The sequence below is a fragment of the Cinclus cinclus genome, chromosome 1, assembly GCF_963662255.1.
Source record: "Cinclus cinclus chromosome 1, bCinCin1.1, whole genome shotgun sequence".
NCBI classification, from domain to species: Eukaryota; Metazoa; Chordata; class Aves; order Passeriformes; family Cinclidae; genus Cinclus; species Cinclus cinclus.
In genome coordinates this window covers 40,428,631-40,567,097 of record NC_085046.1, presented here as the reverse complement: position 1 = coordinate 40,567,097, position 138,467 = coordinate 40,428,631, and the positions used below count along the sequence as shown (strand labels likewise).

The 138,467-nt window shown below is 41.0% G+C and overlaps 1 protein-coding gene across 1 annotated transcript; it reads right to left on the bottom strand.

Moving 5' to 3' along the window:
- Nucleotides 1–16,851: 16,851 nt before the first annotated feature.
- TGFBR2 (transforming growth factor beta receptor 2) lies at nt 16,852–74,941 on the bottom strand. Its single transcript, XM_062496514.1, has 7 exons — nt 74,714–74,941; nt 47,464–47,635; nt 45,630–45,820; nt 32,292–33,091; nt 27,978–28,119; nt 20,539–20,666; nt 16,852–17,031 (listed from the first exon to the last, which is right to left on the bottom strand). The coding sequence occupies exons 1-7, from the start codon at nt 74,805–74,807 to the stop codon at nt 16,852–16,854; spliced, it is 1,707 nt and encodes a 568-aa protein (XP_062352498.1). The 5' UTR covers nt 74,808–74,941.
- Nucleotides 74,942–138,467: the final 63,526 nt, after the last annotated feature.

The following is a 138,467-nucleotide window of genomic DNA, read 5'->3' as shown; positions in this document are numbered from 1 at the left end:
CTGGTGATTTTAATAAAAAGTGAAGTAAATGATACCCTTATAAATACAGACTTTGTTTGTAATTTGTCAGTCTAAAACTGCATATACAAATATAGAAGGTACCACTAAGCACTCCAGATAAATAGTACTTCAGCTTTAAAATGTGCAGCACAGTTTAACCCTGCTTCAGGATATTGTTTTGTCTGTGTGCTGTGTCCACATCATCTTTAATAAACATTTTAGGTGAAAACATGTCATGATTTATCTTACTCCTGCTTTCGAATGCAGAAGCTTAATTGTGCAGAAAGACATTTAATTTTTATTACATTTTGCTATTCTAACTAGTTGGGATTGGACCATGAACTCCCTCTCCTAGTTACTGATCAGCTCCATCTCTCAGGATGCTAAACAAAGTTCTGGAAGTAGTGAGGTACATGCCTAAATCAGTGTGGAAGTGGATCCATTTCTTACCTGTAATTTCTCGTGTCTACCTCTAATTATTTTTTCAATAGAAAAAGAAAGAAATATTCAGACAGAAGGGATACAGAGGCAGATTTTGCTCTTGTGGCTGCCTCTTGTGAGAGATTTGGGCATTTTGTGATGGGTCCATGTGCAAAATCACCCACATAAATCATTGTGCCTAGAGCCAGCAGTCCCTGTCTCAGGACTTCCATTATGATTTTCTGTGATAAATGGACACTAATTATCAGAGTCTGGTTACATATGCTTTTTGTGCTTCTCAGTCCCACTGATTTAACTGGAAATCCTGGATTGGAACCTGAGTCTCATCACTGGGACCTCTCATTTCAACACCAGTTGGTACCTTGAACATCTCAGTTTACCTGCCCGAGGTTCATGCGTAGAGATTCAGATTTATCTTATTTTTGTGAGACTGAATTGAAATGTATTTTCATTTCTATCCTTCAATGATACATTAAGATGCTTTTCAAACACCATTTGACCTGTCCTTAAAGGACAAGCAATGTCTTTTAAGAAAAGCCTAGTAGAACTGGTAGAGTTGCATTCCCAGAAAGCCAAGTAAGAGCCTGTTATGTGCCTGAGGCTTCCTCATACACACAGCCCACACCACTGATTTAAACTCAAATAATTCTTATTTTTAAATCTCCAGGTATCGTGACAGGGCTTACAAAACTGATATGAAATGTTGAGTTTGCTCTCTTCTGTTAGGTCTGACATCAGCTCTGTGACAAACCAAAAATGAGCTAAAAATGACATTTGAGTCACATATTTTCAACAGTTACAAATCTGCCCAGCCTGTCTTCTCCTTTGGCTGCTTCCATGGTTTTTCAGTGGCTGAGTGACCTGTGGAAAATCAGTTGCTGGAAATCAGATGTTGCAGGTACGGCCCACTCATTCCTGTCCTCCTTTCTGTGATATAACTGGTAAATGCTGGTAATTATTTGAGCTTATGAGCACTGTATCTAGTGCAGTAACTTCTAAATATTGCTACTGTTAAATCCTGAAATAATGCATTTGCATACATTAATTTGGTCTTAATTGCTCACGCTAATTGCAGGTTAGATGCAATCAAAGCTGCACTGCCTGGCAAATGCACTATGTACACCACAAGAAACCCTGGTGGAGGGGTTTTCTTTCTTAAAATTGGATCTAGTCTCCCACAATTACATGCTTTTTCTTCAGATGTACAATTAGATGTTATTACGCTAATTTTGTAACTGCACAATTATCAACCAAAATATTACTTTGAGAAATAAAACAAAACAAAACAAGGAAATTTGCTTTGCAAGAGGAACAAAAAAAGAGAATGCCAAAGGTTTCAAGGCAAGCTCGCAGAAGGAAAAAATGGCTGTGTGAATGATTAACCTCTGCTAAGTGAATTGCTCTGAGCCTGTGCTGCAGGAATGGAGCAGGAAAGCCATTCCAGTCATGGAGTCATCAAAGAACTTGTACGTACCCTGGCACTGCAGCAATCTGCCCCAGCATGCCATGGTCCATCCACTACCCTAGAGAAGCCCTTCCACAAGTCTGGACACTTTGTAGTACATTGATGACTTTTGTATATATCAAGGTAAAGTTTGTTTTCACGAGGTCTTAGTAAGAAAAGTGACACTGAGGGGGTAATCTTTAAAAAGTCCAAGAAAGAGGACCACTTTCAGCCTTGGTAGCTCATGTACAACTAAAGAACAATAGATCACATTTCTAAAATTCATTAAAGAAAACTTGTGAAATCTTTATTTTATCACGGATGAAAGCAAATAACAGAAAGATAGGGACTCTTAATCTGTCAAACACAGATGTTTTGTTTTGATGAAGTAATTTCTTTCTTGTAACTTTTACAAAGCTATTTAAAAATGGAAAGTGATGAAAAAACTTGCCATGAAATAGCACAGACCCATGGAAAGTAACATTTTTCTTTAGGACTGTGCACAACACCATTCTTCCAAGAAACTCCCTCCCAACTTGTCATTCTGGGAAGTGACTCCTTAAATCTGTCAGGCACTGACACTGGCAGATTTATCCAGCCTTTCTTTTCATGCCAGTTGATATGGACTTTTATTCTTTCTCTGTTTCTGTGCCTTCTCTCATGCCTGGAAATTTTTTTTCAGAGGGATATTTTCTGTATTTGGAGCTATAAGGAAAAATGCCAGAGTAGCATAAGGGCTAAGATTGAAAGTTGAAGCAAACATAGTGCTCAGGTTATCTTGATGGGATGCTTTGCCTTCCTTTTTCTGGTCGGAAAAAGCATCTGGTCCAGATGCTCAGATGTTGAGCAGTCACTGCTTCTGCCAGAACTATGGTAACACCAAAATCAAGACTTTGCATGGGAGACCAGTTTGGCCTTGAGAAACTGAGTAACACAAAGAGTGGCAGAGAGTGTCCTCTTTTACAGATGAATGATACATAAGGAACTTGAAACTTCTATTTTTGTGAAAACTTGTACCATAGCTTTAGAAAAAAATGTGGAAGGAGGCACTAAGAGCAGACAGAAGTGAGTGAAGAATGGGACACACTCTGATACTGGCTTAGTAGAGGGAGATTCTGCTAGACTAGCCAGAGAACTTTATGGGAATAAAAACCTGATATTCTTGACTGGATTCTTCAAGTATTTGCTGTTTTATCATTTGGGACAATCTAAATAAGATGGGAAGTAGGACTGAAAATGTAAAGTGAATAGGACTACTAGTGAAAGATGAGTAATGGGGACAGGATGATACTTTGGTATTGATTCTGAGCTACTCTAACTTCATACTGTCATCACTAACCTTTCCAGAAAGATCAGACATATGTTCATGAAATTTGCTAATGAAGTTTCCTTGGAAACTTTAGAGATTGATGTGCATGGAGAACTAGATGATTTCTAAGTATGTGTGACAGAGGAGACAGTAAAAAAAGTGCAAAATCTTTGCGGACTTGCAAAAAGCAGGAAGAATTTTTTTGTTTAAGGTAGGAAAAATTTAACACTTGCAAAACAGAAAATTGTGATGAGAAATATAATGATGGCATAAAAAGCAGTGTATGAGTTAAGCCTAAATGTCATGTAAATAAAGCCACCCAGCCAAGAAATTCAAAGTGGTCATCAAAGCAGACCTAGCTTCTCATCTGGAGCACAGAAGCAAGGAAACTCTAGCTGGGCAGCAGGCTCAGTGGCTGGTCCAGCTCTTTTGTACTTTAGGCTGTGAGCTGTGAGCAGTGAAAATATTAATTGGTGCTACAGAGCCAAAGCATAGCACTGCAGAGTCGTGTGCTCCATCTACTGGCGTATCCTCTAGTAACCCATTTGTACCACACTCAGGAAGTCTGTTCCAAAGAGCACTCCTGGACCTCTCACATGTGGCAGAGGAGGGAACTGGAAGTGAAAGATCTTGGGACTTTTTTGGCAAAAATTATTTGTCAGAAAATTTTGCTTTTGGCAGTCTCCTTTGAAAACATTGGATTTAGATGGACTTCAGGGAAAAATAAGTGGACCTGTGATTAGTTGTTTTAAGCCTGCCTAAACAGTGACCAGAATGTGTTTCCATGCTGTGTGACCCATTATGACACTGGTTTATTTGAGGCATCCAAGATGAGCAATGGAGCACTCATGGCAACATGAAAAATACACTTCCCTGATTCTGAACCACTCAGCCAAGCAGTAGTTCCTTACCCTTTCTTTTTTTACCAAGGTAAAAAATGGAATTTAGGAGTGTACAAACCTTTTTCAAGTTGTATGGCTTCAGTATGCTCTGTTTCCAGGCTTGATTTTATCATAGAATCATAGAATAAGCTGAGTTGGAACTGACCCGTCAGGATTATCAAGCCCAGCTGCTGGACCTTCACAGGACACCCCAAGAGTCACATCATGTGCCTGAGAGCACTGTCCAAACACTTCTTGAACTCTATCAGGTTTGTGCTGTGATCACTTCCCTGGGGATCCTGAACCAGTGCCCAAACACCCTGTAGGTGAAGAACCTTTTCTTGATATGTGGCCTAAACCTCTCCTGACACAGCTTCATGGTGTTTCCCCGAGTTCCATCACTGGTCATGAAAGTGAAGAGATCTGCAGCTGCCCCCCTCCCCCCAACCCCTTTTCTCCTGAGGATGCTGAAGACCACAATGAGTTCTCTGCTCAGCCTCCTCTTCTCCAGACTGAACACACAAAGTGACCTCAGCCACTCCTCACCAGGCTTCTGCTCCAGACCCTTCACTGTCCTTGTGGCCCTCCTTTGGACACCCTCTAAAAGCTTAATGTCTTCTTTATATTGTGGTGCCCATTCCAGATGAGTCTGCACCAGTGTAGGGTAGAGCACAACATTTATTCTGAAGCAATACAGATGTCAGGGGGTTTTTTGTGTGTTTTGTTTTGTTTTTGTTTTTTTTTTAATATTTTCCTTTGTCTGAGAAATATCAATGTTCTATAGAGAGATGCAAAAGAGGATTTCCTGCCCCCAAACTCCAGCACATTTTGCAATTTCCCACAGAACAAAATTTCCAGCTTCTTGGCCACTCTGAACTCAGACATTTGGAGGAATTGATTGAACTTCCCTGCAATTTCAGTGGCAGGAAAAGATCTCAAGATCTTGTTGAGAAAGAATGACCTCCATCCTGAAACAGGACCACTTATATCAGAGAACTAGTGTCCAACCTTTTCCTAGTCCATAATTCATGACCAAAAATTCAGGAAAATCTGCAGTCTTCTCATGAGTTTTTTGTAATGGATGTTTCAGATTTTCTCTTACATCCTTGATCACCACCATGATTAGGCCCAACAAGTATTTTCCCCCTTTGTATTTTCTACATTTTTAAATATTATAATGTTATTCCCCCTTAATTTTCTTCTTGTCTACTCCTGCACTGCAGTCATTCCTCAGAGGCTATGTTATAAAATCTTCTGATTATTCTGTCCAAAATAAGACAGAACCTTACCAGGTTCTAAAAGAGTGGCAGGACCACTCTGTACATCTCTCAGCTACCACTGCTGATTATCCATCACAGTGTGATATTCACCTTCTTTTGTAACAGCAAGACACGATTGATTCTTGCCAGGTTTGTGATCTCCCCTAGGCATTAGAGCTTCTTTGGCCAGCTGCTCTAAGTGACTTTTCCCTATTAGATATCTGTACATTTAATTAGTCCTTAGTAAGTGTTTCCACTAAAGAGAATCATGTTTTTTTTTTTTTAAATATTTATTTAATCTGCCAAGAACAATTTGAATTGTCAGTCTGTCTGTCCTGCAGCACACTTGCAGCCTCTCAGATGCAGTTTGCAGACTTAATAAGCAGATATTTTTGTCCACCACCTAGGTTATTACTTAAAACACTGGGTAGGAACTAGAGTCACTGTGGAATGCAGTCTAAATCCATGTTGGCTCCTATTATTCTCTCATCGATTGTCTTCAAATAGTTTGATTCTTCCCACCTCTTGTAATTATCTGAGATACAAGGGACTGAATGGGTTCCTCAGCTCCTCTGGCACCCTTTCAAATGACAAGTGCCAGCTCTGCCCCTGGGTCAACATGGGAGCAAGATGAGAAGCTGCAGAAGTCCTCTCGGGGGCGTGTTGAAGCTTGGAGAATTTGGTCTTGAAGTGATTGAATCTCAGCTTGGATGTGGATGGAGCTGAGGCTGGCAGGTGCAGGAAGCCTATTGAGGCTATGTACCTGGCTGTTGACTTCATGGGAAAGCAAGCACGTGGGAAGGGGAAGATGAGGGAGCATGCCAGTCTTGCCTGGGGACAGAGCCACGATGTGACTGGGATGTGCATCTGGATTTGGAGCCAGACATGTACTTGCATTTTATGCAACGAAGTCAGAGTAGCCAAAGGCAAGCATGGCTAGATATGAGATTGTGAGGATGAATTTCACCCAGATCAGTCAGGCTAAAACAATACAATACACTAAGCATTCTTCATCCTCTTGTTATCCTGTGCTATTTCAAAAATTAATCTATTATTGTCTGATTGTAGCTAAAGAGAAGACTAATATAACCAAACAAGTACAAAATAGTTTGATCTTTTCAGATATTTTCCCTTTTTTTCAATTCTTCCTGGTGGATTTGATTTTCTGTGTGTTGTTTGATTTTTTTTTTATGTTTTCCTCCATAAAGTATACCTTCAGCATTTAATTTGCTAGGTTTCTTTAGAAATGGGGGACAAAGATGTTTCTCTGGACCCAGAGTGTTGAACCTTATGAGACAACCATGTAGGAGATATGGCATTCAAAAAAAGCTACTTCTCCTTCCCAGTTAACTTCCCCCATAATTACTGTCTTAATGAAAGCACAACATGCAGTTCACAATACCTATTATTTCATTTTAATTACTACTGGAAGACAATTAAAACAGTCATTTAAAAATGCAACTCTGCACACTATGGATGGGACCCCTGCTGGAGCAGTTTGTGAAGAACTGCAGCCCTTGGGAAGGACTCAGGCTGGAGAAGTTCATGCTGGAGCAGGGGAAGGATTCCTCTTCCTGAGCAGAGGCAGGAACAACCTGTGGTGACCTGACTGTAGCCCCCACTCCTGTCTCCCCGTGCCACTGCAGGGGAGGAGGTAAAGCCTGTGAAGGAGGGAGGAATAGGCAGAAGGTTTGGTTTACTTCTCATTAGGCTGCTCTAATTCTTATTAGTAATAAATTCAGTTAATTTCCCCAATCAAGTCTCTTTTGCCTGTGATGATAATTGATGAATGGTCTCTTCTGGTCCTTATCTCAACTCATGAATCTTTCACTGTACTTTCTCTCCCCTGTCTAGCTGACAAAGGGAGTGATAGAGCAGCTCTGGTGGGTGCCTGGCATTCAGCCAGCATCAACCCACCACAGGACAGTTTAACAGGGAAAGCAAAAGCCACACACACAGACAAAGCAAAACAAGGGATTAATTCACTGCTTCCCATGGGCAGGCAGCAGTTCAGCCATCCCCAGGAGAGCAGAGCCCCATCACATCTAATAGTGACTTAAAAAGGACAAACACCATCACTTCAAATGTCCTCCCCCTTCCTCCTTCCTCCCCCACTTTATAAACTGAGCACGATGCCATAAAGCCTGGAATATGCCTTAGGTCAGTTTGGGTCACCTGTCCCAGCTGTGTCTACTCCCAGCCTCCCATGCACAGCCTCCCATGCACTCCCAAATTCCTTGCCAGTCCAGCAGTGTGGAAAGCAGAAAAGGCCTTGGCTGTGTGCAAGTCCTGCTTAGCAATAACGAGCACATCTCCACACTATCAACCCTGTGTTCAGCACAAATCCAAAACACAGCCCCACACGAGCCACTGGGAAGAAAATTACTTCAGCCAAACCCAGCACATATCCTCAAGTTAATAATTTTATGATTGACAAGATATGTGGCTCAAGCAAGAAATGTGTTGCTACGATGGTAAAGAGAAGGCATTCACTCCATAGCATTCATACATTCCTATGGCTAATGTATTGGCTGTGCATATAGAAAAGGAGATGAAAAAGATGAATATCAGCATTTGACCTTTCTGACCCTGTATCCAAAGCTTATTTCATGCATTTATCCATTAAAAAAAATTCCATCTCTTCTAGAAGCTAATATGCTTGATTTTGCACATCAGAACAGGTAGTGCAAAAATAGGGAGCTCCAGCCTAGCCATCCCACATGGCAATCAGGCCTCAGTAAGCATTGTCAAAATGCACATTGGAAACTGAAAGGCAAAATTTTTTTTTGTAAAAATCCATTGTATCTTGTTTGTTTTTTTGAACTAAATACTTCGTATAATTAGCACTAATGTGAAAGCCCCTAAAGCATATAACAACTAGTCTTTAAGCTATTTTGTGAGCACTCTCCATGTGTTGGTGGGCAAAGCAAGCGGGTGCTGAAAACCTTCCTGCAATCTGTAGATATGAGAAGTCAAATTGGTGAAATCTAATCCATTGACCTGAGCAATGCAGGTGAAGCAAAGGGATGGTCCCAAAGCGAGCCCATGAAAGCACATGGAGCAAGCTTCTCCTCTCCAGGCTACAGCTGTGGCACCATTTGCTGCACATGCTCAGGCTGCCTCTGGCTCCTTGGACAGCCCTGCTCCAACCTGGCCACAAGGAGCCACATTTGTGCCAAGCTGTCGATGTGGTGAGGGTGCTGAGACTGCTGCATCGCCTGCTTGCTTTTGGGATGTTTTGAGACTGTTTCACACTGAAAAGCAAATCCTATTCTGCCAAAATGTTTTCATCTAGACCTAATAAAAGCGAATTAGACTCTTGCCCCGATCAGGAATTAATTTTGTCTGGTTGTGTGTCATGGCTAGAGTAAACAGTTTATACTTGGGCAAAGGCTGTGTTTAAGTATGGCTGGATCCTGTTTGGTTTATTGTGATTAACCTAAACAATTGAGAAATGTTGAAACAAGTTCATTTAAATTCTTTCTTCCAGTTCCTACAGCTTTCCTAAGGTTAGGTTCTTAAAGGAACTATTCCAAAAATTATTTCAAGGCAAGAAAATTAATGTTAATATTCTTACATTAAAATGAAATTATGGAGTTCCCCTCCCCCTTATTTAATGAGGCTTACATGTCCTTTCCAGATGTACACAAGCTAAAAAACCTGCTGCTTCATGGGAGATGTCCTTATGCACAAAACACAGGAGCATTCCACTATGGCATTCTAAGCATTACAAGAAATATTTCAAATCATAAACCACAGAATATGCTGAGTTGGAAGGGACCCATCAGGATCATCAAGTCCAACTCTTGGCCCTGCACAGAACAGCCCCAAGAGTCACACCATGTGCCTGAGAGCATTGTCCAAACACTTCTTAAACTCTGTCAGGCTTGGTGCTGTGACCACTTCTGCAGGGAGCCTGTTCCAGTGCCCAACCACCCTCTGGTGTTTTTCCTGATATCCAATCCCCTGCAAGTTGCTACTGCAGACTCAGGTTCCTCAGTGTTGAGGCTGAAGTGTCAGTGATGTCATGTCACAGAAGCATTGCTCCTGCTGGTCACATGGGGATTAGAGGAGCAAAAGGGGTGGTAGCCAAAGTACATGAGTGAGTCTGCGTAGAATTGTACAGGACTTACCAACTGGAAAATTAAAAGTCTTGGTATGAGATTTATGTCCTGTCTAAACTTTTTAGCTAATTAAAGGTATGGTCTATTTTCTTCTGCCTCCAGAAGCACCAGATGGCTTATGGAAAGCAAGTAGTTTTGTTTAAGAGGATCAGTAGCTTGACTTTAATTTGATGAAAGGAGGAAACCTCATCTTTCCAGAAATGTCTGGATTCAAGTATCAGCAGTTATTATTTTTAACTTGCTCAGTGCCTGTCTTATTGATGGGCTGCTCCTGAATATGCTGTCTGCTAAACCAAGTTCTGCAAATTGTAATTCTCCTTGGTGGCAGCATCACATAGCTGTTTTGAGCAGATGGCCTTTGTGTTTTCTTTCGCTGGATCCTTTCCCTGACAGCCTTTATTTCAGTTTTGCTGGATCAAAGATGAAACACTCTTTTTGTCATTCTAGGCATATAAAAAGCTTTTCTCTTTCAAAAATAGTACTTTAACTGATTCTCAAAAAGTCACTGTGAGAATGCACTGAAAGACCCCAGAGTAGGCCTTGTATTTCTGTGTCAATCTCTGAAGCAGCTATCCTCGGCACTTCTGGGTCTAGGGAAGCATTTCTTATATGTTGCTGAACAATGTATGCCCGATTTTATAAGGATATCTTTAAAATCCTTTTTTACTGAGTAGTCATAGCATAGACAGCCTTGATCAGTGAGTGCAAAGATCCTCTCAGCACTCACATACATGTATAAGGAAGTTATATAAAGCCCAGCCTTAAGAGCTGAACATTTGCAGCCACAGACAGACAGATGTTTATCTGAGAAGTTTATACTGGCTTCTGTTTCAGAACTAGAGAGACAGTTTTCACCTTCAAGCAAAATCAGGAATTAGATGCAATCAATAGGTTCTGCAAAAATTTCAAACCTTAAATGGTTTCCTGAAAGGTTGAATCATGAAGACCCTGGCATATTTTTAACAAAGGGAATCTATTTCTGGAGCTCTTTGTGCAACACAGACTTTATCGAGGTGGGGGCAGGAAGGAGGGAAGCTCCAATTCTGTAGCTCAGCATACAGCTCTGATAACAGGTCCTGCATCTCAAGCTGGTTTAGTTCATCCAAAATAAAGCACTTGCCTATGCCCCACACACCAGCAGCTGGTGGCTGAAGCACTCTGTAAAAACTGGGACATTTCAGAGAGCCTTATGTTACACTGGCAGGCGGCTGAGCTGTACAATACAGAAACCCCTGCTCCAGCAGCGCTGGAAATGCTGTTTTCATTCCTGGCTTAGCACCTGGAATTCATGGAGAGGGGGAGTGAGAGCCGAGGGTTACGCTGGGGAGCTTAATGCAAGTTGCTCATGTGTATTTCAAAGTGATGGAAGCTTCATCCCAGGGGTACCAGGAACAGATTATATGGTTGTCCTCTCCTTCAGAAAGAGAAGAAAACAACCGTGGTCCAGGGAGCCTCATGCAAATCAGTCATGGGAGCAGAAAGACAGCAAACCTGGCTAGAAACCTGATCACCATGTCTATGCAAGCCCTTTAGAAACACATCTGATGTGCTGCTCTCTTAAGCTTTGCTTCCTCTGCATCACTTCTGCCCTAAATGAGCCAAGGGGCAGTGTGTTAAGCAGGTGTGTGCAATGGGTTTGCTTGCTCAGGTGCTGTTTCTGGAGGACAGGCCCCGGTGGTCAGGGCAGTCCCTGTTGGGGTAAAGATGAGGCTGGGGGTAGAGTGGTGCAGGAGGAAGGGCACAGCTCCAGACTGATCAGAAACAACGCTGAACTGCTCTTTGGGAAGTCGTGCAAGTCTTGTGCAAGTCTTGCTCTGAGAGACGAACACAGAGGGGAGTTTTCATGAGAGAAAGACCAGCAGCCCGTTCAAACCCCGGAGGCAGAGGGAGGTCACCGTGCAGCCCCTGTTGGGCATCTGAAGTGCCGGGGAGGAGGAATGGTTGGGAGGGGCTGCCGGCAGCCTGGGCTTAAAGCCATGGATGAGGGAACAAAAGAACAAGGTGAATTGCTTTTTGTTTCTTCTTCCACAGAAAATCCTTGCTGCAGCAGAGGAGAAAGAGAAGTGTTTTCAGCTCCCTCCTGGGACACAGTAGAGGGTCAGCCTGGGAAGAAATGCCAGGGATCTTTGCTCTCCCTGGTTTCACATGTCTCTTTATGAGAGAGACATTTCAGCAATGAGGGTTTAATCATGCCAAACTTGATCAGGTGACTGTCTAATCTTTTTAACAGTTTAGGTACCTAAATGAAACTGTCTGAAGAGATTGTTTTATCACCATTATAGCTGAGCAAATAATTCACAACAGATAATTTATGAGCTCACTTTTGCCTTTGCTTCTTCATGAAGTGATTAGATGGTGCTCAAAGCATTTATTAGTCAAGAATTTTAAATCTATTTCCTGAGCTTTTTCCTCTCAGGAGCCTCATAATTTGGCTGTATTTCAACAAAACACTGACCATCTCCAGATTTCTGCCCATGAGCCATTCTGCATCCAGAGGTCAAAAATAGGTGAGAGTGACCAGTAGGTCAAGGCATGGAGAAGAAATGGGGTCCAGACAACCAGGCTGGTGCACCGTGGATTCAGACCAACTGAGTCTTGTGGGTTGTGCTGGGAAATGCAACCCAGTAGGACACAGGTGCCTGAAAGAAAAAAAAAAAAAAACAAGCACCAAAATCCTTCAATGAGATGCATCACTTATATTGATCCAGGCTGGGACTCAAATTTTTGCCATCCCCCCCCAGCAAGAGCCTTCTCAACATGCACATGGTGTGCACTGACTTGCAGGACTGTTTGCCAAGTAATAAGCAGCATGAAGGCAGCCAAACTGCATTCAGGAACAGGCAGGCAGACAGTCTGGAACAGAATTCACTCCATCTTCTTTGTGGCCAGAGGGGAAAATTGCCACAGGCAGCATTTTATTAAAAACATAATGCCAAAAAAAAAAAAAGAAAAAAAAAAGAAAGAAAAACCAAACAAACAACCAAGCAGGAGAGAGAAAAAAAGAATTAAGGATTGAGAAAGAAATTAATCAATGTTCCTTTGGAAGCAAAGGAAGCCCTTGGGCCCCAGTACTGCTGGCTTGTCAAGAGGACAATATTGCAGGTGCTCTACATTTGGCCCCGTTTTTTACAGGTGCATTAGGAGTAATGATGTCTTAAGTGATTTTCCATTTCTTTTTTTTTTTTTCTCAGGAGCTGGGTCATAATTTTTCCTTCTTTTATCATTCATGTCTATTCCAGTAGCAATTTGGAATACCCTAGAAGGGGGTGGAATCTCCACTGTGCTGGAAATTATGTGAACTGGTGGTGACACAGAGGCAGGCTGCACTGGGAAACTTCCTTATCCAGTACAGACCTCTGCAAGGTTCAGCAGTAAACCCAAGGACTGCTTTCTGCACTGCACAGCTGGAGCCTCCTTGCTGTGCACCCTGGTGATAAAGTGCTGACCGACACACTAATTAAGAGCTGCTCACAGTAGGATGTAGAATACAATATTTAGGATAAAGAAGGTGGGCAAATGCCTTAACTGAAAAAAATATTTTAAGTGTATAGGGTACTTTATTTCAAGGATATCAGGTACTTCAAGACTAAAAGATCTGTGGAATTTGCCTGCTACATCTTTAAAAGGCACTTGCAACACTTGCTGTGTTATGCCAAAAGGACTCCGACTTTGAGCCAGCATAAACAGGATGTCCAGGCCTGAAGATCTTTGCCAATATGTGGCCAGTGGTGGGGAGTGCTGAGGGATGGCCACTGCCACCAGTGCACTGGCACACGCTAGGGCCAGCCACAGGGATGCCTGGCTTGCCAAGGCACAGCAGGGCACTGCTGGAAACCACAGAGATGTGGGCAGTGAGCCTTTGTGTGCCTGTCGGGAAGCTGAGAGCTTTTCCTGTACTTGGCAGAGGGGAGGTGGCTTGAAGAGTTGCTCACCTGTGGCCATCTGCTTGAGGGGCACCTTGGCAAGGCTTCCTTCACAAAACCCTCATTTTGCCAGTTTTAGACAAGATATGGCCGCTGTCCTTCTCACACCTGACACTGCCTCTGTGTGTTGCTCTGTTCAGAGCAGTGGGTGCCAAGAAAGATTGTGGAATCATTGACATGCTGCGAAATCACTGATATTCTATGAAATCACTGACATTCTCAAAATTCCACACAAAACATCCCATGCTCAAAAGGCCTTGAGCAACCTGATTCAAGGTGCCTGTTTTGAACGCGATCCTAGACCACAGGACAAACAAGCCTCAGTTACTCTGTGATTTTGTCTGACTCACGAAGGAAGACATGTGGGTGCCTCTTTGAAGGTTCACTGAAGATATTCAGTGCAGCCAAGTATGAGGGCCAGTGGAGGTTTTGGCATGAAAATACAATCCATGAAAAAATGTGGTGATGTCTGGAGCACCTCAGATGCCAGTATCAAACACTGTTGGATGGCCCCCTGTGCAAAGGCTTAGATTCCACCCAAGTAACATTCAAGGCAATTTATAGAGGGCAGAGGGAGGCATCTTGCTCTTTGGTTATGTGGTGCCCGTGTTCCACATATCTTCCATGGGAGGGAAGCTTAAAAAGGTGAAAGTTCTTTGTGGAGATGAGTAGCTGTAAGGCATAAGCACATTCATCATGCACTTCTCAGTGACTCAGATTTAGTGGGCTGTCTTCTGGCTCACTTAAATATCAGCACCAAAATTACTGAGGTCTAACTATGGCCTTATCATGGAACCATAGAATCCATTAGGTTGGAAAGATTTTTAAGATCACGGAGTTTAACTGCTAACCCAAAACTGCCAAGTCCATGGCTAAACTATGTCTGTAAGACTCAAACCCAAGCTGAGACCTGAGCAATCCAGAAGTAGGAAAGCATCAGCTGTAAGGCCTTTCTCCCTCTCTTTCTTTGAGACTACTGAAGGTATAACAGGGCAGGGGCTAAGGGGCCAGCAAGTTTGGCCATCTGCTAGTGCTGTTCTGCTGAAAGGCAGGGTGGAGACTGAGGGAAGGAGTCATTAGCAGAGCTGGACACATGCACACTGGGCACACTGAGAGTGACATTCAGGCCCCTGGTGGGAAGGAATGGACTTGAATAATTTTAGGATAGGGTTCATTTTAGGGAGAGCCCTCTCCCTATCCTGGATGCTCCAGAGACAAACTTGAGTTGGTGTTATTTTATTTGCTCCAATAAACATTTGATTTACACAAAACAAGACGAAACCCCCTCAAAACAGTTTACAAAGCAAGGTAAGTGTTTGAAACTTTTGATATACAAGAGTATATATTGCTCACATTCCTATTTCATACATGATGTACAGCTGAAATATTCCTTAAAAGAATAAAAATTTTCCTTTACATGTAGTGTTAAAAAACCCCATAAAAACGTCAGTACTGTAAGTAACTACTGGTGGCCATTGCTTGACCTTCTGTGTGGATGGATGAAGAGAAATGGGCCGAGACCTTCTACCTGCCTCATGCACTCCCCACCCACATCTCCCACCTCTGTCTATGGCCCTGTGAATTTACAACATTCTATCCCTACAAAAATGCCATAGTAACCTCTAAGTTCCACTGCAGGCATGGAGGTTTTGCCCAGTTTTGCCCCTGTTGCTCTGTTTTAACATTTCTGAGCAGTTTGGTTAAAATAGAAACAAACAAACCAACAAACCACAACAACAAAAAAACAGTTACAAAACTCTTTTTTGAGAGAAATATGGATGTTTATCTGTCAAAGGTGTTTAATAAATTGCACCAGATACATCTGTCCAGGATTGGTTTGTGCTGTTGAATTCCTAACTTGCAAGGCCTGATGACATGCCATGTGGAAGAGAAAAGTGGATAAATCACTCTAAAACACCTAAAGACAACATTTTTAGCACTTCTTAAACACACATTGCTGTCATTTATATAGGCCCAATGTGATGTCAACTGTCTCAAGCATTTTGGGGAACTGAAAGAATGCAAGCAAAGTCTGAAGGATCCTGTTGAAAAAATGTATTTTTCTTCTTTTTTTGTTTGTTTTGTGGGGTTTTTTTGTTTGTTTGTTTTGTATTTTTTTTTTTAATTCTGTGAATTGCTGACTTGCTGAGGCAGCCCTAAATGCAAGCAATGCTGAGGGCTGGATATGTCATTAACCTATTGCTATGGAGGTTCCCTCACCTCCAAGGTCTTTTTGCAAAAGTAAAGGCACCAGTTGTTGCTTCTTCTTTAGAAAGCATGGAACAGTCAGGTTGTGGTTTGTCTAATTAGACACATTGTAGAGAGAAAAAAAAAGTCTGTTTTTACAGCAACAAAATCAAGGTAAAAGACAGGGGGAAAAAATAGGACTGCTCACACTCAGAATGCACAGCAAATATAAAACATCTGCTTGGATTGATGCTGGCCCTGTTCTGTTCTGTATAGTTTGGGGGTGGAGATAACTTATCCTTATGTGGGGATAACTTATAACTTTTGGGAGGAGGAGAAAACTTATCCTGCTGATATTTTGCAACCTGTTTGCAAGCAGCATAAGTTCAAAGCAATAAACAGACAACATTAATGAATTCAACAACAAAACACACATGTGGGAAGGACAAACCTCCTCACATGCCTGTTCCGGAACACTTTGAGAACTCTGGGGTTAAGATGAGAGGGAAAAGGCATTCCTGAATCTTCCACAATGTGCTGCAGACAGGACCATGCAAGTACAACTGCAAAGTCAACTTGGCCTGCCTGCTGTGAGACTGCTCTGGCAACTGTAAACAGCAGGACCACAGCCAGGTGGTCACAGCACATCCTTTGAAAGTCATCTTCTTATTGCATATTATTCCTATTTTTTGGCAGAACGCTTAGTGCACAATTGCTGGTGTGGTGCTACACCAGTCTCCCCAGGCTCCTTCCCTAAAGGGTGGGATTTCTAATGCACTGGTAATCTCCCAAAAGCACTTTCTTTTAATAACTTTTCTGTTCCCAGGACCTGGTTGTTTATAGATATATATATATATACACAAACACACCATACACACACATTTTATATATATATATATATATATATATATATATGTATATGTGTGTGTGTATATATATACACATATATATATATATATATAGCAATTTAATAGTTATATACAGGCATTAATAAAGTGCATAATGTTATTGGCTATTTTCAAATCCTTTTCCTGAGGAAGTGCTACCATATACAGCTCCTCCTACGACATGATGCTGGCCGCCAGTGCTAGGGCATGACTGCTACTTCCCCAGCTTTTAATTCCCAGAGTACATCTCCCTGTCCAGAGCTGGAGCCTAAAGGGAGTAGTGACAGCCTCAGTGCTCCAGGAAGCAAGTCAAGGCACAGATCAAGACTTCTTCCTTTGCCAAGGTGAACACGTCTAGGAGCGACTTCCCTCCGTTCTGGAGCCCTCAGGCACGCGCTACTTGGCTGTGGTCACGGAGCCGTCTTCGGGAATCTTCTCCTCCGAGCAGCTCCTTCCCGAGAGCCTGTCGTGGTGCTTGAGCTCGCTGAAGCGCTCAGCCACGCACTGCGCCGTCAGCCGGGCCTCGGGGTCGTGGTCCCAGCACTCGATCAGGGTTTCACACACCATCTGGATACCCTGCAGGGAGCACAGAGAGAGCAGCCGTGAGGGGGCCAGCCACCAACAAAGCCTCTCTCGGAGAGCTGCTTCATGGGCACTCCGAAGTTTAGGGGTTATTTCTGGGGGTTCTTTATGGGATCTGCTGCCTCTGTCATGAGGGCAGTGTTTTCCTTCTTTTAAAGAAACCCTACTGCAATATTTTCAGCACTGTCATTTCTGGGCATGTGGTCTGACTTGTTCTAACAAGAACAACGATGCTTCAGACAAGTGCTACAGAATCAAACAGGGTGTGGGTTTTTTTTAATAAATATGACCAAAATTCTTGGATAACATGACCTCCTGCCTAACTCATGCCTTTGCATGCCTGAATTCTGCTTGGGTTTTTCAAACAAAATTCTGATTGCCAGCAATATTGGGCTGTACATCAGCTCTTTATGAATTCCTTGTAGACTACATAAATCTATGTGCAAATATGGGCCACAGTCCCACAAACATTTAAACACATCACTCACAGTTGTAACTATTTAACCTTCATTTCAATTCTGATGCAAATGTTTACAGGAGCAAAAACCCAGTTGTATCTCCATAATGAATTTTATAAACATGAGGTATTTGCCAGGAAACCGTGTTTTGCTTTATGACACTAAAAGCCCATTAAGTAGGATTTATCTTAAACTTATTTTAAAAAATAACATTTCACAACACTGCATTAATTGTATAATTTACCTAATTGGTGATGTTGACTGATGTCAATGCTAATAGCACAATGTTACTGTCTGTATACAAATAACATTAGTTTTCTGCTGGCATTGAAATTACAAGCAGTAAATTAAATTAAATATTAAACATTAACTTGAAATCAATAGTGCAACAAATCTCATTAAGGGGGGTGTAGGGCTAATTTTAATATGTAAATCCATTCCAGAATTTTATCATGATGAATAATGAGTTCATTACAAAAACAAGACTGCAGAGGAAGGAAATGAATATGGAAGAGCCATTTCAGTAAGAACAACTTCTACGGAGCTCAGAGCAGATCCTCAGCTGCTGCAAACTCTCACAGCCCTGCAGAAACTGATACATCCCTGCATCTTAGGTAGCATTATGTGAAACATTGAAGGGACTCAGGCAAAGGGAATTAAATACATCTTCATTAAATGTCCTCTGAGCGTGTTATCAGGCATCCATTTCCTTCCCTAGACTCTTAGCTGAACCCTGTTGGAGCCAGCTGTACCCATTCTGGTGACACACAAGCACAAGTGCATTGCCCTCCCAGTTGGTGGGGTGCTCAGTGCTGGGGGCAGATTGAGGTGTGGGTTTTATACAGGGAAAAAAATCTCTGAAGTCAAATGTAGGATGCCTAGGTCTAAATCCATGATCTTTTTACTTGCTTTGTAAACCCAGAGGTGATGAAATCCGCAGTGTATCCTACAGTTCAACCCCAGTACCTCCAGCTGCAACTCTCCACACACTCAGCCTTGCAGTCAAGGGCTTTTAGCACTGCTAGTATCAGAAATCCAGGTGTTCCTCAAAATTCAATTTTCTTCCCTTGTTAAAAGCCCCTCCTCAATAACCCTACTCTTCACAGCTGAGTACATAAGGAGCAAGTTCCAGCAGTCCAGGAAGGGGCTGCACTCTTCCATAGTCATCAGGTGGCAGATGTTCTTGGTTGAGAAGATGATTGATTTTAGCCACTCACTTTGTCTTTTTTAAGTAGCTGTCAGACTGATTTTAACTTCCCAGATGGAATTAAAGGGAGTGTTACATTGCTCCTGATGGAAATAGTAGATTATATTCTTGGTTGCCTGGGCTTTTATAAACGTTTGTGATACTCTCCTTTTGTTGCTAAAGCCCACTCAGCAGATTTCATTGAGAAGTGGCATGACCAAGCCTCACTTCTCTGATATGATTCACATTTTATCTCTACTGATAAAACTACTGAGAGCAAAGGTGAAGAAATGCATGTGTTTGGCTTGTTTCCATTCAGTTTCATCTACTGAAAAATCTACTATTGCCTAGGAAGTGCAACCGTGGTGTTCGTGAATGGCAGATGCTGACAAAGTGCTTTGTGATATTAAAAGGAAAGGGACTGCTAATGTACAGCCTGAATAAAGCCAGACTGGCTTGTTGAACACTAATTTAATATTTTCTTAAACCTGTCAACAGCTGGGATACAACTATGACTGGCTTACATGGCAAAGTAATGAAATTTGCTTTCTCTGCTGAAGATCCTTTGTAGTAGGATGGTCTCCCTGGAAATGGGGTAAAACAAATTGAACAGCGCCCTGTTTGCAAAGCTACCAGTGGTGAATGGAGAAGGGGGTCATGCTGCTTTTGGCGTTGAATAATGCTGAAACCAGCCTGACTCAAAGTTAAACATCTTGAAAGTGAGGTGAAGATGTGGTAGACCTGGTAAACTGCCCAACAAAGGAACAAACAAGTCATACTATTAACTTATCTAAAGCTGCCGAGTTGAGCTGGCCTGGAGACATCTGACTGACAGTCAATCACTTTATACTGTGAAATCCCACTTTTGAAGTGGAAGTTCCACTTTTTAACAACAGCATCTTCTAACATAACCCTTATTGGAGCGAGTGTAGAGATTTCTCCCACTGAGGAGTCCAATGCCTCAAGGTTACTCCCATGCCCTCAAGGTTACTCCTCGAGGCTGAGTGGAAAAGGTTTGTCTATGGTTGTTGGCATGGGTGGCTGACATCAATCTTTAGTTAATAATTGGTTTTGCTACCTTTAGTACAGTTGCTTTAATATGATTGCTTCAATATTGCTTCACAGTGCACAGTATAAGAGTAGTTATAGCTCCTATACAGTGTAGTACTTAACTCTGATTAAGATATTTTTGTCTAGTCATTATCATAATAAATAATTTATATTTTTTTATCTGGTTTGCCATCTTGACTCGTGTGGGATTTATCCCTGAATTTGTATACTGGTTCAATTGCACCTATATAATCCTTAGAATGTAAACTGTTGACAAAATCTGGGGCTAAGACTGGATCCAGCCACACCTAGACACCTCTCTGACAAGGAGTTTAGAAAGCAAGGGGATCCTTTTTGTACCTCATGTGTCAACAGGAGGGCTTCTCTAATAAATTTTGTATGAAGCGCCCAACCTACGTGCAACAGAGGCCCATGTGTGAAGTTGTTTTCTTTGCCCTTTCAGAGCCTACACACAAGTGTGCTTTAAGGGCCTATATATTCTGTGTCTCTCCAGATAATTGTTGGATCTCAGGCTTCCAATGTTTCTGTTTTGATTGCTTTTAGATTACTGGTGTGCAGCAGGAATACCAGGGAATTGGGGCAGGCACGGGACAGAGAACTGTGGTGTCTGAACCATGTCAGCACCAGTGCCGCTCTGTGATAAGAGTTTCTCCATGTGTGACAGACCACTCCATGCAAAGAGAGGACAACCCAGCCTTTTGGGCAGGACACTGAGGCAAGGTTAAAGCTTCAGGCAGCAGCCAAATGTACAGTGCAGCTCCCACCACTCACCTGTGGTGCTCTTACCTGATGGTTAAGCCAGGAGCTGGGGATCTCGGGTCGCCCTCTGTCTCTCAGGACATTGTCCTTCATGCTTTCCACACAAGGATGTTCTCGCACTTTGGAGCCAAATGGGGGCTCGTACTCTTTCACCTCTGACAAGAGACGAAGCACACACAGGGTATTTAGCTGGGCTGTGCTGCTGCCGAGAGTGAAGGGAGCTGGCTGTCCTTGAGGAGTAGGAGCTACTGATTAGCTGCTCACTGCCACTGCTCTGCTTGACCAACTCCAAACAAAGCAAAGCCGGTTGGCATTTTCAAAAATGTTTCAACTGTGTTTGTCCCACTCACTCCGTCCCTCCCTCCCCTTTTGTTTCCTAGCCAACAAAACAATTCTCATTTAAACCCTTTAGTACATAATAATATTAGCAACAGTTCAAAAAGCAAAGTAATCTATAAAGGTTTGTGAACCTTTCAATCTCTGATGAGGTCAAATGCACAGGACCTTTAAGGTGAGTTTTGCATGAACCAAGCCTTTGAAGAGTTAGCTCTCCTGGAGTCCACACACACTTACCAGGTGAAATATAAACTGAAATCTAGATGTGAATGTGCAGATTGCTAGGATGAAACAGTTGCTTGGAAAGGACAAAGACACAATTAAGGAGCAATGTTGGAAGCTGTCATACTAGCCTTGTTTACTCCTAAGCTGCATTCTTTTGTAGAAAGTAGTAGTCTGCTCTTATTTTAGATTTCCTTCCCAAAATGGATCAGTTTTGGCGTGTGATACAGGGGCACAGTTTTCTGAAGGGGATGCTGCCACTCTAGCTTTTGTTTGCATGTTTCATATTTTCTCTGCTTTTCTTTGGAGAGAGAAAGAAAGAGGCAGACATATGGGACCTTTGGAGAAAACTCAAGAAATCTTTGAGAGCGGAAATATTATAGTAAATGCTGACACAGTGTAGAAAATGCTGTGGTTTCTTTGGGAACAGATGGAGACTTTACTCACAGGTCTAATGACTTGCTGCTATCAGATAAAGATTTATGAAGTTGGCCTGTTCTGCTGCCTCATACTTCTTTCTAGGAATTAATTGAGGGCAAGAAAAACTGAAGTGTAATCTACAAAGCAGTCTGGAGAATGCATGTCTATGCCCAGATGATGTGTGAATAGAGACGAATGAGTGGAGAGACAAACTACTGTTGCATGATGTTACAACCAAGTTCAACTGCAGTGCCCAGTGTTGCTCACTCCTCTAAAGGGGTAAAAAAGTGCCAAGAAATGTGAGTAAGGATTAAAGGCCCAGAAGAAATGGGAAGAACCTTTAATACTTGGGTTTGTTTACTTTGGGAGAGAAAGGTAAGGATGGGGTCATATGATACGCTACTGAAAATAACTAATGATCAAGGTAACACAGGTCAGATCCTTCTGTCACGTATCATGATAAAAATGAGGTAGTATTGAAGAGAACTAACTTTGGACTTTTCTCCAGAGCCTTGAAGTTAGTCTGTAGAGCTCGCTTGTATGTGATGGTCATGAGACGAAAACTTTATCAGGCTAATGCATGAAAATAATAGCCAAGTTACAATAACAGACATTTTGGAAGGGATATTAAACCTTGTGCTTCAAATGCTCAGCATTTAGAGATTAAGCTGCAAACAACTGTGCACAGTGCAGCAGATCACCCCATAGATGCCTCCTTCAGAGCTCTCCTTCCTTCTCCCTAGCCATCTGCTGCTGGCCACTTTCCACAAACTGCTCTGGAGAACAGCTATAGTCCAGAAACAAAACTCCCATCTTCTAAGACCCAAGTGCTAAAGTCTGCTTCGACTTCTCTCCTGTACAAGAGGGCAAACCAGTTTCACCCATGTTAATCTGAGTCTGAGGTTACTCAGCCAAAGTAAATTTACAAGACTCTAGCCCTAGAAGTGAATTGGGAAGTTTCCATCTTGCTAGTCAGACCTGGGTTAGCATGCAGCGGGTGCACAATTATACTGTACACACCTCTACGTTCAAAACTAACAAAAATATTAAAGCTCACCAGGAGAATTTAAATTGCATGACCTAGATGGCCATTTCCTGCACCATCTCCATCAGTCATAGTTCAGTTGTGGTAGTGGTCATGGACACCAGCCAAGGTTCTGAGATTTTTCAGTATGAAGAGTCAGAGGACTCTCAATGTCCAACAGAGGGAAGCTGGTGCTGTGGTGCTGATTTGTTGTTCCCTCCCACTGATTTAATCTCAAGGTTGCTCAAGGTTAATGAGATGTTTCAAGCAGAAGAAGGGAAACCCTTTGCTGGGAATTAATAGGTTCATAATACATTTTTTTCTGTTTGAGAAATTGTAAGTTATGAGCATTCTTCTTCCAAATCTAAAGACTGAATAGGCTTTTCAGGTTTGGATTTTTTGTTGTTGCTTAGTTTTTATTTATGCTAAAGAAAGGGAAATTGAGGTCAGATGCTAGCTCATTGCAAAGACTTTCTACCAATATATAGTCATGCCTTCCCTCAGTTTGAAAACCATGTGCCATCTTCCAGCTATTTACTATCATGCTTCTCTTTTCCTTGGAAAGTAAAGAAAAGCCAATTAAATCCTTATGCAGTAAGTCATCCTATTGCTGTGGAACCCCAAGTGTCAGATACATTCTGCAGTAATAGCTGGTGTTATTCATGAATCATGTTTACATGCAACAGTAGATGTAACAGATATCAATTTGAGGCAGGTTAAGATGTTTCTGCCTAGATGCCTGTGTGTGGCTGTATACAGATGCTGACTCTATTTCTCATGCCTTCAATGTTTCTTTTCATTGGTCTTAGACCTGTTGGGCATTAAAAAAGACAGCTGGATGAAATACCATAAACATGTCAAGAAACATGAACTACAGAACCTTTAGCATTCAAAAATGGCAGACTGCCTTCAGCTTTAACCTCCAGCATTTAATCTTTATGGTTGAGACCTGACTTGCACTACTTACTGCTATACCTCTAGCTTCTTTTGACATTGGCCTAGCTGCAATTTTCAGACAGGCTGGGATTGGATTTTTATCCCCAAACAGAGGGATTACTGAAAATCTATTTGCTGCGTGTGATGAAAGCTAGAAAATTTGGCTCACCTGTAGTCTTTTTCTACCATAAGTTTTGTGCACTGAACATTTCTTTGGGTCAGAAAAGCCCATCTACAAACCCTGTTGATACTCCGTTATGTGATCTGTCTTACTGATTTCTGTGGGACAACTTCTCATGCTGGATGATGATGTTTTATTTGCAGAATCAAAGCAGGAGTGAGGTGAAAGGCCAGCAGAAGTCAACTGTGAGGCACAGTCCACAAAAGTGATCTTGTGTTTGGGAACTTCTAGGTCCCTTTGAAACGCCCCTTTATTTAGAGCTTATGAGGGTGAAAAAGGGATAAATCAGTTGATGGTGGAGCTACTGTGACAGCTCATGCAAACACAGGTAGAGCCCTTCAGATAGTGTCTTTGTGCTAGAGGAATTTGGATAGTGAATCTGCTAACTTGCACTAGTTGCACAAAAGGAAAATAATGCCCTAAGCAGAGGCCCAAAAGCTGTTTCATGGCCAAGTTTAAGATGCTGTCAAATGCTTATGTAATAAATTTCCCCAGGTTTCCCTGCTGGGAAAGGGGGAAGGATGCATTGGGATGGGTGAACTCATTGCACACACGTATCTCTTAAATGACTTCACATCTGATGATCAAAGCCATGGCCACCTCAGAGCCCACTGCACAAGCACAGCCCTGCTGTACAGGCCATCTAATTGCTCCCTGCTGCCAGAAACGTCACTGCACCACGTCAGTGTGACGAAAGCTGAGCATTTCATGAGGTACAGGATGCACAAATGTTTAGTTGCCAAACTGTGGCTCTTGGCTGACTCTTTCCAAGTAAGCATAAGATTGATCCTGATTTTATTCACATGAAACACAGCTCCAGTAAAGCAAGGCTGCCATTTTAAACAAAGCCCTGATACTACACTGAAGTCAGCCACCACTCCAAGCAGTGCAATACGGGTCGACCAATATCGCCATTTTCTGAGGGGTTTCTCTTCTCCCTCTTCCCCAAACCTGTGTATCCAGAAGTTTCCTTTCCTCTCCTTCTCCCCTGCCACCCCCAATAGTCCCTCATCCATAGCAGTTGCGATTCAAACCAGATTTCTAGGAGGCTGTCAGAGAAATTACACTTGTCTCAGTCACCAAAGCTGTGTCACTCTGAAAGCAAGTGGTTGAGATGAAAATTATATTTCTTGCAATGTGAAGCATCTGGTGCACAGCTGTTGTGCTGAATGAAATACCAAGTTAACAGCAGCGTGGAACAGTTGAAGTTCTCCCCAAAGTAGTATTGCTGAGTTTCTAAATATGCCTCTTAAATTATACTCTGTTGAAAAATCAGTCAACCTCGATCTTTGCCTCTGTCTCCCTTTCCCCTGTGCCCCATTTCTGCTTCTCCATATTTAGCACAACAAAGTAACAATGAACAGCATGGCCTTTCTCAAAAGCCGATCCCCACCTGCTTATTTACTATAGCAGCTTCACAGTGTGGGTTGTGCTGCTGGGTATTTTCGTTTAAATGTCTGCTGAGGCCTGAAGAGGCCTGGCATAGTGTGCAGGCTGTGTTTGACAAAGCGTCTGTAGTGAAAGGATCTGCCTGCATCACCTCCCACACTCAACCCAACACCTGCACGCTGACAAATGAATCCCGAGAGCTCCCTTTGAAAAAGAGCTGAGTCCCTGTACCTCTACACTGCTGAATGGCAATTAGCCCCCCTTCCTTGCATGCTTCCCTCCCTAATAATGTTGTTAATGCTGTTGCCTCTGCTAAGACTCCCACTCTTGTCCTCGAAACTGCCCCGAGCTGACACCACAGCCAAGGCTGTTCTGCAAAGACAGAGGCTAGATCTTTTAGGGTCCTTTGAAAAGGCTGTCTGTAATCAGGTCAGCCTACTCTGCCTTACATTCAGAAACATTTCTCTCATTGCCAAACAGTCTAGGAGTAAAAGAGGGGTTTGCGTGAGCAGAGGCAGCTCCTCAGGAAGGCTGTGAGGAGAGGATGGAGTCTCACAAGTGACAGATGGAGAAAGAAAGCAGAGGGGGAGCTGCAGTCATGAATCACTGTAAGGGTATTTCACCAGCTGGCTGCAAAGATAACCAGACTGCACGAACCAGGGGAAAATTTGAGAAGGAAATGAGAGTAATGGCGCAATGCTGTTGCAGCACAGTACCAATAACAAGTTAAGGGATCTGCATCCTGGGAGTTGTGTTTAACTCCTTTAGCCAGAGATGCTAAGTTCAAGTTCCAACCCCTACAGATCTGCCCAAGTGCTCCTGGGGTTTTGATGGGGACCTCACCTCAGGAAAGGTGACTGGAATAAGGAAATAAAATTCAAGATATGTCTTTCTGGAAATGAGAATGACTGAGGGATGAAATGAATAGGGAAAATCAGGATATGGATGGGGGTTAAGCATCACTTGAAAGGGGATGCTGAGAAATATTTCCCTTTACTGAAATGACTTCAGCTCTTCTCAAGGTAATAATGGGTCAATCTCTTCTAGCTAAACGTGCTGGCTATTTTCCTTCCTTATGAAACTCCCTTTATATCCTCTTTTAGCAGTTGCCTTCTGAGAACAGCAACAATAAGGTTTGCTTTTGCTACAATCTTCATTTTGCCCTACTCAGCAAATCTGAACAAGGAGGGAGTCAGGCATCATCAAAGATAAAGGACTCCACAGTGAACAGCTCATATTTATACTAATCAGCCGAGTTCCTAAATGCAAGAAACAGAGACAGATCATGAGACAGGGCACAGTTCCTTTTTTTTCAGGTTTTAAATCTCTGACACATTTACAAAATTGCTAATGAAAGGCTGAGGTTGTGCCAATGCACTTAGAAACAGGCATGACCATGATCCATTAAGTATGGATAGGTTTGCCTTGGAATATGACAGACTGAGGTTCAGTTCCTGAAACCCCAAATGTTTTAACCTTAAATGTTTGACTAGAAAAGAAATTGGTGTTCCTTTCACGCTTTTATGCTAGCATGCTCAGCACATATACTCGCTTTGTAGCTTTCCTGGCAGGGTGCAAACAGGGGCAAATCTGATGCCCACAACACAGCCCACCCAGCAAGACCAAACGCTGGTCAGACAGAGCAGGAGACTGAGATGGAGGCAGCTCCTCCCTCCTGCACATGGACATCGTGGTGCAGCCACACGGTCACTGTGCACAGTGGCTTCAGAGACCTCCCTTGTGGTATCCCACAGATGCTGGTAGAGAAACAAGGAGCAGCTATGCATATCTTCCCCTGGGACATTGGTTTCCCTCCTGTACACCATGTTCTTCACAGCACAGTGCTCTAGCCAGCAAGACTGTCCTGTCTCTACATCTATGGCAGCCCTTCAAGATGGAACTGTGCCAAGTCCGATGAAAAGGGACCCTCTGTGGTTTTGGAGGAAGGATAACAAATCAAAACACAGTTGCGTATCTCCTATAACATCCACATTAGTGTTACCCTTTACAGCCCCACTCCTTAGACTGCCTGTGTGAGCCCTGAACTGTGCAATATTTTTTAGAATGACTCTTAGACTATTCCAGCAGGCTGAAGAATTTTACATGCAACTTGGTCTTATTTTAGTTCCTAAAGTAAGGCAAAAAACTTCAAAATGGCAATATGTATTGTAGACGTCCCAACAGCAACTTTTCTGATTTCTAGCACATACCAGCACTGCACACTGGGAATTCCAGGCCAACTTTAGGCAAAGCAGAAATGGAGATTTTTGTTTCAGAAGAAACTCTGAATACGAACAAGCATAGCAGCTTTTCCTGGAGCTGTTCTGATAGTCAGTTCCAATCATTTCTATTTTGTTACTACGCTTTATACAGCAAAGATGCCTTGATTTCTCATATGGATGATCTCTTGCAAAATCACAAAGCATGATGTGCAGCAGCTGGTGATTTTGGGAAAACAGGAAACTTTCCATACCACTATGATGCCTCTTACTGAATTTATCAATTAGTAATGTGACACTTAACTGGCCCTTATTAGGCTTGAGAATTAGCATTCCATGAAAGTAAATGGGAAGCAGTTATCACTTCTCTGGTTTAATATTTCAAATTGACTTATGTTTCCAATTATTTTGAGTGAGATCAACCAGACTGAGTCAATCCATGGCTATAAGATGTCATAGGGAAACCAGACTTTAAGAATCTTTAGAAATGACCTACCTAACAGCAAATTCATCCTTATACCAACTGAGGATCAATTTACTTGTGTGCTCAGTTGCTTGGTGTTCAAGCCTGCTCATGCACATGTGCATCTCACACTACTGAAGGGCCATTAATTTACAGCATCCAGATACACTAGAAAACCTGGTGATAGTTAAAAAAGAACCACCCTCTTCTCAGACAACCATGAGAGCATGTCTGTCTCAACATACTTTTAGAGAGAAGAAAACAGATGGAACTTACCTCCAACAGCGTTACAGCGAGATGTCATTTCCCAGAGGACCAAAGCCATGGAGTACACATCTGTTTGTTTGAAGGACTCCATGTTCTCCAGGTTCATCCTGGACTCCAAAACCTCAGGGGCCATATATCTTGCTGTGCCAACCTACAGGAGAAGAGATTGGGGACAGCTCATGAGCTGAAACTGCAATTCATGTTTTGGATTCCACTGCGATTTAACTTCAGCTTTCACAGAAACAGTGCCATTTGACATGTATCCAAAAATTCAGGCTATACTTGGCACAGGCCGTATTTCCTGCTGCCAGGAGAATCTGGCATTGTCCTGACTACCAACTTACTTGTACCTCTCTTGGTGAGGAAAAAAAAAAAACAGTCCTTTTTAGTTCCTTAAGCAAATAATTTTGACGCTGACAAGTTTTCTCACTCTTTGGCTATTCACAGATAAACTCCGACCCTTGGGCCTGAAGCACTTGCTGCTGACCAAGTGTCTTTCAGATGAGCAAGAAACACATTGTATTATATTGCACAGCATATTAAAGTGTTGGCTGTTTCTTTCCATGGCAGGCTTTAAAGGAGAGTAAATGCAGGCTTGGGACAAGAAAGCAAACACAAAAATACTGAATGCAGAATCACACATTTGGATCAAAACCAAAAAACTTCCCCTTTGAAAAAAAAATTCTCACAAACTTTATTCATACTGAGCAATTGTCATCAATGACTTTAGCAGCTTTGCTGAGATCTAGACATGATTTTGCATTGCACATGGTGAAGTTTAAAAGCCTGTTTTTATCACAAGAAAGGATTTAAGGAAGAATTCTTGGATCACTCAACAATGCTGCTCACAAATGACAAACTCTTCACAGAATATAAATAACATATCCCCCTTGAAAAACTGCAAACAGAAGCCTTTCATTAGGCAAAGACAGCTTCAAGTTGCAGACTGGTTAATGGCTGAGATGAATGAACACAAGTGGGTGATGCAGTAGGACATATGATTTAAACGAGCTGTTTACACTACAGCCATCACTCCAGAGCCCAGAGGCAAGCAGGCTGTGAAAGATCATCTCAGTTACTGGGTCTGCAACTGCAGACAGCCACATAGTGAATGTACAGTCTTGAGAGAGCCCTATGACACCCACTTTATAAGCTTCTGTAAACATGTCTTATGACCTCAGGCTCAGGGCAAATGGGAAGATGTTCCACAAAAAGGGGAAAGTATCATAAGAAGAAGGAAAGAACAAGAACATAGCTTTGTCATGGGACCTTTCAACAGCAGAAAATATCTGTCAAAAATATCTGAATGGTTGTAGGATCAAAGCCTTAATAAACAGAGGACAGGAAAATAGTTCAGTGTGAGCAGTCTCAAAGCAAAGTTCCCTGCTAAATTGACACTGATGAATTTAGGGCAAGCATGTGAATAGCAGCTATACACTGAAGAGGTGCCTGGGACATGTCCCAGCACCACCAAGGTAAGCACCAACTCCCTTCCCTATCTAAAACCTACATATGGAAACACTGAAGCAGAGGTTGTTGCTACCCACCATTAACTCCCTAGTACATTTTCTTCCCAAGCAGATCCCCATCCAAAGCTTGAGAAGGTTACCCATGCACACGGCCTATCTGCAAACCTTGCTGATTTTAACAAGAGTTAATGATACCTAAACACAGATCCCTCACATTGCCACAAAGTTTTGTTCTGGTCTGGCATTTCACATGCTCTTTGCAGCAATGAAAATGATTCTGCACTTTTGCAGGACAGTGGAGGATGAAACCCTGTAACTAAAATGCACAGAAGAAAATGCAGAGAAAAACTGACTTGACGAATGCTATCAAGCCAATCTTATAAGCCATCCTGCTTCGAATTTATCGTGTATTCCATTCTGCTTATGGTCTTTTATCTGCATTTAGATTATTAGGTCTTTCAGTCAAAGACACTTTTTCGGTATCTTGAAAACAAGTGACTCCTGAGTCTCAAAGGCATTTTTAGGTACCTAAACTCTGGCAATTCCAAGTTGGTTGCTAGGGTCTGGATATGCTTCTTCTTTGCATATACCAGTCTGCTTTCAGTTCTTGATTTTCCAAAACTTCTAGTGAGAGACCATCTCTCTTCCTGCACTGCATTATCATTTTTTGTGACATTTGAATCTTTTTTGTTACTGGAGAGCTTACATTTCTTTCAAAATTGTTGAGAGATTTTTCGTGCTGTCAGGTGTATCAGTCAGAGAGGCAGCAGATATTTCTCTTTATCTGATATAGTAAGCCTTCTATTACAAGGCTGCTGATGCTGCTGAGGTACAGAACTGCTGGCCTTGCAGGCAGCTACCAGTCCTCTGAACACAATGGGAAGAAGGTTCAGATTTATACAGTCACATTAAGTAATGTCTGCCAATATTAACCATCCTGGATAACCAAACTCAAAAGACTGCGAGGGTTCTAATGGGGAAAAAGGTGGTTTCCAGCCTGGTATTGTAGTTAATAATGGCTATATTTGCATGATATGGAAGGTAGTTGGGTAGATTGGAAAGAAGATGGCTTTTTAATCCCAACAACTTTCCTCAGTATTAGTGTCTAAGGATAACCAGAAAAGGAGTTAAATACTTACACTCTTATTTATGACATTGAAAGCTTGAGGTTTTCTTGAATTAAAAATTGGGACAGCTCCATTATACATGTTATAAAATTGAATCTCCTGGTGACAAGGATTTGAGTCAAAGGGTAAATTTAAGAAATTATGCATAAGTCAAATCTTGGTGCAAGACTTCTTTAATAGAAGCTACAGCGATGAAGCTGGCATATTGAGGAATTAAAGTGGATTGCTCTTGAGTGCCCAGAAAGAACAAGGCATAGGTTGAAGTGGTCTCAAGTCAATTGACTCACACTTCTTGTCACAGATAAGAATGACACCACCTGGGTAACCCCAAAATGATTCACTGAAGCTAAACAAATCAGTTGGCCTCAACACCAGTGCCCAAGGACACCAACTCCGAAGCCATAACCTGATCTAGGCAGCCCTGTACTGTCATCAGTATTGGTGCGGACTGTGGAAATTACAGTATCAACACTATCCTCCTACTTCAAGTGACTCTGAGCAATGCCAGAGAAATCAGCTTGCAATAATGGTCTGCTTTAAGCAAAGTGTCTGTGGGTGATGAATTTCAGAGCTCTTGTCTTGCTTCAAATGGGACCAGTCTTATGACTGACAAGCTGGTATGACTTAATTGAACTCTAAAAATATCTGGCATGCTGGAGAGAAATCATATGTAATGGAGTGGTGCTTGCAGTATTTTAAATACGGTTCCACTGATACACGTTCACTCCTGGCTCTGGTTAACAGATCTAAAAATGAGATCAGGACAGTTGCTTTTCAATAAGGAGGCTTTCAAAGGCATTTCTTCATTTGATAAACAACAGTAAAGCTCCTGTGTACTCAGCAGAGCACTACAGACAGAAGATCTGTCCCTGAAAATGTTCTAAGCTAAAATATTAGTTCTGTGTGAGGTAAAAGTCAGTGTAAATGGACAAGCTTTGAATGACCTATGTATAAAAATATAAAAATACACATATAAATATATATGTATAATTAAACAATTAGGAATTAAGTTAACAAAAGGTCTGAATTTATACTATGCAAATTTTTATTAAAAGTGGCAATATTTAGAGGTTTATGTAGTCTTCAACGCATTCATAAACATCCCCTAGCATCCCTATCAAGTAGATGAGTATTATCCATGCTCCTTAGTTGAAAACACACAAAGCAATTATTTTTGACATCCTTGTATTTGCTTGCATGTGGAGAATGTACCATTCATTAAAGAGGTGTCTTTTTTTGAATTTTAAAATTATTATCTATCAGTAGGTATGTGCTTACAGCTTTTGAGGACACAAGACTGACTTCACATATGCTGGGGTAGATGCAGGTAGACTAGGGTTGGGTCCAGTCATGTAGAAGTGTAATGCCATCAGGCATGAAAACTGTGTCAAAACCTCACAACATGACGCAGATCCTTATTGTATTTGTATGTGTGTGTGTGTATGCGTGTGTGCATTGCAGCAGCACTACAAACAGTTGCTTAATATAAGTGAGAGGATGGTAGCATCACACACATGTAGATCTCCAATCATAAAATCTTACATTGCACTTCTCTCATTGTTGCTTTAATGTTTAGAGCCTCTTTTATATAAACACGTTCACATTAAACTGAAATGATTTTAAGTCAAAGCTGTCATAGAAGCTTGAGATTTTTTAATCTTTTCAGCCCAGGAATGGACAGACCAACTGGTAAATTACCCACCTCCTGCTTCAACCTTCTAACTTACCTGCCCACTGTTAGCCAAGTCATCCACAGACAGGGAAGGGTCCAGCCTCAGGGATAACCCAAAGTCACAGAGACAGCACGTTAAATCATTTTTCACCAGGATGTTGGAACTCTTTAGGTCTCTGTGTACAATGGGTGTTTTGGGACGACCGCAGGGTGTGTGATCACTGTGCAAATGGGCAATCCCTCGGGCCAAGGACCCACCAAGTTTCCAGAGGTCCTCCCAGCTGATAATGTGCCGTGTGAGATACTCTTGCAAGTTTCCTTTAGCATGGAAGGCAGTGATCAACCAATACTGTTTGCCAAGATCTGTCTTACGCTCCTCTGCTGTCAAGAACTGGAGGATGTTCTCGTGCTTGAGGTTTACATCTGAAAAAATGTCTTTCTCAGTTTTCCAAGAAGCATATTCTTCATAGGAGAAAATCTTGACTGCCACAGTTTCATACTGTTCTGATGTGTTTTGCTTCAGTTTGGCTTTGTACACTTCAGCAAACCTTCCTTTGCCAACAACAATGTCCAACTCAATGGGCAGCAGCTCTGTGTTGTGGTTGATGTTGTTGGCACACGTGGAGCTGATGTCTGAGCGGTCATCATCTAACATAATAGCACAGACATCGCTGCAGTCCTTATGCTTCTTGGGCTTAACATTCTTCTCCCATGCCTTGTTGAGTTTCCTCTTCTTATGAGTGCGGTAGGCATAAAAGATAACAATCACAGCAACAGAAATCACCAGTAATGGGACAAGACTTATGATTGTGACTTTGGAAATTTCATCTTTCTCCTCTGGTTTATGAGGGTCATCTGTAAAGAACAGAAGGAAAGCATACATGAAGTTATATCATAGTTTGATATGTACAGAAGGTCTACAATAATTATAATTTTCATCCAGAATGCAATACATTATCTTCTCCACTAACAGCAAATAATAAAAATTGTCACTGCTTTCTTACTTCAAAGTGTTTTTTTGTATATAGGCCTCTGCTTACCAGGACCTTCCTGTCTGCTTACTTTATAAAAAGCAGAACTGAACAAGTAAGAACGCAATGTAATTTAGTAGCTTTGTTCTTCTCTCAGGCTTTTAATACATAATGGATGAAACCTTCACTTTCCTGAACACCATAGCCAAAGTCTCCTGTCAATGTATTCTTGACAGAACTGCTCCTTCAACCACTAATTACTAGAATACATTATTTTTTCTATAAATAAACAAGACAATAAAGCCTGTGAACTCCCAATTGCCTAGTTATTACTCCAGATCCAGTATATTTTAGTAGGATCCCTGCAAAGCCATCTTCAGAAAGTCTGTTCACACACTGTATGGAAATATTTAGGCACAAATACATATGCTTGCATACAGACACCAAAAAAAGAATTCATTCTCATGCTTTGATGTATGAGTGCTGCTAGAAAAAATTCAAACATCTGCATGTAAACAGACTCAGAGTGGTCACCATCACAACCCTCCAGGTATTTCTGCATGGATTTATGTACTGGAAAACTTCCTCTGTGAGTTCCTTTGCTGACTGTACACTGGTTTTCTGCTGTAAAGATGTTCACTCCAAACTCCATACCTGGTGCACTGCACACACCAACATATTCCTAGGTGGAACATATAGGGAATTGCAGAACAACAGGGACCTATTCTAGAATAGGGATGTGCTCTGGGAAGAGTACAGATTATAATCCTAGAGGTGAGAGTTGCCCTGTCACCTCTATAAACCACCTGCTAGTCCAGTATTTCTTAGGGAAGATAACCAGTTTAAAAGGGAACAGTTTTGCTCCAAGAAGAGATTAAAGGAGGGCTGGCCCTCCAGTTTATATCTGAAGCTGGAAATTTACTCTCTCAGTCTCCTTCTTCCTCTGAGTCAGATAAAATGTATTGTATAATCTTCTCATGAGGAAGGGGATTGTGTGGCAGAAGTCCTAGGAGCCTAACCTGAATGGACTAAAAAAAATGAAGCTGCAACTAGAGTTAAGCAAGTGGCTTGTGGTGGCAGCATGATGCTCTGGCAGATGCTTACAGCCATGTCATTGACTCAGGCTCTGTGCATCAGGCCAAATATGTCAATATGAATAGGAAAAGTTTAATAAGCTCCGAAGGGAAGCTGTCACTAACTACATTAGCCACAAGCCTCTGGTTCCCCTACCCTGTGCCTTTCAAAACAAAGGTGAGCAATGCTAAAACCGATAAAGGTAAAAAGTTTTCAATTAGAACAAGCAGTACCTCTGACCCTCCAATTTCACTTGTAATCACTTTTCCATTGTAGCTCAGTTGGCAGTTAGCAGAAGCCATCAACTATTCAAAGGCAGGTGACAGGACATCTGAAAAGTATATTCTTTTTATTTGGAAAAAGGCTTGAATCCTGAATCAGAATGTGCTTCCTCTGTTTGAAAGGTTCATCAAACAGATGCAAGTGAGTAATTAAATCCTAGCCTCTCTCATAGTGTTTCAAGGAAGAGGAAGTGCCTTTCCAGCACTGTCATTCCCAGCCTAGCACAGGTCAATGACATGCACTAGCAATACCTACAAAGAATGTATTTCCTTCCATTATGCAAAAGAACTTAAGGCAATCCATCCTTCCAGATGTATGCAAACCACAAATCCTTATTCTCCAGTAGTTAATCTCTTGACAACAAAATGTTAGCAAATTTTAAAATTATTAACTTTTAAATCAAAACAATACCCAAAAGTACATCACAGATTAAAGGCAATTCTTCTGCTTTTAAACATATTGAAGAGGGGAAAAAATTGCTGTGTTTGTATGGCTTACGGGAGGAATATATTTAGAAAGTCAAATGTCACTGTCGGTAAATAGATTTGCATTGCTTATTCCCTTGTGAATGCTTTGTTTCTAGAAAATCTGTTTTATTAAGAACTTGGGAAACACCCTGGTGGAGGAGAACTGATTGCATTGTGGGATGGCTGTTTTGGAGTTTTGGGTGCAAGCAGGTGACTTGTGTCACAACTATGTGGCACAGCTATGACCTGTAAAAATCAGAGAAAATAATTCTATTGAACATCTGGGGCTCTGTTTTGCTGGTTTTGGTTTGTTTTTTTTCTTGACCACAGAAAAAGCATCCTTAAGTCGGGACTCTACTCTTGGAAACCAATAATATGTAATCTATATCATAGGGTAACCTCTTTCACAATGATGAAAATGTTTCTTTAGGGCCTTTTACATCCTTTTTCTTTGCCATGGAGCTGCAGTATGCAGATCAGATATTTGAAATACAAATATCTTTCAAAATGAGTGACAAAAGCCCTAAGGTGTACTAGCTTTCTTTCAAATTGCTCCCCCTCAGTCCAAGCAGTTGGAGGTAGTTGGGTGTAGTTCAGCTCTAATTAAGGAGAAATTCACCCAAATTCCCTGCTCCTTTACTGTTATGGCTACCTGTGTGAGGATCTCCAATCATTCCTATAATCCTGTCCTAGAGCAGGCTGTATTATTTTGCTCTACAGCTGAGAGCTCTCCAGCAGAGTTCACAGATCCTTCAGCTCTTCCTCTTTTCGCACAAAAGAAAGCTCTTCTTGTGGTGTTGGGGGATTTCTGGGTAGAAGGGAAAAACTGTTGATATTGCAAATGTTACTTGAAAAAGAATGTAAAAAAAATTAATCAGAGCAGAAGCTGAGCGGTTTGGCCACTTCCCCCTGCACACTGTATCATCTTGGAGCCCTGCTGCAAAGTGACACATCCGCTTTGGCACAGTGGCTTGGAGGAAGCAGAGAAGCAGGGGCTGAAAAGCACACAGCTGCACAACTCCACCTAAAGCAGCAGGGACAAAGGCTGGGCTAATTTTCAGTATTTAAGACACTAGGCAAATCCAACTCAACGTTTGGGAAGTGAAAGAATGAGCACACATCAGGGAGAACTGAGTGTCAGGACTGCCAAGGCTGAACTCTAAGCTTAGGAGGGGAACCAAGCTGCCTGACAGGAGAATTAAAGGGGATAGCAAGAGCAAAGAGCTGGTGGCACTGAGGTATGTCCTGAGCAAGACATTTCTGGAACTGCCTTTGATTTTGCCTGATGATATGAACAGAATCAAATCAGCCATTACAGCACAAACTAAGGATGGGGTACTTCTCTGCAAAATCTGTGTACAAAATCAGGACAAGACCAAAATTCAGAGCATGGCTGTATGTCTGCATAGTGGCTAGCCAACATTTTATGGCTTGACTACAGGAACCTAAGAATAAACATGTTCACTTATGAATAAATACCTATGACTGAAACCTCATAATTTAAAAAATGGGAGAGCAGCTTCCTCTTTCTGAGCACTGGAATGAGCAAAACCAGTGGGTTACCAATGGCTGCACAGGTGGGCAAGGAAATGGTTAAATAAAACAGCCTTTCATGTTTTGCAAACTGTGCTCCTAAATAACTTTCCCCACCCAGAACTATTATTTGGGTGGATCAGTCCTTTCTTAAGCTTCAAAAGAGCCTATTAATATAGCATAACAATAGAGAAGTTGAGCTAAAATAAAGCTTCCTGTATGCGGTTTAAACCAAGCACAAACCATCTGCATAACCCTTAACACTACCTAAGCCTTGAGGCAACAGGGCTCAGGTGCCAAGGAAAATGGAAACACTGTTCAGTCAGGGAACTTTAAAGCACAAGAGCTTGCAAATTCTTTAGGTTGCTTTTCATGCCTTTGGTACAACTTCAGTGTAACTGAACTTTGGAAGGAATAAGTAAAACAATGGCAATGAAATGAGGACACACGCTTGAATGGCAGGGCAGCAGAATGCCCAGCCAGTACTGACAGAACTACTTCCTTGCTGTCTGCTCCTGTGAGCTTTAAAGCTGCTGCCTATTCAACTGCTAGTCAAAGCCACACAGCAGAGAAAGAATATATTTGATATTAGCAGAACTCAAATTAAATATATCAACACTGATGTGTTGCAAGCTTGTACAGTGTCTTAAAAATTCCCAGAAATACAAAGTCACAGAACATGGTCCCAGACACAGAACTGTGATCTAGTTATTTTGCAAGACCCCAAGACACAAAGCAGCCCTTTGAGCTGACTGGAGGAAAACTCCATTTTGTAGAAATTCTGAGGTTTCAAAGTTTGATTTGAATTCCACACTGGAATGAAAACCAACACTTTCTGCATGCTTTTGCTTGAACAGGATTTCTGTTCAAATGTTGCAATTTGGCAAGAGATGTATCTGAGTGCTGAATCCCCAGCAGTGAGTAGACTGGTAAGGGTGGGGAACAGGAGCTTCAAGTTCAAGACCTGCTCTGTCTGAATCAAGGGAGAGCTTTTCACAAACTGAGAGTTTGAACCTCGAATGTGTAGTGATTTCTGAGCAAGGCACTGGGCAACAAAATATGGAAAAGCCTAACTATCTCTTTAGTACTTTCTGGATGAAAACTAGCTCCATAAAATGCTTCACTTTCAGTGAAATGAAATTTACTCTGAGCAGCTGTTTGGAGTAATTTCATTTATCTCTATTGAAGAATCCTAAAGTGGAAAGGAAATTCTGCAGCTCAGTGTCTCATGTACCTTCCTAATTTTGGCCTTTTTAGAACTAAAATGGTTTAAAAATCTTCAGCAAAACATTTTTTTGGTGCAAAATACTGATTTTCAAAACAGAAACTCTGCTTCTGACTCTTGTATGCTTTTTCCTGAAACCCTTATCTTGGGGACAAAAGTGGTCTGGAAGTTGATACAACTTTGAAAAACTTCTGTTAGTTTTACAGGCATTATTTTTGGGGAGGGGGGGCGGTGGCAGATGGGGGGGAGTGGGGAGCTTTTTTACTCAGGGTGGAGGGTGTTTCCTTAGGAAAATGGTTGCTCCTGACACAAAATACTTAGTAATAATCAAATTCAAATGCTGCACCTCAAATTAACCTGCGGTTTTTTTATCATCACAGCTTCTTGGAAACTTTTAAATCTTTCATACTTGCTGGAGATGATTTTCTTTCAATTTAATCACTTAGTTGTGCAGGAAATCAGTTCTACCCCTCCCTCAGCTCTATGATGAACCAGCTCATGGCAGAAGAGAGAGATTACTAGATTTTAAAATCAGAGTGGGCTCTATCTTACCATCCAGTGGAAAACAAACCCTGGCACTTCTTGCAGACTTTCCTGAAGGTTGAATTCTTTCAACAAGTTCCTGTATTTGACAGTAGCTTTTTTTTGGACAAGGTAAAACCAAGCCTGTCAAGGCCAGTAAGCTGTGCTTGAGCTATATGTCTTCATCTTTCAGTCTGAAAAGGATATTACCAGGATATCCAATAGAGTATCTCTCTCCTGGAGAGGCACTACCTCCAGTAGTTGGCAGGTCAGCCTGGCCTGCTAAAGAATCATGGAATTGTTTAGGCTGGAAAAAAAATCTCTAAGATTATCAAGTCCAACTGTAAGCCCAGCACTGCCAAATCCACTAATAAACCATGTCTCTAAGTGCCACACCTACAGGTCTTTTAAATACCTCCAGGGATGGTCGTTCAACCATTTCCTTGGGGAATCTGTTCCAGTGCTTAACAACCCTTTTGGTAAAGAAATTTTTGCAGCTATCCAATCCAAACCTCCCTCAAGTTGTACAACTTGAGGCCATTTCCTCTTGTTCCATCGTTTCTTACTTGAGGGAAGAGGTTGACTCCCACCTTGCTAAAACCTTTCAGAAAGTAGAAGAAAGCAATAAAAGGTTCCCCCTTAACCTCATTTTCTCTTGGCTGGACAACTCCAACTCCCTCAGACACTCTTCCCAGAACTTGTGCTCTAGATCCTTCCCCAGCTTTGCTGCCCTTCTCTGGACACACTCCAGGATCTCAATGTCCTTCTTGTGGTGAGTGGCCCACAGGATTTGACGTTCCCTGACCAGTGCTGATTTCAGGGGGATAATCACTACATTGGTTGTGCTGGCTCCACTCTTTCTGAAACAGGCCAGGATGCCATGGGTCCTTTTGGCCACATGCTCTCACTGCTGGTTCGTGTACAGCCACTGTTGACCAGTGCCTCCAGGTCCTTTTCCTCCAGGCAGCTTTCCTGCCACTCTTCCTTCAGCCTGCAGCATTGCATGGGGTTGCTCTGACCCAACTGCAGCACTTTGTGCCCTAGGGGTCTACTTAAAGGTATGGGAACTCATTCACCTGTTCTTTTGGATGTTTGGCTGCCTAAATGTTGCTCTGCAGCCAACAAATGGCTGGCAAACCAGACCCAGCTCTCAGAGCACTTAAAGCATGTCACTGCCCAGTGCCACCACTTACCTCTTTTCCTGAAAGACAGCAAGTATGAGCTATTTTGAAAACCAGTGAGTGACACACCCCTTGCTACTCTCCCCTGTGGACCTGCAGCTTTGGCCTTGGCACACAACTACCTAGGGGATCAGGACTCAGGACTTCTATGTAATGTTCAGGGAAAATCCCCAGTTACATGACCCAACATGTGTTACATGTGGAAGAGTCATGCATATGCATCTGTCACCTGATGGGAATAACTGAATCTTAGTCACAGGGGTGGGAGTCAGGCAACTTGATTGCCTCTGGGTGGCTTACTTCAGAAAAAAGGCTGGGCAGCAATGAGCTAATGGATATTTCATCTATTGTAAGCAGAATTTCATTTCTCAACTGATTGCCAAGTATTCTATTCAGCACCCAGGAGATCTAAGAAACTCTTAAGCTCTAAGACAGAACAAATAATTTGTTGCTGCTTTTATTCCCTCACTACTGGCTAGAAAGTGCAATTTTTTGGTTTGCTGGCACAGCACCCATTTGCTTAAAATCTTCCACCCCCCCTAATGCATTCCCTTCTTATCTCTCCCATTCTAATAGGTCCCTTCATTGTGTATACATGACACCTCTCACACACTTTGACTTTCGTAGCTGAGCTTTTCCTACTCAGCAATATGAAAGTCAATATATTTTAACTTTACATGATGTGACTGAGTTTCTGTGATACATGGCTCAGTTATGGAGCTTGGGTGTTTGCTGCTGTTTGTTGGTGGATTTCTGGAACAAATCAATCTCTCTACTTTCAATATGTTTCAACAGATGCCACACATTAACCACTACTTTTATTCTCAGTCTGAGTTTCACCCCTCCAACCTTTCCCAAAATATTATGTTGCCAGTGTTAGTTACAGTTTGTTTCTGTCTGTAATTATTAAAGACTTTTCTATGACAACCTGATAAAAGGTTGGCCACATTCCCATACTTATTAAGCTCTCAAGTGATGCAAATTGTAGCAAATATGCCAACCAGACTAGAAGAGCACTGCCTAGTTTGTTTTTACACAAATCTGTAACTGAGCATGGTTATTTTCCTAAGAAGCAAACAATATAAACAATACAGAGCAAAACAAATTTTTGGCTTCTTTAGCCTCTTTTCATTCTATTTCCTTTCTATGCCATTAAGTGAATCAGATGTTCAGCATTAGACAGCCTCTCCTTTGGTTACACACAGCTGCAGGCACTGGGTGGGACTCTAGCGCCTGCAAATACCTAAGAGGAAACAGAGAACAAAGCCAACATACAAGCAGTGAGAGGCTCTGTGCAATGTTATGTAATGTTACTGACCTCTTTTATGGGGCAGCTGGAAGACAGTTACCTTCTGAACATGTTAGTTGGATAACAGAAAAAGAGATTAATGAAAGCCTTTGTTAAAATTCACTTGGAAGCAGTCCAGCTGTAATCATCTCCCTTCTGATGTTCCTTGAGCACCGGACAACTCATCACATAAGTATTTATGGACTGGTGACTGTGCACAGATCTTAAGTCTGTTCTTAAGTCTGAGATCCTCCTATGTAGTCAAGTAAAATCACTACAACTTTGACTCTAGTAAGGAGAGGAAGAGGAGAGAAAGAAAGGAAAAGACAGGGACAACATGTTAGAGACGTATGAGAGATACGAAGTTAAGGACACTTTGAAACATTATCCATATCTCCTGCAGTCTGGGCACAGGACAAGGCACCACACAGGCATGCTTGTGGTGGTTCAGGCAGCAGAGCAGCACCAGCTCTCCCAGGTAACAACTGTACACAGTGAGCAATCACAGCACTTGATGCACTGCAAATCCACAGGCTGTAATTTGTTCAGGCAAATGACTCAGCCACAACTGATTAATCAAACAGCCAACTCCGTAAAACCATAATCAATGTGAAGTTTCTTAGCAGCACAATACCCTCCCTCCCTTGACACGCTTCCCCAATTAGCTTCATTATTCTCATAAACTCTTGTTTACCTATCAGTCATCTCCATCACTGAGGTTTTGGTATTTCAAGGCAACTGTCTGGATGGTTCAGCGTTACTGCTAAAGGTTTCTCTCATATTTGGGTGTGGTGGGAATGCCCAAAATAATGACTTCATCTGTCAGTAGGTGAGCACTAAATACAGTCCCCCTGAACAATCCCTGAACAATCCCACAGGCACGTCGGTTGCAAACTGCATGGAGATCTGCACAGCATGGCAAGAGACAGGTGAAGACAAAAAATTATCACCATGTAAGTTATTACAATGAAACAACTGTAAATCAAACAGAGCTGTGTTGAAATCCTGGTTCCAACTTTTGAGTTCTCTGCACTGTTGCTTGGATTTGAATTCGATATTCAGGATAACAGCTGCATATATATTGACAACAGTATTTAAAGGATTTGCTTCCTTGTTTGCAGTCTCCACTGGTGGTTTGCATATTGCTGAATGACTGTGAATGTCTAAATGAGCTGCACAAGAGGAAGGAGTTGCATGGCACAACAGGTACGCAGGTCATGCACTAAGTAACATGCAGGAATCCCATTTTCTTGTCTACAATGAGTACCTGGTCATCTCTGTCCGTGGAGAACGGGTCAGATGTGGGGCTGGAAAGGGCACAGCATGCTTGGTCCCTTAGGGTAAACAAGGCTCGACTTCAGTCAAAGAACTTGGGATTGTTAACAAAATCCAGCTTTGTTAGGAAGTTGTCATGCTTGCCCTGGCTAAAGGCTGGGAGACGTGGTGAAGGGAAAGCTGAGGAACAAAGCTGCCCAAACATCACAGCAGGACTGGGACTGTGCATACAACTACAGACAGACCTGATTCATCACAGCACATCGAAGTAGAAGGTGGTAAAGCAAGATGCACAAGATCCTCCAGACACAACCAGACATCAGGGTGCAAAAAACTCTCACAGTCTAGTCCTGTGCTCATTTTTTCCATGACAGAAGGATCAGGCCTGTCTGCCACCTAGACAACTTCTAGCCACCCAAGGCCTTTTACCCCTTATTCTGGCTAATCTTTTCCAGTGGTTTTGTTCCCTGGCTTTGCCTTCTAGTAGCACTAACTACCTTCTTGTAGACTTTTGAATAAATAATAATTGCAACACACTGGAATTGAGATTTGCTGTGAGAAGCATTTTTCCACCACAGGGGTGTAAGCTGCTTGCCACTCACCCACAATTTTGTTTGGCAAAAAAGAGAGGGATTAAAAAAATAAACAGAGTAGTCAGATTTACAATTGTTACCTGTCTTCTGCATGATATTTCTCCAAGAACTACGGAACATTATTTTGAGTGATTCTGCACTCAGTATTTTCCACCAGCTGCCTGTGGCCTGGAATGCCAGAGATCTGAATCAGGGTCAGCCCCCTGACACAGCAGAACCACAGGCATTTTTAGGCACATGTTTGACTGTGTTTTGCTTGTCTTGCAGATAGGCAATTTAAATGAAACCCCATACAATAAACAGGCATTAGATTTTGATGCAACTACTTCAAACATTTCTGAAGTCATGCTTGAGTAAGTTACAGCACCTCCAGTACTCAAAACCTTTAGATGCTTATGTCTAAAAATGGAGTCGGGAGCTTTGCCCTTCACTGTCAAGACTCATGCAAGCCAATAGTGCTATAAATCAATTCTTCCATAAGCAATAACAGCTCAGCTGTGAATCACTGGAATTCAGTGACTAACCTTCAGTGGAAATTAGATCTTGTTGCCTTACCAAAGGTTTTTTTCTTACCCCAGAAACCCCAGAAACAAACTACATCAGGTTTGTCCTAAGTGTGCATACAGAAGAAGAGGTAAAACACTAGTCATTTAAAGCAATAGCTTAAAAGGAAATGCTGTGATTAACAGTTGAAAAATTGCAAATTTTTTTATCTCATTTTCTGTGGATAAATTATTAAATTCACTGTTTGATCAGGCTTTTTTAGAGTAGCTGTTGTCTTGCTCTCTAAAACTAGACAATACGCAAAACCACTGCAAAAAAATTCTTGTTCTGGTCTACAAGAAATGTAGAGAAAAAAACCTGCAAGAGCAATGTACAGAATAGACCTGGATGACAGTCATTCTAAAGGCAAAATTATTACAGGCTATTATCTAGTTGTCTGGAGGAGCCATGGACCAGCTGGCTGTGATGTTCTGCTCAAAGTTAAACACAGACAGGAAACCGCATGTCTGATACTGTAAAAATCGTTTATCTTCCTGCCATGGCTAACCAGGCAAGCAACCCAAAGGGGCTGTTTTCATTTAAAAGAAACACTAATCCACAACAATAAAAAAAGGAATGACAAAGCCTCAATTCTCCCCCCTCCTGGCTGGAGTTAATGCCTGTGTTTGTGAATGAACTGGAAATGCTACAAAGTGAATTTTTACATTACTTTAATTTTTATCTGCAGTTATTCACTTAATACATACAAATGCAGCACATGGTTTTCATGAGTCACCTGAGGTACTTACAGCACATGACCTAGAAGGAAAGGCTCCACTAAGAAGAGTGAAAGGAATTTGGGTTAGAAGACTGTGTTTAAATTTCTACTACTCCTTTTAGGTTGATCTGGAAGTGAGAGTGAGCTGCGGAGTTGACAGTAATGAAGGCACTTGGTGCTGAATTTCTAGAACAGTTTTCATAACCATACACACCAAAGGCACACATTTATCAGTGACTGCATCCAGCTACATAGCTCCAGGAAAAACAGCTATAACGTGGCTAACTCATAACAATTTAGCCAAAATCCACAAGGGTGCGGTTCATGTTGTACAAAAACACTAGACAGCTGACATAGATTAAGATCTTTTCTCTGGGAACATATTCTCTTCAAAAAGCCAAGGCAATCTGTTAGAATTAGGTCCTGGGTGTACCACTTGTGCTCATATCAGTACCAGTATGTAGTCCAAATCCTTTAAAGATCACCCAAGTAAGGGCTGGTCATACAACCATGGATCAGCAGTCAGGTTGTCTGGTTTCAAATCAAGCTTGGGGAGGGGATGAGGAAGACAGGGATGAGGGGTGGCACCAGATATGGACAGACTGGGCCAAGGGAAGCAAAGACTTGCTAGCTTGCTGTTGGCTGATTTGGTGTGGCTTTGCGACCAAAACAAGATGGCTTTCTTGGAAGCTGGGAAGCAAGAGCTCCAGTCGCTCACATAGTCGTTTGCCTCAATGCAGTCACACATGTTTCCCAGGAGTGGAAACACCATCCCAACCCTTCCTTATCTCAGGTAACAAGGACCTAATTATACCCTTCTCTGAGGAACTTATGGGTGATGAGGAAGTGTGTAGAAGTGTGTGTACACAACTTTCTCCACAGGAGACCTTACTCTTGCCTGTGAGAAACCTGACTTTGTCTCAGTAAAAGAATCATAGCAGGTAGGACAAAATAAAGCACAAGGGGTGTGCATCCATGCACATCCGTGTGTGCTGCATAAGGTCCAGCAGCGCTGCACACACCTGCACTGCCTTCACTGTGCCTGCAGTGGCCTCTGTCAGTGCTCATGAAGTAGAATGGGGATGGGTTATACACTTGTGGTTTGGTCTGTACTCCCATTTCCCTGGTTTAACTGAACTCACATACACTTCCTTGTACCGTAGTAGGTGTGAGGGAACATATTCCTCAGAGAAGGAACCTGGTTTCTTCATACCCACTACAGGAGAGGTGCAGATGGTCAGTTACACCAGAGAAGCTGACTGAAAATTCACATCCTATCAGGTTATCAGTAACATCTCTCTATGCAGATAACACACCGTGGCAATACAGCCTTTTAGAAGAGATAGGACCTTAAAAATGGCATTTGCCTTTAGTTTAGATTTTATAATGTAATTAGCATGTGTTGAATTTTGGTCTGACAACAGAACAACTATAAACATCTTGCTTTCATCTTCTATCAGCTTTTAAGTGCAATATCTTGAGCTGAATGTCAGACTTACTTCAAAATGAGGACAGCCTGGCAGGAAGAAGTACCCTCAGAACACAGAAAAGAAAGGTTGAAATTTTGCAAGATTCAAAAGAGACCAAAATAGCACCTGCAATTAGAAGTTCTCCCCCACAAAATGCAATTCTGAAGGACATCAGTATAACACAGTTAGTATTAACACAGTTAATATTACTTGCAAGGAATGTAGGAATGCAAGGTAAATTATAAAACCTACCTGGTGTAAAAATAAGCATATCATTGCACTCTTCACCTGTGCAGGAACACATGAACATCAATCCCCCATCATCCTTCTTTTCCCTCATCAAACACTGCTCTGAATGATAGTCATCCAAAAAGTGACCATACAGTGTTTCCTGGGGATCATGGCATATTGTTTCTAATGTCACATTTTCATCATTCTGTCTCCTAAAAATGAAAAGGAGAAAATTAAAATCAAAAAAGGAATATTTTATAAAGGGAGCAGACAGGACTGTGCCTGCCCAAAATTTGCCTCTTTTGGGAATATAAATAGCACTTAAAGAGCATCGTATGTTCTCCTGTCTTTCCTGAATGGGGTAAATTTGGCACTGTCTGGGCTCCCCACATTTGTACAATGGCACAGCTATTCCTGTATCATATTCCCGCTAAGCTCACAAGAGCACCTCTGAAAATCTCACTTAGAATTATTCAAGCTAATGCTCAATGAACTGCTGTGAACTTCAGAACATTCTTTTGGTTTTTGTGGTCATTGAGCAGACAGTAAAAATCTGTGGGAAATTACGATAAAAATGGAATTATTTCCTCAAAATCTGAGGAATTTCTAGTAAGTTGGTCTTTTCATTTTGCTTTTGAAGCCTATAATCAGCACAGTTTGTGCACTGAATGAGTTATATACAAAAAAAAAAAAAACAACCCTCAACCAACCAAAAAAACACCAGAAAAATACCAATCATGAAAACTGATGCAAATTAGAGTTGCCTCAGTCAGGGAAATATTTACAGCTGATAATCTGGACCATATTTCTGTGTTTTGTCCTGAGCCATAGATTTAATTTCATTGACAAAACACTCAAAATGCAAAAAGCACTTTACAGTTCTCAACTTACCTGCCTTTTGGATAAATGGTCATGAAAAATCTAAAATGTGTCTTAAATTGTACAACAGGTCCTGATGATTTACTAAAGAAGCTCAGGACAAATATGGAAAAAGCACTGATCTGGACTGATCCTGAACTGAAATGCCAACTTTCAATTACGCTGAACATCTCAAGTCAATGGACACAACTAATCCCTCAACACATAAATTAGTTATGCCCCTCTGTAAGTTGTTCTAGTCATTTTACTGAATTAGCAGCAATGCTGCAAACACTCAGTTGTGTCCCTTTAGTCCAGTTATTAACTTATTAAGAGAGCTTCTGGCTTTCTTTGGTAGGACTGGATTCCCATTTATGGAAGGGCAAATGAAGCCTCATTTTTTAGACTGGAACACAAGCTTAAAGCCAATAAATCCTTAAAAAGTATTGCAGCTCATTTTCATAAACTCTTGATTTCTTTGAATGTAGACATAGGCTATATAAAAAGCACCATGCCTTCATCAAAGTCTCTACCTACATGGCAGCTTTTTCCCATTAAGAGGAAGTATTTCTACCTATACATGGCAGTAAGTCTCTTGTGATAAATCTACATAATCTAGTTTCCTTGAAACCTGAGAGAGAATTGTCTTTGTTCAGCAACTGTCACTACAGTCCTCTCTTGAGCCTCAAATCTGTATCTGCTCTTAAGTGCTGTGGGTGGATACAGCTTAATGGCTTGCACAAAGCCATTTTTTCCAGTAACAGCTTAAGCTGGAACACAACTGTTTTGGAAGAAAAGTCCCCAGAACATTTCATATGAGAATTGTTAACCTCAAGCAACTCTCAGTATGCTGTGCAAAGATAGGAGTTGGAAGCAGGAGAGCAGAGCCTGGTGAGGTAGCAGGGACATTCTGAATATCAGAGCAATCAAGGAAAGTACTAAGCAATGATGAATGAGGGTGTGCTCCTGCTCCCACCTGTATGAAGAAATAACTTACCATATAGCAACACAGACTTCACTACTCTTCTCACAGATAGAAGTGATGTTGCAGTTGCTCCTGCACTGATGTTGGTTTGAGCAAGTTGTTACTTTGATATCACAAAATTTGCATAGGTTTGGCATTTTCAGTCCACTCTCCTTATTTCTGTCTACAGGTGATGAAAATTCAGCTTAAGAAAAAAAATAAAAAGGAACTCAATAATGGTGCATGATCAGATTGCATTATTGCTTATTACAAAGATAAGGTTTTCATCAGCAGAAAACATTTCCTCCGACCTTAAATTAGAAAAACTTTGATCTTTCACAGCTACCAATTTTCTTTACAACACGGTAAGTGCCACAATGTCAAGACCAGGTTAATCAAAGTGAATTTGAAAGGCGAAATGAACTTCTATGGACTTCAGGGGGAGCAAAAGTTGCTTCATAATTTGCAGAATCATGCATTTTCCAAGACCAGTTTGCACTGAAATAGCTCCTCTGCACTCACCCATTTGCATTACTCACAGGCAGCATATCTGTCCCCCATGTATAACGCTGCATCATGGTCTTTGTGCCACGGTAACTGTGGGTTCCAATGTGAGAATGCACATTAGCTCTGTGGCATCATTATAACACGGACCAGGATGAATTTTGCAGTTTTGTCTTTACTAACCTACGGCATAACCTAAGTGTCATCTCTAATCTGATTACTGTTCACACGTAAAAACCACTGAGATGGAACAGACTTTGAGCTTAAGGTGGACAGTCTGCCAGAGGTTGTGGGTGAAACTCGAGCTAGCAATGCAATAGGATGTCTACGCAGCTCATGTGATCTACTGCAGGAATCTAACTGGGTAACTGCAGGGGACTTGAACTCAAAATAACTTGGAATTAAAGCCTGTCTTGTAGCTGTCTACTTTGACCCAACAGCTACTTTTCTGCACCCAGAAATTGAATAATTACATGCTTACTGGTTCCGAGTCTTAGTACTCACCACCTGCTTCAGTGTCGCAGCAGTAAGGAAAGAGATTTTTTTGTGCCAGTGTTTGAACTTTGGGAAACATACTTTTAGCTCAAAAACTATTTTGAAAAGACAGTGTAACTACAAGGAACAGAAAACGCTGACACAAACTTCTTTCTAAAGCTAAAACAAACATGCAACTATCTGAAGTGGAGGAGACAACAATGGTTTCAGTCTGACTCACTTTGCAATGTAATTGGAAGAGTAGGGTGAACCACTTTGAGGAGATACTGGGCTTACATGCAGCGCAGCCCTTCTCTTGTAGCCACCTGCATGTTAAAACTGTGTTCATACTGCTTTCTGTGGCCAAATGTTGCTAGTCAATCCATAATAGGCAACCAGGGATTTATAATTTCCCCCTCTCTACTCAATTAGCTGAGAAATCAATTTTTTCCTTCTAGGACTTCACTCTTTACTACCATTAGACTATTTTATTACAGGAAATAAATATACGTGATTTTTCCAGGAGGAAATAAAAAGGCCTCTTGCTAACATTTTCAACGGATTTCTGAACCATTGTGAGGGACTGAGAGAAAAGTCTTCTCTCTTCATCTAAATCACACAACTTTCTCATCACTAGCATGTTCTGGTACTGACCTAACAGCCACTATAATCACTGGCAAATCTTCCAATGGTTTTATGGTATAGAAGAAGATGCTACACAGAGAGGATGGTTAGGGTGAGCTCACTGGGTGTGGCAGTGCGCTCCCCCCTGCTTTTGGCTTCAGAGAGAGCTAGCAGTGGTGTGGGCTGCACCTGGCTTAAAGCTGGACTCTGGGAAGAGAGATAACAACACAATAACTGAGGGCCATAAAACTTACTCAACAGCTGAGGGCTAGTTGAGCATGCGCCAACCAAAATACAGCTGGCATGCAAATACTACTATAAGTCAATCATCTTACTCCATAAATAGGGAACAGCCCAGGGTCTGCTGAGCTCTCCTGCACAGCAGTGGGCTGCATGCCAAGGTCTCCCCTTGAACAGGGATGTCTCTTGAGGTTGCTCCTTGAGGTTGAGAGAATCATTATTACATCAAATAGTAAGTGAAAGGGAAATAAGCACGCCGAAATTCAGAAATCTTAGCTGAGATAAAGGATTGCTTGTGCACATATAATCCTTCAGACCTAAATTCCTAGCCCGGAACTAGGTCTGGATCCAGCCACACCTGGAAACCCCCTGAGAAAGGGGTTTAGAATGTGAGGTGGTCCTTTCTGAACCTCGTGACTCAACATGAGTGTGTCTCTGACAGTTTTGTCCCACCTTGTCCTCTATGCAGCAAATAACCAAGCACACATTGTCATCAAAGCTTGTTATAGCACTGTCACATGTACTATCAAATTTTGTTAAAATAAACATTCCTTCTTTTCTAAGGGAAGTGTGTCACCCCATTTGCAATAATGGAAGAACTTACATGGGTGGAGAATGCTGGCAGTATATTATGGGCTGGCAGAATTTTAATAAATAAACATTTCAGTTAAACGTTTCTTAATTACACGTGTTGCAACAACTCCCAGTAGCCACGTAGAGGAACAAAGCCTCATTGAAGCAGGTGTGGTAGGAACTCAGAAGGTCTTGAATGTAGTGTTCTATGAAATACAAGTTGACATAATCCTCACTATAGCAAATTATACTTCTCTTCTGGATTGTGCCTCTTACTTACCACAGGTTGAAGAGAAGCTAGCAACTGTCACACTTTATCTAGGTTGCAGTAATGATCAAAACAGCCAGATAGTGAGGGACTGTCCCTCTACCCAGAAAAAACAATCCATGGTGCTAAAAGCCTGCAATACAGACAAATACTGATGGAGAGGTGAAGTGACTCACCCAAATAAATGTACACAAGAAACCTTGGCAGGGTGTCAAGCATCTCAGAACTGAGCAGAGGAGAAAGGCATCTGCTGCTCAAACTGCAAAGACTTCAGCTGCATCTATGCTGCTTTCAGCTCTGAGCTCACATGGCAGCCGTGGCATGATGGATACCTCTGCCATAAACATGACTCAGTTCCCTCCAGTGCCCACAGCAGTGGAGCCAAGAGCCACGTGAAGGTGGGTCCTTTGGTAAACTGTTCTGAGCACATTGTGTTTGTTGAGAGAAAGGGTTTGGTTCCTATGCCGTCCTTGGCTGTGCCAGGTTCTGCCAAGACTTACCCACTGGAACAAATGAAGAAAACAAATATGTCTGGACCTCTGACAAGGAGGCATATCCAAACCAAACTACTTGATTAAAAAAACAAAAACAAAAAACCCCAAACCACCACCTGGAAAGCAGCAATCTCCTGTAAGGTCACAAACTTTAAATTTCTAAGGTAAGCTAGGTAATCACTAGCAACAGTAGCAAAAGGTTGGGCAGTTAGGACCAGGTAATTCCTGATCAGGTTTAATTACTGTCAAAAGCTAATGGGGTTTTGGGACTTCCAGAACCAACTACACTTGTATTTCCTCCCCAAAATTCTTCTAACAGAGGCTGACAGATCAGTGACTTTATACATGCCTCTGGCAGTTCAAAGAACTGTCTAAATTGCCCAGGTGGACAAACTTTATTCGATGCTTCAACATTTGGTTTAAAGCGAGACTGCAGTTTCCTTTCCCTAAGACTGCCATAATGCTCTAGCAGGTGTTGGTGTGTTGCTTGTTATTACTTCTTGGCCTCGTCTACTGTGATACCCATCTAGCTCCAAACTAAAGCCAAGTTTAACTTTTTCTATCTGATGCAGAAACCACACCCTGCAGATGGCCTGAGAAGAAATTGGGAGTTAGACAGGAACTTTGACATCACTCTTTGATCACACCCTGCTACTAGACTCTGAGGACTTAGAAATCTTGAAAAGATAGGTCTTCTTCCAAGTCACATGAACTCATACCTATCTTTAATCAACAAAGTCCTGACTGGACAATGACAATTTGGTAGGATCCTTCCCTAGGAAAGTGAATTCACTCGTTCCCTGAGGGACTTACAAGCAAGGAGTTGCTCAGGACAAATAGACTGTTCCTTTTCTTGTAGTCACTTAAATGTTCATCTCTAAAAATATTTGACTATCCTGCTGCACACTTCATGCCACACGAGCCAGCTCCTCAGGATTTTCTCCTGTTAAGACAACCAAAGTCACTTGAACACTGTGGACAGAAGCAACCTTTGATTTTGCATTTAAAAAAAAAAAGTGGATATAATGAAAAGTCAACAGAGAAATCACAGATCTGCACAGGTGAATGGAGTGTGCTAAAATGTGTGCTTGTCTCCTAAGATTTGAATTTGCCATCCACTGTCTAATGTTAGTTTTCTTATTTTGACTTCTACAGGAAGCCTAATTCTAGCTTTCCTTACTTCTTTGTCCGTGGAGAGGGCTCCAAATAAAAGACTATGGTTTCTTTGCTATGAAACTTTCAGCCAACCAGTTCAGCAGAGATCAGCCACTGTGGTTAAAATGCATGGAACATACAAGCCAATCAGTGGGCTGGGCATTATGAAAGAGACACTGGAGCAGTCACATTCGAAATATCCACTCCATGGATTCTGGTGGAGCCAGGCTTGAAGAACATGATTTCTCTTCTGTGGATCACATCTTTATTTATGATTTCTTTGGACATCATAAACGGGACACCTTACGCAAAGTCTATTGACTTGGCTTGAAGTGGTTTGCTTTGCATCTGTTGTCTGTAGACATGCAACTTCTGTTGAGGCCTAGTGCTGTAGTTTACTTTTCTCTTATTTTTAATATCTTTACAGAATTCACATAAGATAACAACATTAAATAGAGCCCAAACCAACATGCTGTCTTTTTGGAAATACCTACACTGGAAAACTTTTTATGTGTTAGGATGCATTTCAGAAACAGCAGCCAATTTCTCTTACTTCTGTCTTGTAAAATCCTGTCACAGCACTTCCATTCTCTCCAGTGTCTCTGGCACATGTATACTTATAAAACAGCAGGCAGATCCCATCGCTCCAAAAAAATAATGCAGAGAGATATGTTGGGATGGGAACTCAACCACTCAGCTGCTGTGAGATAATTCCACCTGACTGGAGAGATTTTAAGATTTCACTTCACTACATCATTGGAATCTGTCATTATCAGAGAGTATTGAAGCAGATTGCCCTTGTTCTCCCAAAGAGCACAGCTTCATGACATCATATATCCATGTTTGGAAAGCACAGTAGCAGCTATGAAGAGCATCCAAACTGTATTACCTTCCCATCCAACAGAAAGACATCAAGTTTCACCAGGAACTGTACTAAACAGAGCATGACTTCTGTTTTGACTACTATCCCCAGTACATTATTTACAACCCCAGTGGAACTTTGACAGTTATGGAGACACTGCCAGCTTCATTAAATTTGCCATACACATATTGGCGAATTAAAGGCAGGAGTGAGAGAGTCAAGGAAAATGTAGGATGTCAGCTTTCCTTTCAAAACTTGGATGTATATCCTGATGGCTATTCTTAATTATACTGATTATGCCCAGTGTGGTAATACAATGAAGTGGAGATGGAAAAATAATCAATCCTAAAGATAAAAAAAAAAGTCATGAGTTACAAAATCACAAGACTAGCCAGACAGATCATGGAAATAAAGAAAGGGAAAAACTGCACACACACACACCCACACAAAACCCAAAAAACAAAACAACAACAACAACAAAACAAAACAAACAAAAAAAACCCTTCAAAAAAAAACCCCAAAAAACCCACAACTGCTGGGTTCTCCCTTGCCATTGCTGGCTGTACTCTTAAGACTGCTTTTTGACACATGTGTTTTGAAATTTTGACCACGAACAGGAGGGTTGGAATTACCATTGAACTGAAAAAAGAGAGAAGATAAAATGAAAATAAATCATTGGGATCCAGGAGGTGGATCTTCAAGAAAAATAGTTGTATTGCATTACTCATCATAAAATCACAGGAGCTGACAACACTGCAGATCATCTAGTAACTCCCATCATAACACCTTCGGGGTAACCCTATGAAGTATGTATTTTCAGTTTTTCAGTTGCAGATGCCCTTTCTAAACTTAATGTCATCTGAGCTGAAATGGAGTGTCACTCTGGTATATCCTATTTTCACTATGTGAGTATGAACTCACAGTGTTCACACTATCTTGGACACTGCTTTAGGTATACTCCTTTATCTCAATTATGAGTTTCCCCAGCAGGATTGCCACGTTACAGGAATTTTATGACTTTGTGACTGTTTCTATTAAGATTAACAACAGTGATTATCAAGAGTGCTGAGACAGCCTCTGTATAGCCAAACATGCACTATCTTTTACGTATGGCTAAAATATGTCAGAGGAAAACAGGTTCCATGAATGTTTAACTATCCCTGTGGCAGGACTCCAGGAAACCACATTCCTCTGGATTGTTTTGTACAATCTCTCAGCTTCGATCTTTATCGTACATAGTCACAGATCACTGACTACCACAGAGCACAACAGCTGCCTTAGTCAGTACTTAAAGTTGTGCCTTTAAGTGTACTGATTGCACTTTTGCAAATTTCAGGGGATCAGCAATGGACAAAAGCCAAAATAACTTCCTGTTTGAACACAGTACTTTGTGAACTACTTGGAGAAAATGCATGTCATGGCTTCCCCCTGTCACGTAAAGGCTTTTGCCCATCATATGAAAAAAAAATGCAAGTCACACCCATCACACCAAAAGAATGACTTTGTGGGGCCCACAGGCTTTGTTGAGGTTTGCGTGACCTGCTCTTCACCCATGACTGAGAAGTGTGCTAGGAAAGAAGAATGCAGACTAGGTAAGCCATGCTGACCAGCTAGATCTAGCCAGGAGTAGTTTGGCCACCCCCAGCTGAAGGAAGGCCAACACAGAAGAAAGGAAAGCCAGAAAGCCACTCATGAACTGCACTGAATTTGGGAAACCACCATTTCTCACCCACCAGCAGGCAAGATATAGGGTAAGGTACACACGGAGGGAGAAGACAAAAGGAGGAGATGGAAAACATCATTTAACTCGCCTCTGCAGTAGAAGTGCCTGGCTTTTAATAGCAAGTGAAACTGGCAAAACTTTGCTTTAGGGATTGCTGCAGGCACTGACACAGACACAGAATCAAATCTGGCAGGAGCTGGGGGAAGGGACACAACCAGAGAAAATAAGAGAGGGAACAGCACACTAAGCTGGAGATCCTGAAGATGAAAATAAATTTTGCATTTAAAGCATTAAAATACCACTATTTTTATCCACTATTTCCAAAATGAGTGATCATTAGCAGTTTTAATCATGGGCTAGGCTCTTAAACAGGCCTAAGAGCAGAGCTCGCTGTTGTGACTCCTGACTGACAGCAGTGCAGGTGAGAGCAGACTCCAGCTCAGCAATTACAATAGAAGGGTAAAAGCATTCTGAAAACATTATTGTGATGCCTCAAATAATGAGATGGTTTTTCCCCTGTGGATTGTTAACTTGCAGCACATTTTCTGGCCAGTATTAAGCACTCCATGACTGGTGGAACAAAAGAATACTCTCTCCAAGCAAAGAGGGTAAAAAAAATCCCTAAATGATGGCTTCCCATAGGCTTAAATAGACATTTCATCTTCTGACTTTAACTCACAGCCTCCCTAACAAAGCTGGTAAACAGCACACAACACTGGAGAACCATATGTGATATAACACCAAGTTAAATTTATTCAATTATGACTACAGGGTCTAGGGTTTTTACTTCATAATGCATTGAGTTTGGAATTTACTGGAAGTTGTCTTCGGTGGTTAACCCCTCCTGGGACTTCAGATATACAATGGACAGACATTGAACATAGCAAGGCTCATCTGGTTCTCAAGATTAGCAAAACCAGCTTTCCTGCTTTGTTGGAATAGGAATGATTCACAGTTCAGAACTGACATTTGCATAATTAACTCAGACCTGCGCACTAAGGAGCATATCCTGCATCTAAACCTCCTTTTTTATTCTCCTCTACTTAGTGAAAGCTGCCATTACTTCACTTGAAACAGAGCTGAAAGAGTATAAACACTTCAGCTTTGTACAAATATTATTTTTCCAGCTTATATGGTCTGAAAATAGACAGCAGTCATTCAAGCATAATACAGTTATTTCTGTGATATTTTTTCATGACAGATGAGTCTCTGTGGAAGACCCCCTAAAATTTAGAACATACATAATTAGGAACAATTCTGACTCAGAAAAACACAAATATGCCTCTACCCTCTGCTACAGAATCTTGCCAATACAAACTCATGCAATTGTACCTTCTATGTAGCTTGAATGGCATTTCTGAACCCACTGCATCTCTTCCTTCACACAGTTAAGAAAGCCTGTTTATTGTAACCTGCTTCTCTCCATTCCTGTTCCCTCAGTATTCACACCACTGCCTGCCTGCTTCAAAATATGACAGAGCTCTTAATTCCTCATAATAGCAATGGGGAAGGCGAATAATTTGTCCTGATAGAGGCACATCTTCCCTCCAAAAAGCTTAATTTGTATTTCTTCCCCTTATGTCTCTTATGACAAAAGTAATGAGAAACATCCATCTTAAAGAGCCATCTACCCCGTTTTCAAGGGTCTGTTTATTAAACTCCCAGTTTCCAACAGAGAAATTCAGAAGCCCACCCAGTACAGGTGGAGCAGAACTTATTTGCTAAAAATGTCATGGCTAAACTATTCCTATTATTCATGAAGTATTCCAGAGAGACACACCCTGGCACTTTCAACTTATCTGCAAGGCTACTGAATGTGCTCAGTGCTACATGCAAACCTAGAAGCCCATGAGATGATGGAAGAAAGTGATGATATTCTTAAGGTAACAGTGCTGCTTATTGGGAGGCATAACTTTCTTACTTACAAGCAGCCCTAAATGCCTGTCTTGGGATACCTGCTTAATGCAACGGCAATCTTGTCTGGCTTTTTAGGTGCATCTTCACTGGACAGGCTACACGTGGAAGGAAAACAGAGAAATTCTGAAGTCTATCTCTCAGGTCAATGGACTGCATCTTCTGCTTAACTTCTGGGCAATAGAACACATTAGGAACCACTGTACAGGCAAAGAGGCAACTTTCAAAAGTGTTAGGAGCTTCCTGCAGTACTGTATTGCCAAACCCTGCCATCCTTTCCATGGGGAATTGTACCTGTGGTACTTGTGATGGACAGAGTCAGTGAGCACATGGGTACAGTTCTTATTTTCCCCTTACAGTGACAACTGTAGTGCTGGCTCTTCAGCGAGACCGCAGAGCAAGGTGCGCAGGGGGAGCCCAGCCCTCAACTTCCACAGACCACTGTACCACCAAAGACACAGAGAAATCTAAAATAGTAACATACTTGCTTGGCCAAACACTCACAAAGGACACTCCTACAGGACTTTAATTTAGTATAAGGCCTCATCCTGCCTAACTTTCTGAATGGCTACTAGTAACTAAGCACTGGCCTGGCACATACACACCATCAGATGAGTTTATTGCACTTCATTAAAGGGGTGGATGTTTTAAAGTTTTCATGTGGATCATCAAATCCTGTTTAAACTGGATCCTGTTAAGCTACCTAAATGTAGGCTGTATTCGGAACAAACCTAGTCAGACTAAAAATTGAGACTTACCACACATAAAGTTGTTGTGGTTTATTCAATTACTTTAAAATCAGCTATAAACTCAAGAGGTCTGAATTCTGTATGTGTAAAAAGCTTTTGTTTGTTACTTGATTATGCACCTGCAGCATTTGCAGAAGTAATAAGGAAGGCTGGATAGATAGCAGAAAATAATCTCTTCCAAGTACAAAATGGAAATTATTTGAAGACTGTTCTCTATGCTGGCATCATACTCAGAAACTCAGGTGGCAAAAAGCCAAACCTTTCTGCTGAAACTACAGTTAACTCTCGCTAGTTAACCCTTGCTCTAGGTAAACTCTTGCCAAATATATATCCTCTACTGTATTCAAAAAAACACACTAAGGTAAAACTTAAACATAGAGGAAACTGAATAATAACTAAAAGTTGCCATGACTTGCCAAGAGTTAATACAGGTGGGCAGATGTTTATTAATGCTGTTTATTCACTCAGGAGACTGGCAGGCACTTCCAAACCCTCTCTGGTTTCAGAGACCTACCTCCAGGAAAGGCTATGAGAATATGCTACTTTGGGGAAAGACTTTTGCTTGCTTTTTGAAGTAGTGGAAATGAAGCACAGACATAAAGACTGTGACAAATCACACAAAACAGGAAATTCTAAGTTATGTCTGACTCCCACAGGTTCCCTTTGATACAGCCAGGTACAGCTTGGTGAATCAGAAAAAGCATCACTCCTGCATTTGCCATTTTATACTTTTAATTCTCATTTTTATTTGCTTTACTAGAATGCCCTAAAAACTACTGACACTCACTTTCCTGACAGGTTTAGAAATCAGAAAGCCATACCCATCTTCCCTTTTGAAAGGCTCTGGCTACATGCAGCTTTAGAGAGCCCTCATTAGATCCTTCCTTTGGGGATGCCACTGCAAAGGCCCCCTCACACACACATCTCTTCTGACCTCTTATTTTAATGCTCCTTTCTGATGCAAAGAAACAACATATTTTGAGAACAAAAACTGTCTGCCTCATGGAGAAATCCTCAGACCATTTTCAGAAAAATGGCAAACTTCTTTCTAAAGCATTGTGAACACAACAGATCCTCCGTTTTACCTTTTTTTTCTTTTCTCTCTAGTGAGGCCATAGGGGAATATCTGCACAAAGAATTTTGCCAAAAACATCAGTCATGCTTCCCCTGCTAACTAGTTCATATCCCTCATTGCTCTTTCTCTTCCCTCCAGGAGGAATCAGACCACACCTTACCACACCTCCCTCCCCCTCCAAACGCCAGCCTGACCCACAAGAGTTCTCCAGTCTAGACATCTATCTGAACAACACAAACACAATGAAGAATGTGCTATGAGGAGTGGCAACCCACAGCTGGGGTAAGGCAAAACTGCTTATTTCAGCTGCAGTAACACTGCCGAGCGCTGAGAAAATTCTCTGTGGGTCTGTGGCTGGAGCTACTTCTGGAGAAAGGTCAGGCTGCCCAACATGCCAGGGACATGGGGGACCTGCTGTCTACTGCTGTCTCCAACCCACAGTCTGCTTTCAAAGACTACTAGCCCTGAGACAGGAGATGTCACAGCCCTTCCAGGAGAGGAAACGGGGGCTCTGCAGTTAGTTTGTTCTGCCAGGCATCATCACTGCGAGGGCAGATGGGATTTCCTTAGGACTCATCAGCATGGGTTATGACACCTTGGGGAGCACTCCAAAGATTGGTGTTTCTTTCCAGACATATCTGCAGAAGCACCTCGGGCCTCATAGTTGTTAAAATCCACTGTAAATGTAGATTGGAGGTTATTTTGATTCTGAAGTATAGAAAAAAGACTTTTGGTGTCTCAAGTTAACATTCACGGGAGACATCTCAGAAGACAGGTGACTCTGTGACTGTTTCTTCAGCAGTACAGAGACCTATCAGATGCCTCCTCTTCACAGGATGCTGGAAGTCTTTTTTTTAGAATAAAATTTTTTTTTTTCAACAGGAAGAATGTGAAAGGTACAGAGAGAATGTGAACCACATATATCCTCTGTCTCACATGAAACATTTGATTTTGCTACAGTTCTGTAATGTGAACACAAAAATATAAAAATTCAACCAGACACCCCAATTCTGCTTTGTTTCAGGAGAAAAGTGTGATGAGTATTTACCTGAAACTGCCACTAGTCTGGGAAAACACTCTGTAAACCAGACAAAAGTTTTACCTTTTGCTTTGAAACTTCTGCTGAACTGCAAGTTTTATCTCTGATTTCAAAGATTGTGATTCTGACTACAATTCCTTTCTCTGAACTGGAATCAAGATCCCGTGGACCAACAAACAAAACTTTAGTCAAACAAAGCCAAAGCCAAATAATGAATTTGGGATTTTAAAAAAATAAAGGAAATAAAAAGCAATCCTGAAACATAACACTGTAATTGGAACAGGGTGCATCTGTTCAAATATCAGTTTAAGCATCACATTTACAAGTAGGAAATACTTCAGAATTATGAAGCACGAGGGGCAGAAATAGCATGAGTAAGACATGAAAAGATTTTATGCACAATGGCATGGTTTGGAGCCCATAAATCGCAGGCCTGCCATTCACTATTTTAGCTTCACCTAGGCAGAGATATTGGAACAGAAGTTTCTTGCTCTTTTACCACGCACAGCTCCTCAGTGAGTCTCTCTGCACTGGCCCTTCACAAGTGCATCTCTTGTGCCAGCTGTGAGTTAGGGGGTGCTTTGTGCCTCCAGCCAGAACCCACATTCTTTAGGCATGATCTCAGCAACCTATACAGTCAGGATTGGAGCTGACAGAGCAAACTTTGGCTACAGCTCCTGAGGCCGCCCTAATAAAGGATGAGGTTTGAATGGCAAGAGTCTCTACCTGTACAACAGAAAACTGCATGAGTATACACTGGTTACTGCTGAACCAAACCAGAATTTCCGTGGTATTTTGTAACACTCCAGTAAGTGTGGGGAGAAGCTGTGTGCACATAAAGACTCACAGCTGCCCAATCAAAATAAGCATTTAAATGGATTAACCAGACAACTGTTCTTTCCAATTTGCAATCGTTACACAGCTACATAAATCAGAGGGATTTATAAACATTTGTTTTTCCAGATAAAAGGAGGATATTAGTGGGGGTTTTTAAAGTGCATTCACTGCCACTATCTGTCCCTCCCAGCCATTAACAAACAAACAAGGAAACAAAACCAAAAATGTTATGCATGCAAAAATTTTAGTAACAATTTTAGATTTGGGGATTTTGGTTCACACTTAACATAAAAAGACAATTTCCTAGTGGAAGCAGCATGAAAGACCTGATTTTATTTGGGTTTTTTGAAGACCTCTGAACTCAAGGAGTATTTGAGTGATCTGGAATTTAAGTTAAGACACATTCCATGACTAGAGGATGCTACCGTAAGACAGAATTCTATGCATTTTCTTTCCCTAGACCTGAATATAATCTATCCTTCCTAGTCTATTTGAAAAAAACTGTTTCCAAATAAGAAGACTCATTTAACAAGTCCACATCCTTAACACACACACACAGAGGCTCCTCTGTCAGCTACTGATGGGCAAACGTGTTTATGCGGAAGCTCAGTTCAGAGCTCTTTTTTACTCTGAGAAGCCATTTTCCTTCAGGAAAATGGTGTTTATGAACCATTCTGTCCCCACACAGCAAGTTTTGAATGACAGATTCAGGAAAACAGTATTAAAAAGAAATTACTCTCTTTCATAATCCATCAGCTCAGCTAAAACAGTAAATCAGAGGAAAGTTAGACACAAATGTAACCCCCTAGGAGTAGAATCACTTTGAATAGATTTGAAGAAAAATACACATCCTTCTCAAATTCAGTAGCTTGGATGGCTATATTTGTCTCTGTCAACTTACATGCAAAGAAGCAGAATAATAGAATTCAATACCCCAGGGATATGCTATCTTGATAGATGCATCTAACTGCCACAACTATTAATGGGAATTATATACTGAGTATTGAGAAAAGGGCATATGCATAAAACTGCACACACCTAATGATATTCAACCTTAGGAAAACTTTCTTTTTCAGACTTCTGTTGCAAGGATCCTAGTGCTGTGGCATACTGTTAGTGACTTATCAGATTTCTTGGTAAAGAAGTATCTGTCTTAATAAAGCTGCATCTCCTTTATCTGCCAAAGGTAAATTTGCTAACATATCCCCCAGGTATTAGCTGTTCCTTTCAATGCATTTGCAAAGCACTCCCTCCAGTTACCTTTTAGACTGTGAATCCCTAGCTGGCAATATCACCCTGCTGAAATAAGGGCATGAATGATCAGCTCCTTCATTTCTATCTGAGGTTGAAATTTTACTGTGCTTAAAAGAAAATAAAAGCCATGAGTGAAATCTGCCCATTCTGAAATAAATAGGTGTTTCATCCTTAAATACCTTTCTTGAAACTTCACTGAAAGGTCCTTATATTTACGAATATTTATAAATCCCATGCAAAGAGAATTCACTCACTATATCATAAAACTGAGTGATTTTAAAAACACTTGCATCTATATGAGTGCATGGTCCACCCACATAAAAAAAATTAACCGTGGACACTTAAAGAATGGATGTAGGAATACACTTCTCATTCCATACAACAACACATTACTCACTGCTTGCAGCACCCAGCCCCCCATCAGGGCGTGCAGTACAATGTAAGGGAAGGACATTTCCACATTAAGTGCTGCTCAGCAGGAAGGGACTTGCCAATCTAAAATGTTTAGTCTACCTGTGGGAAGATGTGTGAGAGACTGCAGGCTCTTACACTTCATTTATGATGAGGCAGAATATAATTGTAAATTTGAAATGTTGGATTTCCAGGGTTTTCCCCTCCCAGTTGATTTACGTAATAGTTGTTACTCTAAATCCACTATTTCAATCCTCCAGCTATTTCTTCAGTCATTATTAAGGCCATAATCTTTCACCAGGACTCCAAGAGAGCATATACACTTGCAAGCTTGTTTAAAAGAAACATTGCAAAGAAAAGACTGATTCATGTATCTACAAAACAATTCCTTCCACAGAGAAAGCTGGGAGGAGATAAGATGGAACCACAAGAGCAAGTGTACCAAGCAGTAGCTGAGAACCTACTACTGCCTGTCAATTTTCATCTGAATACCTCAAACTTCATCCAATTACTCAATTACTCCAACCTTTTTTTTCCCCTAACAACTGAGAACTATGAAAAGCAAAATATGATGATACTTGATAGATTTTTAAATGGTGCAGTTCATTTCTGGCACAGCGTTATGTTCCTCTGCTACTACATAATGCTCCTGCTATACAAGACAGAAGTTGGTTATTGTCACATATATGAGTTAAATTTAATAGGATAAGATCTTCAGCAGATGCTGTGATTTCTGAGTGTTGCTGTGTCAAATTATGCTCATTGATGTTTAGTATTTCAGAGTCATCAAATGTTTCTGGATATTGGTCATCATCATCCTTCATCTGGAGGGCACTTATTCAACTGTAGAAATCAGTAAGAGTCTGCAGGATATCTAAGGGCTTCTGTGAAATGCCTTGATCTCTTTAATCGAATGCCAAGTGGATTAATGATTATGTACTGAAAGTACTATTTCAACAGCGGCCATTGAGGAGGCTGTGCATAACATGGTCATAGCAGCTGAACCATTCAGCATCCCTTTAAACACCACCAGCCAGTTACATGCTTTGTTATGGTTTCTGGTGAAACTGTTCAGTGACATGGGCAGCTCATTCTCTAAAGCTGTCACTTTGGCATTTCTCACAAATACTGCACTCATGTAGAACACAGTTTGTTTTCAAAAGTGTTCTCATAAGCCAAAACAATTCCAAGCTTTCCCAACACTGTAATAGCTTAAGCTATGTCAGAGGGAAGTGTTCCATAGCAATAGAGACATTTTTTAAATTCCTTAGATGTAAAAATTTTATAACTCATGCATATTTGAAATATTCCGGCACAACATTAGTTAGCAGAGCAGATTAACTGTTTTGTTACTTCTGGAGATGCTAGTCTTAATTCCGAGAGGGACGTGAGTGACACCAGCCTGGTGGTGGAAACCTACTGCATCACAGATTCAAAGGCTGCAAGAGCTCTCTGACTGTATGGATGGTATTCCCAGCCTGGCCTTTTCAACGTGAAGCCATTCCACGCAGCTAGTTTTGCAAAGTCCTAACTTACCTGGGTATATGTTTAACAAGCCAAACCCCATTTTAATTTAGAGAGTCACATTGAAAAGTCCATCACATCCCCTGTATTCTAATAATAAAAGCATCCTGATTGCTAAAATTGCACAACTTGTGTCTGGGGTGGTTTCATTCACCTCCAGCTTCCATTTGTCAGAACGGATGCTTTTTCACCTTTCATAATATCCGCCCCCACAGAGTCTAAAATATCGAGTTAGCACAGCTTAAAACCTTATTTTCCACCAACTAACTGTGGCAAACTTCCATGTGAGCTTTGCTACCTATAGCTAAGCATTCTGGCAGAGCAGATTTAGCTAGGTTGCACTACCTTAACTGTTCCTAAGGGAAAATTATCCCAGTTAGTGGTGTTTATGTTAGGTATGGTATCTTAACAATGCATGGCAAAGTGCCTGCATATCTGACCAATCTGACCAACCATATCTCATATCCAGCCAGAAAACAGCAGCTGTAGGTAGTATTCCTAATTCTTTAGCTCTTCCTATGCCCAAAACCACAATAGTCCATCATGCTGAAAGACTAGGAAATCATTAACATTAAACTCTCACCTGAAAGTGTATAAAAGACAGCATGGTTCCCTAAACAAACAGTACCTCCTCCTTCCTTACCCACTGCAGGCTAAGGACAATAGACTAGAAATTGATGCCCTGGTAAAAGCAGACAATAGCTCATTTTCAAAAGCACAGTGGGAACTTAAATCAAAATCCACCTTTTAAAGGGAAAAGTGATGTCTGTATGGGTAGTCTAAGTACTCAAGCTAAGCAACAGCTTGGAAAAGCAGGTGTCAGTGCTTTCTATTTCTAGGTATGTGGTTATGATAGTGGTATATGTGCCTTGTCATTAGCTTTCAAGGATAAGATACTTCAAATAATTAGTGGTTTGCTTCTAGCATTTGCTACCCACCTTCACCCATGAGAAGGCCAGTAAGCTTCTGCCTTCAAACCACCAGTAGGTACATGCCTGATAGAAAAAAAGCCTAGTTTAGGAATGTGCAAATTGGCTGAACCATGAATAATATCTATGTGGACAACTGAGGAAAAGGTTAGGCCTTCAGTTGTCAAACAGAAGCAAGTTACCAATGCTTCCATGTGCCTCACCAAGCTCCTGGCACACAGCCTCTTAAACTCAGAAAAATAGGGGAGAAAAAAAAAGTGCTGATATATTATTGAACTTGACAGGGTGTTTGAGACCGTTGAGAACTTCTGGATGCTCTAAATGCTTTAATCCAGAATTTCTGTAGAGAAAGAATAGGAGTTATGACTCTGTTTGAACCTCAGTTTCCCAATCACAATAGACAAGCACTGAAATAACTTCAACATTCATTCATTTCCCACAGGTTCTATAATTGTCTATAGAAACTGTAATTAACACAATTGCATTTTTTTTTTAATTTTTGCCACATGTTAAGCAACACAAGTTGAAACTGGAAATACTAATATGAATGATTGTTCTGAAGTTTAATGGTGGCATCAAAAATACAATGGATGAAATCATGGGAAGCTGGAAATCTGTGTTTGAGTCTCCAAAGACTAAGGCTTCTCATTTTCTAGTTCGCTGCTTTAACCATAGGCCAAGATGCAAAAGTTTTTCTTAGTTGTAAGTCACCAACAAATCTTGTCTTCTTCTCTCATGTAAAATAAGGAGCCTCTAATCCCTTCCAATCTGTATACGAGGAACTTTCATGTCTAATACAGATACTTTGAAATCTTTTTAGGGTCAAGTACATATTTTTTAAAATAACTCAACAGGATATACCTGATTCTTAATTCTGAACCCCAGTTCCTGACTATTGGCAATTTAGCTGGAATAATATTTTTATTTTCCTTCATAAACATTAAAATCAGGGGACATATATGTATAAGAATCCCTAGCCAGCCCCTGCCATAATAAATATTCATCATACCAGTGTGGCCTCAGGGGAAAGTGAGAACAGCAAAGCCCCCAGCGAGACAGAAACCTTAAAGCAAAAGTATAAAATGTGAGAAGTGAGAAGCGTGTGAGCAAAAAGCTGATGGAGAAAGAAAAACAAAACAAAAAATAAAACAACAAAAAATGGAAACACGTTTTGGTCGTATTTTCCAGAATAGTTTACCAATCCCTTCCTCCTGAATGTCTTCCTATATCTATAATCCAGAGCAAAGAGAGAGCAGATATGGCTTTAGTTACAAACAGACAGTGTGGTATTCCTGTTTACATGCAGACTTGGGTTATGGCTTTCAGAACTGAAAGCCTCATGGCCTGGCACTGTACTTACCAGATGAGAATACTACAAATGCAATAAAAGGATCAGCTTCCCAGATTTTTGATTTAAGGCATTCCCTTGCGGTAAAGTTGGGTGAGGAAATGGAAGAATAGACTGAGGGGAAGAAGGGAAATTCAATAGCCCAGAAGCATGTATTGCTGACCTAGTTACTTTGTGAATGCTTAAACAAAGAAGCTTACCAAGTCATGACTATTACATGGTCCCTTCTGATCTTTTCATGAGGATGCGAAACGGTTGTTTTCAGTTTAGAAAGGAAAAAAGATTCTGTATGTAAAGTGTCTCTTTGTTGTGCTGTGAACTCCCTGGAGAGAATATCAGTCACCCTGCAGGGGCTGGAATAATGAATGAATCCATCAGGGAACAGGCTTTCTTCTCCTGTGACATGCTTTGGGGACCACCCACACACATGTCAACTCTTTTTCTGCAAAGTGCTGCCTCTAAAGCCTTCCCCTGTCTCAGCCAGCAAGAATCCTTCATCCTAGAGCCCTTCACTGACGGAGTTTAGATACTCAGGCTGAGGAGTGACATGACCATGGGCCTCCCACTTTCAGGGCAAAAGCTCTAACTACTGTAGGAAAAGGAGGCAAGGCAACCATGAAAATTGGTAACAGGAGCTGTGACAAGGTAGAAGGTACACTGAAGGGCAGCTGGCCTACTGCCATAGCAAGGTCACTGCAGAATCACAGTTCTCCTTCTATGCCAGGGACAAATGAGAAGGGTAATTGCTGCATGCTGGTGGGCAGAACCGGTCAAAGGGAATAAAAGATCAACCACCACATGCAAATGACAGCTCTTCTCCATTGGTTCCTGACTGCAGATTGGTAAATTTTTTCAAAATTTTTCAAAATCTCATAAAGGCTTCCCATTAGTGAAACACACTAATTTCCAATAATTTAAAAGATTTACTCCTTACTTCCTGCACCCATTCCATAAGTTTCAAGGAAGAATGGAACACTCTGAAATCACTACCCAATCACATTAAAGGAAAGCTTAAGATCTCTACAGACCTGAGAGAGGAGCATCCCAAGTGGAGCCTGAATGTGCACAGTGGATACTAATTGCATAAAGAAGTAATATTTTAAGAGACTAGACAGGCGGAGGAAAAAGGCTGAGAAAGGAAAAAGGCATAGTTCCATCTATCCTACTTCCCCAGGCACACACTTCAGCGGCCAGAAATTATTCATGTACACTGCTGGCTGCAGTTTTTGAAGGTGTGCTGAGTCCTGATGTAACTATGACTTCATATTTGCTCCAGCCACAGAGCTCCCAAGGCATATGGAAGTTGGTCAGGACAGCGTGGCAAGGCTAAAATCAGGAGGGCAGCCAAAATGGTAAGGATTTTAATCTTCCTTTAAACACTAAGACCTTTCTTAAATTGCTGCTGAAGCTCTGCTATCCATACCAGTGATGTACTGCAACTTAACATAACAAGTTTTCAGCAGTATCTAAGCTGCTAATTACGCTCAGGGATCAGACCAGATCAGTATCTTGAGATACACAAGAATCCTGGATAGCTGCTTTTGCTTTCTCCCCTGAAAATAACCAGAAGAGATAACCCATTACTAATCATCTGTGGTCTGCTTCAAAGTTTGGCCTCTTGTATGGCAACATTAAAGATGGGCTTAGTGAGATGAAATCTACAAAATTGCCACATTACCATCCAAAAGCCCCAGGCACCATCAAACCATGCCAACAGGTGATGTACAGGCATGATGAACTTAATCCCATTGTGGGCTGCAGAATCCACAGCAGGATTGAAAGAGAAGGGAGATGGCTCACCTGCATTTCACATCTACAATACTTAGATCCAGGAGAATTACAGGTAAACACTTGATAAATCTAACTGAACCCCCTCTTCCTTCTAAGACAATGAATTGAGTACCAGCTCACTTATGATCCTTCTGGGTAAAATGTTAAACAAAATTAAAAACTACATTCAGATTCTGAGGAGCCGTTTGTCCTTTAGTCCTTATTTCCCATTCTCCACTTTTCTTCCTTATTAACTACACCAGCACTAGAGGCTTATCAATGATGAGGGAGCTTCAGTTTTCATACATTTTAGGAAATGCACACAAGTGTTTTCAAAGGAAAGGCCTGGTCTTGATGAGAAATCATTCTTCGTAGATATTTATCTTTTTTTGGGGGACTACCTATCCCACATCAAATTAATCTGCATTCTCCCAAATTCCTGTAACATGACTCTTCCTGGGCAAAAATCCTTAAAGATACCTTACAAGAAGTTTGGAAGTATTCACTTTCCCCTGACTGCCTGTAGTCTCCCATTCTTAATGTTATGAGGACTTAAAAAAAAAACTGCAGTCAAATTACTCTTTAGCTCCAAGAAAGAGAACCAGATTGCTCTGGCTCCTGTAAGACTGATACCACAAAAGCCCCCTCGAGGGAATTACAGCCTCATAACACACAGTTGCCTATTATTTATTCTGTGGCCAGATTCTGCCAGCTGGTATAAATCAGGGCAGGTTCCTCGCCTTCAACAGAGGAAGCTGATTTATGCCAGCTGACAGTCTGGCTGCACACGCTCCACTTGCACAATGCTAGTTTTTAAAGAGACCTGTTAAAGTGCCCCAGGCACGTAAGAACCACGCTTGGGTCTTTACTTGGAAAATGCTGCTCGGAGGAATAAAACTGTGAGACCTTCCTGCTGCTCTCTGGGTGTACTGTTCAAATTCACTTGCTTTTCTAACAGAAGAAAGTCTCTAAACCCTGACAGAGCCACCACAACCTCGGGAACAAATATTTTCCAACGTCCTCTGCATTAACCAGTTTGTTTTTTTTTTTTTTTTTTAACTGAGCTTCAATGATGCATTAAACAAAGCCCAAGGGAATGCCAGTGCAATGCTTTGGAGGAACCGATCAGCTGCACAGAAGGCAGAATTGATCTTGCAAAACTTGTGTTAGTGGTAACTATAAACATGCTACAAAGAATGTGGTGTGACTTCAAAATCACTGGCTGAACGTGCAGTTTTGGCTGCTTGATAAATCTTTCTTCTTTACCTTAAAACCTCAGGTATCTACTTACAGAATAGGGAAAGAGCTCATTTGATGGTGTGGGCTGAAATGCTTGGGTACAAACAGAAGATAGTAGGAAACAGAAGACAGCTTTCTAATACCTCTGGTTTCAGATTGCCATTTGAAAGGCACAGTGTTAATCCCAGGTGTCACTGTAGGGATGTAACTTCTGGGTTGTCAACTGAAGGATGCTTTAAGTGTGAGGAAGCAGACTCCTCTATCTGTTCCTGAAATCTATTCATTTCAGTCAAATTTTTGCCAAAATACTATTCTGGGTGAACACAGAACTGGAATCCTGGAATCAGACTAACAGGACTGTTAATAATCAAAATTAAGGTTCCTTTGCATGACAATAATTTCTGAATACAGCTTGTTATTATGATGTGAAACAAAGACTAGAAGAAACCAGCCATTCAAGAGCACTGCCATCCCCACCCAACGCAGAGCCAATGAACACATGGCTACAAGTCAACCTTAAAAACACTGCCACGAGAATGTTTTCGCAGCCCCACAAAGTGCTTCAACTTTGCTTTCAATTTCATACATTTCCATATTCACAACAGAGTGAAAACAAAATCATTTGAGGTGGTGGGTATGGGCATGTTTGTACATGCACGCCCAGTGAGAGAGTGACAGCCCTCCAATATCCTGGGGAGAATGGATAGGGGGAGCTCCAGTTTAAAATGTGCATTCTGTGAGACAGGCCATGCACTTAATCCCACCTTTCTACCATTGACCAGTGTTAGTTCTAATTATTGATTAATGATTATTTCTCTATCTTTCTGTATCAGAAATTCCACTGTGGATTATGGAAGAGGAAAAAAAAAGAAAAAAAAAAAAAAGGGAAATGTTTCCTGATGAAAGTTTAGTGGAAACTGGTACATTTCCACAAATTGTTTCAGTTTTGACAGATCAGCATTTTCCCATGAAAAACAGTGTCAAAAACTCTCAACCACCTCTAATTCTAACCAGATTAACTCAGGAATGAATGCCAGCAGGAAGTTCTTGCTAAATACCAGTTGTTTGAGCAAAGGAAAACTACTTCTTCCTGAGATGATCTTCCCAGAGGTGAAAAGGCTTTAAAACCCATATGAAAAAAAAAGGACAGGTAGTTCCAGCTGTAACAACTACAATGGGATTTACAGCAAGAGCAAGGAAATGGCATATTCAAAAAAATATGCACAAACATGGACAAATCAGCAACTAGTATTTCCCCTGACACTATGTTATTGTTTCTTAAAATCTAGAACAGTTGCTAAAGCTTTGCAGCAATGCAAACAAGTTGACATTTGTCCATACGAACTGCGAGGCAGAGTTCTTAATACCCGCTTCAATTTAAATTGTGCTTAAATCCCTGGAACCTAATGGACATACAAATGGAGCATGCTGTTACCAGGAAAAACAGAATTAGGCAATTACTGGTGAGATCTGTCAGCTCTATCTACTCCTCTGGATGAGATTCCACCAGTGGATGGCGTTTGAAGCAATTTGCTCTCTTTACATATCTTACCCTAAACTGTAAAACTGCACAAAACTAAAACTGTGCAAACAGTAGTACACAAAATGTTGTACTCAACAAATGCCAGTGCTGCTGCTCCGTCACTATGCCAAAGAGCAGACATCATATGAAAAACAACTGTTGAAGGCTTAGCTGGGTCACTGAGAACCCAGTTCTGCAAATGTTTAGTGTCAACCCATTGCTTGTAGTGGCATTTGCCCTGTCCCAGTGTGTGTGACCACTCCTTGCTGTAAAAGCAATCTAACCTCTGTAATAAGAAGCTTCTCCTCTGTTTCACACCTGCCAGTGAAGTTAAACTTCAAAAGGACTTTGGCTATCAAACCCAAGACATATTCTTTCTGGTTTATTTTAGTCTATTTTAACCTTCCAGAAAAAGAGTTCATAGAAAAGCGCAAGTATTTTTACATCGCCTTTTATTTTATTCTTGAAATTATTTTATAAGCGTTTAAAAAACACCTCCCATTATCCTCTAGGGAAAGGAAAGAAAAAAAAAAAAACCTAACACCAACAAAATTTAAGGCCAAAGACCTATTAAGCAACCCAAATCTCAGCACTCACTCTCTTGGACTAGGATTCAGTCAACTTTCTTTTCTGTATCAGGATTGGCTCTCCACTACTTCATGCTGGGAATCCCTTGTACTCTTATATCTTTAGAGACTGGTTGACACCTCAGTCAAGTTTACTGAGTTTCCAGTGCTGTGGCAATACAAACCCTCTTGCCTACCTGGGTATTTCCCCTGAGTCAAAAGGCTCCTCTACAGCAAAGGAAATGATGCTGTTGACTCCCACCTTCCTCAGGGCACCCTTTCATTCCTCTGCTTGTCAGGTGCCAGAAGGGCTATGGGAGCCATGGGCAAATCAAGACTTTAGCAGCCCACAGTCCCTCCTGCTGATCCCAGGACCACAGAGGTGGCTGGAAGCCCTGCCTTTCACTGTGCCACCAAGGCTGGTCTTTAGCCATGCCAGCCAACGAGGAGATTGCATGGACCACTCTCCATTAGAATCTGTCACTGCACTAGTGAGCATGTTTCATACCTAGCTGATACAAATGCACCCTGTTATGGAAGATCCAAGAGTAACAGATTGGGCACAACCAGTTGGTTTTGCTCATTTTGGCGATACTGAAAGTAAGGCACAGCTCCTCTGAGGTCAGAGAAGTGGCAGTGGATGCTAGCAAAGTGTATATGTATATAGCACACACGTACATTATTGAGAAAAGAGTTCCTAAGCCACAAATGCAAAAAATAACAGAATATCACTTTCAAAATATCTTGCAGAGGAAATATAAGCATCGGAAACTCCAGCACCTGGTGCTACAGCGATACTATGCTCTTTTTTCTTTCTCCCCTCAAAAGAGCAAATGCTTTCTAAAAGTCTTTGAAAAAAACCAAACCAAACCACAAGGAATTTTCCTTCTGGTAAGAGCCTGACACCATATTTCCTCCTATGTTCAGAGTTAACCTTGTCACAATGACAACTTTTGTCAGGCACCATTATAGGATGCTGCATCCTTGAAACTGCAACAATTCATCCCACAAAGTAGTATTTCATTTTGAAGCCATGTTATTTGACTAAATATAGGTCATATAAGAGTGGTTTAAAATATGAGTAAAAAAATACTATGAATATAAAAACCTCTGAATTACTCCACTGCCCACTTTTTTGAAATTACTTTTGAAACTGTTTCAGGAAACCTGCTATAACTCTGTGTAACTCTACTAATGCTAATGGAACTATATTCACTTGCAGCAGCTTAAGATCTGGCTCGTAATTTTTTAATAGAAACCATTCCGATATGGAATGCACCACCTGAGTATTAGAGAAGCATGTTAATGCCAAAGAACTAAAAATAGCATGTAAACAAAAGTGTTTTTCAAAGTCTTATGTATAAAAGCCTCAGAGTTCAAGGATACCCCACACATGGAAGAAGATGCTATATCATCTCTAGTGTATCCCTACTTCCCTCCTGAAATACCTGGAAGAATGCCAGTTTTAATGGGGGGCAGGAATACATTTTAGACTCAATCCTGTTATAAACATGTTCTATCACATTACAAGATGTTTGCTCTCCTACTTCCCTTCTGCAAATATCTGAAGCTCTGAATTTAATTTTCATACTATAAAATCAACTAACTCTGATAAGGCTTTCAAAGAAAACCAGACAGTAATGCAAACAGAGTTTGGCTGGAGAAATGGAGAAATTAAGTTCCTGACGTTCAGATGAACAATTACTCCATGGATGATTCCAAGGAACAAATTTCTGGTTATGATAACCCAAAGATAAACTACAATTTCATATTCATTTGAACACCAACACCAATTTCTTATTTGGGAACTGCTGGTTTGCACTGACATTAATTGATTAAATGCTCAATAAATCATTCAAAATTATTTTTTAAAAATCACATCTTGCCCCTGTACTCTATGCAAAAAAAAAAAAAAGTCAATTACTTGTGTGTAGTAGAGGACATGAGAGTATATTTTTTTCAAAGGAGATAATTCCTATTGAATCTGTTAATGAATTTGTGGGTTTCACCAAAATCTTTATGGGAATATGACATTTTTGTCTAACATTTTGCTGTGAAGAATGTTAAAATGAAATTTTAGCTGGTGCTTTGTTAACCAGCCATCTAGTTAGTTAGTTGGTGTACCTGGGAACTGAGCTCTTCTGAGACTGATATATCTTTTTTCAGCCTCACTATACTGCTGTGTTACTACAAAATAAATACCTCCTTTTTTTTTTTTTTTTAAATTCTGTTTTGTTTTCCCCCAAGCATTTGGCAGCTCTAGTTTTCATTCTGGTGCCAAATAACTACCAACATCCAAACCTCACACTTTCTGCTCCACAGAACTGTTGCTTTTTGATCAACTCTTCTTGTCATAATAGAATTCAGTGGAATAATGGAATCCTACAGTGATTATCAAAACAGCTTTTGGAGCTATGGGATAGATTACTTGACAACAGGTCTAACCTAGTTTTGGTTATTGTAGGGTGTAGATGAAGGTAAGTATGAAAAATGCTGGAATTGTAACCAGTTTATTTTCATTTTCCTCACTGGACCTGTGACAAGAAAGAAGAAAACTCTCATCATGCCCACTTTTAAAAATCTGCCCATAGGCTGAGACTGTCTGTAAGTGATTGAGTGGGAAAAAAGAAGTCTAATAATATATAACATGATATTAACTAAAGCTGACCTTCTTCATGTAAAGCCTTTTGCGATGCAAATCTGCAAACATTTGGGGTTGGGGTCAAAATAAAAGCCATCACTAGTTGACTTTGATTTATACTAATGAAAAATTATAAAAAATATATAAAAAATTAACAAGAAGACGCATACCGCAAATTTAATATAATTTTGAGTTGTGGGACACCCTAATGTCTTATACTGTTCTTTTCTTCTGCACTAAGCTTTCATGAATAACTTTGTAGGTATGCAAGACCTGTTGACTTTGACAGGGCTGTTAATGAAGCATGAAGTTATTCAAAACTGCACATAGCTAAAGGCAGTAGCTATTCAAGAGTTATCTACTTTATGTTATTATGTTTCAGCCAAAATTTGGGATCCCTACTGACCATGAATGGACCAGACAGGAGAATCAGAGGGCCCAGAGCAAAGTTTGTAGAAGTCCAGGTGTCTGTACACCTTACCTGAAGACTAAAACTAGATGTGCTATCACAAGACATCTTAGAAATCTACATTCTTCACAAACGTTTCAGATGTAGTTTGTGCAATCTGCTGTTCTCTTTTTAGGTTCACCACTTGTGCTGCAACATGATTTAGGGCCTAACCTTGATATTACAGATGTTAATTCACATATGTGGCTAACTACTGGTAGGACAGAGATGGAAAACTCCTTAGGGCAGGAGTCGCGTTATTGCAGCGGAACTTTAGACTCATAATATATTATAAATTATAATATGAAGAATACTGCAAGCCACAGTAAAACTATCTATGGATGTCCGCGGCGGAAGCAGGGTAAGGATTATAAAATGTCACTTTTAAAGTGAGCCAAACAACACGCGCAGTCAGTGCTAGAGGAACGAGCGCTTTTCAGTCCAACAGCTCACAGTCACGGCTAAACTCCGCTCCTCGCAGAAACTCACACGAGACCCAAGTTTTGGTAACCAAGTGCAGATCCACGCATCAGCGGGCTCTGTGGCCAGGCACAGGCCCTCGCTCTGAGAGCCACCCGAGGCACCTTCCAGCGCCGTGCCCAGCGGAGCGGCTCCAGCGGCCGGAGCGCGCTGCGGAGGAGCCGCGGGTTCCCCGGCCCGGCCCCGGCCCGTGCCCTGCACGGGGCCGGCACCAGGTGCGGGAGCTCCCGCATCAGCTGCGGGCAGGGCCTGCAGCCCTTCCCCCGGCCACCGCAGGCAGCCCCCCCAGATGCCCTCTCCGGGCTCCTCCGGCCCGAGCAGACCCTGCCGGTTTCCTGCCAAATCCGCTCCTTTCTCCGCGCTGTTCCCTCCGCGGTCGGACCTCAGATTTGGCCGCGAAACCCCGAGATTCCCCAGTCCTTTCTTCTCCGCTTACTCTCCCGCAGGGCCATCAACAAACACGCTCACCCCCTCCCGAAATGTTCCCAGCCCCAAAACTTTCTTAGCGACCGTGTCCCCCGCGTCCCGCGGCGGACGCCTGTCCCTCGCCGCCTGCCCCCTCCCCTGCCCTCCCGCCCCGCTCCGGCCCCGGCAGCTGTCAAGCGTCAGGGCGCACTTACCCCGGAGCAGAGCGGGGAGCGAGCTGCCCAGGAGCACCCAGAGGGAAAGGCGCAGCAGCAGCCGCCGCGGGCTCCGCGGCAGCCGGGCAGTCATCGCGGAGCCGGATCGGCGGGGCCGGCAAGCCGCGGGCGGGGCGCGGGGGCGGCGGGGAGGCCGCGGCGGCGGTGGCGGGGCTGGCGGGGAGCGGGGCTGCGCCGCTCCGCTGCTCGGGACCGCGGGTGACTCACTGAAACTTCACTTCGGCGCTGCAGGGGAAACAGGAAATCTTAAACTTCGCAAACAGCTGGGCAGGACTTTCTTACTCTTATAGTAGTTCCTTCTCCCCCTTCCCACAGTCACCCCCTCCCCTGCTCTCGCCCTTTTTCTTTCCTTTTTCTTTTTTTTCCCCTTTTAACGCGAAACCTCACCCAGTTTGGTGTCAATCATCTGCCAGAGGCCAGCCCCTCTCAGGTCTGGCTCTCCTACCGCAAGCGCGTCGGGCCAGCCCCGACGTGCAGCCCGGATCCCGGCGCCTGCCTCCCTCCGAGGCGGGGACCGGGCACAGCCACCCGCCCGGGGCTGCGCCGTGCCTTGCGAGGAGGGAGGCTCAAGGTCGACAGGAAACTGCGGGCTCGGAGGGCTCCTTCTCCCTGCGAGTTGAAAAGGACCCAGTCGTGTCATCTGGGACGTGGGAGCTTTGCAGAGTTAGTCCTCGCATCCCTATCCCTGACCTTAACGCTGCTGCTGCAGCAGCCTGTTTCTGCCTCTGCAGAACCGGTATCGGAAAGAAGGACGTAACCCCCAGATGAACTAAAGCAGGGAGCAGGGGAGGTTGAAGTCAGGGTAATAGCAAGAAATGTTCACACAGACTAGCTGGGCACTCAGATTGCAGATGTTGAAGCTGACTGGGACAACTTGTCACCTGCTGCTTATTTTGCTCCCAGATAGGTTGGTTGTGCTCTACTTTATCTCAAAGGTATGTGACACAAATGAAGTTCGTATCTATCCCTCTCCAAAGGAACTTCTGCTGGAGATTTGCCTTCTCTGCAAGGGAGAAGTTTCACCTACGATTCAGAGAGTAGGACCACAGCGGTGATGCCAGCTTTTTATGGCCCAGTCAGAGACTGTAAGAACTACTCCGTTTAGAACCAGCATAAGGCTTGAGCTCTCTGCTAGTATAAATCCAGCCATTGCACAGCCAGAAGTTGTTGTATTGAGACCCATCTTCAGCTCACAATCTTCCTTCCTCTTTTAGTTAAATAGCTGGGCATTGATTGAAGGGTAAACCGATGCACATAGGGATAATTCGAGGGCAATTGTTTGAATGTTGTTGATTTGCTTTTGCCTGGGTTACAACACTAGTCAGAGATACAGATCTGGGTATTTCAGAAAAAGGGCTAAGCCCTCAGGGGGAATAAATGTAATCATGTTCTGAATGTCCCAGATCACCTGTGTTAGAATTTGGAAATGTTTGCATAAAAAAATTTAATTGGCCTATAACGGACAATTAAAAAAAAATCACTGTGATTTTACGTAAATTTAGTTTTAAATACTCCCTAAATGCATATTTTCACCGTGAAGTCTCAGTTTTTGGTATGAAGTCTCATGAACTGCTCCAAGAGCATTTTTTTTTCTCTCTCCCTCATGCCCTTTTAATATAGTCAAGATTCATTCAAACAGGTGGCAGTCACCACCCTCCAGAGGTAAGAAAAGTTGCAGACTCCCCTTTGAGCACAGAATGGAGTGTTCTTATCAGTTCCTGTGCAGCAGCTCTGTGCAAGAAGGTGACTGTGTTTTCAGTATCCACTTAAACAAAAGCATTGCTCAACCCCCATAAGTATATACTGCGTGCTGTACACTGCTCTCTCCTTGGAGCTGTCAAGTTGCAGGTGCCAAAGAGTTGCTGTTTGCTTAGAAAGTTGAGTGTGCGTGCTGAGGTCTACTGTTAGTTTTTGGTGACTACCTTCCAACATGAAAGAGAAGCTTAAAAGCAAATAATTACAGATTAATATTACTTATTCAAACCTGTCACGATCCAGGTGTGACAAAATATATGAAACAAGACTAAACTGGTAACTTCTTTCCATTTCCTTGTTCATAGCTCCCAGTTCCCTGTTCTCAGATAGCCGTTTCTTCTTGATTTAAACTGTGAGTATTTAACCTCAGCCTGAAGTTGGCATTTAACCTCGAATGAGGTAGAGAAAGGGTCCTCTTCAAAGAGCAGAAGATTAAAGGTGTGGTCTTCATCCTGACTGGGTAAGGGAAAACAGCTACTTTCATTTCCTCACTTAGAAAGGCAAAATATAAAAGCACTGAATACTGTGTTTTCTTTCTGAGCCTTTGACATACATACTCAGAACACAAACAATTTAGTAACCTCTTGTATCTCAGGGCCTTATCTCAGGGCTTTTAAAACAGACCATAAAACTACCGAGTAGGAATGATCTTTCTTTGTTATTCTAACTATTTTGTAGCTTTCAGTATCATATTTCTGTCAAAATCCCATGTGAACTACAGCATAATCCTCACAGAAAAGCACTTTCAAGTTTCTAGAAAACATGCATTGTTACTAAAAACTGTTGTTTCTCCGTACTTAATATACACTCAAAACTATTCTGCTCACAGCCCCAAACTGCTGATGTGCACAATAAAGCAATTATTTTGATTAGTTTATTAACTCCAGTGTTGCTTTATTTAAGAATCCCAGAACAAGCTCATTCCCAGATGCAGAATTAAGTGAGGCCTATACAGTTGCACTAATACAACACAATATTCATGCCTGTGTAGAACTGGTATGTGTGGTGTAAGGTGAGACATCTCAACTTTAGCTGCCTTAAAATTAGCCTTGGACTGAAGTTACAGGAGCTGGCTGAGAAAACCTGTCACCTTTCTCACCATCTAATGGAGCAGTCCTGTTTGTTTGACTGTGATGGGATAGTCCCAGATCATGTCCAAGAACCAAAGGATGGAGGACAAATGCTGGACAAACAGAACTGCCATTATGGTGGCAGCAGGCTATTAGGTCACCCACATTCCCTTGGTCATCCAAGGAGGGAAAGTGGTCTAGATGTTTTAAAAACCTAAACACAATGAGCTGATGATAGGGAGCATAATTAACCCAGTCATCTACTTGTTAGGTATCAGACGTTAGATGACATGAATCCTAAAGGAAATGCTCTTTGAATTTTATACATTTTACATAAAGTAAGCTACAAGATGCTTTAACCACTGGCAGTTGTTGGAGTTAATGCCTGTGATTTTTGTTTGGAATTATATAAGTCAACCAGGTACATAGTATGCTGATATTGCCTTGCTGGAACTATTAATGAAGTGACTGGTCTAAGTAGCTTGACCCAAATAAAAACACTGATGACTCTGGACAAGTTTTATCATAACTACTTTCAAAATAAAGATAGGAAACCTGCCTGGAAAACTGGCATGTCCCATTTTGATGTTTTTGTTGTGATACAGATTGGTTTTTGTTTTGAAGCAGACAGTTAGTTTTGAATTTTTTTTTTTTGTTCTCACCATGTTACATATATATATTTAACAAAAAGGACATGGGAACAACCTACAACACTTTGTAGGATTTCATTAGAGTTAGGCAAGAGGTTTATTTTTCATAGAAATGTTGGCATTTTAGTTCAAATCAAAGTAAAATTTTGTAAGCCTGTACTATTTGAAACTCAAAACCTCTGTTCCCTGCAGTGCTCTGTTCACAAAACTGACATTTGCCTGCTAATTTTTGAATTAAGGGTGCTTGGCATGTAGTATTAGCCTTTCAGCATCCTTGATAAAAGCTCTGCCTGTCTTGTGTATCATTGGCTGAAGAACACATTGTCCTCTTTGGAGCAGTGTGAAACTGTTGTGCCCTGTATCATCATCTGAATCATATTTCTCTCTTATTATGAAGCACAGAATTACAGCTACTGTTAAATGCAGTTTTCCTCTTTTGTATAATTCACTGGTTCCAAGTTATTATTGATAATTTGCACCATTTTATGAGAACACACACAGCCTCAAGCAAGGACATTTACAAAAGGTTAAGTTCATTGTAAAATGTTTTGAAAAACTTAGAAAATGTGTTTGGACTTAGAACACAGCATTATGCTTATCTCAGATATAATCAAATTAAAACATCTGTTGTATGTAATCATCCGTCAGAAAAAGGAAATCAGCTTGTTATCAACTCCTGCATGCATCGGAGGCATCAAGAATAATGTTATCTTCAAGATTTATCTTAGTAAAGCTTTCTGCACAAATCTCCTGAATGACACTTAGCAAAATAAGGTTTTGAAATATTATTCAAATTAGCACTCGATTCTCAGGGCACTGCTGTTCGCATGATCTCTGACTTTTAGCTATAATGCAAATCAACCATTTCTAAACTTCACTGAATTGGCTTGCTCTGTGTTTACTGTGAATGTGTAAATGCCCTGCAACAGTGAGAGAAGAACTATGTTAGTGTCAGACGAGATACCTTTCTACAGTGCTTCTGGCAGGAGACACCATTAATCTCACAACACAGCCTTTAAAATGAGAACTTCCATCCTATTTTTCCAAAAGTAAAGGACATTCGGGGACTTTATACTGTTTTCTTCCGCTTCTACAATGAGTATCTAGGCTGGAGGGAAACTTGCACACTTCCTTAAGTGTTTTGTATTTTTGTGTGGAATCTTTTATGTGTACAAGGAACTTGTAAAATTAAGTATAGATGATATGGCATTCTTAAAAGACATGGAAACAAATTATTACAGATATACTCTGCATATAATTTAAGCTGCTCAAAAATATGGTTACCCATGGAACCTGTCTTCATTACCCCATAATTTGTGGCATTTACTATCATCAAAGCTTGTTTTTATAGGCTATTCATTAGAAAGAATTTGAACACTGGATGCCAAGCCTCAGAAAATATCTGAAATTATCAAAGAACCTCAGTAGTATAACACAGAGACCCTTCTGTTTCATTTTTCCCACAGGAACAAAAGGGAGTTGTGAATCTATCATAAAATATATCCCTAAATCTAATCTGAAAGAATCTCAATACTTCAACCACAAAGCCCCAGAACTGAGGAAAGCATCCTCCCACCCCACCAAGCAGAAGATTCGTGTCCGTGTTGTTCAGGAATGCAGCAAACTGATGATGTTAAACTGGCTCATTTGACCGCGATCTTTAAACAAATTTATTTGCGATAGCGCAGCTGTTCCTCTCAGGAAGGAAATGCACGGTTCCATAATTTTTATCTGCAAGGCAACTTTATGATCTGTGGTCACAGGAGGTGGCTACTGTGCTTTAGAGGTCAAAAGCAAGCAGTTCAAGAGGATCCAGGATGCCTTGGGAGTTGGATATTTCTCCAACAGAGCTGACCCCACAACGAATGAGCTAAATGTGGCTTGCAAATAACTTGGCTAATAAAATTCACTTTTGCTGTTTTCCTCCCCTGTGATTAAGATCTTCATCAAACTAGCCTGCAAGCCCCATTTTCGGTCCCCCACATATTCCAGCTGGTGTGATATCTCCCCAGTTGGAAGATGTTCTCCATACAATCCTACTGGCCTTGAATGTCTGGCAAGCATTTCCAGTCACATCTCAGGCCAGAGTGGCCAGGTTAACTTCAGTGGTTTCAATTCCTGGCTGTAGCAGACTAATACCAAGCAGTGAATGTTACATCATGTTCACCTCAAGCTCTCTGATGTGAAGGATACTGACTCTGTCTGGTAAATTGGGAGAAATATTGGGGCATTAAAGACCTCTGCGAGGATGAGGCAAAGATTGTTAAACCACAGCTTCAGTGATATTCAACATGCCCTCCATCACTAGAACAACACAGGGGCTATGAGAGAAAACTTCAATGCAATTTGCACCCATTTTGTTACCGTTTTCAGTATGAAACTATTATAGATAGTCCTTAACTGAGAATTAAATATAACAATGTATTTTCTATCAATGTGGCATTTGTCAAGTTTTATGCCCAGATATTGACTTCAAATGCATATTGCTGGTTCAAAGTCAGTTTTCCCTTCTATAAAAATGTGTACATTTCTTGCTCAACTTTGTCCTGTCTGTAAAAATATTTCTGTCTTTGGAGAAAGTGGTTTGGTAATTTTTCTGCCTACTACAAATGGAGGTCCAACTGACAACAATTGATGAAGGATGAGACTGTGAATGAATATTTGATGTCTATTCACATGTTTTGAAGTATAAATAAGGAGGTCTCTTGTCCAGTGCTACCACAGTTTGATCTCTGAATCATACAGCAGTTGGAGCTTTCCTGTCCTGAGGGACCTCTGCCAATATTAAAAAGATATTTTAAAAATGCCCAGAAATTGAGGAATTTGTAGGTTTTATGGTGAGCAAAATAAGACAGCTAGGCAGCAGAGTGGGATGTTGGACAGAGAAGTGTAGTGATGCTCCTTAGGGAGTGAGAATATCCTGTTGAAGTCAGACTGAATTTTCTGAAGAGCTTTTATAGTCCTTGCTATTTGATGCATGCATTTGCTTGCCATAAATACTAGCTTTTGATCATCTTTGATGATTTTTTAGTGTGATTCAGGAACAAGAAAAGATTGAAAAATCAACTGTAATAATCTCCATCATAAATGAAAAATAATTTACAGCTGTCTGCATGACATTACTCCTGTATGATTTCAATGCTTTTCCCTTTAAAGGGCATGCTGTTATGAATTGGCATGTCTTTATTTTCTTCATTTTGTTGCCTTTTTTTTGCCTCTATTCTTTGGGTTAATTTCTCCCATTTCTCCTATTCTCTGTTAAATTTTTCCTTTGTTTCTTTCAGTTAATTTGTTCTGAGTGTTATAATCCATCCCAGTTGATGTTTCCTTTGGGTGTCAACTACACACTACTGTTTAAAAATTCACATTTTTTAACGTCTTTGCTATTACTACTATGTCAAACTATGGCAATGTTAGGCTTACAAACTGCTTTTTCAAAAGTGTCTTTGCTTGTGTGTACAAATTCCATAAAAATAAAAATCATGACTATTAGTTTTGCAGTTAGCAACTACCACACTCACTTAATTAAACAGTGGTAAAATCTCTGGGCCTCTCATAGTGTTTTTTAGTCAAAGCCCTGAATAAAGGGCACAGGGAAATGAGAGTGGCATATTTCACAGCTCATTTATTTGCCCTCTTAACCACAGTAAAGAGTCCCAGCCCAGGCTGGTCTCCATTTCATTAACACCCTCAAAAATTTCTAGGTATTTTCAGATGTGCTGATAAGCTGATATGTAAAATCCTGTAAAAAAACCATGGCATGAGGTTCCGCCTTTTCTAGCAGTGCAATTGTATACGTGCATGTGGTGCTGGCAGCTGAACTGGGCTTGGTGTAGCAGAATGACCTTGGCCTCCTGTACAGAACCTGTTTCCACTCCTGTCTGATGTGCTTATGGGTCTTAGTGACAGGCTGGGGAGTACAGTTCCTATTCTAACAGTGAAAAGGTATCTAATTTGCAGTGATAACATGAACTGAGCCATGAGAGTGCTGACTGTCTGCTGGTGCTGTGCCACAATGTGTCTGTCTGTGAGCTCTTCCACCTTTCCCAGGGACCAGATTATTTGCACAGTGAGTGCTGCACTGTGGTCCACTCCCAGAATTGTTTGACACTCACTCCTGAAAGATACAGTGGGGACAGAGGTAGAGTAGGCTAACTTACCCAGATTCACGTTACCAGAACCTATGCTGACTGCAGTGAAGACCTATCTTCTGTGTAATTAATGGAAAGTTAAAACACCGCAGACTTCTACTGTAACCCAGAGCTGTAGCAGGATATTTCAGTCTCGGAGCATCTCCTCTCTGTCCTGCCTTCCCCTCTGCCATCAATGCATTCTCTCACCTGCTCCTTCCAGTTCCTGAGTCCTCTCTCTCTCACAGTTTCACTGCAGCTATTTCTAGCCCCTCTGAGTTCCTGCCAGCTGCCACTGCCTGCTCAGCCCACTCAGCACGATGCATGGCTCACTAGGTGGCAGCCCCCAGGGCTGGCATGGTTTGACATAGTTGCTTTGGGTTGTTGTGCCCTTCAAAGAAATGCTGGGGTACATGCCTTTATCTATCCTGTGTGGGTCATGCTCCATGGCTCTTGTGAAAGGTTTTACATGGTATTTCCTGTAAAGTTTCTTAAACCTAATAAAGATTCAAGGAAAAAAATGCAATCTGAAACACCTTTTAGGTCACTGTTTAATTTCTTCCCTTACTTATCTGCAGTGGGCAAGGGAATTTAAAAGGCAAACAGGATTTTTAGCACTTCAGTTGTGTGATTAAAGTTTGCTGGTGTCACAGTCATATAGTCAATAATGATTGACAAGGAGGTTTTAATCTCTGAATTTCTACCCATAAAAATGTGGAGTACTGCTGTCTTGGAGTTTTTAAGAACTTGGATATCTAGCTGTTGCTTACTGATTAGGTTTGATGTTGTTCATCCTCTTGGGTGTTGGTGAGAACAATAAGAATCTGTCAAGGAACAAATTTACACAGTTCAAGTATTGTTCCTACCCTTGCTCAATCTAAGCCAGACATGGCTGTCAGCCCAATCATTTAGAATGCAGGCTCCAAAAGTCTCCAGTCCTACAGAACGTCCCCTGAAAGTCACAATTCCTTCCATGTACCATGACAAATGGTGTCAGCTTATTTCAGTCTTATTGCATGATGGTTGGAGCATAGAGCCAAGCTCTGTTGCCTTCCTGTTTTATGCTCATGGTATGCCCATGTCAAGGCAAAGGAAGCCACACCTTTGAAGGGGTTTTGCTGGTAAACAGAAGGCAGGCAGATCATGGAGGTGACAAAGGGAGCAAGGTACCATTTTGCCTTTTCTGCGTGGAAATCTTCCCTCAAACTGCTAGTGAAGCAAAAGCAAATATAACTTAACCTTCCACTAGAGGTAATCACTAGAGGAACCTGAGTAATTTTTTTCATTGCTAATTTTTGTAAAAATGTGTTGTTGTTTTTTTTTATTCCTTTTTTTTTCTTTTTTTTTTTTCTTTCATGGTAATAAAGCACTCAAGGTGCAAATTATCACAGTTGCACCGTTCATGACCACAGACTCTTCCTCTCTTCAGGGAACCATAAAAGTTTTCTAAGAATCAGAGGAAACCAAATAATTCTTATACAGAAAGAGATACACTGCTTCCAATGAAGTGCTCAAAGATTCTCAGCTGGAATGCATGGAGAAAGAGGCTTCTGAGAAGAATGAGCAAATTTGCTTTCTCATGAGTGAACTTTATGACCTAAAAAGATAATTGCTTTCCTGCAGCACTGAACAGGTTTTTAAACAAAGAAGTATATTTATTTCTGTTGTTTACTTTTGTGTATGGGATGTGAATGGACAAATTGGGGATAACTTGTAACCCTGTGGACATGTTTTTTTTCTGTGCAACCTGCAAGTAATAACTACTACCCCACAGTGTGAATAGGATTTCTCTATTAGGATTTGTAAGGCAGGATTCATTTCACAGGTGTAAAACACTATAAATGATATAAACACTTCATAACTCTGTTTTCTTCTACACAACCTTTCAGGTGGCAACATCCATCTCTTTCCAGTGTTCATGTTGATGACTCTTAAGAAGACATCTGTTGTATCAAAAGGGATCCATCTAAGGCTTGCTAACATCACCACTTACTGCTTGTAGCCGAGTACCACAGACTAGCAACGTGAGCTGCCAGGTGTGAAAGAAGTGGTGACAAGTGAGAGCTGCACGTGTTGACAGTGTGCAAGCCACTATGTGATAAGCAGGGACCAATGTGAACTTCAGTTTCAGAAACATTTTGAAAAGGCAGCACTTGCAGCCCTTGACGGGAATTAGAGGTTGTTTTGTGGCACCCACACCATAGCCTTCTGCTATTGCTCTACAAAGGGTGCGCACCACTTTCAGCTTTTGCAAAGCAGTTTACCATATACGCAATTCTTTGTGGGCTCACACCTGCTGTCCTGGTGCTCTTGCACACAGGCAGCTATGCTGCTCAGAGCATGCAGCTGCTGGGGGCTTTCTGCCTCCTTCTGCAGCAGGCAGCCATTTCTGGCCTTCACCTGCACCATTAGGAGATGGGCCCCATACTGTAAATCTGGATCCAAACACAATTTTCTTCAGCATTCACAGGAGACCTTATCCTAGGTTTGGGCTTGCTCCTTTCAGTTCAAAGACCAGCTGCAAAACCTGTGTTCCAACCAAAACTTCCTCCAAGTTTTGGGGTCCAGGGTTGCAGCTCTGGTTTAGCTCCATTTCTAGCTAATTTAGAAAACTCTATGTGTAGAAAATTTAGGGCCAGACATTTGTCCCATTGAAGTCAGTAGAGTCTTACTTTCTTGACACTCATTAAAAAATGGCACTTAGATCATATAGGTAAGATTAATACTAACTAGAATATTCAGATTTTTTTCCTACAGCCCTAACATTTGGCTGCAAATCAGCCACCCTGGGCATGTATAATTCTCCATTTTGTGATCTCATTATATTACATTACATTCATAGACATCTCTATTTAATATTAACTCAAGAAACATGTCCAAAAGAAAGTCCTTGTTTAGTTTGACCTTATACCTTCCAGTCGTAGCTTCTGGAGGGGGGGGGTTGTTTCCTCTAAGAGATTTAGAGCATAGGTAGTATAACAGATTAGAGTGGACTATCAAGCCATTCTGAGGAAATGATTGTTAGATTCCTGCCATTGTATAAAAAAGCCCAGGTTGGAGCTGGGTAGGTGAGAGCTGACGGTGCAGTGAGTGGCTCAGAACGCCTGTGGCCCAAAGGAAAGGACAGTGCTGTGAGCAGAGCACAGCACTCCCCAAGGTCACACCTGAGTTTTTAGAACAGTTTTTGCTCTTGGCTCGTTGTTGCAAAGGGTTTTGGCAAACATCTTGCTCGAGGAAAAAGAGCCTTTCTAAAGCGTATGTTATTAGTTATCTTTGTTTGTTTGTAACAAAATTAAAATTGAATGGGTTGCGCTCACTGAGCAGCGCAGAAACAGCAGTTGGCTTGAAATGAAAGGAGCTTGAGTTGAAAACCCTCATCTTCTGATACGGTGGGCAATTTCCCCATAAAAATGTGATAAAGTTTATTTGTATAAACAGTTGCTTCTCCAGCAGTGTGCAAAGAAACCCTTATCAGTAGAAGGGGGTGGCTGTGGTCCCAGCTAAGCAGTCTCAGTGACCTTAGATTACTAACCTAGCACTTCATTACTCCTGGGCTCTTGTCAGCCTCTGAAACACACCAGCAGGTTCTGTTCAGTCTCTGTGTGAAACTTCATTTTGTTGGATGAAGGAAGTTGTCATCTATCTGAATTTCATTCCAGCTGATAATGACAGCTGTCTTTTAAGTGCTTAGAAAACCAGCAAGAGCAAAAAGACTCTATTAGATGTTAGAGGTCAGAACAGAGCCCTGGGAAAATCTACAGTTGCAGCAGCACCTGTTATGTCAAGCTGCTATTCATGTAGGTTAGGCCATGTAAGGAAGGAAAGAGGAATAAATTCCTGTGGTTGCTTATGGCCCCATCTCATTTCTGTTACTGTTCTTACCATATGAGAGAGATTTAAGATTTTCTGTAAAGTAAATACAGGTAAAATAATCCACAATGGAATTATTTGAATAGTTGTTTAAGAGACTGCCAAGGGAAAAAAGAGAAAAAGTGCCACTCCTTTTTAACTGTGTGGAAAGAAATTCTTGGAGAATAATGTGGTAATAACTCATGTGTAGCATAGTATCTTGGCATTGTACAGTATTTTGTGCAATTGCTGTGACAGCAAACCTACCTACAATGGTTTTGCAGGGAGATTAAAGCAAGGAACGCAATTTTTTTCTGGGGAGATTTACAAAACAATGCCTCACAAGTGACAAGAAGCAGCTCTTCAAGGCATGCCAGTTTACACATAGGTTGACAGAATTAGCTAGTGTTTTTGCAACAGTGCCACCTGGCCTTCCTTTGGAGGAGAAGAGTGCAGCACGCATATCCCTTGTTCAGGTGGAGCACAGCACAAATTCCTTGCTAAAAGCTGACTGATATTTGTAATGGGGTTGATGTTCAAGTTCAAACACTTTAGCAAAATAGTTAGCACATGTAGCTGGGTCTACCTCTGAGCTGTGGCCAAGGATAAAATATAGGCAGTCAAATTCAAAGGTATCCAACCTTCTTCCTTCAACAAACTATGATGACATTCTCAGAGATCCTTGATTTGTAATCAGAACCAATTAGATGAAATCAGTGAGAGAGATGTTTATGGATTTATTTACCTTCATTAATGTCAAACAACTTTGGACAATCAGGATTCACTGTGAATCATGTGGAAAGGATGAAGACATGACTATTCCTTTTGCTCACCTAACAAGCTGAGCTTTTAATATTAAAGGAAAAATCCTACTTTTAATATTAAAGCACATTTCTAACCCCTTCCCCTGTGGCTAAGTATTTTACTGCTATTTACTATGAGTGCCTTTCTAACTTCTAATGTAACTGTTCCTAAACTACTGAAGTCTTACTGGGTAGTAATGACTCTTCTAATGCTGGAAGCTTAAACAATTCGTATTGCTCAGCTGATCAGAAATGTTGTTTTTCTTCAGTGTGAGCTATAGCCATTAGATCCATGTATTCATTTTTTGTTACATCCCTGAGAAATGACACTGCATTACTGCTCCACAAAGGAAGGAAAAGAGGGAAGCAGCAAATATAGCAGCTTTCCCTGATCTGAGGAAGTTGCACAAGAAACGTTCTTTATGATAGCCCTGAGAGGATCTGTTGGATAAACCAGTTTAGTTCCATATTCCCCAGGAGTTCTCCTTATTCATGACATTAGAAAGGACTAAGATTTGGTGAAGCCTTCTCAGGAAATCTAAAGAAATACATGTTTTCTAAGCTTTGAAAGGGAATGGCATTTCATTCCCTAAGTCCATTCTGTTAAAATATTTCAAAAATATTTAGAATTTTCCCAAGTGTCTATCATGCTGGTTTTACTGCTACTCCTCTTCCCCCTGTACACCCCAGTTTGCCACTAAAATGATCAAATGAAGGAATAATTAGAAAAACACTAAATTTTAATTTCAGACTACTCTGATGAATCTTCTCCAGATTTGAACAACAATGATAAAAATATAATCTTCAAAATAATGCAAATTTATAATTAAAGGGAAAACGCAATCTATTTTTTATTACCTTTTTGGGTCTTAGGAGCACTGGCAATAGTTGTGGTGACTGCCTTAAGTCCCTAAAGAAGGGTGGTGGTGGTAGAAAGTGTTCTGTGCTAAGTAAAATGCAACACTAAAATGGATTATTTAAGTTAAAGCTATGCTATTTCTCCATGAACACTGTTAGACAGCTTTACTCCTGGTTTATGTTGCCAGAGATTAACTCAGCTGGGAAGAATAAGACTGAGATGTCTGCATTAATTATGTTCAGCTAGAGAAAATACCAGGAAAAAAAACCCCAAACATATGTAATAAATGACCAGAAGCTTAAGGGAGATGCTTGTGAAATGACATTCATTCTTTTAAAAATTTGAAGGATGTCTGATCGCTGGAAAAAAACCCCTGGACCAGATGGTGGTAGATTCTGCACTTCTTGATGTCTTCAGATTGAGGAAATGTGTTGCAACTAAAAAGTTACTGGACTAAGTCAGAATTAAAGAAAACTTGGGTCAGACTAAATAATCTTTTCTGACCATAAATTACAGGAATCTCCAAAAAAGTATGAAAATCATAGGAAAAGTGTGGGCAGCAGCCCTCTCTATCTAGCTCCAGCTGTTTCTTCTCACTGGCTATGGGCTCAGGACAGAACACTTCTCAAATCCACGGCAACTAAGAAAATGAGATCCTTTAGCTTTTTTGTTTTGAGCCAGTTTCTCTTTCTTTCTGAGCTTCTTTGCTCTTTCTACCTGGCTCTTTTTACGTGGATAAATTTGGATTCCTTGTAGAAGTTCCTCTGTGTATGGCAGAAAGGAAGAGCCATGGTTTCAGCTTCATGGGGTCTACCTGGGGCAAACATCCCCGCCTTCAGTTTGACAGGAATGTGGAAATTTATGCTGAAGTATTTGTGTGAATTTTATTAACTGCACATCAAATGCCTTGTCTATACACTCTGGGGTGCCCATTTTCCCCAGAAATAATCACTGTGAATGGGAAAATGGCTCTTCCCATGAGTGGCTCCCACCAGTAATCTGTGTTAGATATTTCTGCCTGCCTACCCAGTTTTGCTACAAGAATCACAATTTTGAATGAATATTTTTCCCTTTTTTTTTTTTTCTTTTTGCAGTTATTATATATAGGAGAAAGAATAAATATTTCATTTCCTTATAGAATCACAGAACATCCTGGGCTGGAAGGGACCTTTTAAGATCATCTAGCCCAGCTTGCTGAATGCGCAGATCCAAAAGGCAGGCTTATTCCCAAAACACTGACAATCATACATAAATGTGTATTTTCTACCAGTTTTTTTTCTTCTACTCTGTGAACTAGTTGCATGCATCAGATGCAGTTTAGGCTGCGGGGCTGTCCCAATTCACAGCAAGGATTTGTTTGGCCAATGCATGTCTCTTAGCCAGCAGTGAAGGCAGCCAGAATGGTGGTGGAAATGAAAACTGGGGAAGAATTTTATAGACATACAACTGCTGTCTAGCCATATGAACAACCAAGACAACAACCCATGATTGGTGCAAATGAACTTTTAATCTTCTTCCCCATAGAAATGTGTGCTAGCCACAGATTTACAGCTGAGTTTCTGTCTAGAATTCTAGTCATGTCTGCTGCTCTGTTTAATTCAAAGCAGCAGCCTGTTTCCCAGCTGGTGCTTCACAACTTAGGATCAAGCACATCTCTGAGACCTGAGTCTGGTCCATACAGCTAGGCAAAACATATGGCCATTGGCCTCCTAGCTCTGTAAGACATTCTAAAATGAAAAAGGTTGTAGGCAAGCCAGGTTGCCCATGAATTCTCCTTGTGACAGGTATACTGACTCAAGGGTGATTTATATTTTGAAGACCAAAAGCATTTTTTGTATGCAATTTACTTACTCTTGCAAAACTTTTGGCCTCTCAGTGTGTAGTGTCTGTGTATCCTCACTTTCACCTAAGCTTTCTGTGTCAACCTTTACTATCCTGCTTTTCCAAAGAAAAACATGCATTTTGATGGAGTATTCCTTTCAGTTTAATTTACTTTTATTTACATTCTTTACTATCATATTAAAACCACCCTTTCTACAGTGGTTTAACCTGTATCCTCTTGTATTTAGTCACTTGTCAAAACAAACCTAAATATTAAACTGTTTCACTGTTTTAAAAGCAGTTTCTAGATACAACCCCCTTCCATCCTCCTGTGTTTTCATTCTGAATGAAACTGTTGATTTACTTGACTAATTCTAACATTTTTGTTATTGCATAAAAAATACACTGTCTTAACAACCTCAAATTGAGTGTAAAGCAGTGGAGAACTCAGTATTTAAGCAGAAACAAATTCTGTTCCATGTCGATAAATCACATGAACTTTTTGCACTCAGAAGGTCTCATTCATGGAACTCTGGAATTCAAATTTTTTAAACCCCAGAGTACTTGAAAACTTTTACAGCCTTCCTTGAAATAAATGTAACTGAAGCTGGAAAGAGCCTAAAGGTAAAAAAAAACAAAACAAAAAAAACTAGCTACTAAGCCTTAAATCCTAAAAAGAACAAGGCACTATCTGAATTTCTTCCACAGAACATCAAAAGCAATAGTAAAGTCCTTGGTTGCTTCTGCATGTAGTCTGTGGGAGCAAGATTGACTAAGTTATGGGGTGCTTTTGGGAGGTTGGTTTTGTTTTGTTTTGTTGTTTGGGGGGGCGAAAGGAAGAGGGGATTATGGAATAAAAACAGCTGTTGAATTGTGTCATATGTGGCAATAAGCTCCTTTCCTCACCCACCCAATCACATAGGGAAAACACCAATATTTCATGAAGATGATCAGAATCCAGTAGAGCATTCCACACCAGCATTACCTTGGCAAGAGGTTCAGGCATCACAAAGCAAAACTAGACTGATTTTGCAAATAGTTCTCCCACACTTTTTCCTGAACCCTGTGATCTGAAGCACATCAGAAGTACCCAGTTTAGTCTGACATTTCTTCAATTCCTTTGAAAATTATGGCCAAGGCTGTAAACAGGTACTGAGAGAAAGTGAAGGCCTGCTGAGGGACTTGAGTTCAGACATTCAGTGCTAAAAGCACCTTACACTATGGAAAAAGTCAGCAGTTACTTTCTGGATCTATTCACAGGTTTCAGATTCCACTTCTGCTACAAGAGTTCAGGATGGAGGTGACAACTGCATGAATCACTGGGACAACTTGTCAATCTACAAGGAAATGACGGAGTTTCCCAGGGAGCTGAAAGCGAGAGGAAGTATTTCTGGGAATTGCCGCAAATGTGATCATCCATGTCTAACCAGGAGTCAGCCATAACTTTGTTGAATAAAAGCTATATATCTTTGAGATCTTTGAGGAAAGGTGTTGACAATGTTTTGGCCAGCTCTTCGGTCTTTCTCCTTTCAGCCAGACACACTTCAGTCTTGCCTGGGTTCAGCCTGAGCTGACTGTGCTTCATCTACACCCTTCCCTGTGACATTTTGACATGGTACTAGTGCTGGTGGTTGCATTGCTCAACAGGGGGTGTACAGGAGGACAGAGAAGACAATTTAAGTTTGGACGGATGTGGTAACTGTGAGATAATTTATATTAAGGCAGAATTCCCTTCTAGGTATTTCACTAACACCTTAGCAACATCAACAGCCTCACAATGATACATCAGAGAACTCCCTTCAGCATAGCCTGTGTTGTCAGTAGCTTATAAACAGGCTGTGCTGGCCAAGAGAGATTCCCCACACACACACTTCTGTCCCCTTATAAACATAAATCACTGCATGCAAGTACAAACTTGCCATTCAGAGGGTCTGAACATCTCAAATAGATGACCAAATTTTCAAAAGAATTTTTCCAAACGGAATAAACCAAAACCCACTCTGATGGCAATGAGAGCAATAGGAACCTTGGACAGTCTGTGACTGTGATAGCCCAAAGGAACTGAACTCCAAGAGAAGGAGCTCTGCACAGGGCTGCTAACTCCTTCAGAATACATCCTTTATAGCTGCAGCCCCATACTCTGGTACATAAAAATCACCAATAGATGCCTTTAACTATTTTTAGATGTTCTTAATAAAACCAGTGGATTCTCAGATTGCAAATCTGAAACTCCCATCTGCTCAGTGTTCCTGTATTCTGAGTGCTTGTGTGCTCTTTTTGGATTCTGCCTAACACACATTCTTCATGCCATTGAAGTCAAGAGTAGTTTGTTGTTAAAGGTGGCCATGGAGAAACTGCCTGAAGAAGTTGGTAAATTGAATACCCATAGTGCAAAGATGCTTTATAATGAATCAAAGAAGAAAATCAAGCTTTAAAAACAGCAAAACATATGCTGGTTAGTATTCCTCTGCATTATACTGAGAGGATGAAATACAGGTGAAATATGAATGCTGTTATGTGAAATACATATAACAACATTTAAGAGTGCTAAATAAATTGATCTATTGCTTTAGCTGAAAAATATTGTTCCTTTTGCATCAGGAAAAATGCTCTGAAATAGAATTGTTCAAGAAAATCTGTGCAAACTCAAACTATTCCCAAAGACAGAAAGCAAGTCACTAAAAAAATTGCTCTAAAGATCACTGTGCTGATTGCACTTGCCTGCTATGTCATTTTCTCTTCCTGCAATTCATCCATAGTCTTCAAACTTGCAATCTCAGGATAATTTCACAGTGCATGCAAGCAGTATGGTCTGTGAAACTCAGGTAAATGCTGAATAAAGCAAGCTGTCCATTCAGCTTTGGTGGGCTGAAAATTAGTCAATTGCTGCTGTGAACTTACAGTTTTGGAGGTTTCCTTTCAGTCTTCTTTTCAGAGCACAGCCTTGTATTACTGGATTCAAATGGATGTCTGCAGTTTATTCATTCTTAAAGCACAATTGAATACTTAAAGCTGAGACATCCAACCCCTAAGACAAATACATCTACTTTTTTTTTTTTTAATATGGATAGATTTTTCTTTCACATATCAGATAATATAAATTAGAAACCAGAACTATACTGTATCAGTAATTTCTTTTACTTGCTATTTAATACATATGTAGGCAAGAAAGGGAAAGAGGTGGTGGGGGCAGGGGACTGGACAGATGATGGGGACTTTTAAACATCTGTTACATTTCCAGAATTCCATTCCTGGTAAGACTTTGAAATGTCACAGCTGCTGCCCTTTTGCTTGTATGATTATTTCTCCAGCTGTGTCGAAATGCTGCAAAACCATTTTGTGACCTGTCACAGAAAATATTTTGACTCAACAATCAATAACAGAGAAGTTTTTACTAAATGGTATTACCTAACTCTGTGTTAGAGCACACAAAAACATACTGTTGGTTCTTAATCATTGTACTTAGAGCAGAGGTGTTTGGAATGTATTTTCCCAGCAAAGTTGCATTCCTTACTCTTTTAAGAGTTTACTGTTTGGTTCTTCGTATCTCCTCTACACACTTAAGCCCAAGTTAAGGCAAGGAGACTGATTTCTGACTTGGAACTATGTGCAGGGATAAACCCTTAGCAAATCAGAAAGAATCTTTTTGAGCAATTGACTTCTAAGCCACTTCTAAGTGGCTACCCAAGTACCCGAGAAAATGAAAATGGTTGAGAGGGAAAAGTTATCTAAGAGAGCTGTGAGGCTGGAAAAGTCTGGAAAAGCACTACAGGGAAGTTATTCCAATTGCTTTATAAATACTTCCCCTGATGCCTCTGGGTTCTTCTGCAAAATGTCTCAGTTATCAAACTCCACAGAAACACAATTCTGCCATTTATCAGGCAGGGTTGCCTGGCTGCTGGACACCTAACAAACTGGGGAGGTGCTTCACAATAGTAAGTATCACTGAGCTGCCAAGTAAAACCATTGATCTGCAGGAGGGTGAGGGATAGAGGGAGGCTCACTGACCTCACAGTAAAGAATTTCTTCCTAATATCTAATCTAAGCCTACTGTTTTTCAGTTTGAAGCCATTCCTCCTTGTCCTATCACTACACACCCTTGTAGACACTCTCTCTTCAGCCTTTCTTGTAAGCTCCCTTCCCATCTCGGTTAGGTCTCCCTGAAACTTTCTCTTCTACAGGCTGAAAAAGCCCAATTCTCTCAGCCTTTCCTCACAGGAGAGGTGCTCCATCCATCTGATCATCTTGGTGGCCTCCTCTGGACTCACTCTAACAGGTCAATATTCTTCCTGTGCTGGAACCCCAGAGCTGGATGCAGCACTCCAGGTGAAGTCTCACCAGAGGGAAGCAGAGGGGCAGAATCCCCTCCCTCGCTCACACTGCTTTGGATGCAGCCCAGGAGGCATTTGGCTTTCTGGGCTGGGAGTGCACATGGCTGGGTCATATCCCACCAGCACCCCCAAGTCCTTCTCTCCAGGCAGCTCTTGATCTGTTCATCCCCAGCCTGTACTCATATCAGGGGCTGTCCTCAGCCAGGTGTTTTCTACCATGTTGTGATACTGCCCCGTGAGATCAGACTAGGACCTCTAAATGTCACTTCTTTGCTGTCAGTCTTCAGGGGAGATCAAGAGGGAATCCTGTCACACATGCAAGTACAAGAAAAATGTTATACACCTGGCTAAGTGTACATAGCCGGCTAAAAACATTGAATACCTGTTAGTGTTCATTATCTTAACTTACATCAAATTGTTGACTGTGTCTGAAAGCAAGAAAGTAGGCTAAAATGGACAGTGTCTTTTTGTTTGTTTGTTTTGTTGGTTGTTTTTTTGTTTGTTTGTTTTGATTTTTTGAGAAGAAATTAGGCAAAACTACTGCTGGTAACAACTGCTCACAGATTTCCCAGCCTGTCATTACAGAGATGTTGAGGTGGAGATTCAAAATTTGGCAAAATAACTGGTTTTCAGAGAGATGCTTTCCCACCTCACTGAGGAATGTCTTTAAGAGAAGTCATTCAACCCTCCCAGCAAACATATGTTTTCTGGCTTTTTTTTTTTTCCCATAAAAAGGGTTCCCAAGGGTCAGTTCTTTCGACTCCTTCCAGTAATATTTGGACATATAATAAAATCCCAGGATGATGGATTCTAGACTGACCAGACATTCTATGGTTACACTGGATTAATTTCTTAGAAAAACATTGCATTTTCTGTAATTTGTTTCATAATCTGACACAAAAGGTCAACTATTTAGCCAAATTTTTGAAAGAATTATGTTAAGTGGGGTTTTGCAAGATATTAGTGGGTGAAAAATGAAGCTATTGCCACCATTTTCAAAGCCCTATTTGTTTGAAGTACTGCCGAGCTTCACAGTTACTCTTCAGGCTGTGTATGGAACAACGCTTTGGGAAAATAAAAGGGTATCAGACTCTGAGGTCATGTTGCACTTGTTCAGTCTTTCAGATTTGCACTCAAAACACCTGACTGAACTGCATTTTCACAGAAACTCACGTGGGATACATAAAAAGAAAGGTTATCAGAGACTAGCAAGGGAAAATCACAATCTGAGAAATAAGGATTTAGTGCAACAAGCAGGAAAACATCCTGAATGCATTCCCTTTTGTCAGGCCTCCTATAGTATATAGTGAGATAAATCAGGATGTAGATTCAAGTATGGGTGATAATTTGTCTGTCTTTCTCCAATATCCTGTTGGTAAATGTAGTTTATCAAGGGATAAACTTTGATGTGACTGAATGGTATTGGAAGTTGATACTGTGCAAAAAAATTTCAAGGGGAACAACAGCTGGAGCTTCCCAGGAAATAGATGTGCAAGAGAGGAGACATTTGGCAGGATGTCTTGTGCCTGCAGACTGTGTATTTTTCACAGAGAGCAAGTTGCTTCACCAGAGAATAGGGTTTAAGAGAAAACAATTCAATTACCTAAGCATAGTCGTGACAGCCTCAAATGATGGCTATAAAAGACTTCAGGACAAACAACTTAGAAAGACAACTCAAGAAAGCCTTAGGGAACATCCTAGGCGTTCATCCTATTTTTACATGTTTACACCTATGTTTACATGAGTGAATGCCACTCTGACAATCACACAGAGCAGCAGAAGGGTTCTGGTGAGCAGAGAGACATCTGAGGTGGAAAGATAAGGCCTTGAGAAGACAGTCAGAGTATACCAACAACATTCTCTTCTAGAAACCTATGGGATTAAACAGCTCATTTTAGGACAGACAAGATAAGAGGGGAGAAGACTAAAAGGGGGGGGGGGGGGGGGAAGAATTTTGTTCAGAATATGGACAGTCTAACAAGGGGCAAAAACAAGCACTAGAGAAACATGTCCTAAAAAGGGGATATGAAGGGTGAGGAGCAAAGAGGGAGGTAGATCTAATTTGGAGAAACATGTACAATCCACCAAGTTCAAAATACATGAAGTAATACATCCTGCTTCATGGAAGGAGTTTCCAGTACTTTTTAAGCAGTTTTCCTTAAAAAAGATAAATTACTAGTTTCTGCAGCAATGTGGAGGATGGTCTCTTAAAATTGTGCCCAGTTTTAAATAAGCTTTCAGAAAAACTCAGTTTCTCTTTGTCACTTCCACAACACAACTACCATGTTCCCAGACAATGAAATTAAAAATACATGAACCTGACAGTTGATGGGATAGAGGAAGAAACCACACAAGAGAGAAAAAAATTACAGGGTTTTGATTTTTTCCTCTGAACAATCCAGTGGGCAAAATTCTCTCAGGAGTTTGCTCTCTGAAGTAAGGACAATTACAATGCTGTAATTAAGACAGAAAAGATTACTAGTTAGCTCTAATTCCATTTTGATTTCTACTATTTTTTATGGTTCATTTTTCTTTGAAAGCTATTACTCACTGGAATGAGCCTGAACAGCTGTGAGCCTGTCTTGGTGATATGGGTTAGGAAATACTATCATTTGAACTGATTAAGTGTGCACATTCCACTTGTCTTTATCTCATTAAATTGTAATACACAATACACTGTACACACTGCAAAACACACAGATCACATGCACAGGAGACAATCACTTGAGAACTAGAGACACCAGGCTTTCCTGGAAGCCACCTGGGATTAATTCCCACATAGCACAATACATATCAGTTTAATAGACCTCATAAAACTGGGATTAAGATTTCAGCCCTATGTTAAGGCACATGACAAATTTTCAGCTGTTTTAAAAATGAAAGAGAGAGAAAGAGTGAAGAAAATTTTATTAGAAGAAAATGTGGGACACAATTTACATTACAAAACTGCCCTTATCTAGGCAATACAATCTTTTGCCCAGTGCTCTATGTAGGTGGCAGTAGCCTATCTGAAAGGGTTGCATCAGGATGTAATTTTCTTTCCCCGAAATAGATATTAGAAACTGCCTAGTAAAAGATCACCAGAAATCCAGGATGTGTTGCACCTCCAAGACAGAATGTTTTACTGATGGTTATTTCAATTCTTTATGAGACAATGGTTTCCAGTGCAGTTTAAATTTAAACAGAAGCAGGGAGATGTTTCCTTTTACAGATCACTCTTCTATGATGTTGCTCCTATCTCTAGACCACAGAGCATGAAAGAATGCCTGTGTGCCATCTTTGGTTTTCCTACCTTCCTTGCTGATCTCTGTTGTGGACCATTACTGCTCTTAGATCTATTCTTGGTAAATACAATGACTAAGAATAATGTATGTTTCCTACATGAAAAACAAAAAGACAAACTCCTGTTACACTCCATATCCCTTATGGCTCTTGATGTTTGATTTGCTGAAGTTATAGGGACTAGTCAAATATTACCAGTCTTTAGAGCCTTTGCAAATGCCAAGGCTCTTTTGCCTAAGGTCAGAAATTGTGGAAAAAACATTTTATGAATGAAAAAAAATACTTCATAATCCTGAGTGACACGTATACATATGTGGATGTCAGATTATTCTCCAGTGAACTGAAAATCTCAAAGGCTCATTTAGCAATGCCCCTCCTGCCTCTCTTAGCCTGGGTCAGTTGCCATGGCATCTGCACAGATCTTTAAAAGGAACCCAAAGCCAGTGTAAGTGACATCTGAGTCAGCTCAGTGCCTGACCTACCAAAAATACTGCTGCCTAAAACTGGGCACTCTTGAGTAGATTTTACCTGAAGCAGCCTTGTTTAGTCCAGACAATAACACTACCAAAGCAAGACAGTGCATGCAACGGTTATGAGCAGTAAAATATTTAATTTTGCCTCTGCACTTGTCAAAGAATTAGAAGATGTCACAACACCAGGTGCCAGAGAAGCTGGTAACTAAGGACAAAATAATACACCAAGGCACAAGCAAGCACCTAATACCCAGGCTAAAGGACTTGACAGCTCTTTTTAATTATTATTTGGCATGGGTTAAAACTTCAGTTTTGTCTTCACTCAGATGTTTCCAAAAATAGACGGATAAGAAACACAGGTTTGCTAGGAAGGAAGGGGGTGACAGAGACTGTGCTCACACAAGTAGTGCTGATATGGCACATTTACCTCCAGGGAAGTGATGGCGAGATGGCTGCTCAGGAGAGGACCAGGCTCATCTCCAAAGGGACATCTGGGCACATTTTTCAGCATGTGTGGAATCTCATTCAAAGCCCAGGCTTATTATAGATTTTTTGATGGAAGGAAAAACAGCATGAGAAACAGAGGCCAGCAACTTTGTTTCTCAAGTCTCTGATCATCCCCTCTCAAACTTCCTGACAATAAAAGCAAAAGAGTGTAGTGCTTGAGCATTTAATAGTGGAAGTAGGAATTCATAAGCACTTAGAGAAATCCCACCTAAAATTTCAGTAAATACTAACAATTTTGAACATCACATTTCATGCAAAATACTGGACATCTATCTTTTTGCACAGCAAACTATCTCTTTGTAAAAGTCACTATTAAACCCTTTCTGCAGTATGTGAAATAGAAGGGAAATTTTGCCTGGTAAATTTTAATTTTTTTATAATAACACGAAGGGAGGGGTTTTGTTTGTTCTGTGTGAATAAATGCATATTTCTTCAGTCATCCATAACTGACAAAATAAAAAAAGTGTACATGTTACGTGTTTAAATGAGAGTAGTAGGGAGTGTCTTGGGTCATTTGCCCATGCTCTAGACTCCAGTTTTAAAAAGCAGGGACTGGGCACATCCTGCTGCTAATTCTGCTTTTCTAACCATTTGAGTCTGGAGAGCTAGAGGCGAATGACTGCATCTGGTAAGGGACTTTTGCTCCCCAAACCGTTGAAACCTCAGAAAATTCTCCTAGCCTTACATGTGGGGCTGAAGCAGGAAAAGTCTCAGATACAATCTAGCAGTGCCCTAATCTAGGACAAAGACGCACACACCGTGTGAACCAAACGCTGCCCATTCGACTCTGGGGTACCCAAGCCTTGTGCACGCCTGCTAATGGAAAAAGCACACATGCAGATGCATGCAGGTTCCTTTGGAACATTCTGCCCACTGGAAGAGATCTGCCTTTCACATGAAGTCATTTTGCCAGTGTTTTGAATAGTATTTTCCGCATGTTTTTTCTATGAGATCAGCAGTCATGCCCTACTGTTCCACATTATCAGCTTTTTTTTTTCATCCTGTGTTTTACGTTAGCAAATCAGCAAGCTCTGAGATCATATTATGTAAGTTTCTTTTTTTTTTTAATTTCTGTGTTTCTCTAATTAGTAGGAAGTGGCTCTCCATTAAGGCCTAGAGATGACAAATGGCTTCCTTTCCTCATTTGTGCACAGCTCAGCTGCGAGCCCATTGTTCCTTGAGCTGCTCTTTCCCAGTGCTGCCAGTCCTGGGGCAGTTGTGTTCCGCAGAGCAAGAACCACTCCAAGAGCAGGACAACCACGTCGTGGGTACATTTGTCCCTCACCAGCCAGAGACCCTTGTGACAAAATACAAACGTGCACACAATAAATTTGACCTGTAATTTTAGCCTTTCCCTAAGGAGGAGTCATCTCACTTGACATTAACCTACTGAAAGGCAGCTGTCTGAGCTATTGGGTCAGTTACTGATGCTCCCCTCTGTAATCAGTGGGGAGGACTATTCAACCCATCTGAGGTGGGTGAGGAATTTCAGGAGGTGCCTACTTGCCGCTGGCTACAGAGCATATTGAGGCAGCTACTAAATTAAACATCAACTTTCCAGATGACTGAAGTGTTATGACATGAATTCCATTGTACATGGTTTCCTGCACCAGTTGAAGCCTGCTCTGAACGAGAAATGTCTTCTTTAACCTTCAGTCTAAGAGTCATCACTACCTCCTTTTTCTATTTTGAAGCTGTTCTGTGACCTTCTTTTCTCTCTCTTTCTGTTATTAATGGAACTGGTAAATATTTTGCAACAAATCATGTACTTCAATGAAATGAAAATTTTGGAAATAAATAGTGAGCACCTCCCAATTTTCTTTCAATGCATATGTTTTTCAAAGTTTGGTGACTGCATCTTTTATAGTTAGGGAAGAATATTCAATACTTAAAATTCTAAGGTTGAGGGTAACTCTGGTTTGGATTGATTCACCACAGAGTACTTGTCCTGTTCTGTGGGAGAATAACAACTTGAGGTTATTTGCTATAACTAATTTGACTCCGCTTGTTAGTGGTTTAAAAGCATGGTAGTGGTCTGTTACAATGATTCAGTTGCATGGCATTAATTTTGAGCTGAGATGGAATTATTTAAGATGCTGAAATATGATGGAATTATCTTGTCCAAAAATTAAGTTTTATAAGTTGAAAATTTATTTTCTGCAGATCAACCCTAATGTGCATTTAAAATTCATAGTTTCTAAGAATGCTATTAGTCAATTTATTTGCTGCAATATTCCCCCAAAAAAAACTGTCGAGCAGAATGATGTATTGGATATACAGTCACTACTTTTGTTCAGCAAGTTGGAAGCTGGACATTAACACAGAACTAACAACAGGTTAAAAAAAAAAAAAAAGGAAAGGTTGAATTGCTATCTCATTATATTTCTTAAACAAAATGTTGAAAATTATTTGGTTGTCTCTGGTATATAAAATATGAGGGAATGGTCATTTAAAGTATAACCATTCCTACTTGCACATCAAAGTCTAAAGATTATCTCAGATTTTTAATCAGAAAACAAATTTTTAAGTTCTGCCAGTTATTTTTTAAACAGGCCTGGAATAGTTGGAACTGGGTGGTGCCTCAGAACAGAACACATACACAATAGCTGTTAAAATGAGATGTCATTGACAAAACTCGGGAGAAAATAGCCAGTAAGAAAAGAGCCTATGTTACATCCATGGGCTTTTCTGAGTGTCTCCACTGAGAATCCTTCCCCAAAAGTCCTGGCAGCAGCACCCTTCCAAAGAATCTAGCATCTCTTTTGCCTTCCTATTCTTGTCCTCATGTCTTGCTGGAAAGCTAGTTGCCTTCCAACAGGCAATTCTAATGTGCTACTTCTTTCTTGTTCTTCCTATATTTAAATTTTTTTATTTCATATTCCTCTCCTATATAGGCTGGGATTTCCTGAACTCTCTTCCATGCAATGGAGCAAACAAATTAGCCAGCTAACAGTCTCTATCCCCTTTATTAATTGGTCACAAGATCTAAAGGGTAGAGCATTGGGCATATTCCAATTATTGAAGTGAGTAAAGGAAATGGGATGTCTCAGAACTGATACTTTGGTCTCTGGCAGCTGAATGCTGTAGCAGCACATGCTGCTGAGATGGAGGATCTGTTCCCACTGAGGAGTGCTGGTAAGCTGGTTTAGCAGCTGTGCCTAGATACGGGTCCCAGCAAACAAGGATCTGAAAGCTGGCTCCAAATCAACAGCCTGGTAACCATTCAGCTAGTCTTAGAAAACATTTTGTTTCAAGGCTTTAAGTGTTTTCTATTTTCTGCAGGAAAATCTCCACTGAATTATTGTCATGCACCTTTCACTCAACAGAGGAAAATACGTGATTTCGTTGCATTCTGAAAAGTTGATTTAGTACTGAATCCTAGTTGGTAATTTGGCATTGGTACAGATAAATTCCCACAAATTTCAGAAGGGGCTGTTCAAAGAGGGTCACAGGCATTAATATGCTTTGCAAAAAACCCCCACACTGATAACTCAGCACATTCTTCTGCATGTCCTTTGTCAGGTTCTCTAGAGAAAGCATTTTGCAAACACACTCACAGAAATTCCATTTTGGTTGCAAGACCTTTGCCCACACTAGACAAAAAAGCTATGCCAGCATTGGAGTAAAATTACATCCAGAACTGTAAGAAAAGTAAAACATCCAGGAACATTCCTCTTTCAAAAGTTATCGGTGAGAATGACCGACAATGTCCCCTGAGTTTTAAAAAAGCTCTGAAAATTTCTGTTTGTGTTTCCAAAGCTTCATTTCCAAGAACTTGTTTGACTGATGCACAAGGATTTAAATATTTTCCTTTAAAAAGCAACAGCTATACTGCACCTTCCCCAACAGGAGAATTTCCTAGCTAAAAGTAATAATTATCAGCAAACCCCAGAAATTAAAGGCAACGTGTTTGAAAATATATGCCCAGTCACAATTGTTAGGGAACTAAAATTTCCTTATTCCCTTGTATAGGCATGTCTATCAGCCTGACAATCAGTTAAAGCATTCATGATCTGTATCAGGACAAATGAATATTCTCCAGGCTTGTGAGTCTAGTATCCCTCACAAAATTAGAAAAACTCAAAACAGAAAGGAAGAAGAGGCTGGGAAAGTTTCTATCCTTACTATTGTAAGCCATGCACAACACCTGGAAATGCTTAGGATTCCAATAACATCTCAGAGTATAGCTTTTTTTTTCTTCCTTTTACAAACCATACTAGTATTATTCACTCCATTTTTTTTTTATTTGAGCAATGTAGACTGGCAAGTACTATAAACATTTCTGGAAGTAGTCACTCAAATTTTGCTTCACCCAGATTTAAAACGTTGGTATTTATTTTCTTGGATTACTCTCTTCCCTGGGGACAGAGCCAACATCAGAGTAAATGCCACCATCTGAGAATATTAAATGATTGATAACTAGGTTATTCTAAAAAACAAGAGAAAAGGATACTTAGCTACTCTCACTGTAATGCCTCAGTATGACTCTAGTATCAATGTGTACCACTGAGAAGTAGTTTTGTAAGTCAGACACCATATCTAGGTGTTGAATGACTGATCCCCCTGGATCTATTGCACATTTTATTTGTCAGATATTTCTTCGTTTCATAAATTAAAACAGTTATTACGCAAAGGAATGGAAAACAATTTATTAAGAACTTATTAGAAAGAAGATACTGCAGACTCTCCCCCCTAAATACTAAATATAGTATTTAACTATATTGCTGGGCTGGGCTTCCTTGTGCTTTGCTTTGGACGGTTTTTATCATAAATTCTGCTGAAAACTTCCATTTGCTGCAACGCTTATAGTGTCACAGTGCAATAAGGGCAGGGCTGCTCAGACCTGCCATGTGACCATGCAGTGTTTAGCTGCGTCCTTGTGCTCTCCTGCTCATCCGCCCTCTACACCCACACAAGGAGGGTGTATAAGCTTTCTAACTTATATAAGATACAATATAAAAACCAAGATCCCTCTTTTACTTACACATAGAAGACAAAGAATAGTAATGGAAATAGTCACATATAAAATATTAATAACAGGTGAGCTTTGAAGTTAATTTTGAAGACAGGAGAAATCACAATTCACTGGAGAAGCCAAGCCCCTAGAGAAGAGCTTGCCTCTAGCTCAGGCCAAGGTGGATTTTGGGTGGGAAATAGGACAGGTTTAGGGAAACAGGAAGGTTGGCAGCTACAGAGGACAGAGGAGGGTCTTGCCAGTCCACATATTTTGTAGCCAGACCAGCTGGATTTGATGGCAGATTGCTCCAACAACCTGAAAATTTTGTGCCAGACAATTTCAATAGGGAAATGAAGATTTTTATAAAATGAAACAGAAAAAAAGTTACCACCCACTCTGCTTGTCTTTCTGCAGAATTTACCTCACAGTATTCTCATTTGCAGTTCACAGAGTACTACAGGTTTCTGTCCCTGTGCCAGCTTTCAGAGTTAGGAATGAAAGAAGTGAAGGTGTTATTAGCTCACTGTACAGCCAGTGGGGTGGGTGAGTATGGGGAAGAGTAAGGGTGGGTGTACAGAGGCAGTATGGAGTGGTGTTACATGCCCAGCAGCAGCTGAGGTGAAATAACTAGTGCTATGGATGCTGACACAGTTGCCTCAATGGTGAAAGGTTCCCAAGTGACTGGAATAGGTCACATCTGAAACTTTTTCATAAAGCTGTCTACATATCCAGGAAAATATAAGTGTTTTGGTTTGATCCATTTTTTTTTTCCCTTTACAACTAAGAACTAGAACTGGATTTTAGATTAAGTCCCTTACTTTGGAAAACAGTTCTGTGCTATAGAGCACATTCCATAGCCTGTGCCAAGGCTGCATGAGTGCAGGTCACCTGTAGCTGCAGCTCTGATATTAGATTACCAAGAACTTGCTTAATAACCAAACATGCTGTGACCATGTCTTTGAACAGGGCTTATTTCAGTATAGCATTAAAGGTTAAATTTCAAGCCAGCATACCCCTCAGTTAATGTTTCCTTTAGCCTTTGATGTCTGTTTACTCTTCCACATACCTGTTTCTATTTTAGGTCAGAGGGTATTTGTATGTAGGTAAGAACATACATGTCTAAGAGACTATTTCTGCAGGGATATTATAAAGGGTAATTTTAGGTCCAGGATACATACTGAGAAGTGGAGAGGCTGCCAGAAGGATTATAAAACCAGTCGTGTGTTTTTCAAATCCAAAGGACAGGTTTCAATTAAGCAAAGCTAGGTTTGGCTGTAACAGAAATCAGTGCCAGGTAGAAAATGCTTCTCTGATCCCTCTCCTGCCCCATCCGCCCTTCCCATTTTGTACTTTTGGCCAGCTATGAGATGAACATTTGCTCTGAACTTGCATAAACCCTTGCAGCGTGACAATGTATGGAAAGAAGCTCCAAGGTGAAAGGTTTCTGTGTAGCTGACAGACTAGATTGGTGCAAGAGGCATGTCAGAGACTGGCCCATTGCCAGGAAGGTAACCTCCCAGTCGGTATTCTGGAACTCACTTGCATTGAACAGGCAGGAAGATGCTGTGTATTTTGCCATTGTATAGGTTCTGACACAGTGCCAAAATAAGCTCCTGAAATGGATGCACAGCGCAGCATCTAAAACACTGCACTGTCCCAACTGCGGTAAAAGGAAAACACTTCTTTCCCAGTTGCTATGTACTTTGGCAGATCTCCCATCCAAAGAATTGTGCTCAAAGCACTCTGGAAACACCTGCCAGGAGACTACTTGGGAATGTTGTTTAAACAAGTCTACCTGCCAACTTTCCAGCGCTGTTGACTTTGCAGTACCAAAAATGCGTCCTATTTTAAAACAGGCTTGATGGATAACAGGAACTGGGCCATAAGGATGAAGCACAGAATGTGCTTAAAATCTGCTTGCAGTTTTTGAAGCTGCTCAAAGTCGGTAACTGTCAAATGTACAGACATTTCAATATTTAGCAGTATACATGGTTGGACTCCTGACATGGTATGGTTCCTGACAGGAACACATACGTCATAATAGTATGTGTTGATGTTGTGTGAGGAGAGGAAGGATATGTTTTTCCTACAGTAATTTACTCTAAAAGGGCTTCCATAGAATTGTTTTCTGATAAGACATCTATTTAAGTGTGTGTACAATATTTTAAGTGGAGCTACCAAACATTTCAGGGCAAAGCTTTCATGTCCAGTGCTTGTTCTCAGGAGAGGTCATGCAGAAGCAGAGGTAAAGACAGTAACCTCTCGCCAGATTTGCCCACTGAAGGGAAAAGAAGGTGCAGACAGACAGAAAAAATGTCCTTTTTCACATACACACACATACAGACTTAGGATGCATTTATATGCACTGGCATGGCCAGAGTTATCAGGTAGTGATGAAAATACAGTCTGCATTATTAACATTGGCCACTGCAAGACATATTGTCAGATCTTGTAATGGGGGAACTGAATTTATACACATACTTCTATTCCCCCATACAGTGTGTTTATTTTCAGATGTAGGTAGCTCAGTGTCCATTTAGTTAAATTCCCTCTGTTCTCTTTGAGGATTTCAGAGATCTGTTCATGTCCTTGTTCTTGATCCACTCCTAACATGTTCTTGTGCTGGAGAACTTGAATCCCATAGGAATTTTCTGTATGTGAAGGTCTGTGAGGTTCTTCCACCCCCCCTTTCACTAGTTCTAGTAACAGCCTTAGTCCATACATTTAATCTCTTCAGGGAACTTCAGCAAACATGGAAAATGGCTCTCTAAAGGATCATCTTAGGCACACCTCAGCCTCTCTGACTCAATCATCCACACCATGGAAGTTCAATCCTGCAATAACTCCAAGAAAGGCTGCATGAGAATTTTTCCTGATACATGGATGTGTCAAAATCCTTACATCTAAAGTCGCAATTAAGTCCCAAGAATATGCAGCAAATCAATGAATATCCATCAAAGTGGCAAGCAGTGGTTTCTTTCAAGCTCTCTCAAAACTTTCCCACTGTGGACCCACAGCAGTGAGGGAGTACATCTACCACTTGTAATGCAGTATTTTGTGATGTTTAAAATTCTTCTAACCAGTTATAATCAAGAAGCTGTCTAAAGTGTTCTTTATGTCCAGATAAAAAGAAACTGTCTGCTGTGCCAGCAGAAGTATATAACTCCATCCTGAAATATTTACAGCCTTATTGGGCTGCATTTTTCTCCATCTGAAACCAAAGAAGTATTTCCCAAAGACTACTGACTTTGTAAGTCTATTTATATCCAGCTTCTCTTGAATATCAATGGAATGATTCTGTTGACTTCAGTAGGAGTTGGATCAATGATCGTATCACTGAAGTCATAATTCATTAGACAAAAGCACAAAGTTTAGCTGCAGCTACTCTGTCGCTAATCAGTGGATAAAATCTTTTGCTGACCTTTCCATCGCAAAGGCACTTGTGACCTCAGAGCAGTCCTAGCTGCTATTCAACAGTTTTGAAAACATTCACAAATATTATTATCCAGCTTTTCATCATGTAAAATAGTCTGGCTCTGTCACTCCATTTTAACCTGTGGAAAAGGCAGATGTATCCCTAATGACTAGAGCAGGCTGAGTACTGCACAATCAGCTGCCTGGAAAATACTGAAATGCACAGCTCTAATCTTGGCTTGAGGACACTTGGTGTTTGTTTTCCCAAGCTTCCATCTTTCATCTGCAGTATGCTGTTAAGGAGGCAGTTCATATCCTCAAGCCAGTAGAAGACATATGAAAATGTAAAAACCTCCCATATCCTTAACCAACAATTGAAATCCATAGATGTGGGGCAGGGGCAAGTAAAGACAACAGAATGCGTGCACATGCTTTAGTTATCTTTTTAATTTTCTGTAGTAAGATTGACTTGGCTTTATATGTAGTTTCTGTTTTCTAGTGTGGTGTCTGTGATTCCCTTCACTGCCATTACAATCTGATAGCTCAGTACATCTTTGCCTACAGTGTTTTTTGTTTGTTTGTTTATTTACTTTTCTACAGGAATGCTGCAGCATTAGCTTTGTTTTCTGGTTTCGACTACATCAGAATTTTTCTTCTTTTCAACAATATAGAAACCATAATCAAAATTGTGTCGGTTAAAATTATTTTTAGGAGGAATAGTGCTTTAAGGTATTTATATTTAAAAGCCTTTATGGTATCTAAAAATATATACTGCACAGAAAATATTCGTAGCATTTGATTTTCCTACAAGATTCTCTGCCTTCATGGGAGGAAATTTTGTTTTAGTTATTATGAGCCCTTTTATCCATTGTCTAATTCTTGTTTCCTGTATTTTAAGTGCAGGAGACTGAGGAATTACACTGATTAAAATCAGAAAAAAAATATTTTTAAAAGCTAAACATAATTTCTAATGTGAACTGTTCTATACATATCATTCTTAAAAATGAGGATTTTTCAGCACCCTGAAACTGAAATACTTTCTATTATATGGTATTGTGCTTACATACTCTGAAAGATGCTTGAGAAACTTGGCTTGGGTTTATCTTCTATGTGTAATGAAGCCTATAAAGCAACAGATAATAGATATTAAATTACAGCAGCAAATATGAGTGAGAGGAGGAGGTTATATTCAGGGCTGTTTATGATGTCATACTGTGTTTATCAAGAACACAGTTATTATATTTCCTCTATTAAATTTTTCATTTAGAAATCTCTTTTCCATATCTGAACCTACAGACTACCATGCATATACACACCCTTTCCCTAAAACTGAGGGTCTTTTATTCCCCAGAGAAACAATAAGTTGCAAGTAGTTGCTGAATGCAGCTGTAATCTTCATAATTGAATCAGGAAAACTTTAATACTTCACATACCAGCACACTGAATTTTTGGAGTGGTCTTGAAGACACAAGAGCTTGGGAACTAAGGACTTTTAACCAAAAAAGCCCCTCTAATCTTACCACAGGTTTGGGGAGATCAGATTAAAAATTATGAAATTGCTTCATTTTATTCTGGGGTTGACAATTTTACTTCATCAGAAATGCTTAAATTTTCCTTCCGTCTTCTTTCTCTGTCTAATTTTAATAGTTGGGATAAAGCTACAAAGACCCAAACATTTAATTCAAGCAGCAACTAGACCCTAGTTGCTTTCAGAATTGACTGTATTTGACTTTAGCCACAAAACCTAGGTCTTAAATGCTGGCTGTGCTTGGCAACTTTAAAACCCTAATAATAGGAAAAAAGATTCAGCTAGGAATTACAGAGCAAGTTGCCGGAATTTGACTAAAAAATAGTGTCAAACATGTCTGTGCTGGGCAACTCTCACTGCAAGAGACTAGAGTTCTTTGTGGTAAATTGGTCAGAGAAGGGTTGCTAGTGAGAACTGATAACTTCATGAGAGCTTGCTCAGCATGGCAAAAAGCAAAGAGTATGGAGAGTAGCGTGAAGTGTTACTGATACACAGCAATTCCTAATCCTAAAATGAAAATTTCTTGCAGCTGCTCTAAGGTGTATACTATTGTTCAGTGCCTAATGTTGACCCTACAACATTTGATTTTTGAAGGATAGGAAAAATCTGCACTGGATTTCATGACTCCATAGCAAAGAAGTAAAGTGGTTGTAAGAACCATCTACCTTGGTCTTATGAAATCTGAGGACTTCTGAATATTATATGCAATTTTGGCTGGACAGCTTGAGCCAATTCCAGCTCCCTCAGTAGTAAAAATATTTTAAAAAGAAGCGGAAAAGAACCTCCTAGTGCATACCCTAGAAATAACAAAAATAAAAAGTGGCATGCAATGATGTGGTGGTACACAAAAAGGAATGATATGGCCATAGAAAAACAGTGGTAAACAGCAGGGAATGATACGTACCAGCAAAAGTAATATCTGCTACATGATTACTGACCTCATGTTTTTCTGTTGAAGCCAACAAGCAAGGGAACAAAGCATCAGGCCCAAATCAAAGCAAACATATAAGAAGCCTTCTGGGACAAGAGTAATATCCCCAACCATCCAGATAAAGTGAGAAGACCACACATATTAAAGGACCAGCTCTCCTTGCTCCTCCGTGTACTGTTCTTCTCCCCATCACCTGCCTGTGCTCCTGGTTGTGGTTATGGCTGGGTGGCTGTGGCATCACTAAATGCCAGGAGAAAAGAGAGGAGAGACAGGGAGAAGAGTAAACATACACCAGTACCAGCAGCAGGGGCTCTGTGGGTCCAGGACTCCCCAGGAAGCATCCAGATGGGGCAGCCCCATCTCTGAGTGTGGCATGTAGCCCAGCTGACATTTTGGTGACTAATTGCTGGATAGTGTTAAAGCCTTTTGCTGGAGTCATAACACCTTGTTCTTCTACTGAAAAGTGCTAATCAGGTTCTTTTACAGCAACTAAATCCAACAGCATTGACAATCACCTTTAAATTATGGCCACTAATCTGCTTTCCTAAAGTAGATTTTATTTATTAACCTGCTGTTTGGTGGTGGTATCTGTTCCATTTTGATACAGGTGCAGATGAAAAATATAACAGTTTTATTATTTCACAGATTTTCTATCTCTAACAGTTTTGCTATTCGCTACACTCTGACAGTCAGTGTTATCACAGTTTACTGGGCACAACATACCAGTCTTGGAACTATTCTGCCCTTTTTTTTTAAATGAAGATACTAATGAATGTGGAAAATGTCTTACATTAATTGGTTCCTCTCAGAGGACTGGAATGGGAAAAGGAAATGACAAGGGAAATAGGTATAAAAATAAACCATTCTTGTGCTCTAAATTTCCTGAACCCCTGGAGTTTTTCATAATCTGAAGTAAAGGAAAAACCTCACAGCTGGTGTATTTTTGCATTTTAGATGCATATGAATAGGAATATTTATGCTTTAAAATATCAACACAATTTTAAGCCACCATTTTCTAATTGCAGCTGATATATGCTTCATGTGTTTCTTGGCGGCTTCATCTGGAAAAGACACAGGGACCTCAAAAAGTGTAGGATTTCATTAGGAAAAAAAAGGCAACACAGGCTGCTGTATATATTGAGGAGCTTGCCAAGCCTATGGGAAATCAGAAGAGCAGATAGGCCAGCCTCCTTCCTCCACGCTCCATCTCTGTGAACTCAATTCAGGAACATTTTCTGCCTGGGACATAAGAAAATCTTATGTGCCTAGGTAAAAAAGAACAGTATGTGCTTAGGCTAAGCCAATCGCCCAAACTCATTTTCCATAAACAAGGCTCTGCTACGGAGACATAACTGTGTTTAATCCTGTCTGGATGACTTCATTTGCTAAGCACTCCAGAGCTTGCCATAGACCATGTGATACACCCAGCTCCATTCACTCTGGAAAGTGGCTCTCTGATTCTGAAGTAGCAAAAAAAGGTCATTTATCAGAGCAGTAGAATTTACACTGGGTCATGAATACCCTAAAAGGTATATTTCTCCTTCAGGAAAAGTCTTTCCAAACCTTGTATTTCAATGGTTTTTATCTTTTTCCTGCTGTTTTTAAATAATCTCAACCCACTTCCAATATGGATTCACAGAAATTCTAGCTACTGAATGGCAGTAAGAGTTTCATCCTGAACATAAAAGAACTCCATGTTTTGACTTCTTGTCCATGTTATATTTTAGGACATGATATAACTGCTTCATACAGAAAATAATTTTTAACTTACCTTTAAGCATTTCTGGCTTTTTCTCCCCCACTACATGGAAGAACTTTCTCTACCCATGGCAGGCAGGTTAGAGCCAGATGTTCTCTAAAGTCCTTCTGAATTCAACCAGAAAAAGCTGTATTTTGAGTCCCTTTCTTCCTTATGTCGTAATTCCCTTTGAGTTAACTCAAGCAGGCAGACAATTGAGAAGTTAAGAACTGACTCAAAGACAGTGCAGCTTTTGGCCCTGAAGGTGAGGCTTTCAGATCTGCCAGTGAACGTGAGGTGCCACACAGGTTTCTCAGGATGAACTTTTCTCCACTGTACCCTTGAGCTAGAAATGCAGGCCAGCGAGCAACAATCCCTGGAGTCTAATTAAAAGATCCTGGCTTGTAGTATGGGAAATGTCTCCATGATGAATGGAACTTTGCTGCACTGAACAATATGTTCTTAAAACATAAAATGGATGTGCTGATTGTAAAATAGGGATCTGTTTTATTTTTACACAACCAAGGAGCGTTTGCCTACATGATTATGAACAGGGACTGGGCAAACTGCTAGAGCTCTTTAAGAGCTGGCTGCCGCAGTAATGAGTGGGCAGTGACTCTTAGTGTGGACAGAAATCTGATCCGGATCATAATAGATGTGGACCTGGGCAAAATCTACAAAGCTTGAACTTGTCATATGACTGCTGCATAACAAGAGTGAAATGCAGCAAGGAGGACCCAGATCTGGAACAGAACAAGGTAGTTCAGAAATATCCATCATGGTCCTGCACCAAATACTGCTTCAGATGATTGATTGCATTTTGTTAATATATAATTCATTCATGTTGACTGTTTACCCAAAGAGGTCTAAAGTATGATCCCTGTCATTCCTACGCCATTGTCAGATCCTTTTAACAGATCAGGACACCAAAACTGATGCCATGCCTTAAATGTGGAAAACTAGTGATCCCTTTCTAGAGGGAGATAATGAAACCTAGTCTGAAATAATGTCGTTCTAACACTTGAACCACAAGTTCCTGGAACTGAAAAACATTTTCCCATTCAAATTTTGTTATAAATGACACATTATCCTTAGAAATTTTAATTTTGCCAAAAAGAATATCAAAAAAATATTCGTGGAAGATTCCAAATCACCTTGCAAGAGCAGATCTGAGTGTGTGGATTTGAAGGACAGGTTTCTCAGGAAGGTATGAGAATAGTGAGCAGATACAGGTATTTACTACTAGAAAAAATCCAACAGAAGCAAGGCACAGCATGTAAAGTATTTTGCAAAATACCAAGTTATGGTCAGCTAGTGCTAAGGAAATCTCATAACGTATATTCAAGTTGGATCTTCAGGGGGATGCAAGGCAATTTTTTAAGAGGTGTGCTGTAGCTTACTCAAAAGTTTTGCTGTTTCTTCTGTTGTCTTAGTATTAATATGACTTTCAGAATAGTTTTAAGCTTTTTGTGGTCCCAAGTATTGTAAGTTCTGTTGGCTTTTTTTTAGTTTATTGCTGCTCAGTTGAACTGACCTAAATTCTGGGATAGTGTCTCTTGCAGAGAGATCAGGATCTCATTTCTCCTTTTGTGGACTTGGCTTATATTCCTTTTGTTAATCTCACCGAGATTGCCTGTAAATCATTCCCATCAGGGCTGGTTTTCTCATTTTCTTCTTTTGTTTCTAGAGTATGTTACTCTCTGTCTTCCTCTAAGGAACAATTCCTGCAGCCAGGCCAAAGAGCTTCTTCAAAAGGCACTTATTTAAATGCCCCTAAAAATTCAAAGGAAGACGACAAAATATCCGAACTTGAAACAGATGCACTCAACACAGAAAGAAGTCAAGGGAATGAGAGATGGTCATACCTGAGGAGCTAAGCAGCACCACCACAGGGTCCTACCCAGTCTCACAGCACACCAGCCCTGCTGCCTTTGCACAGGTTGGCAGGCAAGAAAGTACTTAGTGTTTCAGCTGCCCCCTCTGTGTCACAATGGCTAACTTTCTTTTAAGATTTTACAATGCAGACATCAGTACCTTTAGATAGTAAAAAGCACCATGTTCCTTAGCACAGTAGAATTACATACATATATGCATATGCTTTTTTTGACAAATGCTGTCACCAAATTATAAGAAGAAGCTACAGTTTGGAAAGAAAAATATACTCCCAACTAAAATGTGAATTATGTACTAAATCTATCTCCTGCCACATCATGATTCAGAAGAGTTCCACACCCACAGTGTCAAAGGCTGAGTGTATTCTATGCAGAAATTTATTTTTTAATCAGGTTTTGCAGGGGGGGGGGAAAAAGCCAATAAAATCTGTTTGCCTTTTTCACACCTCAAAAAATGAAATATCTTAAAAGAAATTAAAAACAGATGGAAAAATAAAAGACCAGATTTTTGAAGCTAATAAAAATAGTTATGATTCCCAGTTAACCCTGCACTGCAGTAGCAAGAACTATCAGACTTGCCTAGGCAGTTTGAAACTCCCAACTAAAAAATGCTACAAGTAAAATTTGGGCGGCTATCAGGTCATTATCACACAAAGGATATTAGGAAGAGAGCAAAGAGAAATTTATTCTTCTTATTATTATTCAGATGAAGCATTTAAGCAATGTGCATGAGCCAATCCCACTCTTCACTGGATACTGAGACTCTCTGGTTATGAGAAACTGTCCCTCAGAATGACCTGATTGGAACTGCTGGATTGGACCTTAAAGGACTTGCAAGAAAAAAACTCTAACAGTTTGTCTCCCAATTAACATTCACAAATATGTTGTCCAAAATCTAAATTTTAAGAACTTGGCCTGTTTTATAGATTAGATTTTTTTTTTCTCCTATCCAGCTTCTCTTACTACTTGGACAGGAAAAAGAAAGCAAAAGTCACTCTTTACGCTAATGATATGTCTTTAGGATAAAGAGGGAAAGAGAAAGACCTATATCTTGGTTAAAATTTATCTGTCACTGGGGTTGTTTCTGTGCAACTCTTGTGAGTCAGCCGTAAATCAGCCCAGTTAAAATATCATGTTATACATATTATTCTTTTCTACTGCCATGACATTTTGACTTTAGAAAGAATGATGTCAGCCTCTGTCATCTAGGTTTTCTTGGTAATATCTCTTTTCCTTTTTGGCCTTTGTGTCTCTCACTTTCCCCATGAGTGTCTTGCGGATGGAAATTCTTGTACTTTTTGCCTTTTCCCCTAATATTTCCTGTAAATGCCTTTTTTAAATGACAGATGATGTTGCAAAATAAATGAGAAAAGGATATACCGTAAACACCATATTTCAGTTAAAATCATGTTTCTGAGAAGAGATAGGACCATTCAAAATGAAAAGTGAAACTGTCCCAGTCCCATAGCTGGGCTGAATGAGACACAGAGATTTTTTGCAATTGCCGGGATGAGATGTGGGTCCTAGGCATTTTCCTAGAAAACCAGAATGGACAGCACTGTAAATCAGAGGACACATACATCCCCACCCCCCGTAAGCTTTCTAATTTGTTTCGTCTAATACTAATCTGTATTTCCCACAGCATGGGGCTTTTATCAAAAGGACTGAGCAGAGACAGGGTGGGGATCCTGTTATGGCAGGGTGTGTTTCTCTGTACTTGCAAAGACTCATCCCTCCATTGTATTTACAGGAAGAGAAAATCAATCTTATGAGCATGTCCTCATCTTAACCTAGTTTCTGTACACACAGATAAGAATGAAATCCATATTCCCCACCTCCACTGGGCTTATTGTCTGTAAGCCTCTAGATCTGCGACGTACTCTAATACTGATATATTACTTGTAAATTTGTAACAGAATTCTCAAGGAAGTAAAACATTTATGAGATCATGGATAAATTTGGATCAAAGTATTGTCTCAGATTTTAAAACAGTCAGCTGAGTTAGGTAAGAGTAGAATTTTTTTAGCTCACAGACACTATTGAAAGACAATAAGTTAAAAAATAAATTAAACCCCTACAGTAAGTTTTAGTCTAAATCTGAATAATCCTTATTAGGAACACAGAAAGCCATATCATCTTCAAAGCTGCTCCACTTGCTCAGCTTTGACACTGGGCTCACGCCCAGACCTTTTTGTTCCAGAGATTTTCTTGATTTCTAGATGCAGTGGAAGACTCTTGAGAGCTTCACAGCAGAGAGAAGGGAGCAAGGAGCGTACCCTGAGACTGCGTTGCAAGAGTGTATTACAATTGCAGTCCAGGTTCATCCTCTGATTAAGGGAGATGCCTAGTGAATAAACTGGATAGATAAGAACTCTGGTGGAGTGAAGCATTTCCCCAGCCCAATCTCCCTAAGAAAATGTTTCCATTTTTTACTGCTAAAAAAAATAAAATGGACACACTTATCCCACTTTGTCAATGGGCTACACCTCCAAAGTGTCTTACTCCAGTTTCACCAGATTTCTTTCTCCTCAAGTGTCACCCCTGATGACTCAATGGGAGGAATCACATTCTTTGTGTCAGTCAGGGCAAGGAGGACCAGAGGACTCCACTGGTGACAGGGTTTTCTGCTGTGTCCCCACAGCATGAGCTTGGCAGAAGGGTTGGCGCACACCAAGTGACCTGTGCAGCTCAGCAGCCACAAAAGCAGGCTGTGTCCTGCAGAGTACTACTTAAATTTGAAAAGGCAGCTTGATTTCTGCACCTCATGTGGCTTGCTCCACTGGAAAACTGTCATGAGGGTCCAAATTGCACAGACTTACGAAGAAAGAGAAGCCAGATAAATATGGAAAGACCAATATGATTTTTACTAAGAATACAGTTTTCCTGGACTGTCATAAAGCCATTTGTCCTGGTTTACAATACAACATACATATTCTATTACCATCTGAGAAGTGTGATCATCCTTATCTCTGTGGGAAATGTCTTCTGTTGATGGGCCATCACTGATAAGGGTGATCATCCTTATCTCTGTGGGAAGTATCTTCTGTTAATGGGCCATTGAGTCCTACTGTAGAACTGATAAGATTACTTCATCCCATTGGGAGATGCTCCAGCCAGGAGGATGAGCCAAGCCTTTCCTACCTAGATAAAAACTGAGGTTTAGAACGCCAAAAGCAGCCTTTCTCCACTGGATTCCAGAGGAAGAACCAGGTTCTTATCCACATCATCGCTGGACCCTTTGGAGGAAAACTGCACCAGCACCCTGACTGACAGGGTATCAGGTTGTATTCTGACTCTGTCAGTGGTTTTATTTTTATTATTGCATGTATTTTGTTTTTTTTTCTTCTTTTTTTCCTCTTCCCTATTAAAAATTGTATTACTGACTTGAAGTCTCACTGGTTTTGCTTTTCAAACCAGTACATTTATTGGCGCCCAACGTGGGGCAAGAAGGTACTGAGAAAAAAGTCAGCATTACAATTTTGAATTTTGCCAGCCACCTATTCACCATGATTCTCAACATGCTTACGTGGGTTTTATATCTTACTCTCTATATTTTTCCGCACATGGGGAACTATCTGCCGGTTGTAATGCTCCTGTGTAGACCAGGGTATGGTATAAAAATTGCTTTATTGGTCTATTATGTCTATTGCATGATAACCTCTGAGGCAATGAACATCATTCGGAATATATACTCAACTTTGTTTGTTTGTCCTAGTCTAGGCTGCTACATCTGGGGTCTCAACAATCGCACCCAGCCCCTGGGGGGAGGGGAAAAGGATGATTTTTTCCAATCTTTCAGGCATGGCACAGCAGTTTTTGGAAATGTTGAGTTCTCTCTGGATGCCAAGGACAGCATAATATTGTTGTTAGTTCTGCTTTGTCTTCTCTGCACAGCCTTCACAGCCTGCAACATGCTTAGAAACAAAACACTACATGGTATAGTGCAGCGTATTCTTGAGGAAGAGGAAAAAAGAAACAAATCTACTGCGTCCATGTCTGCACAGACTGTCACAAAGGAGAAAAGAGCCAAAAGAAAAGCAACAGCATCCGTCTCTACACAGACTTTTATCCAGGAAGAAGGAACCAAAAGTGCCACCAGCATCTCCACACAAACTGTCACCGAACCAGAACAGCCCAGACCAGTAGCAGTTGCCCCCGTTCAGAAGAAGAAATCAAAGAGCAAATCAGTTCGCATAGTCACTGATGAGGACGTGGCAGGACCTTCGCACCCAGCAGAAGAGACAGAGCCAGAAATCATCACTCGCTCTCTATCCCTGGGTGAGCTGCGTGACCTGCGGAGGGAATTCACCCGCCAGGCAAACGAGTCCATCCTGACCTGGCTGCTCCGCATCTGGGACGCTGCAGCCAATGACACAGTTCTGGATGGAAGTGAGGCCAGGCAACTGGGATCTCTGTCCCGGGATGTGGTCATTGACCAGGGGATCGGGAAAACCCAAGAAACCCTCAGCCTCTGGCGGCGACTGTTGACAAGTGTGAAGGACAGATACCTTTGTAAAGAAGATCTCCAGGTGCACCAAGGAAAATGGAGCACAATGGAACAAGGTATCCGATGCCTGAGGGAATTGGCTGTGCTGGAGATCATTTTCTCAGAAGATGAGAGATTTCCTAAGAGCCCAGACTGTGTCCGGTGCACTTCACAGATGTGGTTGAGATTCGCACGGCTTGGACCAGAGATATACTCCCGTTATCTGGCAACGCTGCAATGGAGGGAAGGTGAGGACATGGTAGGCGTCTTGGCCAATAAACTAAGAATTTATGAGGACACTGTCACTGCCCCATTTCGTACCCATGTCTCAACCGTGGAAACAAGGCTGGTTGAGCAAGTCCGGAGCTTGATTGAAGAGGGCCATCAGAAGCTTAAAAAAGAACTTAAGGCAGAAAACTACCAGATCTCACCAGAACCAACAAGAGTCTCTGCCATTAGGAGCCGGCGTTTCCCAGCCAGGGAGAAAGGACACACTCCACGAGGTAACCTCTGGTTTTTCCTTCAGGAGCATGGAGAAGACATGAGGAAGTGGGATAGAAAACCCACCTCCTCCTTAGCAGCCCGGGTACGTGAACTGAAAAGAGGGACACCGAACATAAGAAGCTCACCTAGAGTCAACGCTGCTCCAGTCTCTCGTGCACAGAACTCCAAACAGTATCAGAACGATGATATGACTGATCCTCTTGAAGGGACCTCAAGAACCTATCTACAGGAAGAGAGCAACGTGTACCAAGACCAGGAATAGAGGAGCCCTGCCTCTAGCCAGGTAGAGGAGAGGGACAATCGGATCTACTGGACTGTGTGGATCCGATGGCCTGGCACATCTGACCCACAAAAACATAAGGCTTTGGTTGACACCGGCGCCCAATGTACCCTGATGCCATCAAGGTATGTAGGAGAAGAGTCAATCTCTATTTCTGGGGTAACAGGAGGATCCCAGCAGCTGACTGTAGTAGAGGCCGAAGTGAGTTTAACTGGGAAAGGGTGGCAGAAACACCCCATCGTGACTGGCCCAGAGGCCCCATGCATCCTCGGCATAGACTATCTTCGAAATGGGTATTTCAAAGACCCAAAGGGATATCGCTGGGCTTTTGGGATAGCTTCTGTAGAGACAGGAGACATCAGAGAACTGAATACCTTACCTGGTCTCTCAGATGACCCCTCTGCTGTGGGACTATTGAGAGTTGAAGAGCAACAGGTACCAATCGCCACAACAACAGTACACCGTCGGCAATACCGTACCGACAGAGACTCTGTGACTCCCATCCATGAGATGATTCGTAAACTGGAAAGCCAAGGGGTGGTCAGCAAAACCCACTCACCCTTCAACAGCCCCATCTGGCCTGTGCGCAAGTCTGATGGAGAATGGAGATTGACTGTGGACTATCGTGCATTGAATGAAGTGACTCCACCGCTGAGCGCTGCCGTGCCAGATATGCTGGAACTCCAGTACGAGCTGGAGTCCAAGGCAGCAAAGTGGTACGCCACCATTGACATTGCCAATGCATTTTTCTCCATTCCTCTGGCAGCAGAGTGCAGGCCTCAGTTTGCTTTCACCTGGAGGGGGGTGCAGTACACCTGGAACCGACTGCCCCAGGGGTGGAAACACAGTCCCACCATCTGCCATGGACTGATCCAGGCTGCACTGGAAAAAGGTGAGGCTCCTGAACATCTACAGTATATCGATGACATCATTGTATGGGGGAGCACAGCAGGAGAAGTCTTCGAGAAAGGAGAGAAGATTATTCAGATTCTGCTGAAGGCTGGTTTTGCCATTAAGCAAAGTAAGGTAAAGGGACCAGCTCAGGAAATTCAGTTTCTAGGAGTCAAATGGCAAGATGGACGTCGTCAGATCCCAACAGAGGTAATTAACAAGATCACCGCTATGTCTCCACCAACCAACAAGAAGGAAACACAAGCTTTCCTAGGTGCCATAGGCTTTTGGAGAATGTACATCCCTGAGTACAGCCAGATTGTGAGCCCTCTCTACCTGGTTACCCGCAAGAAGAATGATTTCCACTGGGGCCCTGAACAACAGCAAGCCTTCACCCAGATCAAGCAAGAGATCGCTCATGCGGTAGCCCTTGGTCCAGTCAGGACAGGACCAGAGGTAAAGAACGTGCTCTACTCTGCAGCTGGAAATCATGGTCTATCCTGGAGCCTTTGGCAGAAGGTACCTGGTGAGACTCGGGGTCGACCACTGGGATTCTGGAGCAGAAGCTACAAAGGGTCTGAAAACAACTACACTCCCACAGAGAAAGAAATTTTGGCTGCCTATGAAGGAGTTCAAGCAGCCTCTGAAGTAATTGGCACTGAAACACAGCTGCTTCTAGCACCTCGACTACCGGTACTGGGCTGGATGTTCAAGGGAAAGGTTCCTTCCACACATCATGCCACTGACACTACATGGAGCAAATGGATTGCCCTCCTCACTCAGCGCGCCCGTATTGGAAATCCGAATCGCCCTGGGATTCTGGAAATAATTACAAACTGGCCGGAAGGTGAGACTTTTGGGTTATCTTCTGAAGAGGAGGAGCAAGTGGCACGTGCCGAGGAAGCCCCACCATACAATGAGCTACCGGAGACTGAAAGACGATATGCCCTCTTCACTGATGGTTCCTGCCGAGTTGTAGGCACTAACCGAAAATGGAAAGCTGCAGTATGGAGCCCCACACGACAAGTTGCACAAGCTACCGAGGGACAAGGTGGATCGAGTCAGGTTGCAGAGTTAAAAGCCATCCAGCTGGCTTTAGATATTGCCGAACGGGAGAAGTGGTCAAAGCTCTATCTCTACACTGACTCATGGATGGTAGCTAATGCTCTGTGGGGATGGTTGGATCGCTGGAAAAAGGCCAACTGGCAGCGCAGAGGGAAACCCATCTGGGCTGCTGAGATTTGGCAGGACATTGCCACCCGAGTAAAGAAGCTAACCGTGAAGGTTCGACATGTGGATGCGCATGTACCTAAGAGTCGAGCTAATGAAGAGCATCACAACAACGAGCAGGTGGACCGAGCTGCCAAGGTAAAAATATCACAAGTGGATCTAGACTGGCAGCACAAGGGAGAATTATTCCTAGCTCGTTGGGCCCATGATGCCTCTGGTCATCAGGGGAGAGATGCAACATACCGATGGGCCCGTGACCGAGGGGTGGACCTTACTATGGACAGCATCTCACAGGTCATCTAGAACTGTGAGACCTGTGCCACAATCAAACAGGCCAAGCGGGTGAAGCCTCTGTGGTACGGTGGACGATGGTCAAAGTACAGGTATGGGGAAGCCTGGCAAATTGACTACATCACCCTTCCCCAAACCCGCCAAGGCAAGCGCTACGTACTGACCATGGTGGAAGCAACCACAGGATGGTTGGAAACCTACCCTGTGCCTCATGCTACTGCCCGCAACACCATCTTGGGCCTAGAAAAACAAGTCCTTTGGAGGCATGGTACCCCCGGAAGAATTGAGTCAGACAACGGAACCCATTTCAAGAACAGCCTTATCAACACCTGGGCCAGAGAACATGGTATTGAATGGATATATCATATCCCTTACCACGCACCAGCTGCCGGGAAAGTTGAACGGTGCAATGGACTCCTTAAAACTACCCTGAAGGCACTCGGTGGGGGAACCTTCAGAAATTGGGAAATGAACTTGGCAAAAGCCACCTGGATGGTCAACACCAGAGGGTCCATCAATCGAGCCGGTCCTGCCCAATCTGAACCCCTGCACACAGTGGATGGAGACAAAATCCCTGTGGTACACATGAAAGGTATTTTAGGAAAGACTGTTTGGATCAATCCCACCACAGGCAAAGGCAAACCAATCAGTGGGATTGTTTTTGCTCAAGGACCTGGTTACACTTGGTGGGTAATGCAGAAAGATGGAGAAACCCGCTGTGTACCGCAAGGAAACCTTATTTTAAGAGAGAACTGTGTGTAGGGTTTCATTCTGTATTATATGTAAATATATAGGGTATTGGTTTGGGTATAATGTAGATGGTAATAGAATAAGGGGTGGATTATGTCCTGGTTTACAATACAACATACATATTCTATTACCATCTGAGAAGTGTGATCATCCTTATCTCTGTGGGAAATGTCTTCTGTTGATGGGCCATCACTGATAAGGGTGATCATCCTTATCTCTGTGGGAAGTATCTTCTGTTAATGGGCCATTGAGTCCTACTGTAGAACTGATAAGATTACTTCATCCCATTGGGAGATGCTCCAGCCAGGAGGATGAGCCAAGCCTTTCCTACCTAGATAAAAACTGAGGTTTAGAACGCCAAAAGCAGCCTTTCTCCACTGGATTCCAGAGGAAGAACCAGGTTCTTATCCACATCATCGCTGGACCCTTTGGAGGAAAACTGCACCAGCACCCTGACTGACAGGGTATCAGGTTGTATTCTGACTCTGTCAGTGGTTTTTTTTTTATTATTATTGCATGTATTTTGTTTGTTTTTTTTTTCCCTCTTCCCTATTAAAAATTGTATTACTGACTTGAAGTCTCACTGGTTTTGCTTTTCAAACCAGTACACCATTGCAGCACAGGATTAACAGGACTCCTTGCTGACAAATTTTTCCTGCAATTAGACTTGTTATTTTTGCTTGCTAAAAACAGTTATAATGAAATAAAGTTTTAAAATGTTTTAGCTTATCCTTAACACTTTATCCTTAAAAATTTATTTGAGAATTATCTTCTTTTAACAGGAAAACCAAAGAGAGTGATACAGAGTGGTGGAAGAATTATGAGGAAATATCTGATATGAAAAATGTAATGGTAGGTGTATCCTAGGCAATGGAATAACACAGATGGATATGACCATTTTGGACAGGATATTTTGGGGGGGTGGGTGGGGAAAGTTGCATAATAATTTCCCTAATAATTTTTTAAAATTAAAATGATACCTTTTACTTATGGTCCCTCTTTTCCTTTTCAAAATGAATTATTTTTATCAAAATAGGCTTTTCCAATGCTTTTGTTGAAAAAGGGTTTTGCAAACACCCACAGAACAGTTCCAGTCAAGAGCAGGGTTTTGGTCTTACAGCTGATACTGTGGTGTTATTTCCCCTCACACACTGTGAGTACAACCATTAACAGCATGGTTATGAGATATGGCAGGCATGTTTTCACACTGTTTCATAAAGCAGCATTCCTTACAAGAACTTTACTATCCAGAATATTAAAGATTAAGGCAAGACAAGGAAGAAGATACCAGGTAACTGCTGTAGAGACACAGAACAAAGCTGGGAGGACTTTTCCCCCTGAGGCACAGAGTAGTTGGAGGACAGGCAATGAAGAAATGAAGTGGCTGCATTTTTTAGAGTGTGGGAGGAAGCTTACGTGAAGGTACACAGCCAAAAGGGGGATGAGAAGATGGAGGAAGCTGTCCTGGGGAACAAACATGCTTGAAAAATTTTAGCAGCGCTGCCTGGTTTGCAAACTCAGCAGTGCACTGTTTAGTCCATCTCTAGTGCATCTAATGGCACTGGTGTATACATTAGTGGCAGACCAAGTTCCTGAGTGGAACTCAACTCCTTTTCTGCTCTGCCATCATGTTAGGTTAACAGATGGATGTGTTTGCATAAAAGGATTAAAATGCTGAAAACATTGAAAGCACGCAGTATTTACTAGCAACTGTCAGCTTTCTATCTCCTACAGCCATTTTGCTTCCTCACATATAGATGTATTTACATAATTTTCAAAATGCCTATTATCAAGCTGTTATGGTACCTCTGGAGTGGTTACTGTCTATTATGTAAACATAACACTGCTACAATTTATAACAATCCTGTTATTTACCCACTAGAATGTGTAACTGTTCCAAGTGAGCCATTACCGACTGCCACACAAAGTAAATTCATCTTCAGCTGCTTTTGCAAGCACGAGTCGTAACAACGCTTAACATTTCAATAGTGCCATGCACCTTGGAAGATCTCAGTGCACCTTATAAACATTAATGAATGAATTTAGAATTAAAAGCAGTTCTGTGTGGCAAGAATTAGAAGTAACCCAATAATTCATAATCAGGTCCCAGTTCAGGAAGAATTTTAATTGTGAGCACTGACTTCAATGTGGCTGCTTATGTGTCAGAAGCTTCACACATGCCCAAGTTCCCAGGTGACTTCAAATCTGCAGGGTCCATGACATTAATTTTTCATCTCTTTCTGTTGGCAGAACACGCTCAGCTGACAATCTTAACACAGGAGGTCTCTTTGCAAACGAGTCTGAATTCTGTAAGACATTTGGTTTGAATTTCATGCACACACACACTCCCCCCCCCCACCACACAGTGAGTTCATTCTTTTCAGGTTCCCTGTATTTCGCACTAACTCTTCCCAGAAGAGCGCTCCACCCCACTGCACGGTGTTCTTAGTAGTGCTGGAGGGAGGCAGATGGTGAAGTCAAGCAGAGCTTTTCCCAGCTGGGCAGCAAGGACACAGCTCTGCAGTCAGGCATTTCTGCTTGCTGAGGGTTTGGAGCCTTGAAAGTTGTTAACAGAGAAAATAGCTGCAGGTGTCCAGACTAGAATGTTAAAAACCCACATGTGTCCAGTGCACAACTGTGACATACCGGGGAATAATAAAAACACCTCACCTCCAGTTACCATTTTTCACTTTTAATCCAAGATTTTGAATCACTAAGACATACCATGACCAAGTGGTACTCCTCAGACGTGCACTTTCTTATGACATCTTATTTGGGAATAAGGGAAATGGAAATGAAATTTTATGTTAGCTTCATTATGAACTTCTGTATATAATAAAAGTCCAATTATCCTCTAAATTTTACTCTCTCCTGTAACACTAAAAAACAATGGAACTATAGCAGCACAAACAAGAAGAAATCTCTGTCTTCTTATTTAAACTAATAAAAATTCAAAAGTGCTCAATAAAATGCTTTAATAATTACAGTGCCTAAAATAAATCAATAAAGAGTAATAAATTAATTTAAAAGAGCTCTTAAGAGACACCATAACCTATGCATGATAGCATTTCTTCATGAGAGAAGGCATAGTGAAGCAAGTCAAGCCTATTCACTTTAAGAAATGGAATAAGTATTTAAGCTCTAAAAATTAACCAGGTTGCTACTTCTGAGTTATACTGAATTGTATTTTGTTCTGCAAATCTGTTATCAAACTACACTAAATGTATGCAAGTGTTCTTTTGCATTTGCAAAAGAGGATGCACAACTGCTCTAAGTAGCAGACACTGTACAATCTACTTCTGATCAGGGATGAATTCTAGAATTCAATCTCTAGTGCTAAAAGTTTTCTCAGAAGCAAATTCCTACACAAGTGGTGCATGGATATCTGATGATTTACTGTGCTTCCAAATGTGCCAGACCACTGAAGATCTCTGTGAACAACATTTCAGGTTCAAATGCAGTTGTACATCTACAGTGCATTGAGCAAACACTGTTTGGGGAACTGAGATGTGCCCGAAACAGCCTTGCAGCAGGTTGATATTCTGTGGGCTGGCAAACCAACTGCAGGGTAAAGCAACGCTTGTCAGGAAAACAACTCACAGGAAAGTTGCCCTTAACCCTCCCTCTATTTTATCATATTCTCTTCTATTATTTACTGCTGCTTATAACTTTTCATTGACCCTTCCATGATATGGGAGAAGGAACCTCTGGAAATTTGGCAGAAGTGACAACTGTAAGACTTAATGAACCTCGTTCTTGTCTGGCAGCTGGTCGACTTTGCTGAACCTCCATTTATATCCGTGGGGTTGTCATCCATTAAATCAAAATAGTTTTGATCAACATTTGTGTAACTAATGAAAGCATCATTTCCATAGCCTCTTGCAAGTGATAGTTGATTTTCTGTGGTGGCTCAGCAAAGACTTCCCTAAAATAGGACTCTTTTCTTTAAAAGCTGAATTCCAGGTTCCACGAAGTTGATGACAAAATGTTCACTGCTTCTGATATTTTTTTCTGTCTCTTCAAGGATATTGTAAGTAATGTAGAATGGACAAGACAAGTGCACAGTCTTACAGTACAGAGCAACACTGATGCGACAGATGAAGATGAATGGTACACTCAAAAAATAGAGAACTTTGAATATCCCTTCTTCCATAGATTTTAGTCAGATCCTTCAATATTGTATGGATGTGGATTATATTCAAGAGTTTGAGAACAATCCCTAAGTTGTGAATTGAACACTTAACATTCAAAAACATAATACAAAAGTGAGTTAGAATTCACAAGATATGAAAGACTTGAGGAAAAAAATCAGTGGTCAAGCTCTTATAGGTCCTAATGATAAATGATGTCTCACATGCAGATAGAAAATCTCTTGCCTTTTTCTTATGTGTTTTTCTACTTTATATAACTGATATAGAAAAAAATTATTTGAAATATTCTTAATTACAGGGAAATTCTGAACTGGAACATACATCTCATTCATTTCTTTATGCTCTTCTTGTTGCTTTTCTGAGAGATACATGAAGTGCCAATTTGACATTCAGCAGAAGAGGGTGTATTCCAGCTCTCCTCAAACATCAGAGGTTTGTATGCAGCTGGGACCTGTGTATTAGCAAACACAGCTATTTGAAACCTAAATGTGTGGGTCCTTTGTGCTGCCTCATGGAGTACAGCAGATGACATAAAAAAGGTTTACATTTTGTCTTCCAGCATGAAAGGTACTGCAAGACCAGGCAAAGGATCCTCCCCCATCAGGTTGTGGGAATGACCTTATTACATCTCTTCTCTCAGGTCCCTCTGAAATGGCAGTCTTCTAAAATGGGAACAAAAGACACAGGCAGAGGAGGAGTACTAAATCTGTATTTTCTTTCTCATGGCCCATTAACAAAATACACTTTAGGTCTCAATTTACAGTGGGAGCCAGTCGACCTAAGAGCCCAAAAATACAGGAAAATCAAAGAATTTTTTAAAAATCTGTCTCTTCAGTTTCTACACTAACCACAGTGACTGAAATCAAAGAACACAGTTTATGGTACTGCCAACAAAGATTTTGAAGTTAGAAATTCTGAATTTTTTGCTAGTCTTTTATGAGCAATAGTTTAATCAGAATACTTCCAAGGGTCTCTTCCCCATTTCTTTTTTGTCTCTGTTCCTATACAGATTATATAACAATAGATCTACCAGTGAAAATACTCAAGTGACATGAGATTTTTCTGAGCTTTTTTTTCCCATCTTCCATTTTGGAAATCAACTTCACTTTTTTCAGGAAGCAAAGGGGGAGTAAAGTTCAAATGAGAAGAGAATGAGTTTCAGATGACCATCTTCCAGAAAACTGACCTCCTCTTACATGTGTTTCCATCACAGTGGAGAGATTTACAGAGTCTATTTTCCTTCCTCTTGCAATTGTAAAACTTCACACTTAACACTCAGGCATCCCCATTTCATTCTTTCCCAAATGCCTTTCAGTCAACACAGCAGCTTAACTGCTGCTTTCAGCCATGCAGTTTTGCAGCCTTGCTGCCCAGCACCATTCCCCTCTTCAGAAACAGATTGTGTTTCTGGATGAGAAATTTCAAGGGCATATCACAGACACTCATGATCTGTCACTGTGCTTTCCACACCTACTTTGGACAACGTGAGATTTGCCTCTTGAATATATATATATATATATATTCAGTTGGCTTTTGATAACCTCCTGAAAAGGCTGTAGTTGGCTTTATTTACACCCAAATCCAAGCATTTACGTGAGGACTCAGAATTAGAAGCATATTTACTACCTGTATTAGGTGATTCGCCTTCTGGAAGACCTTAAGCACCTCCACACCTGCAATGTGTCAGCCAGAAAAGAAGCTGCAAGTTTAGGTTCTATAATCCATTTGAAAGAAATTTAATGGAGGAAATTAATTCTATGTGACTACTCACAGACTTGCAACTAAGCTTGTCCATTTGTGGGATCAGATTGCTTGAAATTTAGCAGGACTAATGCTGAACATCTCAGGGGATAGTATTCTTCCTTTTCTGTTGCTGCATAATTATTGAGTATAAAATTGGTGTCTATTTACCAGAATTTGGATTTCTTATTCCTGCATGTCATGCTTTTCCAGTATAAGGTGCAGTTGCTTGTAACAAAACACACAGACTTTAGCCTATAATTCTTGCTTATTTAAGCACACTACTTATTTTTTGGGACCAAGACATTTGCTTTATCAGTATACATTAAATCAATGTGCTTTGGATTTGTTACCTTCAGTCTTGGCTTGAAAGCACAGGTTGAGCTTCTATAAATTCCATTTCTTTCCACATCAAATTCATTAGAATGAATAGAGAGACATGGGGTAAACACTGAATATGAAATTTGGCCTAAAACTTATAAATGGTTCAAGCCCTCCATCCAGCTGCAGAACATGTCTATATGACAGTTTTGGGTTTGCCTGCATGGAGGTGACTGTAAGAAGTGGCTTCCTGGAAAAGACTGAAGCAAAGGCCACTTTCTAATTACTTCCTACTTGTAGAAGTGGCTTTAGGTAAATTTATTCTTAAAAGCCTTAGTTTAATTGTTGAAGTTACGGACTTTTCTAAGGAAAAGAGAAATGCAAAGGTAGAGTAGAATAAACATATTTTTTTTTTAATCTCATCTGCCTGAACACATCTAGATTAAAGTTTACCCAGAAATCACTTTTGTGGGTTTTTAGGCTCCTGGAAAGTGGTTAGATACCTGTGAGATGGCAGAGTAGGCTCCACTCAAGTACTGAAATGAGCTGGTGCCCAGCTATGGTAAAGGAAAGAGTCTTCTGATGGCATCTGGAAAACTGAACCTTTCTTCAACAAAGTGTGTATTGACTGGAAGCATTTTTGCAGAGTCCCATGGGTAGGTGGCAATGAGATCCACTTTGGAGAGATCACAGGGGAGCTGTGCATGGGGGATCTCCACACAGCTTGAAGGGTCACTGCTTCCCAGCTCACTTTGCAGCCAGGCCTCGCTGTGTTAAATGCTTTTGGGAACTTAAAGATGCCCCTCAGAGTGGACTGTTCTGGTCGTTTTCACTGGTGTTGAAAATAAATTTTGTCTCAGAACACTTTCTTTACAAAGTAGAATAATAAATAAGGGATTGACTCTGAAAAACACAAACCTCCTTGTGTCCCAATTGTTCCATCAGCATGGAGAATGAATGCTCTCTAGGCTTTAATACAACTATGAATTTCTCAAACCACATTGCGTTTACCACTAGGATTCCCAAGATTAAGCTATCCAAACCTCCTTGTGGGACAAAGATCTCCACTTTTCCTTCTTTATCAAAGTCAGCACAGACATAGAATTGTACAGCCACAGAGTCTGGCTCTGCTTTACAGCACAGCTCCTACAACACCACTTTAGCTGTTAAAAGTGTTGATTGCTGCAGCTCCAGGGGCCTTTTCAATATAGGGATAAACGTTTTAATTTTATTCTTGCCAAATGTAGAGAACTCTTTATAGATTGCACAATATTACTGGAGCTTTTTTTTTTTTTTAATATATAGATAATTAGAAGAGAAGCATCATCCTGTGGGGATCCTGCCAACTGACTCAATAGCTACTCTTTTTTCCTTAAGTGCTTCTGAGAAAAATGTATCAATTAATAGGATAAGGGGATGGAGAAAAATCTAGGGTTTCATTTTGGGAAATAGGGCTCATCTCAGATAGCTTTAGTTACCTTGAAGACAGGCAATCCAAACCAGTCACACAAGACTACTCATTCTCTCTTAAGAGTTGGGTAGAATGAGTCTCAGGAGCTGCTTGTCTCTGTTCCTCAGTCTCGAGAGAGAACTAGGGTAATTCATGTAGATTAAAGGATGATATTTAAGACAGATGAGTTTAAGATGTAATCAGTGTGATCTTTGTGCTGAAGCCCACTCCTTGCATGAGAGAGAGAAAAAAAGACTAAATTCTGGTGAGTAAATGAGAGGGTCTGTTTTCTTTTTAATGCAGGATACAGTTTCAAGCATCTTTTTGTACCTACTGTTTCTAATCCATTATTTAAATGATGAATTCTTACTTCCTTGCATACCTAATAGATTTTGCTCTTATTTACAGACTGAAAAGTCTCTTGCTTGGTCCTGATAATTTGAGACATAAGACATTATTATGCATGTGAATAAACACCTGAGAATCATCATTCAGGCTGGAAGGAAAATTAAACACTGCAGGGCTGAGGGAGTGTCCTGATGACTGAAAGAAGTCAAAAGAGAAGACAATGTTAAAGATGTCAGCTGATAAATATTTTTGCGACTCTGTTAAGTGATTATATTCACTCTAGAGTCAGATTTGTGCAAGTTCAAATCTAGGAAAAATGCCAAACAAAATTATTTCAGTTTGAGGAATTGTTTCCCATGCAGAACACTAAAAATTTAAAGTACCCCTCCCCAGCTTTCAATTTTCTGTTTCTCTGCCATCTTTACAAACAACAGTGCAATATGATAATAGTGGTGGTTTTTTAGCCATGAGCACTACGATTTAGCTTGAGTCTGCCTGACGCTTTTCCTTCAGGCCAGAGGAAATATTTGCATGCACAAAGATTTGTCTCTATTCTCCAAGTGTTTCAGCTGGTCTAATGCACACAGCAGCCTCCCCCTTCAAGTGTGTGGTTGCTTTCAAAAAGAGCATGCAGACACCTCTAGTGTCAGAAGTTACTGTAAAAGACCTGGATCAGTGCTTCCCTGCAACGAAGTCCAAGCAGGGAAATGAATGCATGTTTCAATCAAACAAGCAAAGAGTGAAGAGCAGTGCTGGGGAACACAACAACAAGCATGGAATGTGAAGAGGACTTTGGGAATAACACCCAACACCTGCAGCCTCGCTAGCAGACAAATATTCAGTGGTCTCAAAAATGACTCATACTAATTTGGGAGTGTAAAGGACAAGCTTTGACAGCACAGTGGAAGAGGCAACTCTTATTCTATGGAGCCAAAAGGCTGTTCTTTAGCAAACAGCATATTCAGTGTAATTTTAAGCTCACCATGATCATTTTCCAAGCTTGAGAAAGGAAAGAATCTGTGGGTGATTAACTAATCAATGTCCCCCTGCTAATAATTGCTGTTGAAGGGCTCTAGTGTCACTGATAAACAGATTTGTTAAAAATTTCTAACTATTCCAAGCCATTTATGGAAGGAAAGGGTGACAATGGGATGGTAGGGAGGCAGTGGCAGGCGTCACTTCCTGCAATTTCTGAGGGCAGTGCAATTTCTTTATAGAAGTAACAAGAGAAAAATGCCAGTGAGAGAACAGAACAACATGTGGGTAAGGTTTGGCAGTATAGATGACGGCATCCAAAACTCACACCTCTTATGATTTGCAGGCAAGCCTGCATCCCTAACTCATTAGAACTAGATCTTATTGTGATTTTGGCTGTCAAAGCATTAGCACTCTGCTGTTCCTGGATATAAATAAAATGACATCACACAAAACGGGCACTTCAGATTGACTCCAGCTATTTTACCCAGCTTCTATTGCTCCTAAAGTTGCAATGCTGTGGCCTCTAGCGAGGATATTCCTGAAGAGAACACATAAAGAGCTGGCATTTCTTCTCTGTAGGAAATTCCAGACTTCTTTTTTCCCTCTTTGGAACAAAATTACAGACATTTCAAGAGTTTCCTATGGAAGTGAGAAATTCCCAAATATTTTGTTTCAAAATAACTAAAATGTCACTGAAGCTGGGGACTGTGACAGACTCTTGCTTAATGCCCAGCTCTTACTGTAGCAACAGGGAGTCAAGGCCCCAAGACTCCATGAGTGAGGCAGCAGATGAGGAATATGGGAATCAGCATTCCAGCCCATTGGCTAAGGTGTCCAGAGCAGGGTTCTCACATAGAGCAGGATTTTAAGTTGGATTTTCAAGTCCTGCTTTTTACATGAATCACCATCAAAAACTAGTAAACAATCTCTCAGGCTCTCTTCCAAATATGAAAGCAAGATTGCTCTGGGCAGAATGATGTTGTAGTTCAAGGATTTGTGGTGGGTTTTGGTCTCTTTAAAATTTAATTTTAGGTCATTTTACGAAAGAGAGTGTTGACTCTCTTTTTCACCCAAATTATCTGTGAGTTTCTTGTATGGATATACACAGCTATTTTTTCATTAAGAAAAAAAGGAAAAGGTAATTTATTTCTGGAAAATTTCAACAGTGTCTGCACAAAAGCCCTGAGGGGTGTTTCCAGCATGATCTCTCAGCTGCTGCACAACAATGAGCCAAACTCCAAAAAGGACCATAGGCTTCTTGGGCTTCTGGCTTCCAAATGCCTGTGAGAGATCCTGACAGCCATAAAAACCCAGAGAAGCCCTGTGGTGCTGAAGAAGTGACTGTTGCTGGGCTCTACAGCCTCCTGCCAGGAAACGGCACGCAATGATGAAAACCTCCTTACAGTTCTCTGTCAGTTTGCTAAACTGACAGAGTTCCACAAATCATTCCAGATGCGATGAGTCACCATTTTCTGACTAAACAAACAAACAAACAAACATGCAAAAAACCCAAAACAATGGAAGAAGTATGGTTTGACTCGGGAGTATCCAACCCTTTCTATTCTTGGGATGGCTAGAAGTTCTCTCGTACTAGACTTCATCATGTTCTTTGACCTACAAGAAAACACAGCCCTTTAGCTAAGGAGACCAGAGCAGCATGCTCCAGTCAGCTAGGTCTGCAAGCACATTTCCCACTAATCTCTCATTTCAAGGAATACCAGTAGTTTCAAGCTAAAAACACCTTCAGCACTGCCACACAAGTGTGCTATCCCTTTCACTGTGCCTGCCAAAAATCTTTGCTCTCAGAAACAGCACTAAAGAGCACAGGTAACAGAAAGATCAGTTTATACTGTGAATTCTTCCAAATGCAGTTTATTTTTCAGAATGACTGGGGTTTTCTTTGCTGTAAACATCCCTAAATTTGTCCCACAATTGAATTTTAGCATATAGAGAGGCATGTATCAGAGTCTTACTGGAAACTGAACGAAGGTTAACAATCCCCTGACAATCAGGTACATCCCAAAATGTGAGTTTGACCAGCCTAGCTACAAGTTTTCTACGCAGTTTTCTACACTTGTTAGTAAGGTACCTACCCTCCTGTGACTTGTTAAGTGTTGTGGTTATCTGCCCATTCAGTTCCCAATAATACGCTCCAGAGAGCGTGGCAGAGCCACGGCAGCTCCAGACACATTAAGTTCCTACCAGCTCCGTGAAGGCTGGGTAGAGTCAGGCTATCAGTGCCTCCCACGAGGGATAAATGTGCAGTGTTTATACTATACCAGGAAGTCTGCAGTATCACAAATCCCTCTTAATGACTCCACTGTTGGTAAGGCTTAAGCAAAACCTCCCAACTTAGGCTGGGAAGTCAAAGACCAAAGAAATTCATAGGAAAGTTTTCTTCTTTTTGATGCTTACAGTACAACTGGGGTTTTTTTTCTAATGGATGAAAGCAAGATAATGTTTTTAGGAGATGCAGCTTCTTTGCTAACTTTAGGAAGCCAGTTTTGGTCACTTACTGCTTCTTCTTTAGCTCAAGGGTTAATGCAATTAGGAGTTTGCCAGTTTGGGATAGTTACAGACTTGGAGTCAGACTGGCTGTGATAGTCTGTGTGAGACTACATGAAAACAGCTTGTGCAGTCAAGAACTTGACTATCTTTTAACAATTCTATCAGTCAGTCCAACAAGATATTTAACACCTCCATACAGGGAATGCTTCATCAGTCATTACCTTGGTATAGCTTCCAGTGAATTTGAAGGAAGCTTTGTAAAAACAATAGATGGTAGAATAATGGAAGGATTTTTTGCCAACAGCAAAAATGTTAACCATATTGACTCTGGTTTTGGGAAACTAGAAAATTATAAGAAAAATAAACATTGTGTCATTTGATGAAAGATCTTTATCATAAAGTCCCCTCCATATTTTAGCTGAAATGAAGGACATACTCATGCCTTGCACAAAGGAGAGATAGGGAAACGTGTAACTTCGTGCATCAAGCAAAAAGAGGCCCAGATCATATATTGAAAATACTATTATTATTTAAATAATTTTATCTAATTCAGACAGCAGAATGTTTGAGTTGCTAAATGTTAAGAAAGAATACAAACCATACCAAGATCCTTAAGCGAATCATTGACAGTGTAAAAGCTGCAAGGACTCAGCAGCAGTGTAAATTTGCATTTCCATAGTCATCCCTGCTGAGATGATCTCAGAAGAAACAGTGGGATCCACATATGTAATTTAGTGCAGGAACTATTCAAGCCTGTTCTACTGAAATGTATAGTGTATTCAATTAGTTTTATGCATCCTTATTTGCCAAATGCTGATGCTCCTTAAAAAATAATGTTCTAACCAATTTAGCTTCATTCCTGTCAGGAAATTAGCATGAAATGACAACCGGCTTTTTCAGAAGTGTAGTAGTGACTATTTTGATGTGTTTAGCAGGATGATGCAGTGCAGCAGATGCTGTTAGGTCTAAAGCAAAAAGAAAAACCTAACAAAATGGTGTCTCTGTCCTTATGCTGTTGTTTAAACCCTTCCTGGTTTAGCAGAATGTATAAATGTTGTTAGCTCAAGGGCTAATAGTTATCCACTGCATATCTGGTTCTTGCTTACACAAATCTCATTAATAATGCCTAAGTGTCTCTGAAATATTTATTTTGCTACACACATGTTAGTGAAATATTCATTCTGACACTGGGAAACTGAAGTGTACAGGCTTCTCATTTTGCAGTTTCCACCCATGGGCTGGTGCCTTGCCTTAGCCAAGGTGTCCAGAGCAGCCCATATTGTCACTGCTTTGCCTATCCACATCCAACATCACTCAGTCAATTCCACAATACACACCCCTTACTGCAGATCCTGGCTCCACAGCTGTCCCACATACCTCCATTTTCCCCTCTCCCAATGGCATTTCTAGCCCATGGCTTATTGTGTGCAAAGTATGTGCCTGTCCTGTGCTCAGTATGTCAGCTTCCTGCCTTGAACCTTAGTTCACACTTTCCTTAGATCACAGTTTCAATGCTGTTTTAAAGCTCCTTGAGATGAAGCCACTCCACATCCCTGTAGGTGACCAATATCATAGTTGTGAACTCTTCTGACTAGTGGGACATAGCTTTAGGAACAGTGGTATAAATATCCCATCTGTCCTTCAGGTCCCTTGTGGTCCCTCTTTTGGGCTGAGACATCTAAAATACATTTTGAACCTTCCCTAAGCGTGAGTGTCTTCATGCTGTTGCAGGAGGTTGTGTGCCCATCTGTAGCTTACTGGAATGGCAGTGGGTGACTGACCAGTCTGGTTGGAGGAGCAGTACCAGAAGACCCTCCTGCTCTGTGGAAGGATCATTGTTCAAACCCTACATAGCTGCTCATTTTATCCAGACAGAGACCCAGTTATCACATTCCAACTAAAATCTCAGGATCAGTCTAGCAAGCAAACAGTGCCGAGTAGAGTCAAGAAGATGAGATGCTGAAACATTCAGGAGTCAGTCCCATTAATAAGTACAGTGGAATGCTAGAAGATCAAGCAGGTGGTGCAAAGGATCCTGTGCAAGTCATTTTATGTTTTACTTCATACCTGAGTTAGCCTGGTTCCCCAGACTGAGTGTTCCCACCTTTCAAGGTGGCTCTCTCCAGGCAAGGTGTCTCACCAACCCTACTAGGTCTGGTAAACGTGCACAAGCCAGACTCTACCAGAAAACAGCTGAGCTAGCAACATTCACTGCCTTTTGTTTGCATATGGCAATAAGGGATTTGTGGCAGGTGACCAGACAGAGATTCATGGCAAAGCTGCTCATCAAATTCAAATTTCAGTCTAACCACTGAATTATCCTTTCACCCAGAAAAGGGGGCTTAAAACTTTATCAGTTTGTAGGTGGCAAATGGAGCAAGTACTTAGCAACACACACAGAGCAAAGGCAGAAAATAAGAGCAGTATTGACATTTTAAGCCTTTCTGTGAAATGATCCATTACTAAATATATCTTTTCTTTTACATACTATATCAGAAAGAAGGATTATGACCAAAATGTCATTTTTAATTGTATTTCCTTGACTTTGTAACATTTAGAGAAAACTCTGACTCCTTTCCCCTAAAAAGGAGAGTCTACTCTTCCCAAGTGTATTACATAAAATGAATTATTTACCACTCCATGAGAGAGATTTCTTTTTAATCAGAGGTATAATTAGTGAATCCTTAGTGTCTGCCTTTATACATGGTTAGTATTTTCTAAATTTTTAGAAAATTGATTCTTACATGATGATTTTAATGGTAGCCATGCAAACCTGAGCAGAAACGAACTGTTTTATAACAGACACAGAAAGGCAGGAGGAAAGTGTATACAAACTTTGCCATTACTTCATTTACAATTTGCTACATATGGTCCCACATGGAGTTCAGTACACAAATAAAAAGCTATTTAAGATACTCCTTTAACCAATGCACATGTAAACCACAGAAATCATGAACAGGAAGAGATGTATATGCTGCGTAGCAGACTGTGTGAACAGAAGGTGAATTCCAGAAAAACCTTTTAAAGGAAATGTGTCAATTTCTGCCTTTCAAATATGTTTATTTTGACTCTAGAAAAGTTAAGTTGATGTAACTTTATTAGATTTCTTTATTTTAATGTTAAGTAACCTGAAACCTAGAATCCCTAAATTTGGCACTAGTTTTACTGTAACTGAACAGAATTAGACATTTAGAGCAGAATATTTTTATCTTCTGATGTAAGGACGATCTGCAGCTGTTTCAAAGGTGCTGAAGCTTTCATATCTCCAATCAAGTGCACTGGTGTCAAAGATTAGGAACTCAGAAAGTGAAGCAACCATCAGCTGCATGCCCACTGCTTGTATGAGCAATGGATTCTGCTATATTCATCTGCATTTTGGACTTAATTAAGAACATTTTTAGAGCAGATTCTGGGCCTCCTTGAAGTTACAGCCCAGCTGCTTGTACCACTATGGCAACAGAACTGCTGGCACAGAACTGTCTGGTAGCACTAGACTACATCTTAGGGGATAAATGTAGGGAAGGGAACTATGGTCATGACTGGTACTACTAAATACATCAGAAGTTAGGAACTTTTGCATATATCCTTTCCAATAATTTATAATGTGCAAACCAATCAAATAATTTACTTTAGCACTGGTCCTGTGAAGGAATTGGCAATATTGTAAAGCTTTTTATGTTGAGACCTGTGACTTTGTTTGGATTTGTTCAAAAGTCTGACTGAAAACATCATCAAGGTTTCTGACACAGTCTTCCCTCCTTTGCCAGTAGCATAAATTCTGGGGCAAGGAAGCATTTAAAATTTCAATTTTTAAGTTTTTCATGGAAAGGGAATACACTAAGACATCAAAGAGAAAGCAATTAACAAAAGAGCAAAAAGTAATCTTTGAGACAGAGCAGCGACTATTATTCCATTCCTAGAGGTATTCAAGGTCAGGCTGGATGAAGATTTGAGCAGCCTGATCTAGTGCCTAGAGCAGGGAGCCTGAAGCTAGATGATCTTTAAAGTCCTTTCCAACCCAAACCATTCTTGGATTCTCTGATTCTATATATCTGAGGGCTGCAATTTCAAGGCACACAGCTATCTACTACAAGCACAGAGCAGCTGTCTCTGTTTATCCCATCACAACTGTCTAAAAGTACAGCAAAGCAAGCATGGCCTGTGGCAAAGAACCAGAAGGGTAAAGGTTTGCAGGAAAGAGAGGAAGCAGTAGCAGGACAAGGAGGTGATAGACTCCTAAAGGTTGAGGGTGTGATGAATTACGATTTTTTTCTAATTCACCAGGCATGGACAGATGTTTGAAGCACCTTCAAGTCACCAGTACTTCTTACATTAAATTTCAGAAGATAAGAAACTCAGAACCTCATCACATTAATTTTGATTTGAATGCAAACTTTTGTTTTGATATTTTTACATTGCATTTCTTTTCAAATCCAGACACTATTGCCAAGGCAGTGAAAATACAGCTACACTAAGGTTATAATTTTTTCAAAATTTCCATATGGAGCTAACAGTCTAAACATGACATAAAATAAACCAGATGATTTTTTTGTGCCATCATTGTTAACAGTGGCTTCGGAACCTGAAGAGATTGGCAACTACAAATTTTTGTGGTGTCAAATTATATTAAGGAAATACTAATGCTTACTTAATGCTTTGCACATGAAAAAGGCCCTTTTGAATAAGACTAATTTTTAATATTTTTACCAGACAAAATGTTCATTGCTATATTTCCATTTTTGTGACTATAAAACCAAAGTCAGGATCCAATCCATAAATTCCTTTGAGGTAGGTAAATATTTCTTCAATTACACAGAAAAAATAATGAGTTGTTTGAGTGATTTTCCCTTAAAGGCATGTATTTGGAACTAGATAATCCTTGTATTTAGCTTTGCTCATTTCTGTACCACACTGTGCTTCAAACCAGTATTCATTGAGGATTTACACTATGTCACATGTGGACAATATGAAAATTTGAGGGAGAAGTTTATTTTCCTTCTTGATTCTTTTCTGTCTCAACTCAAACTTGTGTGGCTTTTATAGCTCTCAAATAAGGAAAACCAAGCAATTTCTTGGTGATCATGAAAAGATGCAAATTCAGATTTTGACATCAATTCCAATTGAATTTCATCAAGTTACCTTGTCTTCAATGTCTCAATTTGACTTAAAATACATGTCCTCTTGTGTTTTTCTTTCCCCTTCCCATCCCAGTCTGTTTCTGGACTTCCAGAAATTTTTGATTTCATGTGACAGGTGACAAAAGAACATACAGGCATCCTCATACTTTTGTACTTTGACAACACCTCCTCCCACTTTCTCCTTGTCTGCTCTACAGAGCTGACCAAGGACAACTTGCTTGGTTATGACTGACATGAACAGAGGCTGAACTCATGTTCAGCATTATAGTAATTGGAGACTGCTCTTTCCTCTAAGGTGTCTTTTTATTCTCCCTTCCCAACACAAAACCACAGCTTTGGGTGCCTGACCATTAATTTGTCTCTTCCATCTGAAGATTTTACATGTTCCAACATCTCCTTTTAAAGGTATTCCTTTATATGTCCTTTGCTGGCCATCTCATTCCACTTGGAAACAGATGGATGTGGCAAATTAATCTCAGTAAGTTGTGCTTTGGATACGTTATAGCTGGATAAGAGTTTCAATTTTTCAGTGCTTACAAAGCCTTATCTCTTGCAGCTAGAGCCTATTTGAACATGTTAAGCACTTGGTTATTTCCACTGACAAGATCAATTTGGTACCAAATTAGAAACCATCTAACCTTCAATAGTCTGAAAAAATGAGTGTTGAAGAGATAAAG

Bases quoted from the DNA above. Each gene is read 5' to 3' on its own strand.
- TGFBR2 (XM_062496514.1), bottom strand. From the start codon at position 74,807: ATGACTGCCCGGCTGCCGCGGAGCCCGCGGCGGCTGCTGCTGCGCCTT. The intron at 33,092-45,629 runs GTAGGTTTTATA...TGTTCTTTACAG, and splicing joins TATGCTTATTTTTACACCAG to ATGACCCTCATAAACCAGAG. The intron at 20,667-27,977 runs GTAAGTTCCATC...GTCTCTTGTCAG, and splicing joins TCGCTGTAACGCTGTTGGAG to AGGTGAAAGAGTACGAGCCC.